The 118,160-nt window shown below is 35.1% G+C and overlaps 2 protein-coding genes across 9 annotated transcripts; one reads left to right on the plus strand and one right to left on the minus strand.

Moving 5' to 3' along the window:
• Positions 1-27,179: 27,179 nt before the first annotated feature.
• On the plus strand, positions 27,180-74,254 carry LOC123534002 (carboxypeptidase D-like). Of its 7 annotated transcripts, none has more exons than XM_045316017.2 (11): positions 27,207-27,296; positions 38,329-38,466; positions 39,487-39,705; positions 44,016-44,204; positions 47,951-48,048; positions 48,287-48,459; positions 54,392-54,579; positions 57,860-58,036; positions 60,354-60,506; positions 62,328-62,473; positions 67,419-74,254. In XM_045316017.2, exons 4-11 carry the CDS (start codon positions 44,030-44,032, stop codon positions 67,599-67,601), a joined length of 1,293 nt encoding a protein of 430 aa, XP_045171952.1. In that variant the 5' UTR covers positions 27,207-27,296; positions 38,329-38,466; positions 39,487-39,705; positions 44,016-44,029; the 3' UTR covers positions 67,602-74,254. The 7 variants fall into 7 exon arrangements, with proteins under 7 accessions (XP_045171955.1, XP_045171952.1, XP_045171958.1 ...); XM_045316018.2 differs by lacking the exon at positions 27,207-27,296 and adding an exon at positions 35,507-35,707; XM_045316019.2 differs by lacking the exon at positions 27,207-27,296 and adding an exon at positions 37,153-38,022.
• A 1,798-nt stretch (positions 74,255-76,052) lies between these two features.
• LOC123535355 (uncharacterized) lies at positions 76,053-103,592 on the minus strand. 2 transcript variants are annotated; one of them, XM_045317980.2, is made up of 4 exons: positions 103,398-103,592; positions 92,650-93,039; positions 91,759-92,039; positions 76,053-79,905 (listed from the first exon to the last, which is right to left on the minus strand). In XM_045317980.2, exons 2-4 carry the CDS (start codon positions 92,989-92,991, stop codon positions 78,681-78,683), a joined length of 1,848 nt encoding a protein of 615 aa, XP_045173915.1. In that variant the 5' UTR covers positions 92,992-93,039; positions 103,398-103,592; the 3' UTR covers positions 76,053-78,680. The 2 variants fall into 2 exon arrangements, with proteins under 2 accessions (XP_045173915.1, XP_045173914.1); XM_045317979.2 differs by having other exon boundaries at positions 92,650-93,042.
• Positions 103,593-118,160: the final 14,568 nt, after the last annotated feature.

Genomic DNA, 118,160 nt, shown 5'->3' on the forward strand with positions numbered 1-118,160 from the left:
TCTTTGACTTATGTCATTTGATAATGTAATTCGAAATTTAAAGGTATGAGTAATTTTATCAAAATACGTTTATACTGAAGACTGTTTGCGAAACTGTCATAAATAAGCTTGCTTTTGACAGTGGTTTAGGTTGGTTGGTTTTGAAATCAGTCGAAAACATCAAGTGTTCTGCCTCATGTTATTTCTTCATCGGTAAAATTGTTTTCTTAACTTAATCAGGCTTATTATATTCAAGCAGCAATGTCTCATATAACTTATAATTATGGAAGGCACCTAATTCTCTCTACTGTAGTATAACATAATGAACTGATATCTTTCAATGATATATAAGCAATATTGTACTATATATACAATATGTCATAACAAAACACTTGGATTAAAATTTGCATATATAAAAACGTACAGTTGTTTTCATATGGAATTTTTTGGCCGATTATAAAATGTTATCATATAACTTATTTATAGTGACAACAAAGGAAAATAAATCCTAAAAAGATCTATATAATACAAGTCCAGAAGAAACTCTTTACCAGGTAGAGATATGTCAAAATACACCTAAAAATTGGATGTACCACAGAAAAGTGATCTTGAGGTTTCCCTACGACCAGTAATAAAAAAAATTACAATATAATCTATTTATAGTAAAACAAATAGACGTAATTCTAAAAACAAGGGTGCCTCATGGTGGTGAACATTTGTGCCAAATTACATCAAAATCTCTCCATGCATGAAGAAGAAATGCTCCGGACAAAGTCATTCTTGAATTTGACCTTTCACCTCTAAGTATGGCCTTGACCTTAGACCTAGGGACCTGGTTCTTGCGCATGACCATCCGTCTCATGGTGGCGACCATTGTTGATAAGTTACATCAAAATCCCTGCATGCATTAAGAAGAAATACTCCAGACAAAGTCATTCTTGTATCTGACCTTTGGCCTCTAAGTGTGACCTTGACCTTAGATTTAGGGACCTGGTTCTTGCGTATAACACCCTGTCTCATAGTGGTGTCATTTGTAATATTAAAATCCCTTTAAGGATTGTTGAGTTAAAGACTGGACAGGAAAACGCCCTTTTGGCCTTTGACTTCCAAATGTGACCTTGACCTTGCTGCTAAGGCCCGGGTTTTGCGCATGACATGTTGTTTCGTCCAGGGGAATATTTGTGAAAACTGATATCTAAATGCATGACAAAGTCATAGACCGGACAGGGAAAAATCATATTAACCTTTGATCTCTAAGTGTGGCCTTGGCCTGTAAGGTAGGGCTCTGGATGTTGCGCACGACACCTCGTCTGATCAAGGGAACATTTATGCTAAGTAATATTGAATTCCCTTGATGAATGACAGAGTTTTTGACAGGACCGGACAGGAAAAATACCCTATTGGCGTTTGACCACCATTTGTGACCTTGACCTTTGAGCTAGGGATCTGGGTTTTGCGCATGACACGATGTCCCATCATGGGAACATTTGTGCCAAGTAGTATTAAAATCCCTTCATGGATGGTAGAGTTATGGACCGGACAGGAAGAAAGCCCTGTTGACATTTGACCTCCAAATGTGACATTGATCTTTAAGCCAGGGGTCCGGGATTTGCGCTTGACACGTTGCCTCATCATGGGGAACATTTGTGCCAAGTGATATTTCCTCCTAATCTTTCTTGTAATTTATTTAAGGATGTTGATACAAGCAGTTCCTCATTTTTATTAAACAAATAGTCATCGATTAAAAAAGTGGAATAAATACTATCAATACTAATTTACGAACAGGTAAATTATATTCAGCTTATTAAAAATTCATTAGTAACCGTTTATAGTTTGCAATGTAATTATAACCAAAGTAACATACTCGTAAACATATAACTCATCAGTAGCATTTCCCCCTTGTGATTCAAATTTATCGATGATCCCGGTATTGCCATATTTATAACTGCTAATTAGCACAAACGGTGCACGATCTACATTAAGTTATATGCGGCACATGAATCAGAATTGTATTAAGATAATATTTTTAAATATACAGATATTTCATCATATATAAAATACAAAATGTCCAATAAAGAACAATGATCTCACCGGTAGCCTAATGTTAACGTGTCAGCTTCGAGTGTTGTAGGTCATGGATTCGCTCCTGGACCGCGTCATACCAAAGACGTGAAAACATTGTACAAAAGTTTCGCATGGTTACCGGTTTCCTAAAAGCTACCAAAATTGTGCCCCTTCCCCTTTAACTTAGATTTTTTTCGTTATATATTTGCACGTAAGTAGGTTTATTAGACTTGACCATACTCAGTAAAATTAGCGGAACATGGTTGACAAATGGTGAAGTTATAAATGACTCGAATAGAAGTCAGGATCTAAAATGAAGAAAATATTCAAACGTTTAATAAAAGTAATAACCTACAAATATAACAAGGAACGCAATGTCACAGTTCGGGGTTTTGCATCCTTTTGTTAGAAAGACTGTAGAGAAATTCATGTATAGTAACTTTTGTAAATTACTATGATCCAAAATTATCTGCAGTCAAATACACTGCAAGTTGTCAAATGGACAACAAAAAATGATTGTAATTGGCAGATGTCTACATTTATTTAGTCAAATGGGCCGCATGGAGTCAAATGGGCTACTAAGTCTATGTTACTCAGATATTTTGTTCGTATTGGTGTAGTCGAGTAGACTATTCGGTGAAATCAGATGGACTACTTTGTATAGTAAGATGGACTTCTTTGTATGAACTATATGTAATAATATGGACTACTTTATTTATTCGATGGGCTATTTTTATTGTATGGTTAAACACAGAATGACTGTCATACAGTTGTAAAATTTTACAAGAAGACATTGTTGTAGATACAATATATCTCGTGGAAGTTGATCTTTACATGCTCTAGTATATCTATTTCATATGCTGCTACATCATTACAGACATGCCGTCCCGAGGAAGCTGCTAAAACCAAATGAGGACCAAACCAAATTGAGCAGGTTACAGAAGCTAACACATCCAATCTATCAGGAAAAGATTTGAACACAATTATAACAAATGTTGTTCCTGCTATCACACAAGGTGTGTTGCAGGTCTTAAAAGACTTGAAGGTACTACCGCATATGACAATACTCGGAACCACTTCGGTGAAGAACAGATACCTTTGCAATCCACACAAAGCCCTTCAACATCTGCTCCAATACCAATTTTGGTAGCTACGGGTATGAATAAAAATTCTGTCACATTTTTGTTTTGTTTTGGGTTTAACGCCGTTTTACAAATGTAGTGCAGTCATGTAACGGCGGGCAGTTAACCTTACCAGTGTTCCTGGATTCTGTACCAGTACAAACCTGTTCTCCGCAAGTAACTGCCAACTTCCCCACATGAATTATCAGAGGTGGAGGACGAATAATTTCAGACGCAATGTCTTTCATCAAATCGTCACGGAGAACATAGGCCCCGCCCGATGATCGAACTCGCGACCCAGCGATCCGTAAATCAATGCTCTCCCTACTGAGCTAAGCGGGCGGGCTTGTCACATTTTTGTGTCCCCTTGTCTTGGTATTGATGAATAAATCAAAGCTAAGTTTGTATCAGATCAATGTGTGGAGTTAGACTCCATATTAGATAAAGGTGATTGTCAATATCAGTCGAAAATGGCAGCGGAGAAACCTTGTTCAAAATAGTTTTTAAATCTTCGACCAGTATAAAAACGCTGGATCAATGGTCCAATGCATTTCATATTTTTACAAGTGTTTACACAGACAGACACCCAATATCTGCTCCTGCTTTAATGAAACATTGCGACACTGTTCATAAACTTGCAAAGCAATCGGGGGATTCCGCTTCCAATTTTTACGAAAGTTGCATTGGACACCTTCCAGAATAGGAGAAAGGCTACATTAAAAGAATTACAATCCCTTATAGGACTGCTCTCGTATGCTTGTTCTGTTTTTACCCCAGGTCGTACCTTCTTTCGCCGTTTAATAGATTTAACTCTGGGTTCATAGGAGACGGCTTAAAAAAGAAGCTAGGGCTGATTTGAAAGCATGGTCAATTTTTGTAGAACATATTAATGGTAAATCCCTGTTTTGTCTGATAGATGGGTAGGTTCAACTGCACTGTGTCTGTACACAGATTCGTCTTACATAGGCTTTGGGGGTTACTTAGGAAATAATTGGTTTGCCAATGAATTGCCAAAGACATGGCATAACTTACACATTTCTCTCAAAGAGCTGTTCCCAATTGTGTTAGTATTGGAGTTTTGTGCACCTAAAATGCAAAACAAATGTATCAACTTTTTTCTGACAATAGCAGTTGTAGGCTTGGTAAATAAACAAACATCTCGAGACCCAAATATTATGTGCCTGATCTGAAGATTAGTATTACAATGTTTGAAAGATAACATTTTGTTTAAAGCCACGCATCTTCCTGGTGTTACTAATGTATTGGCTGATAAACTCTCGACTACAGATAGACGATTTTCTGCAAATGTGCAACACTTTAGTAAGCTGTTAATAAATAAATGATACACTCACTTTCTTCGGATGGGGTTATTGCTAATAACTTAATAAATGAAATACATTTATTATGATTTTGCAATATATGACATAAAGGTTAGATCCCCATCTTTGATGATGCACATTAACTGTTAATAGTTGTCTTCTCTTGATAAAACTAATCACCTATCACATATTATGTATGATGCTGTAACAGAACCATTAATTGTTTACTGTGTTTTCAAATTCGTCATTTAGATATTAAATGATATATTTCAATCAAAGATATTGGTTTTTTTTATTTACTACACCATCAAACAGAGCTCAGACGTTGGTTATATAGAGCTAATGCTACGGAGCTTGTATAAAAATATATTTTGTATTCTATGATTGGAAGCCTAAAAAAATAATATTCATGCACAAGACTCAACAGGTGTTATTCCCATTTAGTAAATTTTAAAGCCCTGCTCCGCGGCTATTCAAATTCTATTGTATGCAACCAATGATTACAATAGGTAACAGTTAACGACCACGCGCCACACTTTAGCACGCACAACCACAGGTATTTTATATAGAATTTTATATAAAATAGACTCTATTTTGACAGGCGTCTGACACTGTTCATAGTCAGGATTTTCATGCTTTTTCAATGACAATTTAAGGTTAAAAGGTAGGACTGGAGCAGGTCTTTAAAGCCAAAATAAATCGTCATTACAGTCAACTGAAATATTTTGTGCCTGTGGAGAGGGGAAAATAATATGGATGCTAAGAAATAATATGAGACATAAGAGATAAGTTTTGTATGAGAAATGCAAATAAAAAGTTACATTTTTTTGCTAGGACAAGACTCGACAGGTGTTATTCCCATTTAGTGAACTCTAAAGCCCAAAATAATTTTTAATTCAATCAAAAAGTTACATAGTTTTGCTAGGAAGAAGGTCGGGGAGGCGGACGTTAGATGGATGTAAAATAAAACCAATGTAAACAGGCTGGTCACATTGCTTTTATTGCCCGATTTGGCTCAATTTTGTGAATAGAAGTGAGGAATTATGTCATGCTCCTATAGAATGACAAAAAATACTATTCATGAAAGTTCTAACTTTTTTACTTTTTGTGTCCTTCCAATATATCATAGGACAGTTTTTGAAAAAGAAAATGATCTTGAATAATGCGCAGGCTCGATCACAAATTTACCCTCTTTGCCAAATCAATTGTTGAAAATGGTTGAAACTTTCATGTCCCCCAAGTATGTTATTGGTGTCCCTAACGCATCCGTTTGTCCGTAAATAGAACTAGTGCATCTTGTGGTAACTTTAAAAGTACGAAATATGTTTCATGAAACTGGATGCATGGAGAGAGGGGAAATATTACGAGAATACTGTTATGGGGCATATATTGAAATTATTAACATATCAAACCGTCTTACAGTATATCATCAAAAACTGTAGATTACCATTGTCAGCCTTCATATATTGCATAAAATAAATCACTTCAAGGTAGATCTATCATTTTACATTGCATTATATACAGATAATGGAAGTAAAAATTTGAATACCGCTGGCTGCTGTTTACAGATTTAAAGTGGTGATATACTATGAACATTTGCACTCAATCCAGAGACTTAAACTGAGAACTTTTGACACTCCTCCGTATTTTAGCAGTGTCTTTATACTGCTAAAGAAAATCATGAAATATCTCGAACATGTAGAAGATAACATGAAATTTAAACAAAATTGAGAGTGAAGGTGATATCATTCCATGCGTTTTACGACCTGAACAAACTAAGTCACAAAAACACACAAAAATTTAATGTTTCTAACGGAAGCAGACAAACGGTTTAAGTTTGCTATATATATATATATTTTCGGTAACATTAACATTAGTGTTTTTGTACCCAGTAGATATGATATTTGACTGAATATTAATTGTCAAAAGTGTGAATCTGTTTCAAGTGCCTTCTAATTATGTAAAAAGAATGTCCATTAAAGCTACTGTGTATATGATTCATAATTATGTTTGTAAATGGATGAGGCTCTAATAAACAATAGATATATCAACAAGCAACTGAATGAAAGCATTTTATCATTAGGTCTTCGCACGCACTTAATATACGGTCAGATCCAATCACAGATATGATGCTATTAAATACAATCTCTACCATATACATCTGAATCTCATCCAATCTTAACAAGTTTTTCAATTAAGCCTAATTGGTGACTTAGCGGAAAGCATAATGTCTTCTACTGAAATTGGGATGAGATAAATACGTATTTGAAAAATGAACCCAGTATTATTAATGGTTTCGTAGAAAATGGATAAGACAATGATTTGACTCAGAAATGAAATCGTGACGACGCTAATAGAATATATATTGTCAATTAATTGGGACAATTAAGTGTTTCATCATCCAATTATTTATATTTGTTCCTGCAAGAAGGAAGCTACATACGTTGATACGAGTTTTATTGGTATAGATTTAACTCCTTTTGAATGAGACATGTAAACGCATCAGTCAGTATTGCCATAAATCCACAAATATCATTTAACTTTTTATCTAAAAGTTTTAAACTGGCCTTGTTTTCCTCACCAACACGACACAAGTCGTCTTCTAAAGCACCGTGATGAACAAATGCCATGTCGGAAACGAATTGTCTTTGCCTCAGGTTCTTGCAGAGGAGTCACGACCTGTGCATAAAAATTAGAAAATGATAATCAGTTATTAATGAAATATAGGTACTTTTAAACATAGACAACAGACATTTTCCATTTATAAACTGCATAATTAATCATAAGGATGAAAATGCGCTGCTTCCTCTTAACCGGAATACAGCTGTCTTTATACATCAGAACATACTAACCCACGAAATATCACACTATTCATGGAAACATTTTAATTGGAAAAAAAGGTTCAGGACCAATCTATCATTTCTACTTAACATGGATTTGTTTTTAATTAGTTCAATATAATGTGTTTTTGTGTGATAAGAAATGTCTGCGGTAAAAAGCTTATCAGGTGACAGACTTTGGGTTCTCTTTTAAATAGTCTGAGGTAGGAAATCATTTTTGCTTGATGGCGTCACAGTTTGTCTCAATGTTGAAAAATGACGGAACAGCTTTGAATTGCTAACTGCAATGTCAACGTATCTTATGTACCTTATAAATCTTTACTGTAAAATAGTCCCTACTCACACGACCTATCTGGCTTTTGTGCCTACTTCTATTGGTTCATAAGAGGTTATTTAACTGAGCATAGGAATCTAGTCTACATTGTAGAAGAAATATCTATCTACACGCATACACGTACGCACACTCGTACACTCGGACATGTACATGCGTGTACACAGGCTCGATACATGCTCGATATTCTACGTTTGTAAAAGTTGTAACGGCTGAGGATGAGCTTATTAGTTTGGATGTACGTAAGTATTGTTTTAAAACATAATACACAGTCGTTAGCTAGATCCGAACCAAATGTTTGTTATAAGCTTCTTTCAAGAAATGTCGAGAATTACGTGCAAAAGGTGATTGTTTTCTATACCAATATCACGTAACTCGATTTTTATCCAGAACCGCCCCTGCATATACATAGCTATACACGTTCTCAGCTCTCTTGAGCACGAAGTGCTCGTGGTGAGCTCTAAGGATCGCTGACTGTCCGTCCGTTTGTCGCGTAATTCACTTATTCTTTACAGAACATCTCTGAAAACGCAATCCTAATTTTAACCATTATTCACAGTAAAGTTCATTTTGTGGTTTCCTTTCAGATTCCATAAAACACTAGGCCATCCACTGATAACTTTTTATCAGAAACTTTCGGCCCGATTTAGAAACATTTCACAGAAATATTCTTTTTGCGACCATCAACCACTTTCCTTCAAAATATAAACTGACCTATGAGTATCATGTCTGTGAAATGCATCACATAAGACAAGCCGTTCTGGATGATTGGCTGCAATATAAAATTAAGTATACATTTAGAGTATAATAATTGCAATAACACATCAAAAATATTGAATAACACAAAGCTATAATCTTATACACTTGACTAGCACAACTAATTTTTAAAGGTCAATTTTAAAGATGCACATAAAGTTGTAGTTTTAGAAAACGGCTGAAAACAATTTATGATAATTTTGGTTATATACTATAAAATTATTAAATATCATACAAATATGAGACTATCTGCTATGGAACGACAATCACGTTATTTTGTTTTGGTTTTCTTGTCCGTTTCTTCCCTAGAAATGTTTTTCGTTAGTTTGCAAATTGTATACATTTGAATGTATTTTCCTGACTTTCCAAAATTTGCAAAACTGGTTAAAATCGTAAAATGTGTTAATTTGTACGATGTCATTGTTAGCTTTTGTCGAAATGATATCAACAGTTTATTATTTTATGCTAAATGCTAAATTTCTAGAAATAATTTAAATTATTTTTAAGATATTGACAAAATAACAAATGGCAGGCTAGCTGTTTTGTTCAGTATACAATCGATACGGTCTGAAACAGTGCCTCATCAATCTTAACAAACCGCTATTTTGCATGAATAATGGTCCGTTTTCTAATTAAGCCTAATTGGTGATGAATGTCTTCTGTTCCAGTGAACTAGATGTACTGTGATGAGAGTAAAACAAAATCTTAATATTTGTTTGATGACTGAAATCAGTATTAATACTAATAGACTGAACCTTTACGTCCCACAATTAGATTGTGATTGATTGCGAAGCAGTAAAACTATCGGAGCCAGTATTAGAAATTCTAATATGACCAGGCAATGCTTAAATCATCACAACGAAATTATGTTGACGTCACGTCGACGTGATACTTAGCGCCATGTATGCATCGAGAAATAGCGCTTTCAAATTTGATCTAATATTTTACTTAAGGAGGTAGGTTACCTTCATATTTGTATGTGCGCATGTCCAACCGGAAGCTAACGTGACGATTTACGACGACGTTTACGACAAACTAAATGTGTTTGTATATTCATTCTTCTGAAAACAAATCATGAACCTGTTTTCTATCTGATGCTTTATGGTTTAATAATTCAGAAATAATGAATAAATTGCCGCAGAAACGCTTCAAAACAATGTTGCCTTAAAATGACGTCACTGACGTCATGACGTTACGTGTCAGTTACCGCGCAAAATTAATAGTTTTTATCTTGAAAGTACGTAATTCTGTGCATTTTTTTTTATTTTAACTATTTTCAAATAACCATTATTTGCTGAAATATTTTTATGAGTCTTTTGCTCTGAATAAAAATCAATATTTTGCTTCTTTTTTGTAGTTATATTGAAATGTTATGCGGAACGTAAGAAAATGGATGATGGTAACCAATGTTATTTGGAATATAGTTGGGTGAAAGGTTACTTGTTACGGCCATTTTCAAATAAAAAATCTAGCAGTTTGATTTGTAATACCTATTTTTCAGGTTCCGTTGATAATTTGTTACTTATATACTAAAACTAAGATCTAAAATTGTTCAAATTTCGGTAGAAAAATGTGATTTCTTGAATTGAATTGATGTTACCATGGAAACGAAGCCCGTGACCTATGTATCTAAATGTAAAATTTAGAAGCGTTGACACTGGTCTATTTAAGAAACACAGCTTCGGCCTTTTATTTTCATTTCAACAATATCCATGAGAATAATAGCAGCATACTGAACGATTTTTCCATGAAAAATGCCAGACGAGGGGTACTGCTGTAAGTATTCTAAGCTGTGAAATTTGTTTTAATAAATGCAAATAACACGAAAATATAACTTACGTTAGAAATAATATGATTTATAGCTACATTAACTAGAAAGTTAATCTTATTCAATATTTTTTTATAAGAAACTACAACAAAAAGCAAGATATAAGCTATTTTAAACATCTCTGTTGCCATGGTTACTTTAAACTTTAAGAAAAATAGGGTACCATGTAAAGTGCTTGGCATTTTGCTAATAATATTACCCAAATATTCCATGATGGTCATTAAAAGAATGGCACTGAAGCCGTCGAAAACCCCTATTTTTATACATAGTTGTTTAAAAATGAGAGAAAATGCGTTACCATGGAAACACGAGCCCCGCGACATATACATTTTAAGCTTTTATTAGAAAGATAACGTGCATACTAGTAAAATTATCAATTATGCAGACTTCAACGGATATCAATGAAACTAAAATACACTGAAAAGTGTTAAATATCCGTATTTTCCTTCTTCTTTCAATATGAAATACCTTTGGAGGGTCATGTTCTTCAAACCTGGATAAAAATTGAACTTGAAGGGACAGAGACAAACGAAATTGAGATTGTAGCAGTTAAAACTTCATATTACACGAAATACAAAAATGTGCTGCGGTTCAACTAATTTGAATTTACCCTTGTAACAAGGTAACCTACCTCCTTAAAAACACGTTTAAAACGAAATGTCGAATAGCACAACTGTCTTGATTGATTTACACTTGGTAATTCACTGTGCAGAATAATTCGCCATCATTTGCGCTTTAACTGAACTATTTCGCAAGACGTATTACCATTTACGGTCCAGGCGTGTATAAACAAAAGAGCATGACGACCTACCATTTGGCGTCATACATCCGCGAAGAAAGAGTTCTATTACATTTGAACTAATTTTTAAGATAAAAGACATATTAGAATCGTAATAATTTATTGCAAATCCGTGTTTTAACACAATTTATACACTCTGGCGGTTATACTTACTACGAAATAATTACGCTCGACGTATAACCGCCCATAGTGTATAAATAGTGTTAAACACTGTTTTGCCATAAATAATTTCTTAAACACAATTGTTAACACATATGCTTTTAAACGACCTGATTAAAAAGTTATTTTATACGTTGCATTGTCTCTCCACCAATGATTTAATCTATTGTACAGCCATGCCCATCTCTCAGAAAGATTTTTTTTCACACACCTTTGTTACCCAAAAGTCTGCCCAACATATAATATACTCTGAAATAATCTGATGTTATTCACTAGTGTATGCTGAAAAAGTTTAATAAGGACGCTTTCACACAAACCAACCTTATTTTTAACAAGTCAGCTGTTAATCTTATATTATCACGCCATAAGTCGGTTTCTGAAAACCCCGACTGGTAACTATCAAATCGATTACAGTTCGAATGAAGAAGTTTCTTTTCCATTGATACTTGTAGTGGTCACGGCCCTTTCTTGGTAAATGGGCAAATATCCAACATAAAATATGTGTTTTAAAATAAGTATATTTCATAGCTCATGTTCGCTGACCCGAGTTTCACCGCTTGCTTGCGCAGTTTTGAAGAGTGTCACTCAAGGAAAACATCTGTAAAAGTTGTTTGAAATGGGGCTAGGTTTTTTTTTAACTATAAGATTTTTAAGCTTCCATTAAACAATTATAAATCGGGTTGTGCGTACGTGCATGTTTGTGTGTGTGCATACGTGCGCGTGCGGGTGCAGGGGATTGGGGACAGATACTAAGATACAGCACTAATAAAACATGTGAGCAGTATTGTAGATAAGTCAGTTAAAAGTCATGTTGTGCTCATTGTGAGCTTTTAGGATCGTTGAATGTCTGTCCTTCCGTCCGTTCGTTGTCTGCCTTCCAAAATTTGTTGAATAATCCTCTCGTAAACCACCAAGATAATTTCGACCAAACTTTAAAGGAATGTTCATTGGGTAAGTGTTTTACTGGTTGAAAAAGATCTTTTAATCGTATACCTGAATAAAACGGCTGATATTTCGCAAACAAACAGAATTCTTTCCTCGCACAAAGGGATTCGAAGCTGTACAAAGCTAGATCGAGAGCAAATGATTCTCATCTCAGGAAACAGTGTCCATAATCCAAATATTTTTTTTGCAAAGGCAAAGGCGTCCGACCAATCTATTAAGTGTTGTAGAAAATAGGCATGAGAGAAAACACAAATATTTGTTAAATGCCACTTTAAACTATTTCTGTAAAACCATATGGATAAACGTTTTACCTGCCTAAATGTAAATGGATGTTTTTGATTGGATGCATTTTTGTATCTTACTAAGTCATTTTCAGACGAGTATCTTCAATTTAATTAGTCGAATTGATATTGCCATGGTCAATTTTTTTAGCTTGTGTGGTTTTATAAGTATAAACATCCCAAGAAGAAATACGCGTCCAGAGATTTGAAAGTAACAATAAAGTCTCTCAACACGACCGCTCATATTCTATTTCGATAGGCGCTATCAACTAATAATGCCCAGACGTTCCCCTGAATTGCACAAAGCACCGTTAATTAAAATTGCAAAATGTAGATAAAACTATCTGCAATTTCAGACAGAGAAAATCTATGTATTTTGTAAAGAAATGTTACCCTTCAAGCTCACTAGTTGACATTTCACGCAAAAGTCTTTGATCATTAAGAACAACAATAAGATAAACAAATAAAATTTGCCTTTGATTTCTCCCTTGTATAATCAAAAACAAACTGGATATTAAAATTTCTATTAAAAAGTTTATCTCAGCTACAATACTATAAAAGACTGAGATAAAACCTTATAATTAAATTCGATTTCCAGTTAATATAAGCTTATAGAAGCTAATATCACGTTTTCTTTCTTCTTAAATGATACACCTTGCCATAGTAACAACTAATCAACATTCTTTGATTCTCGCAAACAGTAATGATTTCGTGAACTCACCATCTTAGTAAAGAATAATTTGCAGAAAACCAATCAATATATCCTTAGCATATGAAGTTGCAGGTCTGAATTTATAATATAATTACCCTTATGAAACTTAAGAAAATATGAACTTGAACGACTCCTTTTAGAACGCTAATAACAGCTATCTGTAAATCGTTTTAACGTTGAACAGGAAAGAGCTTAAATATGTACATATCTATCACAGAATGTGACATTATTTCATAATCTCAATATATTTTGTTAGTCTAAAGGTTATCTAGTCCTATGAAAATGCATTGTCAATGTCACAAAACAACTGATGCACGCAATGGTGAATATACCTTTGTACAAAATTGACTGTTTGAAAGATTTGTGCTAAATAGATTCCCGTTTGCTAACAAAGAAAAGTCTTTGAATTGCAAAACGTCAATATATTTGTGTTAAATCCAAAAATGGAAAATTTAAAATATCTTCATTTTTGTAAAAAATGTTCTAACTTGTTTGACCGCATTTGGTTTTTCCTTGTTAAAAACTACTTATGACATATGTAAATCTGTTTGTACCGCTTATGCTACCTTGAATACACTATCATTATCTTTGATTATACTGAAGCTTTCAGGCGATGTAGATTTAAAACCTTGACCAAATACTGCTAATCTATATTGATGATTCATTGTTTACTGTAAAGCCTATTTTTGTTTGTTTCTTTTGGGTTTAATGCCGTTTTTCAACAGTATTTCAACTATGTAAGGGCGAACAGTTAACCTAACCAGTGTTCCTAGATTTTGTACCAGTATAAACCTGTTCTCCGCAAGTAACTGCCAACTTCCCCACATGAATCAGAGATGGAGGAACAATGACTTCAGACACATTGTCTTTCACAAATCGTCGTGGAGAACATACGCCCCGCCCGGGGATCAAACTCACGACTCCTAGATCCGTAGATCTGCGCTCTCCCTACTGAACTAAGCGGGCGGGCTCTGTAAAGCCTGTTCTAGTGCTGAGAGATAATAGATGTAAATAAGTTATTATATTCCATGGTTTTCAGAAGGTTCAATCTCAAATACTGGGTGTTAACATTATTTTAATGTCGGGATTGTAATCGGTTTTGCCATAACCTTCTTTTTTTCTCGATGATACGTGAAAGTGCTGGAACCTTCCAGGATGTTTTAAATAGCAGCTGTTTAAGGATTGGTATAACCTAAATAAAATCTTTTAGACAACTTTTCCCAGCAAAGTATTACCAACTTGCATATTTAACATTTAGTTGGTTTACATTAACTTTGTGGATTTAAAAATAAATGATATACTTCTGATATACTAAATTCAGTTTGGATTCTGTTAATATTAGTTGGATTTAAATTTGACCAGGACAGGCTTTTGACTATACTTGAATATTAGAACTTGACTTTACAGTTAGTTAACATTTTCAAGATATTTATATCGTTACTTTTCAAAATAAACTTTATTATTGTTAATAGTTGCTGGTTTGCTTTTATGTTACCTTTTGTATTTTAAGTAACAAGCAATTGTTACCCTTAGACGTAATACAAAATGTAATTATACCTATCAGAAATAAACACGCGCCTTAGCAAAATTATGTCAAAATGACTTAAGGTGTACGGAAAAGATAATTTACAATTAATTCATGTGGTTTTATTGTTTACGCTGCATCAAAGAAGAATTCTTTTCGATTGTACATACATACGCATCATTATAGACAGACGTAAGAGATAAGCAACAGATACTGGCAATGCTTGGAAAAAAAGTATTTCTGATAAAGATAATTTGATAGGTGACGTATAGAAGATCTATTTAATGTAGAGAACCACAAGTTAAGGATACATTTACTGTATATATTATGTGTATTACTATATAAACAGAACCTACAAATCAGTCATCTACGCTTACAGGTCACCCATTTCATTTACCCTGGAATTTACTACACAAGTAATGAAATAAGCGACTTGTATGGAACATATCTTTATATCAAATCTCACTTTCATCAAATGGCTTCGTACATGTGTAAAGTCCGGAACTACAAACGTGATTTTAATAATTTCTCTGATAAATTGACCCTTTTCGCAAAAAAGGGTCTTGTACTATAAGAATGTAGTTTATAAACTACAGAAAATGCGATGTCGAACGACTTCCGTTACAGCTTAATCGATTTCGATCAAAACGTCTTCTAATAGGAAAAGTGTGCCGAGATAGTTATTAGATAAATATAGTACGTTTATGAATGAAAATACGGCGACCGAAATGAACTCAGTGTTTAGTACAGATGAATTACAAGGCTAAAAACATCAAAGGATTTCTTTCAGAAACAGCAAAGACCCAATAGGTATAGCCCTGTTTCAAGAACGAGTTTATTGATCCAACTATAGTATCATTTTGAAGATAAAAAGCGTTTCTTTCACTTTGAATAGCAAACATTCAAACGTAAGACTTGCCATCGGCAAAGTCTGGTAAAATGCAGGCTCCTCATATCACGACATGGTGCATGTAAAGAATCGGACCTCTGAAATTCCCCTCTTTTACTGACAATATATTTCGTTGGAAGTGGAATGCAATAGGTACAGCTTCATCCAATGAAATCCCATTGAACAATCCTAGTTAATCCATCGAGAACAAACGAAGGTATTGGGGCGAAGCTCGAGCACGGTTGCTGGGCCTGTATAAAATTTTACAGCTGTAAGATACCTGTATTTTTGTTCAAAATTACAGTCATGATTATCTCAGGAACGGACTTCTGTGAAAGGAATCATTTTAAGTAGAGTCGTTTGAATAACAGTACCACACTTTAGATGTCTGTTAAATAACAGTACCACACTTTAGATGTCTGTTAAAGCGGAGTTGATACTGACTCTTTACGAAGATATGGTCAATTATTAGGCATGAGTTGGCAGGACAACGACGTAAGTATTTTCTTTTCATTAGATGATTAGTGGTAATCTTAACAAATCCGGCGAAAAATCACTTGCTTTTCTCCTGTTGTTACGCAGAAGAACATGCTATTAAATGCTTTTAATATCAGAATATTCTAGCCTGGCCTGAATAACTAGCAATACATTACCCTTATTAGAAAATAAGTGGAAATAAGCATGATATTGTTTCTAACAGTTACCAAGAAAAAGCACCTTACCTCGACCGTTTCTAAGATATATGAAATGATTCTTAACTTATTGAACAACAATGTGGATCTCAGAAACAGCTTGGGTGCACAATCTCACAATCTTCACTAACAACCCTGGACGTTTACAATCCATAGGCTGGGCATTCTTTCTTACGTGTTTGAAGTGAAGCCCGAACACCGTGACTTTCACCACCATAGTAAGAACACAGTTCAGTTTTCTTATCAACTTTCTTGTTTGCGATCTAATTTGCATTCTTGTTACGGCGATAAGTGCTGGCTGCTTCACCGCACTGACTGTCAAGTAGTTTCGAAGCTGACCCTTTGCCAGCCTCCTTCGCTTAGATAAACTTAAAAACTTCCTCGAGCTTCATCTCTTTGTTATTGTCGCCTAATGCAGCTGCATTTCAGAATATACAGTCCACTAGTTAGCACATCCCGTAAGAAAGCATCAGTGTAGTTCACATCATTTGTGCAACCAGAGCACTTAATTGTGAATTTGCAGACACTAGCCTGTCCACGTATTCTAGCACCAAATGAACGGAAGTCTCATCACGATCCTGAGTCCTGTTGCTGAGGGTGACACGAACCACCATTGTGTTTTCTTCTCTCAAAGCAAGAGTCCGGATAGCTTTCAGTACATCATCTTCTGAACTGTCGACAATTGAACCATCAGCTGATCGGTTAAGATCACTACGTAATGGTATCATCATAACATTCAAGAAGTTGGATAAAAAGTTCTTTTCACGCATTTTTGCAGCGTCCTTGTAATCTTTCCATCGAGACAGAAAGTATTTCCATTCTTCATTCGTATCTGCAGTCGGCAGCGTTGGTCTTTTGACTTTTTCTACATTATTTGTCGTGATAGGCGGTGTGTTTTGCACCATTGCATACGAGGAGTGTTCGAAAAGTATTGTACGCTACTTCCACGAGGAATTTCACGTCGATGTTTATACACCTGATTACGCGATAACTGTGGCTTTTATTTACTTATATCGGAACAACCCATAACAATGAAATAGATGAATCAGGTGGGCACATTATATGATAAATAATAATATACCGCAAAGCAGATGTAAGTAGCGGCGTGGTCTAGTGGTTAACACGTATGATTTGTAAGCCTAAGGTGCTGGTTCGAATACAGGACGGGCTGCATTTTTATATTTTTTCCAGCATGTTTAACCCGGAGAAGGAATACAGATAAAACTTTTTGTATCATGATTTTCATGTGCACTTATACTGAATACTTACTGACATTTTTCAGAGGATCTAATATTAGAATAGATATTGAATCTATTAACATTGCAAAATGAATAAAGAAAACTCTTGCAAGGAAAATGAAACCAGACTTGCGAACGTTAAAAACAGTATGAAGGTTAATAAAATGTTATGTACATATCAGTAACATATTTATAACGATTCATACAAAGGGCTCGAACCTACACCATACAAACATAAAAATAATAGAGGTCCGACATCACGGCCTGTAAACACTGGCTCGTCCTCTTTAAGGAGATGAATTGAAAAAAGAGCCAATGATACTTCCGAGGAGGCGCTAATGACCGGAACTTTATGCAGAATGTAAACAAAGAAGAAGGGTGAGTAGATTGTTTCCTTTCTCAGATAAATGTAAGGCCCTATTTCAAAAAATAGCCAATGTAGTTCCACTCAGAAATGATTATACTTTTTATATATGCAGGCCATTTTGCAAGGTAAATGCATTCCTTGACGTGAGAACTTTTGAAAGTTGGAAAATGGGGCAAGTTCGAACCAACAGTGGAGATTTACCCATATATTTCGTCCCAATTTACACATATAAGAGTAAATATACATTGTACCAATTTTTCCCATAATGGTATGTTAAATCTGTATTATTTATGTGTTTTAACGGCGGGTTTTACCCCTCTATGCTCAATTTTGGCTAAGAGGAGGAGCCAAAGCCTTGGAGGAGGCGCAAAAGTCCAGAGTCGGAGCCACTGACCAGTTCATTTCCTAGGTGATGAACACTCGTATAAAGCGTTTTCGTTCTCGCAATGTAATATCTATTCCGTTTTAATGTTTATAATTTGATGCTTGAAATTGTATTATACTACCCAAATGCACATAATCTACCTAAAATAACAAGAGCTGTCCATAAGACAGCCCACTCGACTTTTCTCAGTACTTGACTCTGAATTAGAGCTTTGCCAGTAAAACTTTATAAAACTTAAAACTCTAAGTTAAAAAGGGGCATAACTCTGTCAAAATTCAATCAGAGTTATAGAGATTGTTTCTCCTGATGTAGACTTTGATAGTAAATAACTGTTTTAAGTTTCAAGTCAATAGCTTTGATAGTAACAGAGATATTTGACTTTATAAAAAAACAATTTCAAACGGCGACGCCGACTCCGACTGCGACGTGAACACAATATCGTTTTGACGATTTAAGCATTGCTGGTCATGTTAGAATGTACACTTTATTTATAAAACTCCCTCGATATTTTTGCTTAATTGTTTTTTTTTTATCTTTTCAATATATTTATGTCTTTTCTAATTCATTTAGAAACAATTTTTTAAAGAGTTATTTGAAAGCATAAATAAAATCGAGAAAGGCAGCGATACTATATAATGTAAATATAAGAAATGATTTTTTTTTTCGATATTCCGCAGAATAGGATCGGCAAATCAGTGAATCGCGCTAGCTGGAAATTAAGTATCAACATACATGTTTCCTTACAAACGTTATTTAAGTAAAATTAGAAAACTGTATTTATAATTCTGTAACTGTAAGCTCAGTAACGGTCAATACCCTTTCTTACTACGTAGCATTAATTAAAAACAAATCTGACATCAAATATTGCCTCAACAGATGGCAACTCCCAGTACTAAATAATAACTAATTAATATGACTTTGACTGCAGAACGACGATTGACAAACGGACAAGGATAAGACAAAAGCTATATGATACATGCGGTTCGACAGGGGAATAAATATATAACGTTTTCAGTTTCTTTGTTATCGTTAGAACATCTGGGAGAGGTATTTTGAGTGTTAGCATTTTCATATACGTATATGTAAGCGAATTAAGCAATTTACAAGTAAACAATTATATTCATTTAGCATTTGTAAGTACCAAGTGAAGCACATATTGCAATTGCATTTCAAGACTATCACAAAGTTAACACTAACTATTAAAAAATCCAAAATGCGTTGGACATGAAAACCGTTGTGCATTAGGAAATGTCCCTTTCACAGAAAATATCATAATTATACAACTTATAACGCCACGATAGCCCATCATTAGATAAGTGCAAAAGAAAAGAGAAGTGCAAATATCTCGTAATACATTCTAAGGAAATGAATAGGATGTTGTTAAAACATCATCCATCAGATGTTTGTCACAATCCAAGGAAATCATGATAAAGATCTGGTATGTGAGAATTGATGACACATTAAAAAAAACTAAATTTCAAAGTGCTTTGGCTCCCACTTCGGTTCTTAGCGCCTCCTCTGCGGCGTTGGCTCCTCCACATGGTGATAAATGCACGTGTACGGGATAAACACGCTAGTAAACCACGTAAGTCATGCAGTAGTAAGATATGCTTTTCAGCAAGGTTGATGCAGGGACTATAAAATCTTAAAATTGTGTAAATTAGGGTGAAATATATGGGAAAATGTCCACTTTTGGTTTGGACTTACTGTATTTTCATACTTTCAAAAGTTCTCACGTCAAGGAATGCATTTACCTTGCAAAATGGCCTGCATATATAAAAAGTATAATCATTTCTGAGTGGAACTACATTGGCTATTTTTTGAAATAGGGCCTTACTTTTATCGGAGAAAGGAAACAATCAACTCACCCTTCTTCTTTGTTTACATTCTGCATGAAGTTCCGGTCATTAGCGCCTCCTCGGAAGTATCATTGGCTATTTTTTCAACTCATCTCCTCAAAGAGGACGAGCCAGTGTTTACAGGCCGTGGACATACTATCCACTAGACTACAAATCTGTTTTGGAACAATGCATCGTATTTAGAGTAAAGAATACTACAATATACAACTTAACACCACTTATCGGATAATACACCTGCTTTACCTGTTTTTGGATTTTTTTCCAAGTACCGTTAAAATAAAATTATCGCGATCCATTAATACCTCTATTCAATATTTACACAATGGTTTATACTAGTATATGTATCCATTCCATAACCGTTTTACCGAGTTGTCGCTTTTTCAATTTGGACAGTCGTGAAAACGAATAACAAATACTAAAGAAATTCGGTCATGTATAAAAGTTCTCAGTAAACTCGGTTGTTCTTTGAAAGAGCTTTTTGCCGAAATAACCCGAGTTTATGGGTCTAGTGAGGTGTCTTATGAAACGGTTCGCAGGTGGAAAAAGAAATTTGATTGTGGTGTAGAGTCTGTTAAAAATGCCCCAAAATCAAGTGTGATAAAAATGTTTTTAAAAAATACAGAAATTCTTCAAAATGATGCTCGATATACTGTCCGCGATATTGCACGCAAATCTTGAAAGTTAAAAAGATTTCTGCTAGGTGGGTACCCCATTTTTTGACTGACGACCAAAAAAGGCTACGTGTTGAAACTGCCAAACGATTACTAAAAATGTTCCCAAAATACGACAAAAAAATTTTTGCAAATGTTGTTCCAGGTGATGAAACCTGGGTGCATTATTTTAATGGGAACAAAATATGGACCACCAAACATAGCCAAAGGCCAGTGATTGCAAAACGCATTTTGAGTGCACAGGAAGTTTTGTATGCCATATTCTTCTCCAGCGAACGTATAGCAGTACAGATTCCAGTAAAAAGGGGTAGAAGTGTGACTAGTAGTGTGACGTTATCTTGAAAAAGTTAAAGAAGTACTACAAGGAACATTGCCCAGGCACAGGTTTCAAACATGTTCGACTGTTGCATAACAATGCTCCTGCGCACACCTCTAGTACAGTAACACAGTTTTTGAAGTCGGAGAGAGTTAATGTGCTACCATATCCACCTTATTCCCCAGATCTGGCGCCATGCGACTTCTTTCTGTTTCCAGGACTGATAAACTTCCTTTCTATTCGTAGATTTCGATCGCGACCAGCTCTCGGTTTTGCTGTCCTGGGTAGTATACCAAAATCAGCCTACCGTGAGGATCCATAGACTAAAATATGCATTTCTCACTACGGGGAATATTTTGAGGGTATGAAATGACAACATGCACGTTAATTTCCAGCGGTTTCCAACGTTTCAGACCACAACAAACATTACCTTTCGAACACCTCGTAAGTTGTTAGCATTGCTGCAACAATCGGAGCTTCGAGATCACCCGTTTCAAATGAGAAATTTAACTTTCACCATTGTGTGGGTTTTATATTGTCCCTTCAATGCTGTTGAGGACCATCGTACTTCAGCTGGATATTCTCATCATAAATGAGTAGGAACACTAGGGGATACTGTTTTCAGACATCTTTATTAACATCTAAAATGATGGAGGTCTGAAAATAGCACTATTATTTTAAAAGAAAGATTAAATAAATACGTGTAGTGTTTATTATATAGTGTGTATTATATAATATCCTCTGTTAACCTTTTTTATATTTTCACAAGGTTAGGGATGCAACTATAACAAGAGCTGTCACAGGAGACAGCGCGCTCGACTATTTCGATGCTGGATAGTGAAACTGGGCACATCTGAGGAAACTAGAGCTGTCACTGGAGTGTTTAATGACTCCAATTGTGGATGAAGATATTGCACAATAGCCTGAGTGTATGTCAAAAATATCAACTTAAAGTAATAAGAAAGGTAAAGATAAAATGTATCAAAACACTATATAAGTATATCCTAAGCAAAAAGGGGAATAATTCATTAAATATTGGTGCCAGAGTTATGCACCTTGCGTCATATGGTGTGGGTGATGATGTTGAACAACTATTTTAAGTTTGAATCAAATCCATTCAGTAATAACAGAGACAGAGTGAAAGTGCATCAAAACTTTAACCTAAAATTCTAAGTAAAAAGGGGAAATAATTCATGACAAATTGGCCCTAGAGTTATGCACCTTGTGTCATATGATAAGGGTAATGATGCTGAACAATTGTTTAAGTTTGAATCAGATCCATTCAGTAATAACAGAGATAGTGTGAAAGTGCATAAAACTTTAACCTGAAATTCTAAGTAAAAAGAGGAATAATTCATGAAAAATTGTGCCAGAGTTATACATCTTGTGTCATATGATGTGGGTGATGATGCTGAACAACTATTTTAAGTTTGAATCAAATCCATTCAGTAATAACAGAGGTAGAGTGAAAGTGCACCAAAACTTTAACCTGAAATTCTAAGTAAAAAGGGGAAATAATTCATGAAAAAATGGTGCCAGAGTTATGCACCTTGTGTCATATGATGTGGATGATGATGTTGAACAACTATTTTAAGTTTGAATGAAATCCATTCAGTAATAACAGAGATAGAGTGAAAGTGCACCAAAACTTTAACCTGAAAATCTAGTGAAAAGAGTGGATAATTCATGAAATATTGGTGCCAGAGTTATGGCCATTATGTCAGATGATGCGGATGATCTATCTATCTTCCGTAACCGTCGAACCCCTTGCGGGGACGTAGATGTTTATGTACGTAGATGTGTAGATGATGATGAGGAATAAGTATTTCAAGTTTGAATCAAATCCATCAAGTAATTACAGAGATAAGTTGAAAAAAGAGAAAGTGTAAAAAAAAACCTTAACCAAGGTGGGGACGCGGAAAGACGCCGACGCCGACGCCGACGCCGGGTCGAGTAGGATAGCTCTCCTTATACAAGATACAAGATACAAGATACAAATTTTATTTAAAGTCGATGTTAATATACAGACAACATTAGCTATGTATAGCTATTGACCGACATAAATAACAACAGTATATTTAATTACATAGTAAAGATGTGCCTATTAAAAGAGTTACAACATTAGCAAATCATATAAATAGTACATGAGTTATACATACAAACTGGTTAAACCTGAAATACATCTGTTAATCTTGGCCTAGGCCTAAAAGCTAATTAAAAGCAAATAGACGGTAAAACACAGAACTGAAAAAGAACACTAATGCGTTTTTAGAAAATGGTTTAAGACATCTACCACATCAAATCAGATTTGTTATAGACTGATTAACAGCTGTATTTCAGAAGTCAATAAAAGAAACTTTCTATTTAAGAGCAGACAAAACATGCTACAGACTAAAAAATAAAGCAAAACACTGAGCAACTAAAACGTGCATAATTAAATACAAGCAATCAGCACATGAATAATACTGAGTAAACTAAACACAACATATTTGACAGAGGGCGGAAAAAGCAAGAGTGAACATAACAGAAATTATATTAGAGCAACAAGAACAAAGCAAACAGCACATGCATAATACTAAGCACACTAGAAAAAAAAACATATTGGTTGAAAGAGGGCGGGAAAAGCAGAACTGAAAAATAACAAAAATAATTTAATTAGAGTAACAAGAGCATCTACAATTCTGCCCGTCCCACGAGCTAATCAGACTCCGGGACTGATTTAGCCCCGTAACATCTCTGAAATGTTGGGGTAATGAGTTCCAGAGTTTGGGTTCCGCGGAACGGAAAGATTTGAGACCATATCTTGTGCTTCTTACCTGTGGGATTTCAGCAGTGTTGGTGTATCTAAAAGAATAAGAATTACTTTTATTTTAACTAAATCATGAAGATAAGATGGTGACTGCTTGTTTATTATCTTGAAAGTTTCTATAGCCATATATCTTAGCCGTCTAATTTTTAAAGTTGGGAGTTGGGATTTACTTAATAGCTCCTCATAATCTGAATGATAATCGTTGTAGATGAATCTTAAGGCCCTTTTCTGAATGTTTTCTATCTTTTTGGTATTTACTTTCCCACAGAAATGCCATGTTAAAGGAGAAAATTTGAAATTTGATAGAATAAAAGAATAATATAAATTTAGTTTTCCTAATTTACATAGATGCCTACCAATACGTTTTAAAACATTTAATTGTCTGGAAGCTTTCTTACAAATATTTGAAATATCAGTCTCAAAGTTTAACCTAAAATCAATAGTAACACCTAACAGAGTTACTTCATCATCACAGTTTATTTTATTTCCAGCCAAATCGAAAGTAATATTACATTTCTTAGTTTTAGGTCCTATAGCTACTGCCTGAAATTTGTCTGGATTGGCTTGCGTTTTATTATCTGAAAACCATTTTATCAAAGATGTGCTGTCACGCTCTAAGGTGGATTTAACTGTGTCTATGTCATGATTTGCAAAGGATAACGTATTATCATCAGCATAATTATAAGGTTGACTATCTTGAACAAAATGAAATATGTCGTTAAGGAAGATATTAAAAAGCACAGGACCTAATATTGAGCCTTGAGGAACCCCTTTATATATTTCTTGAAAATCACTTTTGACCTGACCTAATTTGATACACGTTTTCGTTCACTTAGATAACTAACAATCAAGTTCAAAGAATTATCAGATACACCATAGCTTTTTTAATTTAAGAATAAGTAAATCGTGTGGTAAACAGGCAAAAGCTTAGGAAATGTCCATTAAAACTGATGCTATATATTTATTATCATCAAGTGCATGTTTCCAGTCCTCAATTAGCCTGAGTAGGGTTGTCTGACAGCCATAACCTGATCTAAATGCTGAGAGATAAGTATTGAAATGTTGGTCAAAAAACTGGGATAACTGTGTATTTATTGCTCTTTCGAAGATTTTTGATATAGCAGGTAGAATACTGACTGGACGGTAATTTCCTTTGTCTAAAGTACTCTTTTTCTTATGTAAAGGTGTCACTTGTGCTATTTTTAAATTATTTGGGAAAATTGATGTTTCAAAGGACTTATTTACCATAGAGGTAATATGGCTTGAGACAGTTTCCTTTGTAAACGTTGCCCAAAACATTTCCTTTGATAATTTAAGCAACTTAGGGAGATACCATCAATGCCAGTGGCTTTTTTTATACTTAATTTATCTATTTGTTTATCTACAAAAGAAGGTTCAACTGAGTGGAAGCAAAATTCTGACTGAACATTATTATTTGATTTTATTGCTGTTATACTAGGGTGTTTTTCATCTACTGGTATTGTATCATTTCCCCACACAATGAAATATTTATTCATGGATTTTCTCCTGATGCTAGTTACCAAGTTTCTCTGTTTTTTAAAGTTTTCCTAGTTTTTCGATGTTTTGTGTTTATTATATTTATTTAATAACATCCTCTTTTTGTAAATTGCATTTTTTAACGTTTTGTTCATAAAAGGAGACGGTCTTTGTATTACTCTCTTCTTTTTTATGGGAGCATGTAAGTTTGCAGTTTTCATAAAAATATCACTGAACTCACTGTACATTTTATTTACATCCGCTTGAGAAGTATCTAATTTTAAAAGATTGGCTTTAAGATCAGAATTAAAATTTTCTTCGTTAAAATGCTTAAAACTTCTGTAGGAACAAAATACGTTTTTTTGACTTTTGGATCTCCTGTTTGAATTGTATACCAATAAAATTATGGCAGTCACTTAGTCCGCAGTCAAAGTTACAAAAATTACCTAAAAGAGTTTTACTGTTTGTCAATATAACATTAATGAGAGTAGGATTAGCTTTGTTTGAAAAACAAGTAGGTTCTGAGATGATGTTCACCAAGTCAAAAATGTCACAAGAGATTTTTAGAGTCTGACATAATTCATCTATTGACATGTTGTAGTTAAGATCACCTATAACCATTACATTATCATATTTACAAAAAGCTTTATCTAAGGTATTATCAAAATTTTCCTGAAAAACTGAATTTAACATAGATGGTGGTTTATATATACCAAAAATTAACCATTTAGTTTTATCAAAATTTACCTCTACACAGACAGATTCTATTTCCTTAAATTCTAAAGTATGTTTCTTTTCACCTCCAATATCTGATCTCAAGTATGCAATGAATCCACCTCCATTCACATTTCTGTCAGCCCTCCACATGTGGTACTTGTCAACTGAAAATTGAGAGTCAGGAAAAGAATCATCAATTTTTGTTTCGGATATAAAAAGAGGATCTACTAAATTTTCATGTAATATTTCTTGTACACTATAAAATTTATTTCTAAGACTATTAATATTCAGATAACCACATGTAAAACGTCTTGGAAATTGTTTTAATTCTCAAGTTTGTAAGCGGTTCATAGTTGTTGATATTTCCATCGGCGTCAGTGGAATTAAACGAATCATCTATGGAATAGAATGATTGTTCAAAAAAGCTATCGGTGAAATGAAATTTGCTGCACTGATTGCATAGCCAGGGGTTGTCACTGTTGCAAAGTTGTTTGTATTCAGTTGTTGTTTTATTAGCACATTTAATGTGCCACCAATAATAGCATGCTTCACAGAACACTCCTCTGTGGTTCTTGGCGACAGGTTTATAACATCCTCCACACGGATATCTCACAGGCCCTGGATTTGTTGATATGTCTCCAGAGAGCAGAATAATGTAAATTATTTCTAAACTTCGTATAGTTGAGCTAAAGATGACACACTAGAGGAAATTCTTCAAAACAACCATGTTTCTACATCAATGTGGCCTTCCAATAATGCAACATTATGCTGATAAATATTCAAGACTCCTGCATGTATATACCTAAATCAATATTCCACTGTCTATTGTGAATATTTTAATATAATTATAGTTAACTGTGCGTTTTGTGATATTCACCTTGGAAATAACACTGATTGATCCAACACTGGCCTTAAAAATTGCATTTAATTTATCTTTTGTAATTTATTTATGACTGCTTATTGCCTGGCAGTTCAGTGTGTTTAATTTTCTCTTTGCCTCTGCACAATTATTGAATTTTGTAACATGATTTGAATCTATTTTGTTACAATCCTACTTTTACACTACCGTAAACTACGGAGCAGGCGTTCCATAGTGCAACTGTTCAAGGGAGATAATCGTGGGATGTCAACAAACTGAAATTCATGGAATTTTCTTTCGTTTTTGAAGAAAGAAAAGTTCGTGACTTATACTATAAGGTAGTGCAACAGAGTGAACATTTCTTTGTTTGTTTGTAAAATGATTTAGTTACATTTTGTGTATATTTGAACTTAGACAATATATGTTCTTTTGTCATATATTTTCGCGAGGTGAAATGTTTACGTAGTATGAACATTTCCTTAATATTATAAGGAATAAGGTCAGTAATTCGGTAAAATGTGCTTTCATGTGTAACAGCTTGAAAATACTTCAGGCCTGACCGGTAATCGAACCCGGGACCTCTCACACCAAAGGCGGACACCACGTCGCTATAATAAGGAAATGTCTAGGGGTACGGATCCGTACCTCTAGACAAGCCTGTTAGGGGTTTTCTAGGGATACGGACCACCTTTTTCTAGAGATTTAGGGTTATTTATATCTTAAATTTTGTTGAAAATGAAATAACAACTAAGTCTTAACCAGTCTTCACTTAAAACTTGGATCTAATTGGTTTACAGATACCAGCGTTCATCAGATTGTTTACCTTCTCTTTCAAAACCTAAATAACCGAGGAACTCCAAATGAATACACTCCCTTAATTGAATTCTATTTGAAATTCAGCAAATAAATAAATAAATAAATAAATTAGGTATAATAATATGCACCAGTTTATTTTGTTATTTAACAATGTACATTGTTGTATAATGATAATCGGCACGGAACTGATTGTTTAATAATCAATTAAGCGACATTAAGTAAGAGAAACTGTTTGTGAAAACGTCCCATGTATCTCGTAACGGCTACCAAATGTGTGAAAAACATAACTACACTAAGGGCTAATTATCAGTTAAAATAGTTTTTTCCCCAACATACTTAAAATTATTTTGTTTAATCTTTAAATATCTTTTTTTTTCTGCCAGTTCGAAACTTCGTGATTTATTTGGTGTTCCTCGGTTATTTACGTTCCGAAAGAAAATGTAAAAAATCGGATGAATGTTGTTATCTGTAAACCATTTAGATCCAAGTTTAAGGTGAATTCTGATCAAATGATATTTGTTATTTCATTTTCTGCTAGAAATAGCTTTAAAACCAGTGAGAATTGTTCAATGAATGTCGATATCAAATATAAACTAGTTATTATCCCATTCAAATGGTTTATTAGACAAAAGACAATCACAAAGATCAGAGATCTATGCAGTTTCAGTTTCAATACATGTTGCGAATTTCTGCGATAATTGATTTCTAAATTTGTCTTATGTTACGATGATCCTCACGAGTGAAACATTCAGGAACACAGGTGCCAGACACATAACCGAATATTTTACTTTATAGACATATATATATATATATATATATATATATATATATATATATATATATATATATATATATATATATATATATATATATATATATATATATATATATATATATATATATATATATATATATATATATATATATAGGCCTATTAAGTAAAATATTCGGTTATGTGTCTGGCACCTGTGTTCAGGAATGATTTATTGCAAAATACTGCTGCATTTATTGAAAATGTGACTGCAAAGGTCTTGGTTTTGTGTTATTGTCTTACATCTTATAAACCATTTGGATGCGATTATGACTATTTTGCATTTGATAAATTTTGATTTTGTCATATTTTGCATTATTGTTATTGGTTTTATAGCTACTTTTAGCTATATATTTAACTAAAAGTAATTTGTGACTTTTTTGGGACCTGATAAAAGCTAGCTCTATAGCAAAGAAGTATTTATAAGTGCACCCTTATACACTACCCTACTACATACAACTCCTCCATTTTAGAATTCGTCCTCGAATTCCAGGAGTTTGAAACTTTGTGGGACGTTCCAAGGTGTCCATTCATATATACTTGTGAGTTATTTACGTTGGGCGCCAAATGTAACAGCCTGAAAATACTTCAGGCCTGACCGGGAATAGAACACGGGACCTCTCACACCTAAGGCGGACACTCTACCACGTCGCTATAAAAGCTAGCTCTATAGCAAGGAAGTATAAATGCAACCTTATACAGTATACCCTACTACACATGTATGGTAAAAAGAAGTCTTAAGTAAATAGATCCTATTTTTTATTTTTGTACAATTTCATGTAGAAATTTATGGTAGTGTAGTAAAATATCGGAGAGATGTAATAATTACATTGTAATTAATACATTGTACGTTAGTTCAAATAATAGGACGTTTCGGGACAGCGTGATAACTTTTGACTGTGGCTGTCTCTGTCACGTCCAGACTTATTCTGCATATTTCTGTTAGGAAATCCACAATGAAATCCATTGGGAACGTTTTCTGGTACATATTGTTTATGTTGTATTTTGTTTCTGCAATTTAGTGTCATCGGATTCGGCTGTATGCTGTTTATTGAAACAGGTGTCAGGGTAGATATCTCCTCGCACCTGTCGCATATGATCATATTTCCAAAGATTTAAGTCTCTTATTTAAAAATATGAATTAAATTCAACCCATTTAAAGTTTTTAAAGTGTAAGTGTGACTCTGTCCAGTGTATTATGACTTTTTTTGGATTTTTTAATGTCTTCGTTTTCCTAACAGTAAAATGCAGATATGGGTAAGGCTTAGAAGGATGACAACTAAAAAATATCAGATCATAAAATAAGTCATCCCGATAAGCCAAGTGAGTAAGGCTAATTGTACATGTACCAGAAAACGTTCCCAACGGATTTCACTGGGGATTTCCTAACAGAAATATGCAGAATAAGTTAAGACATGATGGGACATGGACAGTCAAAAGTTATCACACAGTCCCGAAACATCCTGTTATTTAGACTATGAAGAACTAAGGCATCAACATCTTATCAGTTTCTAGCCTGAGGCATCAACTGAACCTTCTATCAGTTTCTGGCCTGAGGCATCAACTGAACCTTCTATCAGTTTCTAGCCTGAGGCTGCAGGCATCAACTGAACCTTCTATCAGTTTCTAGCCTGAGGCATCAACTGAACCTTCTATCAGTTTCTAGCCTGAGGCATCAACTGAACTTTCTATCAGTTTCTAGCCTGAGGCTGCAGGCATCAACTGAACCTTCTATCAGTTTCTAGCCTGAGGCATCAACTGAACCTTCTATCAGTTTCTAGCCTGAGGCATCAACTGAACCTTCGATCAGTTTCTAGCCTGAGGCATCAACTGAACCTTCTATCAGTTTCTAGCCTGAGGCTGCAGGCATCAACTGAACCTTCTATCAGTTTCTAGCCTGAGGCATCAACTGAACCTTCTATCAGTTTCTAGCCTGAGGCATCAACTGAACCTTCTATCAGTTTCTAGCCTGAGGCTGCAGGCATCAACTGAGCCTTCTATCAGTTTCTAGCCTGAGGCTGCAGGCATCAACTGAACCTTCTATCAGTTTCTAGCCTGAGGCATCAACTGAACCTTCTATCAGTTTCTAGCCTGAGGCATCAACTGAACCTTCTATCAGTTTCTAGCCTGAGGCATCAACTGAACCTTCTATCAGTTTCTAGCCTGAGGCTGCAGGCATCAACTGAACCTTCTATCAGTTTCTAGCCTGAGGCATCAACTGAACCTTCTATCAGTTTCTAGCCTGAGGCATCAACTGAACCTTCTATCAGTTTCTAGCCTGAGGCATCAACTGAACCTTCTATCAGGTTCTAGCCTGAGGCTGCAGGCATCAACTGAACCTTCTATCAGTTTCTAGCCTGAGGCATCAACTGAACCTTCTATCAGTTTCTAGCCTGAGGCATCAACTGAACCTTCTATCAGTTTCTAGCCAGAGGCATCAACTGAACCTTCTATCAGGTTCTAGCCTGAGGCTGCAGGCATCAACTGAACCTTCTATCAGTTTCTAGCCTGAGGCATCAACTGAACCTTCTATCAGGTTCTAGCCTGAGGCTGCAGGCATCAACTGAACCTTCTATCAGTTTCTAGCCTGAGGCATCAGCTCAACCTTTATCAGTTTCTAGCCTGAGGCATCAACTGAACCTTCTATCAGTTTCTAGCCTGAGGCATCAGCTCAACCTTTATCAGTTTCTAGCCTCATCCAAATGCATGAGTCTTTCAAACATTCTTGTTGCCATTTTATGAAAATACCTCAGTCTCTACTGAGGATCAAATCCAGGACCTTGTGATCTGTAGGCAGACACTCTTATCACGTTGCTAAAGCATTAACCCAATAGCAAGGCTGTTGGAAGTGGTCTATATACCTACAACCACTACAGTAGCTAAACAATTTCAACTTCAGAGATGTTTATATGCTGTTCTTCTTCTTTTCATTTTATAGTGATGCCTAAGATAAGATTTTATAAGATAATCTTTATTTAGCGTTGGTTATAACAAACATGTCAGCATTAGCTAATACAAGCTATTTTCCGACATATTAACATAATTATCCTATAACAATACAAACAAACAAGCTAAAAGGATAAGAAAAGCACATGGTTAAAGCTAAGATGCATAAAATTAATGATAAAGTGTTAACATTAAAGCACATACAGGCTGGTTCAGTATAAGAAAAATATGAAAATAACAAACTGCAAAAACTCCTAAAAATTCAATATAAATATAAAATATAAGCAGATGATAAAAGTTGATGTAAAATTTACAAACATGCTAAGAAAGAGGGATAAAACCAGATTGCACTACTAATCATAATCAATGGTTAAAACAAAATAAAGTTAATGGGAAGTTAATCAAAAACACATGTGAGTGCTTTCTAATAGAGATACAGTTGTGACACCCTGTTATATCTAAGTAACTAAAAGTAAGGGATATGTCTGCATCAGCAGCAGCTATTCTGATGCAAGGATATACATGTATAATAAATGACAGAAAGATAAAGAGATAAAATAAAAGATATTTACCTAATGGCAAACAGCACAGTAATGTGAGAAATTTTGCAAAACCTAATATTAAAATAGCCTGTAATATGTACATGATTTGTTGTGCAACAGAAAAGATAGTAATTAATGTTAAAAATAAACTTTAAAGCAAAGCATGGTAGTTTTTTATGGAGCAGTCTATTCAGCCACTACTGACAAATGCTGAAACTGAGTCAGCACTGACTGCTTTCTGTGAGAGTATCCCACACAGAGAAGATGTATGGGTAAAAAAGGAGACCCACGTGGATGAGGAATCGGCACTCCAGATAATTTTTCAGACCAATGAGTATGTACTCATCATATTTCTTGCCAGTGAGTAAAATGATAAAATCTGAAAGGGACTAGGAGTAATTTTACTCCTGAAAGTTTTTGTTATTGAGAAAAAGCTAGAAGTCAGTTTTATAACGGATTTATTACCTGTAACACAAATACGTTGGTTTGCAGTTACATAGTGGACTGGACAGAAAATGAGACATATCTAATTCAATATACAGGGGATCTACAGAATGGAAAGCGATCCACGGATAGAGTTCTAAATCCAATCCGTGTAGATTTACACAGAAACAGACACTTGCTTTGGCTTTACACAAACTACTAAATCCAATACATTATTTGATATAACTTTATCAATGTTTTAGAGACCATTTTCTATTGGTTTGTTGTTATTTTTTTCTATTCTATGACAGTGACATTTTGTTGTTTTCTTCTCTCTGGAAATTGATAATAGTATTAACCAACACCACCTTAAAATACACTACCGTACCAAACCTATATATAAACGGAAATGCTAAATCAACAGTGGGAATATTTGAGAGGCTGTAAGCATGCTCGCACATTTGCTGTATTACATAAAACATACAGACGATTCAGTTTTACACCTGACTATACGAAGTCTGAAGAGCTATCCTACTCTACTTGGCGTTGTTGTCTTTCCGTGTCCCCACCTTGATTAAAGTTTTTGCACTTTCTCTCATTCCTCATCATCACCCACATCATATGGCACAAGGGTCATAACTCTGGCACCAATATTTCATGAATTAGCCCCCCCCCCTTTTTACTTAGAATTTCAGGTTAAAGCTTTGGTGCACTTTCATTTTATTCAGTTATTACTAAATGGATTTGATTCAAACTTAAAATAGTTGTTCCATATCATCACCCACAACATATGACACAAGGTTCATAACTCTGGCACCAATTTTTCATGAATTATGCACCCTTTTTAGATTTTACTTAGAATTTTATGTTAATTTTGATGCATTTTCACTATATCGCTTGTTATTTCGGAAGAGATTTGATTCAAACTTAAAATAATTGTTCATCGTCATTGCCTACATCATTTGACTGAAGAAACATAACTGTGACATTCTGTATTTCGTGAGTTATCCCCATTTTTATACGCCCATCTCTGGAAGAGCAGGGCGTATTTTGTAAACAACCGTGGCGGATGGCGTCCAAAAGCCTGTCTGCTCTCTAAGTCGAACAGTTTTCATCCGATCTTCACCAAACTTGCTGACAATGTTTGTGGGCATAATATCTCGGCCAAGAACAATAACCATCCAAATCGCCCAAGGCACTCTTGGATTATGGCCCTTGAATTACTTGAAAAACTGCCAATATAGCCTTGTCCCCTCTCTAAGTCCAACAGTTTTCATCAGGACTTCAATAAACTTGCTTACAATGTTTGTGGGCATAATATCTCAGCCAAGTTCGATAACTACCCAAATCGCTCCAGCACTCTTGGATTATGGCCCTTGAATTTACGTAACTGAATATTTAGATGGGCGTATTTTGTGGCAGCTCTGGCACTTTTGTTACTTAAAATTTCAGGTTACACAATGTAGTTTTTATGCACTTTCACTTTATCTCTGTTATTACCAAACAGATGTAAATGAGATGTGAAACCAAAATTTGTAGTCCTGTTTGGTGCCATATAACCTATACTGTGTTGGTGCGCCGTAAAACCCAAATAATAAATAATTACCAAACAGATTTGATTCAAACTTTAAAGAGTTGTACCACATCATCATCCACATCATATGACACAAAGACAATAACTCTTTCTCCATATTTTTTTAATTATCCCCCTTTTTTGCTTAAAATTTCAGGTTAACGTTTTGATGCACTTTCACTTTATCTCTGATATTACCAAATAGATTTGATTCAAACTTAAAATAGTTATACCACATCATCATTCATCACCCACATCATATAACACAGGTTTGATAATGCTGGCACCAATCGGTTCAGAGTTATGCCCTCGTTTTACTAATAGAATTTCCGGTTCAAGTTGCAATGCACTTTTGCTGTATCTCCAGTATTACCAAATAGATTTGATTAAATTTAAAACATAGTTGTTCCGAAAAAGCTGCATAATATGACACATGGTGTATTACTTTTGCAGATTCTGAAGTTTTCCATGAATTATGTTCCTTTTATACTGATTTAATGTTTTGAGACGTAAGCTATTGTCCAATATCTTCATCCACATTTGAGTCATTAAACAGTCCAGTGACAGCTCCAGCTTCCTCAGAAACTGATGTGCCCAGTTTCACTATCCAGAATCGCAATAGTCGAGCGCGCTGTCTCCTGTGACAGCTCTTGTTATTTAAACTGGTAAAAAGTCATTGCATGCATTTCTGTAATTTCATATACATTTTTGCTTTATAATATCTGATGTATTAAGGTGGTGATTTGCTAGCATAAATTCTCTGTTTACCTACATGCATGCCCTGTTTTGTGACCAGACTGGACTGGACCACGGGACCCACCCCAGACCAAGCCACATACCTTAGTCACCTACCTATGCAAAGATATTATTGGGAAAAAATACTTTGAATATAATTTTGAAAAATTTAAGCGGCCTATACATACCTCTGGATCTTAAACTGTACTTAGTCTTGATACTGTAGGGTTCTCATATCAGGTGGTCTCAGTAGCTCAATTGGTAGAGTGTTGGCACGGTAAGCCGAAGGTCCGAGTTTCGAGTCCCGGTTGAGGCTGCACATTTTTCCTGAGACTGTTACATTTGGAGGTTCTACTGAGATGTTCACCCTTGGAGCCCATGTGGGGTGAAGCAGTTTGGCTGGGGTGTGCATCTGAATTCGGTTAACAGTCTGCGACAGACAATAATTTGGCCAGGAGTGCCAATGTTTCTCGATAAGAGGGAAGATGTGTCGCCCGTTCTCATATCGGGTGGCCTCGGTAGCTCAATTGGTGGAGCATTGGCACAGCATAAACCGAAGGTTCGAGGTTCGAGTCCCTGTCGAGGCTGCACATTTTTCCTGAGACTGTTACAATACTATTATTATCAGTATGTTAGATGTAATTTACAAAAAATGTCTGCTTTCGCCTGTTGCAACATTTTTTTTTCAAAATACAGTTGAACACTTAAACTGCATGAGGCTCCTGGAATGAGACAAGCTAAATGCCTTTTAAACAGTGCAAAAATAGAAATTATGTACGCATTGATAAAACTGACTGGGGACCACACTTATTGCTCAAGTGAGCCCTGCTGCACACGAGAAACAGACAGCCATGCTTCAAGATTAATGCTATGCTCTGTGGAGTTTATTATTCTAAATTAAAGGTAATTGAAAACTCACCTGCACAAGCATTTTGGTGTAAGAACATCATAAAAACAGGTCATTTCAAGTTTAGTTTAAGGCAGTTGATAAAGTGTAGTTTATACTAGTTTAATGTAACCTTGAAGATATATAATTCTGATAAAAAAAGTTCCTCCTGAAGAGGCAACTGGTAATTTTTTTAATACTTAGTTTGGTGACCAGAATCAGATCTGCAGTATTAGGTTGGTGGTTTTGGAGCTCAACCTCGGACTCAACCAGTTGCAAAGTGGCTCTCAGTAAGGTCTAGGCACGGAGCTCAACCTTGGACTCAACCAGTTGCAAAGTGGCACTCAGTAAGGTCTAGGCACAGAGCTCAACCTTGGACTCAACCAGTTGCAAAGTGGCACTCAGTAAGGTCTAGGCACGGAGCTCAACCTTGGACTCAACCAGTTGCAAAGTGGCACTCAGTAAGGTCTAGGCACGGAGCTCAACCTTGGACTCAACCAGTTGCAAAGTGGCACTCAATAAGGTCTAGGCACGGAGCTCAGCCTTGGACTCAACCAGTTGCAAAGTGGCACTCAATAAGGTCTAGGCACAGAGCTCAGCCTTGGACTCAACCAGTTGCAAAGTGGCACTCAATAAGGTCTAGGCAGCGATAGGTATTGTGTAGAATTTATGGTGTAACATTCTATTGTTACCGTAAGTTTTTGACACCTGTAGGTATAGTGTAGAACTTACAGAGTAACATTCTATTGTTAGTTTTTGTATGTAAGTTGATACCTGTGTACCCACTAATGGGAAGGGATTGAAACTTCATGCACTTATTTGTCAGTTGTGATGTACTGTCATGCATTACAGTTTCCATAACTCTGTTTTGCATTTTTACAAAATTATGCTCCTTTTTGACATAATTATATTCATTTAATTAACAAGGTAATTCAAGTGACAAGACTGTTGAACAGTTGAGCATTACTGTACTCAGACAGCTCTTGTTATACAAGACATCAATGGAATCACATTTTTATCTCAATTTTGCAAATTAATGATACAATTTGATTTTTTGGTTAATTATTAAACTAAAATATGTTTAGTTTCTCATGGACTAATAAAACTTGACACTAAAATGCTATATTTAAGCAGTCAAAGTATTATACATTTAGCTAGCACTCATGTTTACAGAAGTATGATAAAAATTATTTAAACATCTCAAGGTGTCTAGCTTAAAAAGAAAGATGTTTGCCGACATATTCGAAATATTTTTTTTTCTTTGTAACAGACCCTTTTGATCTCTTCATTTATCATCCAGGGTCATACAATGCACTAGATTAAGGACATTTGTGGGAGTTGTAACTGCACTACTTTTTGTACAGTTGCTGATCTTTTACTTACTGATTCTCCTTTCATGTTAAATATGAAGTTGATTAATTGCGGACGGCATCTAACAATTCTAGTTAATTGTTTCAGCAGGTAAAGCATTTAAAGAAAGCCGGTTTATATGTAATGGAAAGGAGAATGCAATGAAAAATGGAGATATCAGTTTACTAGTAAGAAGATGGGAAAATAAGAAAAGGGCGGTATTTGGTTGTTACTGTTTACTTTTTTTAAGATGTTACTTTTTGTTAGATGCATGTTATAGTTACACTTTAATTTGATGTTATATATTTATGAAAATCGTATTTCTAGAAATGGGTTAATTTCTGTAAAAATCAGTCCAAGTCTGAGTAATGTCACTAAATAACTCCATGATACCCTTGATTTTAATGTTTTCATTGTGTTGTGTGTGATGTAAGCCACTTATACAGTAAAAAAGAAAAGAGGTGGCTGTAATAAAAAAAAGGTATGATAAAAGTGTGCAATTTTTGTTACATTTTTAGTATATTACATGAAAATTTTTTCGGAAATAAAAAATAACATTTCATGTAAATTGGAATTTATAAGGTTATTTCTGTCAGTTATGTAATATCATGTATACAGAAGTAACTATTTAAGCATTTGTCAGTAAATTTACTTTGTCATGAAATTTAGTTCATACTTTAGTAACTTTACTCTCCTATTTGAATACCAATGTCTAAGTGGTCATTCACTTATGCTGTCTGTATTTCAAAAACAAACATGGTGGCATTACCTAATGATCGTTGAAATTCACAGACTAAATATTGAAGTAAACATGTGTAAAATTTTGAAAAAAAAATGTCTGTAGAAACAAATAATTGGAAATGTCCTTGAGTGCATTCCACCCAGTTAAAGAGATCATTGTTTGTCATTACCAGGAAAAAGGGCTGCACAGGGATTGGTGCTTCACACACAGCATTCTCAAGAACATAGGGGTCCTTTTGCGGTGAGACCAATCATTTGTAATTGAACTTGTCTCTCCAACCTGTCAGAAAACTGCTAGTAATACCCAAAGCCTGAAAGGGAAAGTTAAGCACTGTTAGTTTTAGACATATCCCAAAAAATAATTTTGTGAAAAAGAAAATGGATGACCAGGCTACCTACTTAACAGTAGTCTATGACAGCAAACAGAAGAGATGATAGGATTGGCCTTGAGTTACAGTATGTTAGGGGGATTATCATGCCTGCATCATTCTACTGATCATGCTTCAAATCTAGGATTGTTAGAACTTGATTTTGTTTATTTATACAGCCTGTTGAAAAAGTTTTCTACTACTGATAAACCATATCAGCCAGGGGAATATTCGATCCTGACCTGATACACCATCCCTTACATTGCTGCAAGAAATTAGTGTGTTGTTATTCACAGAAATATGTGGGATATTGATGGGTATTTATTATCTATTATTAGTTTTATTCATTGATAGTTGATGTATGAGCACTTACAGTGTCTTTTGATATTTCAGTTTGATTATAATGTTTTGGCATCTAGTTTAAGGCTGATGTCTCGTTAAATATTTGCTTGGAATGAACATGAATTGAAATTTTGTTTGTATGTGGAAAGTACTATTTAGATTTTTTCCCAGATTGTGATTGTGCAGGAAGATCATGTGTTATTATTTTGCTTGGAATTATTAAATGTACAGGGTTCTTACAGTAAAACTATCGAAAGTTGTATCTAAATTTAATACCCATAATATATATATCAACAAGCTGACTTGCTCAAGTGAGGAACATTGTACCAGATAATGTTTGTGGCATAAGGTGTGTAGCAATGTTTATATGCAGTTAACAGCTTGGATTTGGCTTGTAGCTGTTTTATGACACATCATTTCACAATGGCCCTTTACCCATATTGTTGCACTTGCACTATATGGCCATTGTTGCACTAGATGTGCTATTTAGCCATTGTTGCACTAGATGTGCTATTTAGCCATTGTTGCACTAGATGTGCTATTTAGCCATTGTTGCACTGGATGTGCTATTTGGCTATTGTTGCACTAGACCATTGTTGCACTAGATGTGCCATTATGGTCAGAATGCCACTGCAGCTTAATAATTTGTGTTAGAGGGAAAGTTTAGTAACTCGTGATTTATGGAATATTAATGAATTTCAGCACCTCCATAAATTTACTTGTGCCGGATGTGTCTAAAGAAACAGTTTATACTGTTAACCCTTATCATGCAGGACACGATTGATTCTACCTTTGCGACCAGTGCAGACCATGATCAGCCTGCACATCTGTGCAGTACATTCAGTCAGTATCTTTCCTTGCACCCCATTTTAACAGTTAATGGTACCGTCAAAATTGCAAGACGACAAGTTCATTATAGAAATTTAGCAGGGTAAGGGTTTTAAAAAAAACCATAAAAGTCTTTGGCTTACCTGATTTAATTTTTCTGTTTTCAGAAAGCCACAGTATGAGGCTCAGTGATATATGTAGGCAAACAGAAGTACAGCAGGTGGTGATTGATCATCAGTTTGTGATGGTGACAGTGTATTCTTAGACTTCAGTCTTTATAATGATTACATTGTCATTTATAACTGAGATGTTGGATACCTGATATTATTGGGAAAATTCTGGTGACTGAATTTATTAAAGCTTAGAAGTCAGGAGATTTCGAGAAGGTAACTACATTTCTTAGTTTTAAGGTTGAAAATTTTGTAAAGCTGTTTGTTATAAAGCCTGTTTAAACTTATTATACTGGGGGCCTCCAAGGGTAAGGTCCCGGACTTGATTTACTGCCCATCACATATGTTCAAAATTGTGCTTGAGGCATAGAGTTCTTCCTGTGAGGTAGCCATTCAGCTGGCTTCCAGAAAGTCGTGGCTCAACCCAGTTGCCTGTCTGTGATGAAGTAATGCCTAAAGGGGCACCTAGAATGTTTATCCATTGTTTAAAAGCTGGAAAAATTGCCATAATTGACTTAAACATGTTAAATTGTGTTGATATGATGTTAAACCAAACAAAAACAAACAAAAGAGACAAATTTGATTATCCTGGTTTTAGATTCTGTATATTGTTATGAATTGTGCCACAGTGATACAAAAATTGTCTCAAGATTTGTAGTACGCACACATGTAACATAAAGGCAGTGTGAGATGAAAATACAAGTCAGTGAGTGAACACTTCATGTAATAATTATTTAGCCAGAATTTTCAAAGTTGAAAACCTGTTTACTGGCTTGACTGTATTGCATGGTGTGGTTTTCATAGTTATTCAGTATTCTCAGACCTTGCATCAGTTTCAGGTAAAAAGTACTGGTAAATGTTTCTTATTTTTGATGATATTTGAATTCCAGTGGTATTCCTTTGAACATTCATGTAAATTTCTTAGCTACAGGAACTTAAAATGACAAATATTCATGCATATTTTTTTTTCATTAACATAATATTATTTTATGCAGTCAGTGAAAATATCTGAGTTATTATATGAGCCGTGCCATGGGAAAACCAACATAGTGGCTTTGCGACCAGCATGGATCCAGACCATCCTGCGCATCCGCGCAGTCTGATCAGGATCCATGCTGTTCGCTTTCAAAGTCTATTGCAATTAGAGAAACTGTAAGCGACCAGCTTGGATCCTGACCAGACTGCGCGGATATGCAGGCTGGTCTGGGTCCATGCTGGTCGCAAAGCCATTATGTTGGTTTTCTCATGGCGGGGCTCATATAATAAACTTGTGATGAATTAATACATAAACTGTAGTTTGTACCCTGCTAAATTTCTAAAATGGACTGGTCCATCATTCAATTTGGGCAGTACCATTTATTATTCAAAGGGGTGTTCAACACTGAAAATTTACCAACTTAATAGCAAAACAGTGGAGACCAAGATCAGCCTGCACAGAGGTACAGGCTGTTCTTGGTCCGCGCTGGTTGCAAAGGCAGAATCACCTACCATCAGGCTATTTAAAGGTTAAAGATACTAACCAAAGTTTGAATAAAATCTTAATGAGAAATAGTATATCCCAAACAGTGGTTTCTCCTTGCATAAAATCATTGTTTGGAGTTCCTATATGAAGGAATTTAATTTTATAATGAGAATGCTGCCCAATTGATACAATAATACAGATCTGAAAAACAAATGATGATTTTATTCATGAGAAAATCACTGTTTGAGATATGTTAATTTGATTCTATCATGATTGTAAGATTTATTAGGGACATCCTTGACCACGTCTGCCAAGTATATGCCTGTTTTTATGTGCTTTTCAAGCATGCTGCTTTGGCATCTGACACTATGACATGATAATTGTGACATTATAGTTATTTTATTGCTTATAACATAAAGTCAGTCTTTTTTGTATGAAAGGAAAATAAATTGGGTTGTGTTAGAATAAATGTTTTTAATGTTTATCTAAAAACATATGATAAAAGCAAGTTTGAAATTATAAAAACAAGTTTAAAATTATAAAACATTAGTTTAAAAATTACAACGTTTCCTAGTTTGTAAACATCACAGTTCAGGCTATTAAGTTAATAGTAACATACCCAAATATATTACCGTGACATTACATACCTGGGTCTTATCTCTTTTATAGGCTTGAATGAAAACACAGACACTTGAGGTTCGGACCTCCACACACCCCATTCTCTTACGCCCCTGGTTAAGTTTAGCCAATATATTTTAGCATTTTACCATGTATTGAGCATAGGTGACGATCATAAAAAGCATTTTGTAACATTTCAGCGTGTTTTTAAAAAATGCATTTTTACCATCAATGCTCTCAATACTAGAAGATATGCAACTTCTCACGAACAATGGGAACACTTGCTTGCGCTGGACCCTCGCTTTGTGTAGTGCATGTCATAAACCGGGAACCAAAATTGTTACTCTTATGGCTATGTTAAACCAGATCATCACTTCTTTATGTAAACAAACCTCGTGTAACACGTGGTGAAGCGATAATCCGGTTATAATGCAGTCGAAGCAGTATCAATTTTCACCCCCTGGTACCGGCGCCCCCAAGTACAGGTGGCACTCACACATACAGCGCTTGATAAGCAATTTTGGAGGAGCGGTGGTGTAAGTATTTCTTATTGTATCTCCGGTAATTCAAAACTTTTTGTAAAATGATAGATATCTGAGCCCTGGTGAATAATTGATGACTATGTTCCGTGAGTGTCACAACATTTCATCTTGAAATAAACAAAATACGGCGAGTTAAACGTGACTCAAAAATGTCAAATGTCAAATGTTTAACTGGCTATTGTTTCTCTAGTGTTCGTGAGTGTCTGTGAATGAAAACAGAGATGTGGCTTTCATTATGAACTAATATAAATAATCTATATAAATTAATTTTACACCAAAACTAAAGGATAATATGTGAAATTAATTTATCTTTCTTGCTGTTAAGGCATCGCCTACAGTGGCGGCCATTTGACTCAAAATTTTACATGCAAATTTTCATAAAAAAAAAAGATGACTAAGTGGTAACAATAAAGTCAATAAATTTGTCATAATTATGTTTTAAATATCTATGTGAACATATGCAAGTAAAAGGATGTGCATTTCACTACCTGTATTATGCCTTAAAATTTGATATTTTTCTATGACAGAATTTTGCAATTTTACGTGCAGTCAAACTCAATATATATTCAAAACATTCCAAAGATAATTACAGCCAATTGTAAAGCAGACCGTGAAGAATAAAGTCTTCAGAAATTATTTTGAAATTTTACCTGATTACTGAATTATACACAAAAATCCCAACACCATCAATTTATCCAATTTGTGTTATCTGTTCACACATAATTTACATGTATATAAACAGCTGATATTATAGGATTATGTATAGGTTTACCTGGCTACCTGTGGTCAGTAATGCATGTACAAACAACATTTTAAATTGAATTTACATGGGGTTGACTTTTTGTGTCTAATGCAGTAACCAGGAACAATTTCGGCAAAAATCCATTTATAAGAGTTTGCAGTATACATATTGTACTACGAAATTAACTAAATTTTGTCTTTGTAATATTTTTTATATTGGAGTTTGACTGCACATAAAATTTCAATATTTTGGGGTAAACTTTCGGTCTGAACGAGACTCAAACATTTTACAAGCAGCATATGTACTATAAATCATCATATGCTTCTTATGTTGATGATAATTTGACCAGCTGTTTAGGCTTTTGTGCAATTTTCAAGAGAAAAATACTCGGCCTGAAAATATGAACTGATACTGAGTTGTGACTGTGGCGATGCCTTAAGGTAGTTCTGCACGTTTGGATCGACATTATTTCTACAATGTATAATTTGATTAAACTCAGATTTTTGAAAACTTCAGAATATACTTAGAAAATTCAGCAAATAAAAAAGATCGGGTCGTGTGCTTGATTTTTTGCTTGACTGATACGAAAAATTTGGAGCTTGCGCAATATTTCAAAATGGGAGTCTGTGGGAAAATCATAAATTTCATAACATGTTCGCGAATACACATTTTTCAACAATGTAGATTTTGATGAAACTTCTCACAGTAGTAAATAAACTCAAAGTCCATAATTTGGTGAACTCGATTGTATAAGTTTGTGTGCTTATTTTTGAGATATTTTACCATGATTAAAGTGAACTTGACATTTCACGCTAATTTTAAGACAATATTTTGAATTTTTTAACATTTCATATGTTTAAATATCATATTTTGACTTTAGAAATATAGCAACAGTGCCATTGTAATAGATTTACTCACAGGTTTTGATTAATTCATAAAATGATTTTCATTTCTGTACGCCTAATCCAAGCTTATTCTACGTTTTCTGTTATGAAAACAGAGACACGTTATCACGAAGCAGCATTTTCATAACTTTTGTGCCCTTCTATTGCAGTTCATACATTTAATGAATATCATAATTTTCAATAGAATGAATGGGGAGAATGTAAATATTATATGTTGAATGACCCTTGTATAATTAATGTATCTTTTTTACTGACAGTTTCAGATTTTACAATGATCCGGCTGGTTGTATTGTGTATCGGTCTATGTACAGTGGGTGGGGTAACAGAATACTTGCCTCTGAAACATGTACATCATGACAATGCTGCCATGGAACAATTTCTGAAATCGGTGAACTCAACATTCCCGGACCTAACATACCTGTACAGTATAGGAAAGTCTGTTAACAGTAAGATTTGCAAAAATATTCTAGACACAGAATTCTATTTAAGTTTTCAAAATTAATTTTAATTGAAGCAAGTGCCTTGAAACTTAAATTAAGTGAGCTTGTTATTAGCTTAATGTCATTTTTATACACCTGTTTTGAAAAAACAGATATATTACAATGTGATGGCATGTGTGTCCTTCCGTTTGTCCATCTGTCTGTCTGTCGTATTCATGTCTGAAGCATGACTCAATAACCTTTCAAGGCATTCTCTTTAAACTTGGCATATTGGTACATGGCAGTGGGAATATGCAGAGCACAAGAACCAGGTTGGTTGGTCAAAGGTCAAGGTGGCAAATGGAGCTCAAATGTCAATTTGCCCATCATATTTTGTGCCCAGAGCATAACTTAATCATTCAAAGTATTGACATCAATATTATCACTTATGTAGGTGGCAATGAGATGATGTGCAGAATGCATGAAGAAGCAGTAATCAGTTTTCAGAGCTTCTCGGCCTAGAGTTGCCTACCCAACTTTCAAAACCTCACACAAAAGTCTGTAACCACACACCTGAAATAAAGATATTGCAACATTAACATGACTGTATGTCTATCGTTACAAACCATCCGCAATACATTTCTAATATCTAGTTTTCTGTTTACAATACCTGAATTTTGTGCTCTCCTGGTCGCGGAAACTGATGACGAAAAAAGCTAAATTTGCCAATTTTCAAATCGCTGCTGAAAATTCCCTGCAAATAATAGCCCTAACTGCTACATGGTTTAATACTCCGGTAACACTGTAAAATCTGAAAATAAGCTCAAATATATGTGCCATCCATACCGTTTTTAGCTCACCTGAGCAATGCTCAGGTGAGTTTTTCTGATCGCTCGATGTCCGGCGCCCGTTGTCCGTCGTCTGTCGTCCGTCGTCTGTCAACATTTAGCTTGTGTATGCGATAGAGGCTGTATTTTTCAATTAATCTTCATGAATATTGGTCAGAATGATAACCTTGATGAAATCTAGGCCGAGTTCAAAAATGGGTCATCTCGGGTCAAAACTAGGTCACTAGGTCAAATCAAAGAAAAACCTTGTGTATGCGATAGAGGCTGTATTTTTCAATTAATTTTCATGAATATTGGTCAGAATGATAACCTTGATAAAATCTAGGCCGAGTTCGAAAATGGGTCATCTCGGGTCAAAAACTAGGTCACTAGGTCAAATCAAAGAAAAACCTTGTGTATGCGATAGAGGCTGTATTTTTCAATTATTCTTCATGAATATTGGTCAGAATGATAACCTTGATTAAATCTAGGCTGAGTTCGAAAATGGGTCATCTCGGGTTAAAAACTAGGTCACTAGGTCAAATCAAAGAAAAACCTTGTGTATGCAATAGAGGCTGTATTTTTCAATTGATCTTCATGAATATTGGTCAGAATGATTGCCTTGATGAAATCTAGGCCAAGTTCGAAAATGGGTCATCTCGGATCAAAAACTAGGTCACTAGGTCAAATCAGAGAAAAACCTTGTGTATGCGATAGAGGCGGTATTTTTCAATTGATCTTCATGAATTTTGGTCAGAATGATAACTTTGATGAAATCTAGGCTGAGTTCGAAAATGGGTCATCTCGGGTCAAAAACTAGGTCACTAGGTCAAATTAAGGAAAAACCTTGTGTATGCGATAGAGGCTGTATTTTTCAATTGATCTTCATGAATATTGGTCAGAATGATTGCCTTGATGAAATCTAGGCCGAGTTCGAAAATAGGTCATCTCTGGTCAAAAACTAGGTCACTAGGTCAAATCAGAGAAAAACGTTGTGTATGTGATAGAGGCGGTATTTTTCTATTGATCTTCATGAATTTTGGTCAGAATGATTACCTTGATGAAATCTAGGCTGAATTCGAAAATGGGTCATCTGGGGTCAAAAACTAGGTCACTAGGTCAAATTAAGGAAAAACCTTGTGTATGCGATAGAGGCTGTATTTTTCAACTGATCTTCATAATTTAGCCAGAATAATTACCTTGATAAAATCTAGGCGGAGTTCGAAAATGGGTCATCTGGGGTCAGAAACTAGGTCACTAGGTCAAATCGAAGAAAAACATTGTGTATGCAATAGAGGATGTAGTTTTCAATTGATCTTCATGAAATTTGGTCAGAGTGATTGCCTTGATGAAATCTAGGTCGAGTTTGAATATGGGTTATCTGAGGTCAAAAACTAGGTCACTAGGTCAAATTAAAGAAAAATCTTGTGTATGCGATAGAGACTGTTTTTTTCAAATGATTTTTATGAAATTTGGTCAGGAATATTGCCTTAATGAAATCTAGGTCGAATCTGAATATGGGTCATCTGAGGTCAAAAACAAGGTCACTTGGTCAAATCAAAGACAAAAGTTGTGTATGTGATAGAGGCTGTATTTTTCAATTGATCTTCATGAATTTTGGTCAGAATGATTGCCTTGATAAAATCTAGGTCGAGTTTGAACATGGGTCATCTAGGGTCAAAAACTAGGCCATATCTAAGAAAATGCTTGTTTTATCGCAAGAGACCAATTTTTTGGTCCAATCTTAATGAAAATTGGTCAGAATATTTGTTTCCATGAAATCACTAGGTCAAACATGTTTTACACTGTTATGGTGTGTTTCTTAGGTGAACGACCTAGGGCCATCTTGGCCCTCTTGTTTCACTATTCAAGTTTTCCTGAGGCCCCTGCTAAAATGACAACTCCACTTTAAGCTAGCTCAGCGGAGGCATGTATTCACATCTGCAAGACTTAGTCATTACGTCATAATTTCAAGATCAAGGCTACTCAACTAATTTTCTTTAAATAAGTGAAACTCAATTCTAGCCACTGAAACTTCAATTCTAGCAATTATTATTATTTTAAAGAATGCACTTCAATCCATAAATTGCCTCTTATTTGTAAATTGGACTCTGGCTTATTCGACACTAACAACTGAAAACTGTTTACTGCCTCCTGAATCTGATCTGTAGGTCAAAAGTCAAGGTCACAGCATTATAAAATCTGTCTAATTTTGTGTGCAGAACATAACTTGATAACCATTCAAGACACTTAACTTCAAATTTGACAGGATATAGGTAGTTTGCGATGAGATGATGTACACAGTTTATGAATGAAATGTCAAAGGATAAGGTCACAAATTTAGTTCAGATTTGTCCTTTGTATTTATGTTCCTAGCACAATTTCAAAACTATTCAAGATACTGGCTTAAAGCTTGTAATATAATTATGTGGATGGTGATGAGGTGATTTCATTGTTTTGTGCCTTAGTATTCCATTACCCCGCTTCCACCCACTGCCACATTACATACCCCTCCCTTCCCTCTGCCCCACACAAACACCCAAGACAAATTTTTTCTTTAAGTTTTACTTCCTCCTCTGATCTAGTTTGTTGGGTGTATATTGCGTTTAACATAGTGATGGAGCTGTCCACTTAGTGCTCTGCATATTGGTGGACTTGGCTGCTTTGTGCTTTACATGTTCATAGAGCTGACTATTTTATACATTTACATATTGGTAGAGATGACGACATTGTGCTCTAGCTATTGACAGAGCTGACCACTTCAGGCTCCACATATTTGTTAAGGTGACCATGCAGGCAATCAAGACTACTGAGTCTCATGTAATGTTTTATTTGCATATTTGTAATCTAGTCTTTAGTATTCTAGTTAAGATAGGGAATATTACAACATATATATTTTTTTTGGTAAAAGTTGGTTATTTGATTTATGTGAAGAAAATTTTTCAGGCCAAGAACTTTGGGTGATTGCACTAGGGAAAAATATAAGCAGCTATGTTGAATTACGTCCAAGTGTGAAATATATTGGAAATATGCATGGCAATGAGGTTTGTACAAAATAAGATTTTGCTTTTTCTTCCAACACCCCTGTTTTTCCATATTTTAGTTCTTTCTAGAAACATTTGGTTACTAGCCTTAACCATAAAATTTCCTGCCCATGAAATTAAATGATTCCACAGTAAAACATTTATAAAGTATGATACTCATCTGTCACTGTATGACCACAAATTGTGTTTACCAACAAAAACAGAAACAATATGAATTATTTTCTCTGTGATTATAAAGGTTGTGAGTAGAGAAGTTCTTCTTCACCTGATAGAACTGTTCATCAAAGGATATGATACAAATTCTACCATAAGAAACTTTCTCGATTCAACAGTTGTGCATATTATGCCAAGTATGAACCCTGATGGATACGATATATCAACCGAGGGTGATTGTACAGGATATATTGGAAGGTATACAATGTACATGCTTTTTATTGAGTAGTAATTATCTCCCCTTCTAAAACTTGTGTGTTTGTTTCATGGTTCGCACAGGCCATGAAAAGTCCTTGAATTTGATGCCTACTCCTTGAAAACTACTTGAATTTTGTAACTGTCAGAAACTACTTGAAAACTACTTGAATTTAGGAAAAAACTTACAAAAGATGGCAAATAGTTCTTAAATTCGTCGGGTGCGAAGTGAAAACGGACAAACATTATAAACGGACCAAAATAAACTAAAAAAACGACAAAAAAAAACCAACCGTTACCGCCATTAGGGCCTGCCACGGAGTTGGCGATAGTACAGTACGGTACTGTACTTTACGGGTTTTATGCTCTTTCAAGTAATTTTTACACTGTGTAATTTATCCGCGATGAGTTGAAGGAAGAAAAACACGAGTTTTAAAAAGTACAATTATGTCTTTTCGCAAAAGTGGCTTACTGATGACAATTATAAACATTGGGAAATTCAAAGGCCAAAAACAAAAATGCCTTTGTGTTTTTTGTGACAAGATAATCGACATCGCTGCTATGGGAGAAAATGCATTAAAATCACAATTTCCAAAAAGCGAAAAACATAAAAACAGCTCTGCCATGAGAAGTTCGACTGAAAAAATTGATGCTTTTTTCGCTCCTAAGCATGTAAGAGAGTCAACACAGGATATAAATAATAACGACTTGACAATACCGCGCCCGCGCCCGCCCCCACCTACTGTGAAAACTGTGCCAAAATCACTGAACACTTACTTGACAAAAGATATATGCCCTTTTCCTGTATCTTCGTGCCCCCTACGTATTACCCCATTTAAATCCCAAAATTAGGCAAAATACATTCAAAAATGTATATATGATATTGAAGATAAACCTTTCATCTTGATCATGCAAACTTTTTTGTTTGGATATCCTAAACAGTCATTGTGAAATATTAAGATGTTTCCACCATGTGTGCAACCTAAGTCATGGCTGCCATTTTCCTATATCATCGTGCCACTTGTGTTATTTGGGTCGCTTATGTCATTCAAGCATGGAAATTTTCCCCTTCGATGAAATTAGGTTAGGAGAATTGGCAATGACCTTGGAATGAAACTGTCATAAGTTTTGGAAATGATAATTTGGATATTTTAAAAATAATTGCATTGTACTTGGTTTCTTTGTAAGCAGCTACACATTTTTAATGATAGATATTTAATTAATGTGGATTAAAGGCAAACTACATGTTTTTTATGCATTTTGCCTTCTTTGTTTACGAAATACCATGTGTTTATTATGTTAACACAATTTAGTGACGTCAGAGCTTTTGCAAGAACTAGGAGCGCGTGTAAATGACAGAGGCACGAAGATATAGGAAGGCACGAAGATACAGGAATTGGGGATAACATTGGATTTAAATTGGTTATTTCATGTCTCAGCAACAGTGACATTGCGCCCATTTTAGTCCTTGAAAATGGAGGAAAACTACTTGAAAACTCCTTGAAAACTACTTGAATTTTTTTGGGGAAGGTCTTTATGAACCATGTGTTTGTTTGTTTTGGGTTTGATGCCATTCTTCAACAGTATTTCAGTTATGTAACATTGGGCAGTTAACCTAAGAAGTGTTCCTAGATTCTGTACCAGTACAAACCTGTTCTACGAGTAACTGCCAACTTCCCCACTTGAAAAACTTGATGGTAACACCTTGAAATATATATTTGATGGTTTGATCATGATAATTATATATTGAACCGTACAAGTACTGAATACTTTGATACTCATTATACCCCACCAAACATGTTCTGGGGTTGGGCTATATAGGGGTCAGTTTTGTCGCATCGCGAAATCAATTATCTCAGTTATTACTAAATGGATTTGATTCAAACTTAAAATAGGTGTTCCACCTTATCACCCGCATCATGTGACACAAGGTGCATAACTCTGACACCAATTTTTCATGAATTATGTACCCTTTTACTTAGAATTTAAGGTTAATTTTGATGTATTTTCACTAAATCTCAGTTATAACTAAATGGATTTGATTCAAACTTAAAATAGATGTTCCACCTTATCACCCACATCATGTGACACAAGATGCATAACTCTGACACCAATTTTTCATGAATTATGCGCCCTTTTACTTTAATTTAAGATTAATTTTGATGCATTTTCACTATACACTGGGACCCCGTTATAACGCTGTCATTGGGGTCCAAGGTTTGAGACCCGCGGATTTAGCGGGGTTAAATTTATAATGCGGGTTGAATGTATCAGCGGTAAATGCAATACCCCACCCAACGGTAATGTATTTTGGACCCTGTTTTATGTTAATAAGAAATAAGAATCGTATAACCGGGACGTTTATTTACCTTAAATGCTACTGAAAAATACATTAAAAGAATTATAATGCTGTGTCATCTTCTCATTTTGTCGTGATTCTAAAAGAAAGTTAGAATTGTTTATCCCGGAAGTAAACATGTATAACGCTGTGTGAGGAGTGCGCGGTCATGAGAATTACATACGCAATGCAATTGCACTTGGGGTTTATGTAACTAAAAGAGAAAAAACCGCGGACAGTCTTAAAAAATTTAATTTTGAATACATGAAGAAAATCGATAAATAAGATAGAAAATTGTTAAATTGCAGTTGTTAATATACGATATTAAAAAGGGGGAACATTCTCAATATGGCTTTCAGTGCATCGAATCTTCGCAAATTCCGATGAACTTAGAATGATGATTATGAAAAACGGCTGCATTTTATTACAAAACTGGGCCTGTTGTTCAATTTTTTATTCACTCAAGTGTTCATGTCATCCGCTAATTGGTGCAAACTAAAACGGTTTGATAGTTGACTGACCGATGTTATACACTTGTTAATGCAAACAATCTAATTTTGACACGGTACCGATTGCCTAATTGTCACATGTCTTCATGTATTCAAACTTTAACAAAGGCGATACGCAAACAAGTAAGCCAGCAAACAGTGATTTTTGACACAGTTGTCATGGCAAAGGTGTTAAAGTACAATGTACAGGTACATGTAGTTTTAATGCTGGTTATGATCAAATTAAATAACATCTGCGGACTCGGAATTTTCTGGGGTAAAAAATTTTTTTTTTTTTTTTTTTTACCCAGGAAAATTCCGGAGCCAAGAACCTACCGCGTTATAACGAATACCGCGGTATATCGAGTAGCGTTATAACGGGTTTCGAGTGTATATCAGTCTGATTGGCTTAGAGCCAAAGGGAAGTAACGTTTTTTTAACTTTTGTGCTGAGTTACTCCCCTTAAATTTCAAGAATTAGTCTATTTTTAGAAATTCTATTTTTAGATTTTCAATATTTTAGGTAATTTTTTACTTTTTAGCTCACCTGAGCCAAAGATTCATGGTGAGCTTTTGTGACCGCTCAATGTTCGTCGTCCGTCATCCTTCGTCCGTCCGTCAACATTTTCTAAAAAGACCTTCTTCTTGAAAACCACTGGACAGAATTACATCCTAACTTCACAGGAATGATCCTTGGGTGGTCCCCTTTCAAAATTATTCAAAGAATATAATTCCATGCAGAACTCTGGTTGCCATGGCAACCAAAAGGAAAAACTTTAAAAATCTTCTTGTCCAAAACCACAAGGTGTAGAGCCTTGATATTTGGCATGTGACATCACCTAATGGTCCTCTATGAAGCTTGTTCAAATTATGCCCCTGGGATGAAAAGAGGCCCCGCCCCGGGGGTCCCAAGTTTTACATAGACTTATATGGGAAAAAAGTTTAAAAATCTTCTTGACTAAAACCACAAGACCTAGGCCTTTGATATTTGGTATGTAGCATTGCCTTGAGGTCCTCTACCAACATTGTTCAAATTATAACCCTGGGGTGAAAAGAGGCCCTGCCCTGGGGGTCCAAAATTTAACATAGACATATAGGGAAAAAATCTTGTCTGAAAGTTCAAGGCCTAGGCCTTTGATATTTGGTATGTAGCATTGCCTAGTAGATGTCTAGCAAGATTATTCAAAGTATTCCCTTGGGGTGAAAAGAGGCCCTGCCCTGGGGGTCACTTGTTACATGAGTTATATAGGAATAAATACTTAAAAAATATCAGATCATATTTTCTAGACTGTTTAATTATAATAACCTGATGACCCCACCTGACTGTGACCTTGACCTTCTGACCTACTTTCTTGTTTTTTAAGATACAGCCTTGAAATTTGGATGACATGTACAGTTTTGCACACCGATCTTAAAACTGACTTTCAGCGACCATGAATATGACCTACTGACCTACTTTCTAATATTTTAGCATTAATTTGCCATTTTAAACATGTGGCTCATATTACTCAGGTGAGCGATTCAGGATCATCATGACCATCTTGTTTATTATTAGTCCTATGTAAAAAGTAAATACATTTTTCTGTGGTAACGTGTCGGTTAGACACCTTTTAGCTCACCTGTCACGACCGCTTGATGTCCGTCGTCAGTTGTGCGTCGTCCGTCAACAATTTCTAAAAAAATCTTCTTGAAAACCACTTGGCAGAATTACACCGAACTTCACAGGAATGATCCTTGGGTGGCCCACTTTCAGAATTGTTCAAAGAATTGAATTCCATGCAGAACTCTGGTTGCCGTGGCAACCGAAAGGAAAAAACTTAAAAAGTCTTCTTGTCCAAAACCACAGGGCCTAGGGCTTTGATATCTGGTGTGTAGCATCATCTAGTGGTCCTCTACCAAAATTGTTCAAATTATCCCCCTAGGGTCAAATATGGCCCCGCCCTGGGGGTCACATGGTTTATATAGACTTATATAGGGAAAACTTCATCAGTTTGACATTTGAAACATGTAGCTCATATTACTCAGGTGAGCTATCCAGGGTCATCATGACCCTCTTGTTTGTATTTACTTTTAGTGTATCTCTAAAATTAGAGATTTTTATATTTACCTCATCCCTCATCCTGGGCACATATATTAGTATTACTTATATGTGCCGCGGAAGCCCAGGATGAAGTACTCCAAAGACGAGTAAATGTTTTTTTTAAGTATTAAGTTTTTCTTATGGTTTTATATTATTCTTAGTATTTTTAAAATTTCTTATGGTTGTCATTGTGACAAGACCGTATTTTGGGGGTATAAGTCACTCTTGTGAAAGTTCTAGTTGTGTACTTACAGTTTAACCAGTCTAAACATCCAATGAGCTACCAGAGATTTTCAAATTTTGATTCACTTACTGATTTATTATGCCAGGTTACATGGAACCTTAAGTAAATGAATCCATTAAATAGATCATTTATTTGGCATATATAGCAGTTGCTAGTCACTAGTCTTAAATAAGTAATAGATAACTTATTAATCTTCTAATCTCTTGACTTATTGCTTTCACTTACTGTAAAACTTAATTTTATTACAAAGTCAATAAATGATCTCTTAACTAATAATTTGACAAAACTGCTAACCTTCCCATCAGTATATTGGCATTGACTTGTTTTTTCCCTCTGCTGTACTGCGAAAAGATGAATAAGTTTTAACTATATTCTGTAAGACTTATATACACTTAGATCTACTGTATAAGTGAGTAAAATAATTTTCAACTTTGTCGTAACAACTATGATATATTTAAGACTTAAAAAATGCAAATTAATATGAGCCGCGCCATGGGAAAACCAACATAGTGGCTTTGCGACCAGCATGGATCCAGACCAGCCTGCGCATCCACGCAGTCTGGTCAGGATCCATGCTGTTCGCTTTCAAAGACTATTATTATTAGAGAAACCATTAGCGAACAGCATGGATCCTGACCAGACTGCGCGGATGCGCAGGCTGGTCTGGATCCATGCTGGTCGCAAAGCCACTATGTTGGTTTTCTAATTGGCTCATATGTTTTACCATAGCCTAGCAGCACAGTTAACATATCCTGGTATTAATGTATTACATTATATTCTTTATAGATACAATCAATTTGGAATTGACCTGAATCGAAACTTTCCTGACCTTTGGCATGATGCCCACCAGAAGCCTATTGCCATGGAAACTCAGGCTGTCATAGACTGGTTGCCTCAGTACAATTTTGTTTTGTCAGCCAATCTTCATGGTGGAGCAATGGTGGCAAATTACCCATTTGACAAGTATTTAGATCGTAAGTTCAGAATTGTAATTTTTTTTATGTTTTGAGTTATCTTGCTGCATTTAAGCATATAGGGGGCTTTGTGGCCAAGTGATGAAGATTGCTGTCTTTGAAATACTTGCTCCATAGTGCTGTGGGTTTGAACCTTGCCTGGGTTGTATTTAGTATTGAGAGGGTCTTTGTGACTATAAGTGGTAACGGTTACAGACTTTGAATTTCTTGCTCTTCACAGCTATGGATTTAAACCTAGCTTGGGATGTTTACCACCTCAGTAGCCTAGTGGTAGAGCACCCATTTCTAGTGCTGAGGTTGGAATGTTTACCACCTCAGTAGCCTAGTGGTAGAGCATCCATTTCTAGTGCTGAGGTTGGAATGTTTACCACCTCAGTAGCCTAGTGGTAGAGCATCCATTTCTAGTGCTGAGGTTGGAATGTTTACCACCTCAGTAGCCTAGTGGTAGAGCACCCATTTCTAGTGCAGAGGTTGGAATGTTTACCACCTTAGTAGCCTAGTGGTAGAGCACCCATTTCTAGTGCGGAGAGGTCGGAATGTTTACCACCTCAGTAGCCTAGTGGTAGGGCATCCATTTTGAGTGCAGAGGTTGGGATGTTTACCACCTTAGTAGCCTAGTGGTAGAGCATCCATTTCGAGTGTGGAGGTCGGAATGTTTACCACCTCAGTAACCTAGTGGTAGAGCACCCATTTCTAGTGCTGAGGTCAGAATGTTTACCACCTCAGTAACCTAGTGGTAGAACACCCATTTCTAGTGCTGAGGTTGGAATGTTTACCACCTCAGTAGCCTAGTGGTAGAGCACCCATTTCGAGTGCAGAGGTCGGCATGTTTACCACCGTAGAAGCTAGTGGTCGAGCACCCATTTCTAGTGCTGAGGTTGGAATGTTTACCACCTCAGTAACCTAGTGGTAGAGCACCCATTTCTAGTGCTGAGGTTGGAATGTTTACCACCTCAGTAACCTAGTGGTAGAGCACCCATTTCTAGCGCTGAGGTTGGAATGTTTACCACCTCAGTAACCTAGTGGTAGAGCACCCATTTCGAGTGCAGAGGTCGGCATGTTTACCACCTCAGTAGCCTAGTGGTAGAGCACCCATTTCTAGTGCTGAGGTTGGAACGTTTACCACCTCAGTAACCTAGTGGTAGAGCACCCATTTCTAGTGCTGAGGTTGGAATGTTTACCACCTCAATAGCCTAGTGGTAGAGCACCCATTTCGAGTGCAGAGGTCGGCATGTTTACCACCGTAGTAGCTAGTGGTAGAGCACCCATTTCTAGTGCTGAGGTTGGAATGTTTACCACCTCAGTCGCCTAGTGGTAGGGCATCCATTTCGAGTGTGGAGGTCGGAATGTTTACCACCACAGTAGCCTAGTGGTAGAGCATCCATTTCGAGTGCAGAGGTCGGGATGTTTACCACCTCAGTAGTCATTGGTAGAGCATCCATTTCGAGTGTGGAGGTCGGAATGTTTACCACCACAGTAGCCTAGTGGTAGATCATCCATTTCGAGTGCGGAGGTCAGGATGTTAACCACCTCAGTAGCCTAATGGTAGAGCATCCGTTTTGAGTGTGGAGGTTGGAATGTTTACCACCACAGTAGCCTAGTGGTAGAGCACCCATTACTAGTGCTGAGGTTGGAATGTTTACCACCTCAATAGCCTAGTGGTAGAGCATCCATTTCGAGGGCGGAAGTCGGGATGTTTACCACCTCAGTAGCCTGGTGGAAGAGCATCCATTTCGAGTGCGGAGGTTGGAATGTTTACCACCTCAGTAGCTTAGTGGTTGAACACCTATTTCTAGTGCTGAGGTTGGAATGTTTACCACCTCAGTAGCCTAGTGGTAGAGCTCCCATTTCGAGTGTGGAGGTGGGCATGTTTACCACCTCAGTAGCTAGTGGTAGAGCATTCATTTCGAGTGTGGAGGCCGGGATGTTTACCACCTCAGTTACCTAGTGGTAGAGCATCCATTTCGAGTGCAGAGGTTGGAATGTTTACCGCCTCAGTAGCCTATTGGTAGAGCACCCATTTCGAGTGCGGAGGTCGGGATGTTTACCGCCTCAGTAGCCTAGTGGTAGAACATCCATTTCGAGTGCGGAGGTCGGGATGTTTACCACCTCAGTAGCCTAGTGGTAGAGCACCCATTTCGAGTGCGTAGGTCGGGATGTTTACCACCTCAGTGGCCTAGTGGTAGAGCATCCCTTTCGAGTGTGGAGGTCGGAATGTTTACCACCTCAGTAGCCTAGTGGTAGAGCATCCATTTCGAGTGCGGAGGTCGGAATGTTTACCACCTCAGTAGCCTAGTGGTAGAGCACCCATTTCGAGTGCTGAAGTTTGAATGTTTACCACCTCAGTAGCCTAGTGTTAGAGCACCCATTTCGAGTGCGGAGGTCGGGATGTTTACCACCTCAGTAGCCTAGTGGTCGAGCATCCATTTCGAGTGGGGAGGTCGGGATGTTTACCACCTCAGTAGCCTAGTGGTAGAGCATCCATTTCGAGTGTGGAGGTCGGGATGTTCACCACCTCAGTAGCCTAGTGGTAGAGCATCTATTTCGAGTGTTGAGGTTGGGATGTTTACCACCTCAGTAGCTAGTGGTAGAGCACCCTTGAGTGCGGAGGTTGGGATGTTTACCACCTCAGTAGCTTGGCCGTAGAGCACCCATTTCAAGTGCGGAGGTTGGAATGTTTACCACCTCAGTTGCCTAGTGGAAGATAATCCATTTGGAGTGCGGAGGACAGGATGTATATAATCTCAGTAGCCTAGTGGTAGGGCATCCATTTCGAGTGCAGAGGTCGGGATGTTTACCACCTCAGTAGCCTAGTGGTAGAGCATCCATTTCGAGTGCGGAGGTCGGGATGTTTACCACCACAGTAGCCTAATGGTAGAGCATCCATTTCAAGTGCGGAGGTTGGGATGTTTTCCACTACAATAGCTAGTGGTAGAGCATCCATTCCGAGTGCGGAGGTCATGGGCTTGCTGCCTTTCCACATGATACCAAAGATACAAAAATTGGTACTAGTAGCTTACTCACTTGGTGCTCAGCATTAAAAGAATAATTCTAGCACTGGACATATAGGTGTCAATATTAATGTGACCGTAACCAGTGAGGCAGCACTATAAAGTTGGGCAGTATGGTCACTGCTACTCTTAAACACAGTTTTCTAAATGACGGAATAATTGTTGAAAAAGATGCTTAACCCAAACACACATGCTTAAGATGTAGACATTTTACACCTACTTCTAACTTATTGTTTAATATAAGTAGCTGAAACTTGTTTGTATTACAGCAAACAGACGTGCAGGCACAGGTCCCTCAAAATGTCCAGATGATGACACATTTAAATTTTTGGCCTTGACTTACTCAAAGTCACATGTTACCATGGCGTTAAACCAAGGAACAGAATGTATAGAGGACTACTTTCCAGATGGTATAACAAATGGAGCTGCTTGGTATTCTGTATCAGGTATGTAATGCATTTAATTATATGCTACCATAGATACACATTTATAATGTGCAGTTTTATAATAACAAGTCTAGGGGACTTCTTATACACGGGTTTAACCCTTATTATGCTGGACACGACTGATTGTGCCTTTGAGACCAGTTTAGATCATGATCAGCCTGCACATCCATGCAGGTTGTTTAGGCTGTTGTATCCAGATGTTGAAAAGTTACCTGACATTTATTGTGACTTCCTAATACTGGTAGAAAGAAACCTATTATTGGTGAGAAACTATTGTACAGGTATAAATACAATGAGTGAATGTTATTAGCTCACCTGAGCACAAAGTGCTCAAAGGTGAGCTTTTGTGATCGCCTGGTGTTCGTTGTCAGTCGTCCGTCTGTCCGTCGTCCATCCGTCGTCAACAACTTGGCTGTAAACACTCTAGAGGTCACAGTTTTGGCCTAATCTTAATGAAACTTGGTCAGAATGTTACCCTCAATAAAATCTTGGACGAGTTCGATATTGGGTCATCTGGGGTCAAAAACTAGGTCACCAGGTCAAATAAAAGGAAAAGCTTGTTAACACTCTAGAGGTCACAATTTTTGCCCAATGTAAATGAAACTTGGTCAGAATGTTAATCTCAATAAAATCTTAGATGAGTTTGATATTGGGTCATCTGGGGTCAAAAACTAGGTCACCAGGTCAAATCAAAGGAAAAGCTTGTTAACACTCTAGAGGTCAAAATTTTGGCCCAATCTTAAGGAAACTTGGTCAGAATGTTATTCTCAATAAAATTTTGGACAAGTTTGATATTGGGTCATCTGGGGTCAAAAACTAGGTCACCAGGTCAAATCAAAGGAAAAGCTTGTTAATGTGCTAGAGGTCACAATTTTGGCTCAATCTTATTGAAACTTGGTCAGAATGTTACCCTCAATAAAATCTTGGATGAGTTTGATATTGGGTCATCTGGGGTTAAAAACTAGGTCACCAGGTCAAATCAAAGGAAAAGCTTGTTAACATTGTATAGGTCACATTTATAACTGTATCATCATGAAACTTGGTCAGAATGTTAATCTTGATGATCTCGAGGTCCATTTTAATTCTGTGTCATGTAGGGTCAAAAACTAAGTCACTAGGTCAAATCAAAGGAAAAGCTAGTTAACATTCTAGAGGCCACATTTATGACCATATCTTAATGAAACTTGGTCAGAATGTTAATCTTGATGATCCATAGGTCAGGTTCGAATCTGGGTCAGGTGGGTTCAAAAACTAGGTCACCAGGTTAAGTCAAAGGAAAATCTTGTTAACACTCTAGAGGTCACAATTTTGGCCCAATCTTAATGAAACTTGGTCAGAATGTTACCCTCAATAAAATCTTGGACAAGATTGATATTGGGTCATCTGGGGTCTAAAACTAGGTCACTAGGTCAAATCAGTGGAAAAGCTTGTTAACACTGTAGTGGCCACATTTATGACCATATCTTAATAAAACTTGGTCAGAATGTTAATCTTGATGATCCATAGGTCAGATTCGAATCTGGGTCAGGTGGGGTCAAAAACTAGGTCACCAGGTTAAATCAAAGGAAAATCTTGTTAACACTCTAGAGGTCACAATTTGGCCTAATCTTAATGAAACTTGGTCAGAATGTTACCCTCAATAAAATCTTGGATGAGATTGATATTGGGTCATCTGGGGTCAAAAACTAGGTCACTAGGTCAAATCAAAGGGAAAGCTTGTTAACACTGTAGTGGCCACATTTATGATCATATCTTAATGAAACTTGGTCAGAATGTTAATCTTGATGATCTATAGGTCAAGTTTAAATCTGGGTCAGGTGGGTTTAAAAACTAGGTCGCTAGGTCAATCAAAGGAAAAGCTTGTTAACACTTTAGAGGCCACATTTATGACTGTATCTTCATGAAACTTAATCAGAATGTTAATCTTGATGATCTTTAGGTCAAGTATGAATCTGGGTCATGTGGGGGCAAAAACTAGGTCACCGGGTCAAATCAGCGGAAAAGCTAGTTTACACTTTAGAGGCTACAATTATGACCATATCTTAATGAAACTTGGTTAGAATGTTGATCTTGATGATCTTTAGGTCAATAGGTCAGGTGAGCGATACAGGGCCTTCATGGCCCTCTTGTTTTTGTGTGTTTAGATTGGTAAAAACCATACTGAGATTTCTTGCAAATCATCCAAGAATCACAAGCATGATTCAGGGATTTACCAAAAGTGCCAGGGTGGTTTCTGTTCATCTAAACGGTAAAGAAATAACACTCAATCCTTAAGTAAACTAACTCCATGTATGATATAAATATTGTATTTTTGCAGGTGGGATGCAGGACTACAACTATGTGAAACATGGTATATTTGAACTGACTCTGGAAATCTCCTGTTGTAAGTTCCCAAATACATCAGAACTGGAGTACTTCTGGATAGATAATAGAGATGCTCTCGTTAATTTACTGATGGAGGTACACAGAGGTAAGAAGGCAGATGGAATGTGTCTCATGGCAGATTTGAAATAGCTATTCTAAGACTTCTGTTTCTGTCATTATGCCCCATAAAATGGGGGTGGGGGCATATAGTGTTGCCCCTGTCCGCGTGTGTATTTGTTTGTGTGTGTGTTTGTTTGTGTGTTCGAGAAAGGGTGGTGTTCGTGTCCGGGCCATAACTTTGACATGCATGGTCCGATTTCAGAATTTGACACAAATGATCAGCATGGATAGACAATGTGTCATGCGCAAAACCATTTCACTAGCTCAAAGGTCAAAGTCACAGTCCTTGGTCGAACCTAGCCAATTTTCACCACATTTATACTGATAATGTGGTCTTCGTGTCTGGTCCATAACTTTTACATGCATGGTCCGATTTCAGAATAATTTGACACAAATGATAAGCATGGATAGACAATGTGTCGTACGCAAATATCTTTTGACAGATCAAAGGTCACGGTCACAGGCACAGAGATTATTACCATAATTATCCTCTAGGGAATAAATAAGCCTAATTTGATAAAACTTTGAACCAGTATTGGTGGAAAGGAAACATGGCTAGTTTTTCAATTTTGGCATCTGGTACTAGCTGGAGTTAACAAAGTTGGAATTGTGAAATGAAAAATCAAAAAATATTTTTATTGAGGTCACACAATGCTTGTTAATGTCAAAACATATCAATTCTCTTTCTCTGTAGTGATGACACATTTTTTTACAGCATTTGCAGAATTCCTAGGCATCAGACACCAACATATCATGCGGGACTCTGCAGATGCTATAACAGAAAGTTATTTAAAAAAAGATCAACAATTTAGGGAAAAGTGACCACACACTCTGGTGGCTATGTTTTTGATTCAGTCAGAATAATTTGAAAAGTCTTGATATAGGATCACACGAAATATGATTGAATGTCAGTGTTATTTGGTCATTTCCTTTCAAACTATTTAGTATGATGTGTTATAAGGTCTTAATATGCTTACCATACTTAGCCATGGAATGGTAAGGTATGTTAACACTGTGTAAAAACCTTATGTGAAATTGTTCAATGCCTGATTTTAAAGTAGTTCTACACAAATGGTCCTTGTGTGACTCCCTATCAAAATTTGTTCATATTTTTCCGATTCATTAAATTAAAATCATGGGCGCCAGAAAGTGGAAACTAAAAACATTTTCTTGATTGAAACTGCTGGTCAGATTTTAAAATAGTTTCACACAAATGGTCCTTGCGTGACCCTCTTATCAAGTTTGTACATATTATACCGATTGAATAAAAAACATTGCAGTCAGAGGGCTTGGTCACTTTTAATATATGTATATTGTGGAAACTTAAAAAATCTGCTTGTATGAAACTGCTGGCTGGATTTTCAAATAATTTCACACAAAATGGTCTTTTTGAGACCTTTTACCAAGATTATTCAAATAATTTTGTCATAAAACATGGTTGTCAGAGGGAGTTGTCACTTTTTCACTATTTGTATATATTAGAAACGTTAAAAATGTTCTTGCCAGAAACAGTAAGCCCAGTTTTGAAATAATTTTACACAAATGTTTCTAAATTGACCTGTTACAAAGATTGTACAAATTATCTGTTTCGTCAAAAAGAACAAAAAAAAAAAAAAACACTGGCTATTGAGGTGTGTGGTAACTTTTCCTTGTATATTATATGTGTAATGGAAAAATCTTCTTGTTTGATATTGTCATATCACATCATTCCCCTTACTTAACTTTAGGTAGTGTTAACATTTATTTTTTTTTTGAAAAAGAGAAAGACCCATCTAGTTTCAGTGTACATTTATTTAATGTTTTTCAGGGGTAAAAGGGATTGTGTATGATGAAAATAACAACCCAGTAGAAGGTGCTGAACTTATAATTAAAGGGAGAGAAGCTGTACCCTTCATGTCGAGGATTCATGGAGAATATTATCGTATTCTCATGCCTGGTTCATACACACTAATGGTAAATATTGTACATTTTAAAGCAACACTAACAACACTTTTGAATTTAAGGATAACATGGTGTAATAGCCATATTTCATATCTTGTAACTGGATGGTAATATTTAAACGAAATTTGGTCACTTTAAAGACTTTCAAAATTAAAAATGTTTCACCGAGAGATTTTTCAAATTTTGTCATTTTTTGGGGAGATAATCGGTATTGAAGTTAACATTGATGCCTATGGGAAATATATAATTTCTTTGATTATGAGAATCTGAACTTGGATTTCGAGAAACTTTTGCGGTAGAAAGCTGCATTATATGATTCTGATACAAATATCAAAAAGAAATCTAAAATTCCCCGTAGGAGAAAGGGAGAAAATCATTTTTTCTAGTTTTCAGGGGAGATAATTCATGAAAACCCAAAATTATCAGGGGAGGTAATGTACAGAAAATTTTTGATAACATCTGTCACTATATATCTTGTCAATTATGCACCTTTTTTCTATCGTTTGACATTTTTAAAGCTTACATTATCAAGTTGTATGTATGCTTTGGTGAAATTGTGGCCTATTACACCATGATATCCTTAAAAGTAGAATAGTATATATTTCAAATGCTTTAAATAACAGTATTTTTATGCTCCCTAAAGGGGAAGCATATAGTAGAGGCTTAGTATGTCTGTCCATTCTGCATTTCTTGTTCAACAACAGTATACTATAGTTCAATTCTTATCCGGAGTATTTCTCAGCAACCACTGGTTTGAGTTTAGTGAAACTTAATAGAATGCTTCACTCTTAAGCAAGGATGCGCATGTTATCTGTTCTGGTTGGTTGAATTTTCACCCAGTTATTGCCCATTGATTATTCAACAATAGTATATATTAAGAAAGCATATTTTCTTCATTATCTGTTGGAATGAGTTTTCAGTAGATTCCACATTTATTCTCTTAATATGCAAATTTTGGGGAGCATCAATTGGTTTTATCAATATTTCTTGATTTGTCAGTTGATAATGAGCAGCCTGAAAAAAATGTTTGCAGATGGTAAAAACGTTTATTACATAGAAATAGATCCCTATTAAAAATATATGTGTTATGGTCTTTGGTAAATTGTACATTTTCCCCTTTGTTATGTTTATCTGTTATTTCAGTAAAACTCCATAATTCTTTATTTTCATTTGATAGATATTAGGGCATTTTAACAATAGAAATAAAAAGGCAGCGTTTGGAGCTTCGGAACAACAAAGATAGACAAAATGGAAGCAATAATAATATTACTTATTTCCATTTCTGATGAGTTGCTTCTAAATATAGAAAAGTGTCTGGTTTATAAAAGTGTATATTAACTTCAAAGTAAACAATATTCACAACGGAAGAAAAGTACTTTAAAGACCCACCACAACCTAGTGGCCTACTTTCTTCTCTCACATGAATTTATAATAATGGTAAAATACAGCTATTCTACAAGACTGCAAGTGGACAATTTAGGCTCTCCCTGAATTAATGTACGTTCACAACTTCATCTGCAGAAGGATTCAGTCAATTATTTTCAGTAAAGTTTTAAAGGCACTGACCTCCAAATTTGGCTGAAAAATAATCTTTCTTTCAAATTGAAGTTTGGTCATATTATAAACATTAGAATATGAAGTTTTGTTTCTAAAATATTTTAAAAATCCCAAATCAAGAAAAAAAGATGACCATGTCGAACCCTGGACTGCCGCAGCAATAAAGACATTTTCCCGTCGTAACAATAGCGCTATAATTGAAGTAGTGAATAATAACTTCAAAATATAGATATTTATAATCAAGAAAGTTTACCTGGAGTAAAAGCATGACAAAAGCTTTTCGATTTTCATCGTTAAATGTACTAAGAAACAACAAATTCTCATGTTATTCCATAACATAAAGTTTGTCAGTAATTAAGTTTTAAAGCCTTCTTAAGAAATAGAGCATTTATTTCAAGATAACTAAAAAAATATTTTTATACGCCCGAAGGGACGTATTATGTTATTCCCCCGGTGTCCGTCTGTCTCTCTGGGCAACTGAAAAGAAAGAGAGGGCCATCTAACGGTAAAGAGAACAAAAGAGAATAATAACTTCAATCCGTTAACAATAGATTAAAGGGCCGGGGCCCCCTATTCAAACAAAAGAAAACAACAAAAGAAACGGCCCTCTCTTTCATTTTGGCCGTCCGTCCATTAGCAATTTCGTGTCCGCTCTGTAACACTTGAACCCTTGAAGGATATCAAAGAAACTTGACACAAATGTTCACCACACCAAGACGACATGCAGAGCGCTTGTTTTGGATGTCTCGCTTCAAGGTCAAGGTCACACTTAGGGGGCAAAGGTCATATCAGTGTGTTTCGTGTCCGCTCTGTAAGTCCTGAACTGTGTGAAGGATTTCAAAGAAACTTTACACAAATGTTCACCACACTGAGACAAAATGCAGAGCACATGTTTCGAATGACTCGCTTCAAGGTCAAGGTCACACTTAGGGGTCAAAAGTCATATATGTCTTTGTTTTATGTATATTGCTCTGCATTGCAGTACTCTTGTTTTTAGCTCACCTGAGCACAAAGTGCTCAAAGGTGAACTTTAGTGGTCCCCCTGTGTCCGTCATCATCTGTCCGTCGTCAACAATTTGACTGTTAACAATTTTAGCCCAATCTTAATGAAACTTGGTCAGAATTTTACCCTCAATAAAATCTTGGACGAGTTCGATATTGGGTCATCTGGGGTCAAAAACAAGGTCACCAGGTCAAATCAAAGGAAAAGCTTGTTAACACTCTAGAGGTCACAATTTTGGCCCAATCTTGATGAAACTTGGTCAGAATGTTACCCTTAATAAAATCTTGAACGAGTTTGATATTGGGTCATCTGGGTCAAAAACTAGGTCACCAGGTCAAATCAAAGGAAAAGCTTGCTAACACTCCAGAGGTTACATTTTTATCCCAATCTTAATGAAACTTGGTCAGAATGTTACCCTTGATGAAATCTTGGACGCGTTCGATATTGGGTCATCTGGGGTCAAAAACTAGGTCCCCGGGTCAAATCAAAGGAAAAGCTTGTTAACACTGTAGAGGCTGCATTTATGACTGTATCTTCATGAAACTTGGTCAGAATGCTAATATTGATGATCGTAAGTTCCAGTTTGAATCTGGGTCATGTAGGATCAAAAACTAGGTCACCGGGTCAAATCAAAGGAAAAGCTAGTTTACACTGTAGAGGCCACATTTATGACCATATCTTAATGAAACTTGGTCAAAATGTTAATGTTGATGATCTGTAGGTCAAGTTCAAATCTGGGTTAGGTGGGGTCAAAAACAAGGTCACCAGGTCAAATCAAAGGGAAAGCTTGTTAACACTCTAGAGGCCATATTTATGACTGTATCTTCATGAAACTTAGTCAGAATGTTAAACTTGATGATCTTTAGGTCAGGTTCGAATCTGGGTCATGTCGGGTGAAAAACTAGGTCACGGAGTCAAATCAAAGGAATAGCTAGTTAACACTTTAGAGGCCACATTTATGACCATATCATAATGAAACTTGGTCAGAATGTGAATCTTGATGATCTTTAGGTCAATGGGTCAGGTGAGCGATACAGGGCCTTCATGGCCCGCTTGTTATTTGACAGATCCCTTTTTTGTTCACTTACAATAATTTTTTTTGAATTACTTCCCTTTTATGTTACTATAAATAGCTTATTTTGAAACTTTTTTATTATTGGACGTAGGGAAAAACCGATACCACTTTTCTGTGGTACAACATGGATGGTACCTCCAATTTTTAGGTGTATTTTGACATACCTGTACCTGGTAAGGATATTTTTTGTGAACTTTTTTTTTTGGAATTTCTTCCCTTTGTTGTTCCTTTCCTGTGGACTTAGAAGTTTTTTTGGAATTTCTTCCCTTTGTTGTTCCTGTCCTTTGAGCTTCAACAGTCAAGTTCTTTAAATTTTGCATCCATCCTCTGATGAAACCCTTAGGGCCTATATTGCCCCGCTAGGCGGCGCTCTTGTTTTTTGTTGTCGAACGATCTGGAAGCCAGTCACTTTAAATTTATACTTACACTTGAACAGTTTCTCCTGTTTGGGCAACCAGGTTAGAAAAATCAAACTTAAAACCTAAATGAATCCTAACATGTATGAAGAGCTCAGTGTATTTAAAGAAGAAAAGGTTTTCAGTCTTGAACAAATCCATTGCATGATCAAAATAAGTTTGACTATCTTTGAAAGACTTATATTAAATACAAAAACCTGCAGAATATGTGTGACAGTTTAAGTAAAAAAGTGTATTTTTTATAAATAAATGGCCCCAAACCCTGCCTGATATACTTTTAACATTTTCAAAACTCTTTCAGGTGTACTTAAAGACAGCAAAATACATTTTTCATAACAAACAAATTTTGAAGCATGACACACTAAAGTCTTCCTTGCTTAAATACTGGTAATATTCATCCTCAATTGCTACAGGGATAGAGGACCTACAGAGTTTCTAGATGTACATGTGTCATGTTCCCGTGATTGGCTGGCACAAAGTCATACTAGGAAGCTGTACACAAATGTTCCTGAAATTCTGAAGTAAATTTTACTTTTGACAGCTTAAAATATATAGGATAATTATTACATGAGTATCTTTTCATATTTAATTTATTAAACAAGTTGAATAAAATAATAAAATGCGAGGCTCTGCCGAGCATTTTATCAATTCGATTCAAAGAGTATAATAAATTCAATGTGGACAGTCACAAATGTAATATTCGTTTTATCACATCTTAGCCTTTCCTCTCCAAACATCAAAAATTCTACTTTCTTTTACTGTATAACAAGTCAATTTGACCAACGTCTCCTATACTATAAATGACGTTGATGTCAAAGCTTTATTACACTAGCATATTATAATTTTTATTTAATGACTTGATTACACTCCGCGACGTCAAACGTGTGATAAAATTATATATTTCAGGTAAAATACAAAGATTACATCGCAGTCAGCAAGACGTTTACAGTAAGGGAAGGAGAAGTTACTCACCTTGATGTTGTTCTAGGAAAGAGGGAGATAAGTGGTGCTAGCAGTATAGTTGCAATGGGTTACTTCCCTTGGACTATACCATTGATATTTAGTGTGATAACAGCGTTATGGTCTTGATGTATACCTAGTCATTACATATCAAGTCATTTTTTGTCATATGATTTTCTATTGACTGTTCATATTTCTTCAGGTGTATTAATGATGATTCATTCTTTCTAAAAGAATTTCTTGATTAAATGTTGTATTATCTGATTGAGAAATGACTGGTATAAATTCATGTCATAAAAAAGAGAAATGAAGAAATTATTGCATTGTATTTGGTATGGATAAGTCTAAATAACTACTGTAAATCACTTACAATATGAGAGTAAATGACAGACTCTGATTCTTCAGTTATCCAGCCAAGACCTGAATTCACACTGATAAAAAATCACAAAAATTGAATGATTTTTTTTTTAAAAATGCACTTTCCACAGTTCATTTATAACAGATACTTTTAACCAGTTTAATAATTATGCAAAAGAAATTTATTTTAACATTTAAAAATTAGCCTGTTGTTTTAGTCTACCATGTTAACATTTTTATCAGAGATTTTAGGAAAGTTAAAGTTTCTGCATTGATTGGTCTGATATACAATATTCGTTAAACAAACTTTTATACTACTAGTATTCAAATATAATTTTAAATTCTGTGTATTTTTGGCATCATGTTGAACAAAGGTTCACAGTGAGCTTTGGAATAGATGGCTAGTCTGGCTTTGATCGTTTGAGCAATTTTAATGTTACCACCTAAGAGGTAACAATTTTGGCCCAGTCTGAATGAAACTTAGTTAGAAAGTTTTCCTCAATAAAATTTTGGAAAGTGGAGAATGAAGATTCTGGGTTATCTAGGGACAAAAAGCAGGTCACTAGGTCAAATTATAGGGAACTCTTTTTAAACACTTTAGAAGCCAAATTTTCTACCTGATGTAGATCATTTCTAGCTGAGTTTTATGAAATCTTTGTTTATATGAAATGTGTGGCAGTCTCTGGTGGTTCACCTCAATTTGAACACTGGGACACTAGGCCAAATCTCGGTAAAACCATGAACATCATTATTTTTTACTGAATCTTGATAAAATTTCTCTAGTCTGTGTACACAGGTGATTGAATTATATTGACCCTTGTGTTTATTGTATATATTTTCATAGTGACTATCAGTGGTGAATTAGCAGGTTCTTATCTTTGTGTGAAACAGAGCTGTTTATGAAAGTTGTGAAAAGTTTATTATTTCAGTCATATACCAGGGTGCTATGTTGTTCATAGCATGACAGTTCAGTGCATTACCAGTGTGGATACTAAATATGTTTTAACAGCAACATTGTCTAATTTTCAAGAAGGGAATATTGTTTTACTGTAGCTATAATGAAGAGTCTATGAACATGTATTTAGTTTGCAGATACATTTTCATTTCAGTGCCAGTTTATTGATAATGTAAGATTTGAGTGCCATTTTACAGACATTGTACGAGTGTAGTACATTTGAGTGCAGTGTACAGATATTGTCATATTTGAGTGCCAGTGTACACATATTGTTTGTACACATATTGTAACATTTGAGTGCCAGTGTACACATATTGTTTGTACACATATTGTAACATTTGAGTGCCAGTGTACACATACTGTTTGTACACATATTGTAACATTTGAGTGCCAGTGTACACATATTGTTTATACACATATTGTAACATTTGAGTGCTAGTGTATATTGTTATACACATATTGTAACATTTGAGTGCCAATGTACACATATTGTTTTTACACATATTGTAACATTTGAGTGCCAGTCTACACATTGTTTGTACACATATTGTAACATTTGAATGCCAATGTACACATATTGTTTATACACATATTGTAACATTTGAGTGCCAGTGTACACATATTGTTTATACACATATTGTAACATTTGAGTGCCAGTGTACACATATTGTAACTTTTGAGTGCCAGTTTACACATTTTGTAACATTTGAGTGCCAGTTTACACATTTTGTTACATTTGAGTGCCATTGTACTGATATTGTAATATTTTGATGCCAGAGTATTGATATTGCACAAATCTTTTGCAGTGTAACATTTTCTATATATAGCATGATATTGTACAGTAAAATTTGGTTACTTCAAACTCAGATATAAAAAAAACAACTTGGATATAAGGAACAAAGTTTTATTTCTGAATTTTAGCTTGCTTTGCTTCAAATAAAATCTATGGATACAGAGAACTCCATAAAAGTGAAAACTCAGTTCTAAAGATCTTGTTATTGGATATGAAGGCAGTAATTCATGTAGAAAAGTAACTGGTTTTAAGGAACACCACATGCAGAAATAAATCCTGGTGGTTAGGAATTTACAAGACTTCTTGCTTTCAACAAGTTCAGTAAATGTTCTGGGAATTCCTGATAGCAGGACAACACAGTTTTCATATGCCTTGGCTTTTTCTTTAAAGTCCTGGATATTCCTGGCTTTTCCAGTCTACCTTTATTTAAGTCCTGACTTTTTCTGACTGTGTCCTGACTTATAAAGTTGACCAGGATATCCCAGGATTTCCTGACCAAGGGGATTTATCTCAGCATGGGGGTACTCTTGGATTTGCTGTTTTAATCATTTAAATGGTGTGACTTCTTTCACAATTAGATCAAAATAAATGAAATTTAACATGCATGTAAGAAAAATAAGAATGAAACATTTTATTTCATAAATTTATTTTGACTACAAAGTGTGTATCAAATACCAGAACATAGTTATAGTGACACTTCTTTTTAGCTCATCTGATTTTTTGAAAAAAAATGATGAGTTATTGTCATCACTTGAGCGGTTGTCGGCGTCGGCGTCGGCGTCGGCGTTGCCTGGTTAAGTTTTATGTTTAGGTCAGCTTTTCTCCTAAACTATCAAAGCTATTGCTTTGAAACTTGGAATACTTGTTCACCATCATAAGCTGACCCTGTATAGCAAGAAACATAACTCCATCTTGCTTTTTGCAAGATTTATGGCCCCTTTTGTACTTAGAAAATATCAGATTTCTTGGTTAAGTTTTATGTTTAGGTCAACTTTTCTCCTAAACTATCAAAGCTATTGCTTTGAAACTTGGAATACTTGTTCACCATCATAAGCAGACCCTGTACATCAAGAAACATAACTCCATCTTGCTTTTTGCAAGATTTATTGCCCTTTTGGACTTAGAAAATCAGTTTTCTTGGTTAAGTTTTATGTTTAGGTCAGCTTTTATCCTAAACTATCAATGCTATTGCTTTAAAACTTGCAACACTTGTTCACCATCATAAGTTGACCCTGTATAGCAAGAAACATAACTCCGTCCTGCTTTTTGCAAGATTTATGGCCCCTTTTGGACTTAGAAAATATCAGATTTCTCGGTTAAGTTTTATGTTTAAGTCAACTTTTTCTCTTAAACTATCAAAGCTATTGCTTTGAAACTTGCAACACTTGTTCACCATCATAAGCTGACCCTGTACAGCAAGAAACATAACTCCATCCTGCTTTTTGCAATAATTATTGCCCCTTTTGGACTTAGAAAATCATTTTCTTGGTTGAGTATTATGTTTAAGTCAACTTTTCTCATAAACTATCAAAGCTATTGCTTTAAAACTTGCAACAGTTTTTCACCATCATAAGTGGACACTGTACATCAAGAAACATAACTCTATCCTGCTTTTTGCAAGAATGATGGCCCTTTTTAGACTTAGAAAATCATGGGTAGGACAATATTTCTATTACACAAAAAAAATCAGATGAGCGTCAGCACCCGCAAGGCGGTGCTCTTGTTTATACCCCCCTTGAACACCCGTGGTTGGCGGGCGGCGTCCAAAGCATGTCTGCTCTCTAAATCGACAGTTTTCATCGGATCTTCGCCAAAATTGCTTACAATGTTTGTGGGCATAATATCTCGGCCAAGTTCGATAACCAGCCGAATCGCCCCAGGCACTCTTGGATTATGGCCCTTGAATTACTCGAAAAATAGCGAATTTCGCCCTGTCGCTCTCTCGAAGAGTTTTCTTCGGATCTTCACCGAACTTGCTTACAATGTTTGTAGGCATAATATCTCGGCCAAGTGTGATAACCAGCAAAATTGCCTCAGGTACTCCTGGATTGTGGCCCTAGAATTACTCGAAAAACAGCGAATTTAGCCTTGTCCGCTCTCTAAGTCAAACAGTTTTCATCCGATCTTCGCCAAACTTTATGACAATGTTTGTGGGCATAATATCTTGGCCAAGTTTGATAACCAGCCAAATCACCCCAGGCACTCTTGGATTATGGCTCTTGAATTGAAAAACAGCGAATTTAGCCTTGTTCGCTCTCTAAGTTGAACAGTTTTCATCCGATTTACACCAAACTTTGAAAAATTGTTGAAAAAGACGTTAAACCTGAACACACACACACCAAACTTGATGAAAATGTTTTTTGCATAATATCAGCCAAGTTCAATAAATAACCAAATTGTCCCAGACATTCTTGGATTACAGCCCTTGTTTTCATCCGATCTTCACCAAACTTGCTGACAATGTTTGTGGGCATAATATCTGGACCAAGTTCGATAACCAGCCAAATCGCCTCAGGCACTCTTAGATTATGCCTCTTGAATTAGGCCAACTTTGATGACGAGCTTATTTTGTGAAAGTCTAGCACTCTTGTTCTTCTTATGGCCAATAATGTAATTCCTAAAACAATGACATGTCATGTCAGAACGTCTACTGTTGTAATTAACAAGAATGTTTGAAAAAGAATTTTCTTTGAGTGAAGGAGCATACAAGTGAATATCATACAAATTATATGAGTAGTAAAACAGAAATATTCAATTTAAAACATCTGATATAATGAAATGGGAAACAACCATTTATACTTACCAAAGATGAACTAAATTAGTATGCAACTTTAAATGTGTCAACCAGAGTTATAACATACTGTTGGCTATATGAATACCAAAAAAAAAACAGTTTTAAGGAACTCATTTTCATTGTCCTGCTAAGTTCACTATATCCAAGTTTTACTGTATGTACAGTATATGAGCCGTGCCATGAGAAAATTAACATAGTGGGTATGCGACCAGCATGGATCCAGACCAGCCTGCGCATCCGCGCAGTCTGGTCAGGCTCCATGCTGTTCGCTTTTAAAGCCTATTGGAATTGGAGAAACTGTTAGCGAACAGCATGGATCCTGACCAGACTGCGCGGACGCGCAGGCTGGTCTGGATCCATGCTGGTCGCATACCCACTATGTTGGTTTTCCCATGGCGCGGCTCATATGTATTATTGAAAGATTTCAGGCCATTAGATTATGCTGCATACTCACACAGAAGATATATTACTGTCATGTTTTATAACCAGTAATTTCTAGAATATTAATTCTGAAATTAAGGCCTTTGAATTATTTAACATTTAAAGAATATCAGTGTGAGCCAGATTACTACAGTATATTTTCACAGAAGGAAGTGGCTATTCTTACGGTCCCATAGGAATAGCCTCGCAGTCAATTCTTACGGGAGAGCCGTAAGAATAGTCAAAAGCCCGCATGTGTCTATTCCTACCGTTCTCCCTACGAAATATGAAAAGTGTGCAGGTGGTTATTCCTAGGTTATTATAACATATGGCAGTTTTTTGTTACAGATCGACTGAATTCATTCGAGTGATATAATTTCACCCAACCTCTTTACTTTTCTGCTAAGGAAATCCAGAGAAGACAAAAAAAGGGAAGTGATTTCCCCTAGTATAACGCATTTTATTACATTTTATTACTTCCATTTGTTACATAAACAAATAATTTTAATACAACGAATTTATCGTAAGTGTAAAATATACTTATTTAACTGAAATTTGTCTTCTAAATAAATCAGAAAACGATCGTTGGTTGTACAGATTTAGATGTAAATACATACGATATTAATATTGAAATACTAAAAAATACTGACCAAGTGTTTTCAGCTAAACCAGTTTGAGAATCATTGATCTATGTTTCGTGTATATACATGCAAATTTTTCATAATAATACAAATCTCTTACCACTCTAAACATGTTTATTGCCCTTTAATTGATTTAATGTGATTACATGTCATTTCTGAAATCGGTTGAAAATATATCAGTTGAGTGACTTCAGTACAATGTATTGTAATACAAAACTGCCATAGGAATAACCATCTGCGGGTTTTTCACTACCTGCAAGCTATTCCTACGGGTCCGTAAGAATAGCCACTTTCTTCACAGAAAGTGTATATGTATAAAGACTAGCCATGTTTAATATCCATCCTGATCAGATTAGTATCTTAGTGGGCCTCTTTGGCTGAGTGGATAAGGTTGCTTACTTCAGGTCAGTTTCCTTTTGGGTTCGAAAGTTGCTTGAAGTGTAGAATCCTCCATCCAGCTGGCTTATGTAGGGTTGGTAGTTCTACATATGAACCCAACAATGCATGATATAATAACGGCAGGGACACTTGGGGTCGACCTACAAATGTTTCAGTGTTATATTTAACCCAACAAAAAATCAAATGCAGTATATTGATATTATAGCATTCAGATGTCAGTATGGTGATATTGTAACAATTTAGTGCCTCGTGTACTGATATTTTAATATTTTAGTGCCACCTTGCTTGTATTTTCACACATTGTGGAGTCAGTACACTGATATTTTTATGTTCAGTTTGTAATTTTATAGCAGACATTTCTGTAACCTTAATTATGTTTATAATGAACTTTGTAGAAAAAATAAAATTGATCAAGCTTCAAGACTTATTTTACTGTTTTGCTACTTTTGCCATATTTCAGTGAAATTCCCTACTTGCCATTTTCATATGTATGTAAGCCATTGGAACATTTGCATTTTGTAAGGGACAACACAATTCAAGGTAATATCAATCTTCAGCAGAAAAAATGAAATTAAATATATTGTTTCAGATATGTGATCTAATTCAGGCAAAAACAGTTGTTCAGCACCAGTATCAATATCAATCTTTTTAGGACATTTTTGTAAGCAAAAGGTACTGTATTTTACATGCATTTTTCCATCAAATCAGTCTTTTTTTTTACTCGCTTAATCTACATGTAGTGTAAAGTTCAAGGTCACAGTGACTTTGAGCTGAAAATTGGTTCCCCATCAATTGTTGGAGAACTATTTGGTCTACAGTTGTCAAACTTTGTATGATGACTGTCTTTTTTCCTTTTCTCAGTAGATGACTCTTATATTTTAGGGGTTCTGTATGTGTAAGGTGAAGGTCACATTGACCTTGAGACTCCGTAGCTAGGGAACACTCTGGTATTCAATTGCCAAACTTCTTAGGATGATTTCCTTTGGTCAATAGATGAGCCGTTTTGTTTTGGGGTCAGTAGGCAAAGCTCAAGGTTATAGATACCTTGATACTGAAAATGGTTTCAGCTTAATAACTGAAGATTATTATGGGACTACTGGGTAGTCATTAGCTGATCCCTAATGTGTTTTGGATCAGTAGGTCAAAAGTCAGAAGCAACAAGGATACTGAGAATGAAAACGGTTTCCGCATAATATCCAAAGAACAGTTTGGTGTACAGTTGTCCAACTTTATAGGATGAATACGTGTGGTCAGTATATGACCTCTGTAGCTTTTAGGGTCATCTCGTCTAAATGTATGCGCGTGGAGTTATTTTTATTTTTGCTAAAGGGGAGTCAATTTTTAGCACTTTCGAACGATTTAAAAATACCTGGGCTTTAGCACGACAGGACAAGGATGCCACTGGGGGCATCAAGAGTTTATTGAACGCAGCTCCTAGTTCTTATTACTAAAAAACCTGCATGTTTCTTTGGCAACTAGATCTACCTATTTTGACTTAAATCAATATCAGTATTTTAATATCCTTTGCACTAAATGTAGATCTATATTCCTTAACACATGTTTTCTGCCAAAATTGTGAAGCATACTAGACTATTATTAAATTGTTTTGACAATGCAATCCTGATGCCTATCCTTGCAACATATTTCTTCATTTCCTAAGCATTTTGAAATATTCGGAATGTCAAAAGCTTAGCAGTAATGTAAAACATTGTCATCCGTGACAGCTTTCATGTAGCAGATGTGACTCCTAGGTTCTCTTGACCTATTGTGCCCATAATATAGTTCCTTAGATAATGCACTAAGTAATGTTTGCCATTTACTTTACCCTACCCTTGTAACCTAGCTCCCAATTTAGGCAAGTGTGTCTATAGTATATTTATCTGTCATGTTGGTTATGATGTTTGTTACCAGACTTGATTTGTGAGTGTTCTATGTTTGTCATGGTGAAATGAAAATACAGTAAAAGTTTAGTGCTGTTTCTTTTTGTTGGAGCGAAAATACCACACATTGTCGAAATTAGGTTGTAAATTTCCAGCATGAGTTCCTACTGACGACCTTCATAATTATAGAACCTGCCAGGGATTCAGTGAGAAACTTGAAACTTGAATGGTATTCTTTAAAAGTATTTATGTTGATAGAAAGTGGGGGGGGGGGGGGGGGGGGGGGGGCAATAAACCAAAGAGTAGCACTTGCATTTTAGCAAAACTGGACAGAAACCTTTTTAAGCGGTCTAAAACTGGTTGTGCTGGGATATGATGTATCAAATGGTGTGACATAGTTCGATATGGGAGATCATCAGACATAGATCAAATATATGAATACGACGTGAAGAATACTGCACATAGAACTGTTTATAAGAGACAGAATTTTCTTTTTAAACATAATCTGCTTAAATAAGTGAAAAATCATCTTTCTTAGACATATATGCATGTGGTTCTGGGACGATCTGTATGAAAAGAATTGGAACCACTGCCTTACACTTGCAGGATCGTAAGAGACGACTAATAGGGTCTTAACACTTGGTTTTGCTGTAACTCTGTGATTCCAGCAGGTATGCAAATTTTGATTACATACCTCATGTTTTTATTTCGATGTAAATTTTATGAGATGTGAAACCAAAATTTGTAGTCCTGTTTGGCGCCATATAACCTATACTGTGTTGGTGCGCCGTAAAACCCAAATAAATAAATAAATAAAAAAAAACAGAATTAAATCACTAGCTTTAAAGTCAGAACACGTCACATTCTAAACAGACCTTATGCAATGTTACGAACTTATGTACATTATCCTGTCACTTGCAGTATTTTCGACCCGATATCAGGGTACCGTATATCTTTTTTGATATACCGTCTGTTGACACGTGACCTTATGATCGATATTGTTGTCATAAGAAATTTTGCATTGAAACCATCACCATTGTGTTGGAAATGTCCGAACTAAGAAAATGAGTGGTCAAATAATGAGTTTTTATTCAAAAACGAAGAAGTTATTGAGATTTTTATTTGTAACTACATTACTGTGTCGGTGATTACGTCATTACGAACCTGATAACGTCCGGGGCCGAGCCAGATAAACTTTCTCCATCTTAGGCACTAACCTATTATTCTATTTATCTTGTCATTACTTCATTTTCCGATATTTGGCAATTTATTTTACAAAAATAAGTGTGCGACAACCGTTTTAATGACGTCATATTTGGAATGACGTCACTTATATAATGACGTAATCACCGACATTTTAGAAGTAGGCTACAGTTATGATAGCTGATTGAAAATTATGTTGTGACAGCTATTTTTGCCAAAATTTGACGAGTTATCACACGTTACTGAAATTGCCATAAACCTTTAGAAATTGTTGGTATAAACTAAAACCTTGTATTTAGGTTGTTTGTACATTTCAAATGAAACTGGCACAATCTTAGAGAAAAGTTTTTCTTATAGGCATACAGGCACTTAATAAGAAAATGGTCAAAAATCGTAGTCGCATAGTGACGGATTCACATAGTCCTCATGTTTTGCTCTTTCTTATTTTATTTGCAATATTTGCTGAAATCAAATGATAGATCTATGCTTGACATGTAGGTAGCATTTTCATAATAAAATAATAACAATGCAGAATGTGTCATGTTGACTTAGATCACCCACTACCACTATAGGGATCTCATTGTTTAGCTAATTTTGCAGTTTGTGCTGACTGAAAATATTTTTTCTGCATCAAGCATGACCCCTGCTTTCTTTTTTCATTTTATTCAGTATTGACAATATTCTGCAAGAAAATATAAGTTACAGACATTTAAAATAGGTCCTGACGTGCACTGCAGTCATATTTAACATAAATTGTTAAATCCAACAACAAACTAAATCTGTTACCACTTTCAGTAGAGTAAATACGGCAATAAGACAGTGACCCGGTCAATCCATTATGATTCGATGTGTGAATTTGTTGCGCATAATTAGAATGGGGTTTGTTTTCACATATTAACCGTGCATTTGAAGATAACGATAATATTTGGTTGTTTACATTTAAATTTGCTGATATATGTCTATCTGGTCGACTGAATGTACATATGTTATGTTCTTCAAGAATGCAGGAAACAAAGGAATCAATCAATCATCCTTGTGTTTAGTATTATGTAATCTATGGAACGCGTTCAGTCAGAGAGTCGCCTCAATTGAGAAAGAATAGTTTAACGTCAGAGGTTATTTCTAAGGTCACGGAGTTTAATTGGCCAGCTTGTAATTACAACAGCTTTCGATATCAGTAGCTCAGTCACGTGTCACTTACCGAATTAAGATATTCCTTCTTAAGAGAAGGAACAATAACACACCAAGTAGCTGTTCGTCTTTATACTATATAAAATTGACATATTGACATATTTCCAATGGCTGCAGCACACATCAGGACCAAATTAGAATGTCTGTAACTTACATTTTCTTGAAGAATATTATCAGTGCTGAATAAAAAATCAAAAGAAAAGCGGGGGTTATGTTTGATGCAAGAGAAATATTTTCAGTCAAACATACACATTCCAGATTAGCTGAAACTGAGAAAATATAAGGAAAGTAGCTCTACAGAGCAAAAAAAAAAAAGGTAGAAAAAGGCTGAGGACTGTTTGAATCTACCATATTTTTCGTGCCATATCCTATTTAATGAAAAAGAAAATTAAATTTCTATACGGATTTAGTCTAGAAGATATTCGTGTTTTATAATATTTTCTGTATTTTACATATCCCAATTGACCAAATACATGTTTTAACTATGGAAATGATTTCATTGGAAAGGTGATAAACATATTTTCACTTAACATATTGTGAAAAATATCATAATTCATCTTTCGCTCTATAGTGGCTCAGTATTCGCAATTTTTCCATTTCGTCTTATTCTGCCTTCCGACCCAACACCATTTATAGCTTTCATTGTGGTTAGCACATTCATGCCAAGGTTGACAGCAATATTCCCAATTCCTGTTAAAGTCTGTGTAACACCAATGGATTTTGGCGCCATGTAACCCACATTCATGGCCAGGGATGCATTTTCTGCCTTTAACAGATATCATCGAACTTCTCTCTGAACAATACGCCCAGTCTTTGGCGTCATTTGTGTTGCACCATGCATAATCTGTATTTTGCTCGAACCCGCATTTTTTGTGGCAACAATAGTCCCAGTTATTACTCCAGTCGATGTAGCACCATTTGTAGTTCTGACCATTATAGTCGCAGGAATTATCTTGCCTGCACCTGGACCCAGTTGCAGTGAGAGTCCTTTCAGTGGATGAAACAACAACATACTTGTCAATATAGTTGATCATTCCTGTAGTATCAAGTGTTGAGTTCCTTTCTGTAACGTTTTCTGTACCGTTACCTTTAGGACTATTAGCTGGTTTTCGTGTCAGCGTATTTTCAAGCACACTTCCACTTGTAGAATTCACAGACACTAAACGATCGGCTATATCTGATCGGCTGGCTGCAACTTTTGAATGGTCTGCGGTAAGAATAGGCGTCATGCCTGTGCTGGCAAACAAATCTCGCGTTTTTTGAATGTCAACGCGTTTCAAAAATAGTCCTAAAACAGCATCAGCAACATTCCAGAATTTCAAAGATATCGGTACATTTCCGTTTAAGAGGTTTATTGCAGAATTAAGTACATCAGTTTGAGACGATGGAACTGCCCATTGTCTAGTCCTACTCATGCTCTCAAGGTCCTTTGCTATTTGACGTTCAACAGGAACAGCCAACTTTGCTCTTGCCTTCTTTGAGTTCTCTGACAGAGATAAGCAGTCGTCAACAAAAATTTTAAAAGTGTCATTTCCAAGAATTAGAGCAAGTCGTACTTCTAAATCTACAACATTGTACGGAATGACGTATGATTCTGGTACATTTTCACCGTAATAACTAAAGGAAAAACCTTTATCCTTATCTTCTGGTTTTACAGCATCTGATGAGTCACAACAACCAGCTGTCCACATTATACTGGGAACAGTAACTCTGTCATAGTCTCTGTGCCGATCGCCTTCCGTGTCATCTATTAAGGACGGTATCCTTTCAGAACCAGGTAAAGCACCAGTTACAAAGTACCTGCAGAGTACAAGAAACGTTCAATTTCATACTGGTTTGGAGAAGCCAAACATAAATAAAGAAACTACAATTTAAAATATGATTTAAGAAGCATCTGAACTAAAGCAACGAAAACATTTCTATTCAACTTTAAATGTAAAGATTGAACTTCTGTTTCGGAATGGCACAAGCTTATCTTTACACAGAAAACTGGTACCTTCCTCTCAAGACTGGATACTGCACCTTTCAATATATAAATACATGATTTGAATGAAAAGAGACGCATTTTCATGGCAGAATTAGTTATAATTCACATGAAACAGGGAATCGTAAGACGAACATCATAGTGCCGGGAGTTTCAGCTAAATCAAACAACAGTGTATTTGCACAAAGAATGAGCTTGATTTGTTTCGGCATGGGCTAAACCGTTTAATATAGTCTGTAGTACCGGCTAATGGTTTTGGCATCTTATTTTACCTTATATTTGCTTTAATTAAAATTGCTATCTTGATAAATGACTACCTTAAAAATACAACCACCACCTTTAACATTTAAGGTCAAATACTTCTAGTAAATGCTAATAAATCATGTTTCGACAAAATCAATCTCTCATAACACTTTTAAAAACACGAAAGTTTCAACCATGACATACCTTTAAATGTATTCAAGGATTTACAGAACTTAAAGAATATGCTATATATAAACTTGATTGAACTTTATATCCTGTATGAAATTTTGTAATCATTTTTTCACATCTTTCATTTTGTCATTAATTCTTTGCAATGGAATCTATCTTATAATGCGACTGGGGGAATCCTTCATAATGTCCTCGGGTTGTGGTGATGAGTGGTACACGTCCGTTTGAACGTTCGGACATGGCGACTTTATGTTAACATTCTATTTGGAGTATTTGAATATCAATTTTCTGCGAGCTAGTTTATTCATTTCATTATAATACAGCTTAATGTTTTGTGATTCATGGATGCTAGATACAATGGCTGCCAACCTACACGCAAATTAACAAATCTATGGTGTGTCTGCAGGATAAAAAGGTAACAGAACCAGCCTGATGTTAGCAGTAGAGCAGCAACAGCAGTTTTACTGCTGTTACTGTTATAACACAATAGCAGCAATCGCTGTTACTGTTAGACAGTTATAGCAGTAAGAGCAGTAGCCGGAGATTTTAAGAGAAACGTAATGAAATCTGCTTTTGCAATTGATCTCTTATGTGCCGACGATAATCCTTCAAATCTGTTTGAAATAGTATTATATTACTCCAGAAAACTATTTGGCACATTTTCCTTCAACTTCTGTTGTTTAATTGTGATCTTGTAACTTTACAGCAGTTTAAGCTCTCGTTGTGTCATGCATTTCCGCAACTTGCTATTGTTCACCATAGTTTATGGGACGCATCCTCTAAATCAATATTTCCTAGCCACTAGTATTAAATCCATGTTGGTTTTTATTCTTCCAGAAATTGTTGCTTTCCTTATATTTTTATGATTCTAATCTGGCCTCGAATCGATGTTGACGTTCTTATTTTTCGGAGCAGCTGCTAAGCAACCGTTCAAAGGCAGGCTACTCAAATCTCGTACTTTGTTCTAGATTTTTAACATGTTCACCCTAGAAAACTCCGGGAAACGCTTTTGTGGAGTGATTTGTACATGACTGCTTTCCTTTATGTATATTTCATTATACACTTTTGAGCCTTGCACTTCGCAGTGCACACTTACAAAAATGGGCTCGAATTGTTGTTAATGCTGTCATTAACAGCTTTTAGGAGGCCTTCAGGATGCACAGAACCAAGCTAATATATCGCTAGTAAATATATGTCCAAACATAATAGATATTTATTCAAAAGAAGGCGTCATATCGAAACTCGAACATGTTTTGGTATTTAGATATTGCTGTATTCTGCACCGGAACGATTGACTCGAACAAAATCTTAGTTTTGTGTTTTGCACCAAAAACGATGGACTGGTCAAAACGCGTGCTTAGACTAAATGAGATGCAGTCTAAGATCAGTTTTAGCAATTCGTATGTATTATGTGCCGATAAAGAACGGTCTTATCTGTTTAAAATCGTAATTTTTGTCGATCGTCATATAATAAGAAAATTGGATCAAAGACTTGATACTGTTGATACACACACTGTTTAGGGGCGTTCTATATTTCTTCGAACCACATCAATAGTTTGTTAGGATAATTGTTCAATATATAGAACATATTGCTCTACCGCCGGATTTTCATAATGGTCTCGGCATACTTCAAAACCTGGTCACTTTATGAAATATGAAAACAATTCTAGTGCTCATTTACTGCTATATTCTGCATTCATAAGAAAGTAAGGGGACTTTAAATCATGTTCTACTATTTAATAAAACGCATTTTTATACTTGGCATATCCTTATCTAAAGAAGCATAATATCTCAATATGTTCTAGGTATTTGGTTAAGTAGAAATGTTTTATTAAATAGCTACATATGATTTTGATATCATTGAAATGCTCTAAAGTACTGACAATGCCGTTTTGCAGAAAACTAGATTGCTGTGAACCTGTTTTCACCTAAATATACTATTCTTAAATATTTCAATATTTTTCAAGAATAAAAAGCCTTGAGACTTATTTTGGTTCATAGCTTTACATACTTTTCACATATGAGAGCTTGCTGAAGCTAATTACACTTCGCGATATAAATTGGCTAATGGACATTTGCGGATTAAATCGAAGTGGACTGTGGACACTTAGGACGATTGATATTTCAAGGGGACCATCTGAAAATAGCTATTATTATATTATGCATCTGAGATAAAATGGTCAAGTTGAGCTATTGTGCTCATTCAGTGTCCGTCATCCGTTGTCATCGTCTGACGTAAACACTTTCGCCTTGAACACCCCTGATATTTCAGTTATGGCCCAATCTTATTGCGATTTGTCTTAAAGGTGATTAATCAGAGTTTGGTTAAATAATAGATTTGGTTTTATTTTCTTTTTGACGAGTTTCCAGTTTGAGCAAAAAATAAAAATATCAGTCGCTAAGTAGTGATGTTCAAACAAAACATACTTTAGTTATTATAAAGTCAATTTTGATGACATTTTTAAAGTTTTTCACCTACAAAATATAAATACTTGTTTGTTTGTTTTGTTGGGTTTAACGTTGCACCGACACATTTATAGGTCATTGTTATAATTGTTTGAAGTCAAGTCAAAGTCAAGTCAAGTGAAAAACCTTTTATTTCACTCATTTCATGAATACATGAATAAATGAGGTGAGATTTTTTAACAATATACTGGAGGCTCATAAGAAAATAATAGTACAACTCAACTCTAACAAAATATGATGAGTTTTCACAATAACGGCTTTCATATCTATATGTCATTTGTCAGTATTACAATATAATAAATAAATATATAAATAAATAAATGATGCCCCCATTCGGGCACCGGAGAGTCATAAAATGTACCGAGATGAAAATACAAAATATCATTTATCTTAGCTGTGACAATATAATTTTAACAAATTTGCACTATTTTAAAAACTCTTTTTTTATTTCCAGTATTTATAAGTTGTTCCAATTTAAATACATTCGGATTTCTGAAGAAATATGGTTTAATAAATTTTTTTCGTTCATTTGGAAACAGGTTACACTCGAAAAGATAATGAAACTCGTCTCCTAACTTATTTTCACAGTTGTTGCATGTTCTTTGGTTTAATGATAATCTTGTCCAATTTCCTGTTTCTACAGGTAACCTATGGTTTCTCGTGCGAAATTTTATGACAGAATGCAATAGAGACTTTGGGGTATTGGACAGATATTTTTCTTGACCAAATGAAGTTTTGAATAATCTACAGAATGTGCTATCGCTAGAATTTTCAACTAACGAGTACCATGCGTTTATAAATAAATTCTTTAGTTTGTATTTAACTGCCATTTTAAGCCATTTGCTATTTGTGAATGTTTGTTGATGCCATATATTATTAAAACCGCACTTAATTAAAACAGATTGAACAGCATACAGCCACGGACATTTTTTCTTAAAAGATTCATGGTTATAATTTCTGCTAATAGCGTACATATTTTCATAGATAATGGAGGAGAGTTTGGTTGGAAAATTATCATTTTCATTGTTGACAATTCTTGACCAGAAAGATATAATTGTTTCTTCTATATCGATATTTATAGGCATGCAACCTGTCTCGCCATATACCAAGTAACCCGGTGTTGACCTTTAAGTTTAAGAACGTACTTTAGAAATTTCAATTGTACTCGTTCGATTACTTCATTATTTCCTGTTCCCCAAATTTCAGCTCCATATAATAATAATAAAATAATAACTTTACCGTATTGAGTGATAGTGATAAACTGGTACATCTCGTTAACAATTATCCTCGTAAAGTTGCAAAATTTATTGTTAAAAGCTACTTAAGGAGGAGAAAAGCAATATATAACACCAGATAAATTAAAACCAAATAATATGAATAGAAAATTTACTTATTTTTCAGTTTATTTATTTATATGTATTTCTGTATATTTGCATTTACTTTCAAGATACGGTGATAAGTGCTTTTTATTACTATGTTGTAGTAGGGGTGATATTTAAATTATTGATTATCTTTCTTTAAAGTTTCAGAAAAATGCTCATTTCATGTGACATTACGCATGTTCTTTGTATTACATTGATTGGTGACTTATAGGCCCATTGGGCCGGGTGTGTTTAACTGTTAAATATTGTATGTTATTATGTTTATATGCTCACACAGGTCACGTTAATAAACAAATTTCTTATCTTATCTTATCTTATAATAAAATAGGCTTGATTGTTTTATTAAATAAGCCAAATTGAAGATCTACTGGGAGATCAAGGCGATGTGAATTTCTAATCAAACTGTACATAGCTCGTGTTGCTTGAGATGCAATATGAGATTTACACGTATTAAAAGAGCCATTTCTGCTAAACAAAATACCTAGATATTTATATTCATTTACTATTTCCATACGTTCATTTTAAAAAAGAAAATTACAGTTGGGTTGACGTCCTCTAGAGAAAATTATTATTTTAGACTTTGAAGTATTTACTGTCAGTTTCCACTGGTCACAATATTGGGCATAAAGGTCTAAAGCTTTCTGCAGGCCTGTTTCTGATTCTGATAATATAACAGTGTCATCAGCATAGAGTAATATAAAAATCTTTAAAACGTCATGAAGTGCACCGTTTTGATAGCTTGGAATAGTAACACCGCTTTCAAAGTTATTTTGAAGAAAGAAATCGTTGAGATCATTTAGATATAATGAAAACAAAAGAGGTGACAGGTTCTCTCCTTGTCGAACGCCGACATTGCATGTAAAAAATTGCGAACATTCAGAATTTGCTCTAACGCACGATTTTATGTTTTGGTACATATTTTGGATTAATTTCAAACATTTACCGTTAATATTAAGATTCAAAAGTTTTGCCAAAGTCCGTTTCGCCATAAAGTATCAAACGCTTGTTTAAGATCAATAAAGGCACAGAACAATTTTCCCCTGTAAGTACTTTGGTACTGAATTAAATGATGGAGTATTAACATGTTATCAGATGTTGAAATGTTTTCCTAAATCCTGCTTGGCAGTTGTGAAAACAATTATTTTCTTCTATATATTTAGTCAATCTGTTATTAATTACACACGTAAACAATTGCCCAAGCAGCTAAGAAGTGTAATAGGTCGGTAATTTTCTGGCTTTAAAATATCACTTTTGTTTTTGTAAATGGGATTTATAACACCAACAGTCCACGATTCTGGAATAACTCCACTATTAAAAACAAGATTAAAAAGATTCAAATATATACCTTTCATGATGTGATATGTAGACTTAATATGTTCGTTTACAATTTTATCCACTCCACTCGCTTTATTTTTTTTAATGATTTTATTGCAAAATCTATTTCATTTTCTGTAATTTGGAATATTTATGTTGTTATTCAATTGTTCATTTGGTACAATATCATTAATGCCTTCCTCGATATTACGGGAAAAATTTATATTTTTGAAATAATTATACAATCTGAAATATTTGCTTCGGGTTTACTATTTTGATTTTTCTCATTTATAACTTTCCAATATTTCCTAGGATCACAGTTTTTAAGTTTGCGTCATTTCTCATATCTCTTTTATGGGATTTGTCACGATAAAATTTCATAGTTTTCTTATATTTCTTACTTTGTATTTTGAGATTACTTCTATTATTTTCAGTTTTCCTTAATTTATATAAATACTTAGCCCTATGGAAGTCCCTTCTAGACTTTTTACATTGTAACCCAAACCAGTCAGACGTTTTATTGCCATTTTTGTTACTATGTGAATTATGATAACCAAAAGACTCCTGCGAACATTTTAAAAACAGTTCAGATATTGATGTTACAACATCACCCGCTGTTTCTTGGTTAAATGAATTATGTTGTTCTAGCTCCTGTAATTTATTTCGATTTTTTTGCACTTCAAGTCTATCAATGTTTTGAACGAAATTATTCAATTTTGCATTAAAAAATAGATTTCGAGACATAATTTTGAATTGATTTAACCTTGAATATTGGTGTTACAAACCTACTTTTAAATATCTTGAGGCAGAATATAGCAGAAACTTATGACCAAATTACGTTAAAATGTCTCAATTAGGAATCTTTGGACGTAAATCGCCAGCATATTGAAATTCCGTCGGCAATATAAAATGAACAATTTATTGAACCAAACATCTAAGCAATCGTCAACGTAGTTTGAACTCTGCTGGACAGTTTTGAATCCCAGCAGTAACAAGGATTCTAGCCCATTTTCGGACACTTTGACCTAAAGTGACAAAATCTTGGCTCGAAAACATCGTTTATTTATTTTTACTATTTGTTTAGAATAGAGTAGATGTAAGCACAAAAGCATTCTCTTTTTGCGTTATGAGGCTTTCTTTGGACATATGCAGTCCTGAAAATCCGCCGTAAGTGTAAGTACCAATTTTTGGACATACAGCAATATATCCATATGGATCAATGCATCCCAAAAAACTCCTGAACGCTGTGAATTACAACAGTAACAAAGATTGGAGCCAAAATGCGAAATCATTTCGAACATATTTCACTGTATGTACATATTGCGTAAATTGCTAAAACATAGTGTACCTTATAGATTCGAATGATGACCTAAGGTTACCGAATCTTGACTCGAGTTCATCGTTTCGGTGCAGCAGTATCTAAACAACATGTTCCAGTTTCGTAATTAGGCCTTTTTGGACGTATGCCGTCAGCATCCAGAAAATCTGTCGGCAATTGTATATACAATTTTGGGCAAACATACCAGCAATATATCAACATGGTTCAATGCATCTAGAAGCCCTCTTGTACACTGAATTAAAGCAGTATCAAGAATTCCAGCCCATTTTTGGACATCTGAAAATTACCATTTTAAATAGATTTGACCGTTCTTCGTCGGCTAATAATGCATAAAATGCTAAAACTGTTTCTATAAAATATATTTTTTGTCACGGGTCTGTCACGGGTTTTGCTGTTTGTATTGTTTTAGCTTAAACTTAAACTCATGGGCAATTTATATCACGACATATGCCAGTTCTAATGATGCCATTACGTGACGACGTCAAATTTAATGGCAATAACGTCACGTGATTGTCTTAGTAACGTCGTCAGCCAAAATGGATGGAAAATAGATGTCCTTATCTACGGAACAAATTCTCCATTTAATATGGTCCGAACAGCCGATATCGGCGCTACCGTTCAGGCCAAAAGGTGGGGAAACATGGATTTTCAAAGGAGAAGGCTTAAAAAAACAGGATTGGAGAGCCGATGGACATCGTTGGGTGAACCAAGGAACTGTGGGCAATACTGAACTTAGAATATCCCGTGATGCCTTATATAACCTTCATGCGCTGGCCAGAGATACAAGTAATCAATTCATTCAGGTAATAAATACTTACCCAAATTTAGATGTTATCTGTGGACACAAGTTAATGTTTGAAGAACTTGAAAGGGAACTATATCTCGACAATGAAAATCAGTGTCTCAGCTATGACACAACATTTCAGCTCGGAGACTTTTACGTAGCTACGTTGATATTTAGACATATTCTTTTTAAAGAAATGCCTTGCATGCCAGCCCTCTTTATGCTGCACGACCGTAAGTTTCAAAAACATCACGAATTATTGTTCGCCTTTTTCAAAGAAAATGTACGACTTCCCAAAACACTTTTTGCTTGTGTGACTGACGGTGAACAAGGCATTATGAATGCTATGTCGTGCGTTCCGACTCTAGTCGATGTGAGGTGCTGGAACCATATTTTGAATGATATCGGAAGGTGGCTGACGGAGCAAGGGTTCTCGAATGCGGAAGTAAATGCTTACAAAGACCATATTCGTTTCATATTTGGGAGAGATTCAAGAGAGGAAAGTATGGCGGCATTTATGGAATTGAATAAAGCCTGGGACGCGCATTTCCAAGAATATTTTGAAGAAAGAATTTTACCTCAGTTGGGAAAAGTTTCAAAATGGGCTATAGAAAAAATTACAAGGTATGACCCATACAGTGGCTTAAGAAGGATACCCCACCAAAGAAGTCTGACAAAATTTTGTTAAAATTCATGGACTGTGCTTTTCAGGAAAACGGTAATGACTGTGATTTGTTATTGTTAATAAAAATGTCAATAATTACGATTTTGTGGTCAATGTTTAACCAAATATAAAGAAGCCAATCATCGGAAGCATACGAAACGTTCCGGAAATTACCGAGTCATGTCCGTCCATTGTTATACGGGGCGTTCCGTAGTTTGCCGAATACAATCCTATTTCTAAAAATAGATAGCGTCACGGTGTTTAGTCCATCACGGAAAATTCAATGTGTCACGGATATTAGGTGTTTGTCACGTATTTATGTCGTCACGGGCATCAAGGAATTCAAAATTGTCACGGGTTTTAGGTGTTCCCTTCTATAGTATTGATCACGCAGTCCCCGGCAAAGACGAGCAAGGTAAGCAAACCTTGGCTTGAGTCCAACGTTTTAGTGCATAATACATAAGTAACCGAGCACGCAAACACGTTAAATTTTTGTTATGAGGTCTAATTTGGAGGTGCGCGTCCGGCTTCCTAAAACTCCATTGGCAATGTAATATATATTATTTTTAGACATACATACCAGCAATATATTGACATGGTTCAATGAATGTTCAAGCCCTCAGGAATGTTATTAAGCAGAAATAAAGATCTGAGCATGTTTCGTGTCACATGAAAAATTACCAAAATTACATTTTTCCTCGCCACAGAGTGCTTTACGTTCTTAAAAAGATTCCATGATATATATCATACAGTCCTCGACGATGGCTTCAGTGGACCAAATGTTCGCTCGAATTCATCGTTATGATGCAGAATACAGTAGTAACTGCACCCAAACCTGTTTAAATTGCACAATGAGGCCCTCTTTGAACGTATGCCGCCGACATCCTGAAACTCCGACGGCAATGTAACATCTACATTTTGAGCAACAATACCAGAAATACATCGACGTGGTTCAGTTCATTCTCAAACCCTCCTTACATAGAGAATATCAGCACTAACGCGCTACTAAATACTATTTAAACAGGTTTACAAGTTTATCTTATTTTCATCAAGAAGGTCTAAGACCCATATGGCATAAACAACAATATAGACAAATATGGCGACAAATGTTCAAATGATATTTTCATAAAACAAATATATATCTAATGTCCACATAATTTCTTTAACACCTCATACATTTATTTTCCAAATTTACAACACAAAAAGTTATATCCTTTGTAATGTTATTAGCTCGTCTGAATTTTGAAAACTCAGGTATTGCCGTCACTTGATCGTCGGCGTCGGCCTTGGTTAAAATTTTTGTTTAGGTTCACCTTTTTTCAAACACTGTATGAGCTACAGCTTTGAAACTTTGCACACTTGTTTGCCATTATAAGGGAAATATGTAGGCAAAGAACCATAACTCTGATATGCATTTTATCAGAATTATGGCTCTTTTTGTAATTAGAAAATTTGAGTTTCTTGGTTAAAATATTTCTTTAGGTCCACCTTTTCTCAATAACTATAAGAGCTACAATTTTGCAACTTTGCACAAGTGTTTATCGTCATAAGGAGACTACGTAGACCAAGACCCATAACTTCAATATGCATTTTATCAGAATTGTGGCCCTTTTTGTACTTAGAAAATTTGAGTTTATTTGTTTTTTTTTTGTTTTTTTTTTTTGTTTAGGTCACCTTGTCTTAAAAACTATAAAAGAAACAGCTTTGAAACTTTGCACACTTGTTTATCATCATTAGAGATACGAAAACGCTACAAACATGCTTGAATATATTTTGTACTACAAAAAGCACACATCTCTATACTCTATACCCATTGTTTTCAAATTTCATCAGCACAACAGACCGTAAAAGTGTCGAGATGTGTAGGTGTTAAACATTTCAATGTGATTCTTTTTGTTTTGTTGTACAAAATATATTCAAGCATATGTTTGTGCGTTTTCATATCTCGTCAGTGTATTGTCAAGCACTTGCAGACGAGCGAAGGCCCCCGTAGGCGGTGCTCTTGTATTTTAGACGCTATAGAAGTAAGCCCTATTTTATGTACTGATCTTGAACCGAAAATTCGAAATAGCAAGATCCGATCTATAGAGCTTTAAAGGAAAATTGTATTATGTACAAATCGACTGCAATCGTATTAAAGTCTACACACTGTTACTTTTTGTCCGAAAACGAAATAACAAAATGCGATACGTGGATTTAGAAATGTCATCCCACTTTAGATAATAAAGAAAAAAAAGAGCATAATGCTTTACATAAAAATTCGGTTTGCATAATATGCAATTACTGTTAGTGTAACTGTATTAATTTAAATTATAAATTGAAATGTAAGTCTATCCATTTAGCATGTAAAAGAAGTTCATACACGCAAAAGTACATATTTCTTAACACCTTTCATCAAACAACTTAATGTACAAAACATACCTTAAAATTGATTTCGCTAAAGAATTCATTTGTCCTAACAGTAAAAGCGTTTTCAAAGCGCATGCTTAATTTTCATGACACTTTTATTTTCTGTATTCATTAAATCAAAGAATTTATTCATATACGGCCGCCTGTAATAATATGGTATGTATTATTTACTTAATTCATTATAGAATACATTCTAAAACAAAGTGAAACTCTTCTTCTAACTTGGTACATACGTTACATTTTGAGGCGTACTAACAGGTCTGGTCCATCGACCAGTTTCAATAAAAAGTCTATGTGATGATAAACGTAAGCGTGACAAGTGCACACGAAGTGCCATCCAGATAGCATATGGAAGGCTGATGGTTCTAACCAGGTGCCTGCTCGTGATAAATAATGCACGGAGGGACACCTTGGGTCTTCCGCCACAATCAAGCTGGAAAGTCACCATATCACCTAAGCTTGTGTCGGTGCGACGTTAAACCATGAAGAAAGCAAAACAAACCATAAACATCTTTATCAGTATTAAAACAGAATTGAAACGTTTTTCGTGGGCACATAAGACATTTTAAAATTGCAAAAAAAAAAAAGAAAAAAGATTTTATAATGTATCTCGTAAAGTCTGAGACTACTTTTGTAACTGCTATAACTTTCCAGCAATAATAGCAGTAATAGCGCTTTTAATACTGCTGTTACTGCTATAACTTCTCAAAAGCAATACTGCTGTTACTCTATAACTTCCAGCAGTATTACCGCTCTACTGCTAACTTCACACCGGTGATAAGAGATCTGTTTAATTTCTGAAATAACTTGTAAAACAGAATAAAATGTAGGGATAAATAAAGGATTTACTGTTATTTGCATCGCTGCAAATTTACATACCTTTTAGCGCCTTCGAAACTGCATAATTCTTGCATAACATTTTTTGATATTTCCTCCATGTCCTTCCACATCTGTTGATTAAAGCAAGGGTCCTGAGGAACAGCGTTTGTAAGTGTGAATGTGGCAGTGCGACTGTCATCACACTGATAAAAATTTGGATTCAGGTGGCCTCTATCAAAGTTGGTATTTGGATAATCTTTGTTTATCGCTTGCACTCTCTTGTGTGTGTCTTCAAAGGTACCCTCGGTATTCATTTCCGCTGGAAAATTTGCTCCAGAGAGCTGGAAATTTGTCAAAAATATCACGTACTGTGGTTGTTTGTTTTGCATGTATTACTTACAAATAAAATATAAGTAGAAAAATATTTTGCAGTGACATTCCGGTACTGACCAGAGGCGAAAATCCAACATTCTTTTCAACGGCATTCAAATTAAATATTTAGAAAACCTTTCCCATCTATATTCATTAGGTAAAAAGTACTTCCCCATTTAGAATTCATTTTTAGAAAACCTTTACCAGTTAAATTTTATATTTATAAAACCTCTACCATTTAAACTTAATAGAAAAAAATACTTTCCATTTGAAATATAATATAAAAATATTTCCAATTGAATTTAATAATTAAACATCTCCCAATTTAATTTTTTTTTAATCCTTCTCATTTGAATTAAATATTTAGAAATAATCTAATGTATTTCACCGAAATAGTTTAATACTGTTAACTTTCCTTTGAATCCTTTCGTTCAAATATTCAAAGCAGATATTGCAGTACTCAAAGAAAGTAAGAATGCATTTTGAACTTTGCTTTATTTGCCTACATTGGTTTAGACGGACCAATGTTTATTAAGTTGTCTGTTGGCTGATTCTGACAGTATATACAAAATGTGTTACCTGTGGTTCGATATACCACCGACTTCTTCTGTTTGGTTGAGCTTGGCTGCAAGTAAAATGTTCCAGTGTATATGCCGAGTAGAATGGCATTCTCAACTCAGAACTGTATAACGTGGCAAAATGATAGTTGGTCATATGTCGTTGGCATATTGCGTTAATTGTGCGGCCCCAAATGCCTCGCGGTGGAACACCTTTGTAGAAAAATAATCTGCACGAGCTAAAGGTAATGTCAACAACTGTACTGTTAGTAAAACTCACAAAAACAAGTAAAATAAATCCTAAATGAAGGCACAAGCCACTGTTTTTATAAATTACACGTATTCTTTGTGTTGTATTTTCCATATTTCTAACACATATCCCGAGCAAAATGTACACCTTTCAGGAACAGTTCTGCTGAAATATAATTTGAAGTTCATATTAGTGTTGTTATATTTTCTAGTCATTTGGGATCATGGAGTCCATTCAACATACACTCAACAAAATTCCTAATCGGTCAGTTTTTATTGTATTACTATTTTGTTAATAATGCAAGTATTTATACGAAATTTCACATACCGACATTTAAATAGGTACTGCTGCTAATTATTGATTTATTTTTTGACCGAATCACCACCAGATTAACCGCTTTAGGCGTTTTGGCCAATAAAGCATATTTTGCACGTGCATGGCATGTGCACCAATATGCACGTGTTAATGAACACTTTTGGCATTACTGACGAAAGTCCTACTAGAAAAACACATATCATCGTTAAATTGACACTAGAGCAACGCGCCCGGGCTGTCGGAATTATACAACAAAATTCAAAATCGGTCATTTCAATGAATTGTACTTTGGTTGAATTTCGAAAAAAGAGCGCGGATGGTAGATAACCAACGATGAAAGTTCTTGTTAACGGAAATAAGGTTACAAATGGAAATAACCATCAAAGTAACAGTTACAAACAAATAACATCAAAATTCTATTGAAATTGTAAAAACAATAACACACGTGCCGTAAATGTGTCCCAGATAGCAACATTCCGACAGCTCGATTCCATTGCTCTTGTGTCAATTTCACCATAATATGTGTTTTTTTCTAGTTGGACTTTCGTCAGTAATGCCAAAATGGTAAACGAACATGTGCATATTGGTGCACATGCACTGCACGTGCAAAATATCCAATATTAGGCAAAATGCCTAGTGCGGTTTCTTTGGCCAAGAGTCACCAAAAATAAATTAATAATTAGCTGCAGTACCTATTCAGATGTCGGCATGTGAAATTTCGTGTAAATACCTGCATTATTGACAAAATAGTAATACAAATATAAACTGACCGATTAGGAATTTTGTTGAGTGTATATGTAATAGAGTTCCGCTTAAGTCGGTGCTACGGGGCGTGAGAGGTGTTGCACATTTTATTACCTCTCATCAACAGACTCAATCAAACCGAGTCTGCTATTATTCTTCTCGGTTGCATTCTCTGCTTCCAAAAGATCCTTTTACAAATTTTATTAAACGAGTTGTGCAATATACATGGAAACATTACATAAGTTACAAAGTCCAAATAGGATTATGGAACCTACATTGAACAAAACAGATAACCAGTATTTTTGTTGTTTTGCCAATATCTTTAAAAATATTGAAATAACTTTTTTTTTGTAATAAACATACATATCTAAAATATCTTGTTGATAACATGCCAACATTTCAACAATTTCAAATAATGCCATTAAATATATTTACGCATTTTATGACTTCAATTCATTTTTGAAAGTCACAAAAATAAACAAAACTGTCTGGAATTTATAAAATTAGCGGAAGAAAATGACAATAAAATCAAAATAATACATTTTTACCGTTCTACCGATAAAGTCTCTTTAATATCTGCAAAATATTATAAAAAAGACAATAATCTTCACCTTGACATCCTTATAAATGGTATTCACTTATTTTCTAAAACAACCCTAGAGCCAGGTATTCCCATCTACACGTACAGCCAGTGATCGAATCTTTTTTTTGCATACCATATTCAAGAAATAATAGTAAAAATTAAACGAACGACTTTCTTTTTAGAACTGTATCCTGATAGCAGCGTATTTAAACAAATCGCGGAAAATCAACGTCCGTAAACAGGAAAGACGTCATGACGTCTCCAAGGTCTTGTTTCATAACTTGCAGCGTAACGTTGTGTATTTTTTTAAAAAAAAAATAACTTTTTTAATCGAGAAATACACTATAAGGAACAAAGAGGACCTATCAAGGTTTTTGATTTTATTCCGAGTTAAGAAATAAAATACAAATTTCTACATAGATATGTATATATTTTATGTTTTTCGGTGGTTTATCGAAATATAACGGTGAATTATATCCTGATAAACTCACTGGCCACTCAGTGAAAATTATCAAATCTGATACCCGGATTAACGTCAACAAGTTTATCGAGCGTACTGAAAGCCGGAAACAATATGACGATGACATCGTTAAAATGACGTCATCTTTGCGATGCTTCCTGATAAAATTTCCCGCAGATTTCGACATTTTATTGAAATAAACACAACAAAAGTAGAGTTTTAGACATAAAATAAACAGAAAAAACTTCGTAATACGTCATTTACAGTACGTGAGTCATCTAATGCCCCGGGATGTAAGATGGAGTTTTCCAGAGCCGGTGAAATCACCAGAAATCCCCGTCTGGTATGCAAGAAAGTTCTGTACGTTTAATAAACGAGAAGTAATGGCGTAATGTTATTAACCAAAAAAAACGTAGGGTAAAGTCCGCATTCGGCGTATGGAAACAAATATAATTTTATGAATTAAGGAGATAGAATACCTTGGTACCAGGGTAAATTCAAATAAGTGGAACCGTAGAAAGGTATTGTATATTATAAGAAGAAGGAAAATACGGATATTCAACACTTTTTAATGTATTTCAGTTTCATTGTTATCCGTAGAAGTATGCGTAGTTGATAATTTTACTAGTATAGCTTTCTAATATAAGATTAAAATGTATATGTCGCGGGGCTCGTGTTTCCATGGTAACGCATTTCCTCTCATTTGTAAACAAGTATAAATAATGACGAGTTTTTCGACAGCTTCAGTACCAGTCTGTTATTGACCAACATGAAATATCAGGGTATTATAACTAGTAGAATACCAACCACATTCCATGGTATCCTATTTATCTTAACATTTAATGTAACCATGGCAACAGAGATGTTTTGAATATCTAAAATCTTGCTCTTTTTATCGTAATTTCTTCGAAGCATATTAAATAAGATAATCTTTTTCGTTTAATGTAGCTTCAAAACATTTTATTTCTAAAGTAAGTAATATAGGAATTTATGTTCTCTTGAGAAATAAATCTATGTTATTTTTCAGTAGGTACGCAAAAGCTATAATTTCTGCTTCTGTTACTCTAATCCAGTCCATATAATATAACGTCCTCGATTAATCGATTTCACATACGAGCAGTTCACGGGTTTGGTCATTTTGATCAATTTTATATTTCAAACCGGTTCATTCCTTCACAAATAATTAACCAGCAAGTCGACGAAGTGTATAAAAATACCCACCCTCCTCACCCTAACATTTTCTTGAAAAACATTCTGCTGCCGTGTTATATATTTTTCAGCGCCAGTACACCAGGTCATGCCACATACTGCCACGCCGGTATACAGTGCCTTTTATGGATAAAGACAATTATTCCTTCCAAGAAGTCAAAAATTCGCCACCAAGTATATGAAGGCTTCAATATAGATTGTTTTAGATATTGCTCATGCATATGAAAGTGTTTCATCTACGAAATTTAGCGGTTTTTTTCAGTTTATATAAGTATTTATCTGAATATTTAATTTGTCTACATGTTACGACCTGTATCATGTCCAATTTTCATTTAATACCAGAAAAACGAATGTTATAGATAAGGAAGTCGGTGGAGACACCTTTCTGTTTGCAGCATTTGGATATCACTACTCCCCCCCCCTCTCCAAATTAAAATAAATAACTAAAAGATGAGGGTAAAAAAGATATATAAATAGGAGTTAGGGGTTAGGCAGCCGGCTCGCAGTTTCCCGACTTCCCTTTGAAATAGTCCTGTTAACAAAATGAAATAGATTCAGCGAATATCTTAAGGCTGTGTAACAAAAGAAACTGTTTGTTTTTATTCAGTAAAGAAACTATTTTATTTTGCAGAATATGATAATTATGTTGTATCATGTAAACACGCGGGCAACAGCGGTCTTGTTTATTTTGCTGCAAAATATCATCTTCTTAAGAACAAAAAATATCATTTTACAGACTTAAGTTTTAATTGTTAGTCGTGACTTTTGTTCCCATCGTGGCTGATATATTGCTGCATAAACATGGCAAAACTATGGTATCAATTTGACAGTTTTATTCTAATTATATATTCTCTTGCACTTGCACTGGATTCATATTTTTGTTTCCTTTAAATCCATTATCATGATGTTGAGAATTCGTTGAGCATCTTAACCTCGTATTTCGGCAGCTGGATTTGCTAGCACAATTTGCAATTTTGCATTCTCCTTCCATTGTCTAGTACATGTGTGCTTATCATAAATTTAGAGCTTCAGCATCATAGCGTTGCCTATTTTGTTTCTATGCAATTTGGCTAGAAATCTATCATTTCATGCTTCATTTCATGATACTTCTATCTCATACAATATGCCATGATATTTCATTAATTTTCTGTAATGATATTATAATAATAAAAGTCACGGCCTTATCCCATTCAATCAGCATTTGTTATTTATTGTCAATAGTCAGAAGCGGCAGGTTGCTCTTACTGATATATGGTTAAAATCTAGGTCAGTTCTCGTCATGGTTTAAACAACATGTCTCTCAGAGTGCGGGCGAGTCTGTCACTTCTCAGTATATTCATGCCCTACTGATAAAATAAGTTCGTGTTATTTGCATTTATTTAAATAAATGTCAAAGCTTTAAGTACTTACAGCAGTACCCCACGTCTGACATTTTTATGAAAAAGTCATTGTGCTTGCAATTATTTTTCTCATGGATAGTGTTGAAATACAGATAAAAAGCTGAAACTGTGTTCCTTAGATAGACCACGGGATTCGTTTCCATGGTTACATTAATTTAATGCAAGAAATCACCATTTTGTACCTAAATTTTAACAATTTTAGAGCATAGTTTTAGCGTATAGATACCAAACTATCAATAGAAACGGAAAAATAGGTATGCTCAATTTTCATTTAAAAATGGCCGTTATAAGTAACCTTATGTGACCGGACCGAATTTTGGACGGAATTTAGTCCGACCCGACGTATCTCGGACATTAGAAATTCGGATGGTGTTCATCGTTTATCGTTCGAACTGTTTTGTGTAGTGGACGTTTCTGATTGTTGATGTTGATCTTTCCGCGGGTTTTCATTGGTGAGTAGGAATTTGTCTCACTTTTAGAGGGAAGTCTGAAGTGAACAGATGTTCAGTTCTTTTTCTGTACTTTTAACAGTTTTTTTTATCTAAGGTCTGCAATATTGGTATGTATTCACTTATTTCTTGGTTTCGTTGTATTCTTTCGTTGTAATAAGAGAACCATGTGTAATTCATTTCTTTCGGAAATTATGCTAGAACGATATTTTTCAATGTATTCAGTTTTCACGTACATGATAGAATTGAAATGGCGGCATTGAGGTTTTATTAACGACTTGGTGAATATGTTGGAATTAACATTTCACATTTCTATATCTTCTTCACTCTTAATTTACAGACCTACTTACAGTCGCTTTCACAGTCAGAGTCAGTATCAGTGTGTGAGACAGCCAGTACCTCATATTGGTAAGTTCAATGTCATCAAATATAATAATTGATTGATTACATGTTTATCTTGTTTTAAGATGAATTCAGCTATTGTACTGTATAGTACGGATGCAGGTTTTAGTGTTAAAGACCACTAGACACTTTCTAAGCCATATGATACGTCTAAGTTAGTCGCGATTGTATTAACTGTATGTTAAGCTGTCCGAATAGGTATATAATCTCATATGATTGTTAATATTGTATCTTTTCAGATTGTCGATTTGATCGAATTGTTCAGTCTGGTGTATTTTGCTACTTTTATGTACAGTATAGAAGATATAATACAAGATGTCGAGTAACCCATGACCGGCTTGGTTGATTCTTTACCTCCAGTAGTTTTCTATAGTTGGGCTAAAAACACCAAGTTAACACTTACACCCAGCTATATTCCAAATAACAAGAGTTACCATCAGCCATTTTCTTACATTCCGCGTAACATTTCAATATAAATACATAAAAGCCACAAAATATTGATTATTATTCAGAGCGAAAGGCTCATAAAATATTTCTTCAAATAATGGTTGTTTAAAAATAGTTCAAATAAAACAATTGCTCAATACTACGTACTTCCAAGGTAAAAGCTATTAATTTTGCGAGGTGAATGACATGTAACGTCATGACACCGATGACGTCATTTTAAGGCAACAATGTTTTGTAGGTTTCTGCGGTAATTTATTCATTATTTAGGCATTTTTTAAGAAATAATTTATAGCAAAAGAGTGTTTTAACACTATTTATACTCGATGGGCGGTTATACGTCGGGCGTAATAATTTCACGATTGCGCAGCCCGAGTGAAATTATTTGTACAACGTATTACCGCCCAAGTGTGTAAATAGTGTTAAAACACGCTTTTGCTATGAATAATTTCAATTCTAATATACCCTTAAGTTAAAACAGTAGATAAAATATAGTAGCGCTCTTTCTTTGTCGCATCAAAACCTTTGACGTCACCGCACGTTAACGTGAAGTCATTCTAGCGTAAGTGTGTTTTAACAGAGACAGGCATATTAGAATAAACCATATAGCATCATATCAGAGCATACATCTATTAACGACAGCGAGAAGTTTCATCTACAATTAAGAAAAATTCTACTCCAAAACATATTATAAAAACTGTGATTTTTCCACAGACTCCCATTGCTATGTCAATTGTTTTGCATTGCTGTATAGATCTATTTTGATATTTTGGATTTAGTGTTGTTGTAATATCAACTGTTCTTTTTGTCCTTTCCCAAATTAAAGGCACCGACTTTCAGATTTTGACTAAATTTGGTTATATTATGAGCATTAGAATATAAGTTTTTGTCTCTTCTCTTAAAAATGCCAATCAAGAAAAAAGATGTTCGAGGCGGGAATCGAACCCAGGTCGTCACTTTCCCAAAGTCGTAACGAATACACGACGCAGTAATATGTAATTAACCACTGTTAAGTATAGATATTTATTACTAAGGCTTTTTTACCTCGAGTAAAGTTTACAGTGTAAAAATTAGTAAAAACAACTAATTCTCCATATTTTATAGTCTTTCAGTAAGTTTTACCATCAAATAAGATTTCACATTCGTACTTTATCTGCATATGTTACACGACCATGTTGCTAACGCATCTTTGTATTTGTGTAAATATTTCTTAATTGAGAAGAATTCATATAAGTTTTTATAAACTTGTTTTCTAATCCATTCATGTACAAAATTCATGTTTATTGTTATTTGTGTAGTTTTTTTAAATAAATACTGTTTAAACTAATGAAGTTTCAAAACTTTCAATAATTTCCTGATACCTAAATATTTCCCCTTTTTTTGTTTTCTAACGATATGGAGGCAAGTGCCTTTAACGTTTAGTTTAGATTTTTCAGAAACTAGAAAATAACTACCGACACACCACCCTCACCACTGTCTTGTATTGAGCATCAGTCATCAGGATTTCAAGTGTATGTTTTCTTTGGTTGTTAAAGTTACAAGACAAGGGCGAGTGGTATCTTCCAAGTGTTGCGTCTTGCACTGGACTACAAACAGTACAACATCTGATAACTCTGAAACTTCATTCATCTTTTGGAAAGGGTCTATCAACTATAACCTTGCTAATCACTTACCTATCAATATGCTTTAAAGTAATACACATTTCAAGAAGTAAGTAATTATTGCCTGTGACATGAGTCAGGGATCGCTTTAACGGCACGAAACTGTTTCTTAAATATATATTGCACCTTTTCCAAAAATATAATACCTACAAGAACATCTCCTGTACAAGAACATCAGACAATTTTACCAGAATTTTGATTAAGGAGGTAGGTTATCTTAAGTTTTGTATGTGCGCATGCCCAACCAGAAGCTAACGTTGGGATTTACGATAACGTTTACGACAAATTAAATGTGTTTGTATATACATTCTTCTGAAACAAATAATCATAAGCTTTTGTCTGATCTGCTACTTAACTGTAAATAATTCTGAAATAATGAATTAATTACCTCAGAAACGCTACAAAACATTGTTGCGCTAGAATGACGTCATCGATGTCATGTCGATATGTGTCAGTTACCGCGCAAATCTATAGCTTTTATCTTGAAAGTACGCAATTCTGGGCATTTTACATTATATGAGCTATTCTTAAAAGAGTCATTTTTGCTGAAATATTTTTATGAGTCATTTGCTTTGATTGCGGCTTTTATGTAGATCTGCATATATTCTTGCATAAAAACTACTTTTTTCACTGGATCCGCCCATGTATTAACGGGAGAAAAATCGTGTGCAAACAAGGCAATTCACGTGCTGTTAATACCCGATTTTTATTTTTGAAATGCTTTCCCAGGGACACATATAATTCTGCACATATTGACATCTGGTATCTGCGTCTTTTTTCTTTCATATAAAACCTCTTCTTGAAGCATTAAAAATGTAATCTAAACCATAGAATGTTTTACTGTATCAGTAACTAACGCCAAATGCGCTGTCCCTAACATTGTTCGTACTCGTTTCTTCCCTTGTTTACTCCCCTTTTGAACTCTGCGTCAATTCAGATTTTGTAGACAACCGTGAAGGTTAAAGAATCGCGTATTTACCTGTGCGATTCTTTGTTTTTAGGTATCATATTTATGATTTTGGTAAGTATCAGTCAGTATGCTTTTATCTAATTTCTCAAAGAATTTATATAAACAGCTTGGAAACTTGACACTACAGTCGTACTCATCCGTACTCCAACTGCGTGTCCGTACTCAATATAACTCGAATGTAAAGTTATTATTCTTGAAATTGTGATCGAGTCCACCAAATTGTGAAATGATATGAACAATTATTCGTAATTTCATGTTTGTAATAATGAGAGGTCAAAAAAATCGCTTAAAAACCTTCAGGATGTGCTTTTGATAGTGTTGTTTATTTCCGGGCCCTGGATACGGATATTTAAAACATGTTTACCGTTTCCAAGAACAATTGGAATGGTAAATAAAAATGTACCGGAATCGTCAAGTCATCACATATGAAAACAATAGATAAATCGTCGTGAAATATATTTTTATGCAAGAATAGCGACAATACACGTTTGTTTTGTGTATTAACGTCTGCAGAAGCCCTTGGGATATGTTTGTGACCTCAACCTTCGGTCTCGGTCACAAACAATCCCGCGGGCTTCTGCAGACGTTAATACTCGAAAAAACGTGTATTATCCCTACATTGAAATGTCATGCGGAATATAAGAAAATGGTTGACGGTTACTGATGTTATTTGGAATATTGCTTTAGTGCAAGGTTACTTATTCCGGTCATTTTCGGATAAAAGTTTGGCAGGTTGATTTGTTATGCCTATTTTTCCGTTTCCATTGATAATTTGGTTCTTCTATACTAAAAATGTGCTCTAAAATATTTCATATTTCAATAAACAATATTGATATCTTGAACTAAATTGATTTTTCAATGGAAACAAACCCCGCGGCCTATATATCTAAACATAAAATTTAACGGCGTTGACACTGGTCTATGAAAGGGACACAGTTTCAGCTTTGAATCTGTATTTCAACACCATCCATGAGAATAATAATTGCAAACACAATGACTTTTGCATAAAACAGTGAGTTGCGGAGAACTGCTGCAAGTATATTAAGCTCTTTGATACATGCAAATGAAACAAAAATATTACTTACTTTGAAAATAAAATGTCTTGAATCTATATTAAAAGAGAATGATAAATTTATCCTATATTTTTCTAAGAAATTACGATCAAAAGCAAGGCGTAACATATCTTAAACATCTCTGTTGCCTTGGTTACCTTAAAAGTTAAGATAAATAGAATACAATGTAAAGTGCTAGCTATCCTGCTAATAAAATTCCCGTTATATTCCATTCTAGTCATAAAGAGAATGGACACTGAAGCCGTCGAGAGAGCGGTTATCATACATAACTGTTTAAAAATGAGAGAAAATGCGTTACCATGGAAACACGAGCCCCGCAACATTTACATTTTAAGGTTGTATTAGTAAGCCAACGCGCATTTTAATAAAATTATAAATTACATAGACTTACTACGGATAACAGTCAAAAACGAAATACACTAAAAAGTGATAAATAACCGCCTTTTTCTTCTTCTTTCAATACGATATCACGTTGAAGGGTCGGGATAAAAACTGTATTTGAAGCGTAAATGATAAAAATATTGAGATTGTAGCACCTGAAACGTTAAATTACAAGAAGACGGTTCAATTAATTTGAATTTACCGTCGTGACAAGGTATACTACCTCCTTAAGGGACGCATGATGCACACGCACATACACACGCACGCTAACATATGCATGCACACACACTATTAAATTATTATCAATTATTTGAAGAATTTGAAGAATTGATAACAATTTGAAGAACAAGGCAAATGGCATTAATTGTGTTACTCTAAGAAACAAAGATTTCACTCCGAATTCGCTGTTTATGAATATTACATGCTAACCTTATTACTCCAGAAAGATATCAAATAACTGTCTGCTATTCCCAGGCTGCACCCCGCATATACTATGACACTTTACTAGTCCTGAATATATAGAACACACTTTTCCCCCCGAAATAACCAAAGCTAAACATGACAAAAATGTTAAATTTAAGTCATGCCTTTATTAAAACCTACAATTATTTCACAGCTTATATAGGCAACAGTTGTGTATTTGCTTACGAAATTTATAATGTCTATCAATCTTAAGAGAGGAGGTCGATCCATTGTTTTTATCATAAATGACAGATAGTACTTCCTTAAGAGAAAAAACAAAGATAACTTATTATGCGGCGACTTGATAGTTTATTTTGCTTAACCTATGAAAATGAATGTAGGGATTACGCATGTTTTCTATTGTTATAACATCTTCAGAATCCCGAGGGATTTGTTTGTGCCCGAGCCCGGTAGATGTTATAACAAAAACATGCGCTAACGCTATTCTAGCAGAAAACTCGTAAAATGAATGAAATTACTTGAACGACGTATTACCGTGCGAGTGTATAAATAGTGTTAAAACACGGTTTTGCTATAAATTATTTCGATTCTAATATGGCCTCAATCTAAAACAGTAGATAAAATATAGTAGCGCTCTTTTTTTGGTCGCAACAAAAACATTGACCTCACCGCACGTTAACGTGACGTCATTCTAGCGTAAGAGTGTTTTAACAGAGAAAAGTATATTAGAATTGTTAATAAACTCCTAATAAGCATAACATTTCATACTTTCGAATGTATGCTCTAGTCCCACTGACAAAGCTATGCACAGTATTATTTCAATATAATGAAGTAGAAATTTTGATCAATAGTTTTTAAATTGAGAGGTAATTCATTCCAGAGTTTAGGTCCAACAGTACCAAAACGTTAGTCGCTGAACGTTTTGCGCTTGTTGAAAGGAACAACGAAACACCCAGTAACGGAATTTGAAGAACGCAAGTTCCTTTTCTGTGTTTGTTTTATGAGAAGTTCTGAAAGATATTCCGGAGAATTTCCGACTGAACAATTACTAGTATACATGTAGGTGAGCATTTTGAATGTGATTCTGGCTTTGATGGGTAGCCAGTGAAGATCATAGAGCGCTTGCTTGGAACTGTCATGTTTTCTTCGATTTAGGACAAGTTTTGCACATGTTCTGAATTCGTTGCATTTTGTTTACCTCGCTTTGAGCAATACCATACAGAATGGCATTGCAATAATCTAAATGGGATATCACCAATGATAGCACAAGAGTTTCGGCAACCTCTTTGGTAAGATATTTCCGGATACATTTTATTCTGAAGTAGTTGAGCATTGCTGTTCTTACACTTTCGTTTTACCTGCTCTTTTAGATTCAAGTTTTCATCCATGTATGCACATAGATATCGAATAAATCTCACTGATTTCACTTCATCACCTACAATGCATAGTTTGTCAGTTGCACACTTAGGGAGCTGTTGCCTACTACCAAACATGATGAACTCGGTTTTGGTAGTGTTCATTTTGAGCTTATTTTCATTCATCCAGTTGTTGATTGTTATAGCACATTGTTCAAGTTCTTGTATTGCCTGGGATTCGACTGTTGGAGACGATGGTTTATCCGGAAAGCCGTAAATCGATGGCGGAATAACATCAAACGGTGTCCCCGCATATGTCAAATAGAGCCACGGTCCTAAGCAACTCCCTTGTGGAACGCTACAATGTAATTGGCGTGGAAAGGACATGGCTGAATTGTCACTTACACGGCAATTTCTGGGGCGCAGATAGGAATCAACCCAGCTCAGTGCTGTTCCACAAACGCCATACTGCTTGTTCAACACATCAACGAGAATGTCATGGTCTACAGTATCAAAAGCGGCACTGAGATCGATGGCAATTAGCGCCGTAACTTCTTTCTTCTCCATAGCATCAAGTAAATCATTTACTAGACGTAACAATGCTGATTCGAAAGAATGGTTTTTGCTGTAAGCAGACTGGTTTTTGGGTAGAAGATTGTGTTTGTTTACATGATCGTTGAGCCTGAACAGAGCTGCTTTTTCAATTAGTTTTGACAAAAACGAGAGCTTACTAACAGGCCTGTAGGTAGCAAATTCAAGTTTGAGTCCCACTTTCTTTAACAAAGGTCTTACAATTGCCTGTTTCCATTTTGGAAAAATGCCGTCACGCAACGACAAATTTACAAATTTGGTAACAACAGGCAATAGTTCATTTAAGTACGATTTAGCACTTTTGTTGGTAGAATATCAAGTTCACATATTTCGTCTGTAGTTGGTTTATAAGTTTTCTAACTTCTTCCTCACTCAAATCTTTAAGACTGTCAAAACAAGGAATATCTTTTTCGCATGGTTAAAAATTATCGAAATGTTTCAACGATTCTCGAATTTTTTCGATTTTGTTCATTTGTCTTGAGCAGTCAATCAGCTTCGAATTTTGTTTTTTATTCTTATTTCTACTTACATTAAAAAGCCATGTACCTCAAGCAGTCAAAATGTGTCCCTACCTTGACTGGCTGATTAATACAGGTTTGATTGTAAATTTAGCTATTCTATTATACCAACAAGTAAATGAATTAAGAATGAATAAAAAAGAGAAAGCATATTAATTTAAGTTAACACGTGTTTTGAGATATTGCAATACTTGACGAATTTCAAGGATTAAATACAGTTGCGCGTATAGATGTCACAGAACATTTCATATACACATAACAGCTGATTTTATATCAAATATCGATAGAAAAGGATTTCTGTAACAATGGTTACTCATATTTTGTTTGTACAAGTTGTCTTGATTATTTTTAGCAAATGCTACTAGTACAATAGTCTCTGTCACCATTTACAGAAGTGTCTATTAATAGAATAAAGTAATTTAACGCTACTGGTATAAAAGAACATATCCATGGTTACACGACGAATGGTTGGATGACGAGTAAAGTACCAGTGTAACTGAGGGCGAATAGGTGCGAGCTGGCTTAGGTGCGAAAAAAAGAAGAAGAATTACTCCCCTTTGCGACGTATATAAAACGTGTTTGTAACAAGAAATATCTTTAAAAATGATGGTCGGCGAATTGTAATAAGGAAAGAAGTTTATGAATTTTTCATCTAACATTCATCTTTCATCTAACATTTTTCAAATTGCAAAACTAAACACCGCACTTTAACAATTTAAATGGTTCTCTTTTAATTTTTCGCAAAGGTTTCGTAGGGTTGCAATTTTGTTTCGTTTATCCTTAGACGAATAATTACAGCAAAGGGGTCAAATGTCCCAGCTAAACAAAGTTGGCTTCGGGCCTAATAAAGATGCTACAAATCAAGTTTGATTAGAATACATAAGAAAAAAATCAATTAAAGGATTTTTTTATTTATTTCTAAAATAGGCCAACTGATCCCGCTTTAACAAATGCATATTTGCTATTCATGAATCTTTGGACAATGACATCACACCTATAAAAAAGTGAAGGTCAAGCAAAACATACAATTGTAATTATTTCAATATTTCTGTTTCATAAGCAAAGTTTGACCGTAGTCATATCACATAGATAAACTGTATGCAGCGTACCTTCCTTTCAGTGTAATGAGATTCAGTCATTATATAGCATATATATAATAAAACAGATTTCAACTGAGTTCATAATTTGCATACCATACTATAGAAAAATGTTCATATATAATAAATCAGTTAAATAACTTATAATAAATATATCAAAGCAAACAAGTACTCGTTTTAATATGCAATCTGAATAAGTCACAAAGCAAGAAACCTTTTCATATACAGACGACAATTGTAACAAGGAAAATCTTTTTAAAAGCACTTCTCTACATAAAAGACTCTTATCACACCCTTATTCATGTGATAAGCAACCCGTATTCAGCTCTTTCTTTAATTTGATATATGTTGGTATTTGAACAGGTTTTTATCATATTTATTAAACTTACTTATCATTTTGAGATATATCAATATTCTTGCTAAATATACTGAGCCAAAATTAGCTTTAAAACTGTGAACAGCGTCGTTTAGGATAAACGCTTTGTCTACATTTCACTCAGCGTAGCACAATCAACAGAGTGAAAGAAATTGACACTCTCGTCCAATCAGGCAGAGTGTTGCATAAATCTTCCATTTCGATAAATTATCTATAATGCGTTATCAAGTAGTTTGATTTGCAAACTGAAGTCACGTGGCATAGGTAACGAAAACGAATTTAGACGGCGTCGCCGAAAAACGAGGGAAAACTAAATTGCGAAAAAGGTTCCGAGTTGCGTGTTGTGGCCTAAAAGAGGTACAATATCATCTACTCTTCTCATAAGTAACAGTCCTCTGCTTCGTGCTGCGTATTTTAGTTAAAGCAAGTACCTGCATTTTGTCATTTCGGATAAAATTGAAAGCATCCTTGATGTCATTTATATACACACTGAATGTATGTCATATCCATATATCAACATGACTGCAATAATGCCATCGTAGAAGTTACTGTACTTAAGGTTGTTTGTGTATTTAATTGATAGGATTGAATATTTTTGTATAATTTCAGTTCGACGTAGATTACTGTATTGTCAGTCAGTAATAAATTTGACAGAAAATTTTCAGTAGCACGAGTTCTGAGTCTGATCTTTTCTCATCCATCAATTTTACACAATCGTTACAACCAGTTTGATGTCGATAAATACGTCAGTTTTTGTACTCTTTTATTAATGGTTGTAACTGCTGAACATGAGCTTACCTCAGAACCCTTCTCTCTTAATGCCAGTTTGTTAAGTTCAGTCCGTTGTTTTCCTCGTTTAAGGCAGTCTGGTACCATAAGCCGCTTTTCATGAAACTACACTCCGTGTATCAATGAAGGTTCCATGTACACCGTCACATGAACTATTCTGCGGATATCTCTAAATTGTAGTTCTAAACTTTTAACATGTTCAAATGCTGAGTTCTGCTAATATTTTTATATGTTCAAATGTCGAGTTCTGCTCAATTCGTCGCTAAAGGGCTTGGAGGGTAGCTTGAATTTCCACTTCCGTCCATGAACAGGCTCAATCAAAACGAGCCTGCATTAGTTTCATTTTTGCCGTGTTGAGCGACCTGTAGAGTATCCACTTTTAGTTTTATCATTACGCAGTCGGTAAACATTATTTTGAAGGGAAATAAAACATTTAGTCATCAAAACCCCACAAGCATCTCTGGTACAGCCGATTTTGAAAAAAAAAACATATTTTTTATCAGCTCAACGATAAAGGGTTTGAATACAGATTAATAAATTATTGGAAATAAATTACTTTTGTTTACATATTCGAAGAAATTTTTATAATATAATTGATTAATTAGATACCTCAGTCTTTGTAACAGCGCACAAATACGAAATCGTTTTTTTTTGTGTGTTTTTTCAATAAGAAATAGCCTTTATGTCTAGAAACGAATATTTTCATTGTAGCTCAGTTTAGTACACGGTTCTTTTCATATCTCTGTTGCAATTGGAGAAGTTTCAGAACCAGAAGTCTGAAATTTTAGATTCAGCATTTATACAAAATTCTATTGACAAAAAACTAATGTCGCTTTCAGACGATATAGATTAAAACTGGAACAGAAATTAACTAAATCGCGAAAAACAAAACAACGTTAAAACTGTTCAGGTGTCTAATAAACAAATATTTTTAAGCATTTGTTTAGCCTGAAATTTATACATGTCATAAGCATGAACTTTAATTTAATCTCTTGTTTCTCATATCTTCCTTTACGTGGGTTTATACTAAAAAAGTAAACATTTCCTATACGGGGAACATTTAGTATGACAAGTACTAGTCATTTGGTCTGTCCGTCCTTCATGCCTTTGATGAATGATCTCATCTGTAGTTTTGCCTTGCGAGGAATCCATCCGGCTTTCGGAAGGTAGGGCGATAGATGGTTCCACCCATGTATTCGCCCAACGTATATAAACACTATTCGCACATATCTAGTAAATGATTAAATATTGTTTCTTTCAATAACACAGGAAAAATGTGACGTTTTCACATTTAATTATATTAATTACAACTACATATAAAAGCTCTCGTTTGCTTGATAATGTGTTTGTAATTAAGTGTGCTAAAATAGGATAGAAACTAATTGTTTTTAAATGTTCTCATTTTTAAACAACACCAATTTTGTCTTTAGTCCGACACCTAAACCTCGAATCAAGCGGAAATAATATATTGTAAAGTTATATGAACTAGACCATTAGTAAATGCCAATTTATAACCTAGATGGCTGCCATCGGTCTAAATATGACAAATAATTAACGTCAAATTGCCTCAGCAGGCAGCTTCTTGTGAACACGGAGAACAATTAAGGTGTTTGCCATACTTTTATAAAATAACATCTTATAGTTATCTGTGAAGAATATTACGGGTTTTTTATACCGCAGGTAAAGTTTTTTTTTAATTCATAAATCGTTTAAATGTTCTACAGTTGCTCAACAAATATTTGTTTGTTTAAATTGCATTCTAACAAAGAAACTATGATTTCCCCTTCACAAGGAAAATTCTTCCTTTATTGCTAGAATTCCATGCAAATTTGGTCCTGTTAAGCAAGTAAACAAAATAATAGCAGACTCGGTTTGATTGGGTCTGTTCATGAGAGGTAATGGAAAGTGCAACACCCCTCATGCCCCCTAGCAACGGCTTAAGCGGAAATTTATTACACATCCATTGAATGGACTCCATGGTCCCAAAGGACCAGAAAATATAACAACACTGAATCCAAATACGAAGAGACCTTTTACAGCCGCCACACGGTACTTAAAGATTGCTGTTGTGATAGTTAATAAAATATGTAAAAAGATCCTTTGGAAGCATAGAATGCAACCAAGCAAAATAATAGCAAACTCGGTTTAATTGAGTCTGTATATGAGAAGTAATGGAAAGTGTAATACTCCTCATGCTTATGCGGAACTCTATTACATTTCTATTGAATGGACTCCATGATTCCAAAGGACCAGAAAATATAACAACACTGAATCCAAGTACGGACCGACTTTTTACAGCCGCCACACGGTACTTAAAGATTGCTTTTGTGATAGTTAATAAAAAAAAGCTTTATATATTTGAATATTTCATTAACAGAATATTTCCGAAGCCGTTGTTTTCATTACCTTCCTGTATGGCTTTGACTATATGATTTCAGTACAAGATTGAAATCAGTGCTTTTCTAACAATGTAATCATGCATGTCCCCTGTTTGGACAACTGTTTATTCTGTTAACATAAAATTAAAAGCATTTTGGAACTTTAAATGATTGAGAAATTAATTTCTTAGTTTTTCTTTTACAACTTTTGATCAATTAATGGATTTCTACTTTTTGCCCGACCCTCATATAGTCGTACTACAGGCTGGAATGTCTCAATACTTTTGTAAGACTGATGTTTAACAATACAATAATTTTCTCTCTTTCTTTTTACATTGAGGGAAAGAGTAATTTTATTACATTTATTGGTATATAAACTATAAAATAACAAAACAGATATATACTCAATCACGTTATTTAAAGCAGTATAATTTTTATGACGTCATTTTTTTATAAAAACTTATTCTCATTTTTTCCTATATGAAACATTGTCGTTACTCATAATTAAGTTATTAAGTATGACTAATCGGATAAAAAGCCATCAGAAACATATTAGTATAAATTGATGGAAATGTAGTCAGTGCAAAGACATACACATCAAAAGACGGTGAAAGACTTGTTTTAAAACCAGGCCAGGCGTAAAAGTTTCCTCTGGGTTCATATATGGAGTCGTTGGTTTTTGTTAGTAGGCCATACATTTTATTAACCAGTTATCAAAACAACAGTCTGAAATTGGAAAAAGTGAAGGATGTTTCAGAAATAAAATGATAAATTCTTCAAGCATGGAAAGATTCACGAATTCGCCCAGATTTCACCAATCGCGGTCAAAACGTATTGTATTGTATTTGTTTTTGTATTTGTATTTGTATTTGTATTTGTATTGTATTGTATTGTATTGTATTGTATTGTATTGTATTTGCATTTGTATTGCATTTGTGTTGTATTGTATTGTATTGTATTGTATTGTATTGTATTGTATTGTATTGTTCTGTATTGTTCTGTATTGTATTGTATTGTATTGTACTGTATTGCCTTGCGTTGCGTTGCGATGTGTTGCGTTGTGTTGTATTGATAAATATAAACATGCTTTTAGTTAAATGAAACATTATTACCAAGTAGATAATTAGCAATGTGCTTTGCGTTTACGTTCAAAATGATCAACAATGAAATAAATAATTAACAGTTGACTACTTCTGCTTACTGTCTGGAATAAATTAATTAGAAAACGGTTTAAAAAGAACAATAAAGTACTAAAATGTATTTTATAGCATATTTATGTTAATTAGTATAAGGTATATTTCATTAAGGATAACGTGCCAGTTGGGTAAGTCGATGAAGCAGTTTTGTGTGTTATATAACGCCAGTGAACCGTAAATGACACATTATCCGAAATGTGTACTTACTAACAGATAATCTTTTGAACTTTTTAGCCGTGCAATCTGCTTATATGACACATAATTCTAAATGTATACTTGCTTTCACCAGGCGGAAATAACTCTTGTTTACAGTGTCCTGTGACTTTGGAACATGGTGGGGGTAAGAGTGAGGATAGGTGCACCATAAACCGCTTTAAGCTCCCCAGTGGTGGTTTTGCCACTGACCCTTCCAAGGCAGTGTCCAGCCCCTTTATTTGTTCGTTTTGTCCTAGTGTGTTACCTTTGTGTGAGAGTGTGTGTTAATCGTGTGCGCGTCCGAGTGCTGGATTAACATTTGGGGAAGCTGTGTTTTTGGAACGTGGCTTTCCCTTTAGGATATTTATCCTTTTTTTTTAGAAATTCATCTGGTGGGGGTAACATTTATTTACACTGTCGAGGTAAGTGTGAAGTTAGGTGCAACATAAACCGATTTAAGCTCCCCAGCTGACCGTTCCAAGGCGGTGTCCCACTATGTTCATTGTTCTTGTGTGCGCGTCCGCGTACTGGGTTAACACCTGGGCAGGCTGCCTTTTTTTTGGACCGTGGCTTTCCCTGATATATCTATCCTTGTATATTTTTACTTTTTTTTAAGAGCAGACCACTTTCAGAAATATAGCCGTGCAATCTGCTCAAACGACACATTATTTTAAATGTGTACTTACTGACAGACCACTTTCAGAACTATAGCCGTGCAATCTGCTCAAACGACACATTCTTTTAAATGTGAACCTACTGACAGACCACTTTCAGAACTATAGCCGTGCAATCTGCTCAAACGACACATTCTTTTAAATGTGTACTTACTGTCAGATCACTTTCAGAACTATAGCCGTGCAATATGCTCAAACGACACATTATTTTAAATGTGTACTTACTGACAGACCACTCCCAGAACTATAGCCGTGCAATCTGCTCAAACGACACATTATATGAAATGTGTACTCACTGACAGACCACTTTCAGAACTATAGCCGTGCAATCTGCTCAAACGACACATTATTTTAAATGTGTACTCACTGACAGACCACTTTCAGAACTATTGCCGTGCAATCTGCTCAAATGACACTTTATTTTAAATGTGTACTTACTGGCAGACCACTTTCAGAACTATAGCCGTGCAATCTGCTCAACGACACATTATTTTTAAATGTTTACTTATTAACAGATCACTTTCAGAACTATAGCCGTGCAATCTGCTCAAAACATATATTATTCTAAATGTGTACATACTGTCAGATCAGTTTCAGAACTATAGCCGTGCAATCTGCTCCAATGTCACATTATTCTAAATGTGTACTTACTGTCAGATCACTTTCAGAACTATAGCCGTGCAATCTGCTCAAACGACACATTATTCTAAATGTATACTTACTGTCAGATCACTTTCAGAACTATAGCCGTGCAATCTGCTCCAATGTCACATTATTCTAAATGTGTACTTACTGTCAGATCACTTTCAGAACTATTACTATGCGATCTGGTCAAACGAAACAATATTTTAAATGTGTACTTACTGAGGACCACTTTCAGAACTATAGCCGTGCAATCTGCTCAAACCACACATACAACAGCACAGACACTCATGTACTCAACTACGATCAACTGAATAACATAGAAAAACGAACAAGCAACACATAAGAAAACAGTAGGGCACCGTTATAGACGGTGAAAAGTCGCGCAATCAGCTCAAACGACACATTATTCTAAATGTATACTTACTGACAGATCACTTTCAGAACTATAGTCGTGCAATCTGCTCCAACGACACATTATTTTAAATGTGTACTTATTAACAGATCACTTTCAGAACTGTAGCTGTGCAATCTGCTGAAATGACATATTATTCTAAATATATACTTACTGACAGATCACTTTCAGAACTATAGCCGTGCAATCTGCTCAAACGACACATTATTCTAAATGTGTACTCACTGACAGATCACTTTCAGAACTATAGCCGTGCAATCTGCTCAAACGACACATTATTCTAAATGTGTACTCACTGACAGATCACTTTCAGAACTATAGTCATACAATCTGCTAAAACGACACATTATTCTAAATGTGTAATTACTGTCAGATCACTTTCAGAACTGTAGCCGTCCAATCTGCTCAAACGAAACATTATTCTAAATATGTACTTACTGTCAGATCACTTTCAGAATTATAGCCGTGAAAGTTGCTCAGACGACACATTATTCCAAATGTGTAATTATTGTCAGATCACTTTCAGAATTATAGCCGTGCAATCTGCACAGACGAAAAATTATTTTAAATGTGCACTTACTTACAGATCACTTTCATATCTATAGCCGTGCAATCTGCTCAAACCATACATTATTCTAAATGTGTACCTATTAACAGATCACTTTCAAAAATATAGCCGTGCAATCTGCTTCAATGTCACATTATTCTAAATATGTAATTCCTGTCAGATTACTTTCAGAATTATAGCCGTGCAATCTGCTTAAATGAATCATTATTTTAAATGTGTACTTATTAACAGATCACTTTCAGAACTATTGCCGTGCAATCTGCTCAAACGACACATTATTCTAAATGTGTACTTACTAACAGATCACTTTCAGAACTATAGCCGTGCAATCTGCTCAAACGACACATTATTCTAAATGTGTACTTACTAACAGATCACTTTCAGATATAGCCGTGCAATCTGTTCAAACGACCCATTATTCTAAATGTGTACTTACTGTGAGAACACTTTCAGAACTATAGCCGTGCAATCTGCTCAAACGACACATTTTTCTAAATGCGTTATTATTGTAAATGTGTACGTATTACCAAATCACTTTCAGAACTATTGCCGTGCAATCAGCTCAAACAAGACATTATTCTAAATATATACTTACTGTCAGATCACTTTCAGAACTATAGCCGTGCAGTCTGCTCAAACGACACTATATTCTAAATGTGTACTTACTTTCAGATCACTTTCAGAACTCTAGCCGTGCAATCTGCTCAAACGACACATTATTCTAAATGTGTAATTACTGACAGATCACTTTCAGAACTATAGCCGTGCAATCTGCTCAAACGACACATTATTCTAAATGTATACTTACTGACAGATCACTTTCAGAACTATAGCCGTGCAATCTGCTCAAACGACACATTATTCTAAATGTGTACTTACTGACAGATCACTTTCAGAACTATAGCCGTGCAATCTGCTCCAATGACATAGTATTCTAAATGTGTACTTATTAACCGATCACTTTCAGAACTCTAGCCGTGCAATCTGCTCAAACGACACATTATTCTAAATGTGTACTTACTGACAGTTCACTTTCAGAACTATAGCCGTGCAATCTGCTCAAACGACACATTATTCTAAATGTGTAATTACTGACACATCACTTTCAGAACTATAGCCGTGCAATCTGCTCAAACGACACATTATTCTAAATGTATACTTACTGACAGATCACTTTCAGAACTATAGCCGTGCAATCTGCTCAAATGACACATTATTCTAAATGTGTACTTACTGAAATTTTCAGAACTTAGCCGTGCAATCTGCTCCAAATGACACATTATTCTAAATGTGTACTTACTGTACGATCACTTTCAGAACTATAGCGTGCAATCTGCTCAAACGACACATTATTCTAAATGTGTACTTACTGACAATCACTTTCAGAACTTAGCCGTGCAATCTGCTCAATACACACTTATTCTAAATGTGTAATTACTGATAGATCACTTTCAGAACTATAGCCGTGCAATCTGCTCCAATGACACATTATTCTAAATGTGTACTTATTAACAGATCACTTTCAGAACTATAGCCGTGCAATCTGCTCCAATGACACATTATTCTAAATGTGTACTTACTGACAGTTCACTTTCAGAACTCTAGCCGTGCAATCTGCTCAAACGACACATTATTCTAAATGTGTAATTACTGATAGATCACTTTCAGAACTATAGCGTGCAATCTACTCAAACGACACATTATTCTAAATGTATACTTACTGACAATCACTTCAGAACTAATCCGTGCAATCTGCTCAATGACACATTATTCTAAATGTTACTTACTGACAATCACTTTCAGAACTATAGCCGTGCAATCTGCCAAATGACACATTATTCTAAATGTACTTATGACGATCACTTTTAGAACTATAGCCGTGCAATCTGCTGAAACGACACATTATTCTAAATGTATACTTACTGACAGATCACTTTCAGAACTATAGCCGTGCAATCTGCTCCAATGACACATTATTCTAAATGTGTACTTATTAATAGATTATTTTCAGAACTATAGCCTGCAATCTGCTCCAATGACACATTATTCTAAATGTGTACTTATTAACAGATCACTTTTAGAACTATAGCCGTGCAATCTTCTCCAATGACATAGTATTCTAAATGTGTACTTATTAACCGATCACTTTCAGAACTTTAGCCGTGCAATCTGCTCAAATGACACATTATTCTAAATGTATACTTACTGACGATCACTTTCAGAACTTACCGTGCAATCTGCTCAATGACACATTATTCTAATGTTATCTTACTGACAGATCACTTTCAGAACTATAGCCTGCAATCTGCTCAAATGACACATTATTCTAAATGTATACTTATGACAGATCACTTCAGAACTTAGCCGTGCAATCTGCTCAATGACACATTATTCTAAATGTATACTATTTGCTGCAATCTGCCAAAACACATTATTCAAATGTATACTTACTGACAGATCACTTTCAGAACTCTAGCCGTGCAATCTGCTCCAATGACACATTATTCTAAATGTGTACTTATTAACAGATCACTTTCAGAACTGTAGCCTTGCAGTCTGCTTCAATGACACATTATTCTAAATGTATACTTATTAACAGATCGCTTTCAGAACTGTAGCCATGCAATCTGCTCCAATGACACATCATTCTAAATGTGTACTTATTAACAGATCGCTTTCAGAACTATAGCCTTGCAATCTGCTTCAGTGACACATTATTCTAAATGTATACTTACTGACAGATCACTTCTAGAACTGTAGCCGTGCAATCTGCTTCAATGACACATTATTCTAAATGTTACTTTTACAATCATTTAAGAACTGTGCCTTCAATCTGCTAGTGAACATTATTCAAATGTATACTTACTGACATGATCACTTCTAGAACTGTAGCCGTGCAATCTGCTTCAATGACACATTATTCTAAATGTATACTTGTTATCAGATCAGTTTCAGAACTATAGCCGTGCAAACATACAATATTATTAAGATAGTTATGGAATTATATGATTTCATTGTATAATATTATGTTAATTTTACATGAAAATAAATGTGTTTTTTTTTTCATCTGCGAACACAAAAATTTAGATTTTCCTCTTGATAATGTTGCCTTTGGTGTTAACTAAGTAAATGATATTGAGTTTAAACAGTTGTGCGAAAAATGTATCTTTGTCAGAAACAATGTTGAATTTACAATGCTAACAAACCAAAATTGTCAAATTATTCTAATCATGAGAAGAGAGCCTCAAAAGTTATTAATGTGAATTTTACAGGTTTCAACTATAAACAGTGGCCATAGCGTTGAAATTTTTAATTGCAAAAATAAGGTTTATTAATTGCACTTTTTACGCAAATTGTTTTTTTCTTTTCCTTATAATCTTGGCTAATGACTAACAGAAATGCTGGCTCAAATTACAATTTTTATCTTCCATCGTCTTTGTTCATGGCAGAATCTAACAGAATAATCGTAGAGTAGATGATATTTCGTTTACTTTGATAAAAAACAGAGAAGGTTGAGAAAACGAAGTACACGAATTTGCGATATTAAGAGATCATATTTTACGTTCATTTGAAGCGCAGTTAGTAATATTACCACACATAATTTTGACATATCTCTACGATACTAGAATCGACGCAATCCTACTACATTATTATAACTACAGAACAACCCTCAGTTTGCGCCAAGAAATTGACAATTCATTTAACTGTATTATACTTGGCGGTCTGGGCTAAAAAAACAAACACAAACTATATTGCAGCACTGCAATTCTATATATTGTTGTCAATGTAATTTGTGTAGAATACCAGTACTAACAAAATGACAGACAAATGGGTTAACGTGGTTTTTAGGAGCTTCAATGCAGAGAATTAATTACAAGCTAGAACAAAGTTTCCTTGAAAATGCAACTAAAACGCTCGTATGTTGAAATACAAGACAATTCCCCTAGTTTCACTTGAAAAGGAATATTACATTGT

This window comes from Mercenaria mercenaria, chromosome 12 (genome assembly GCF_021730395.1).
Source record: "Mercenaria mercenaria strain notata chromosome 12, MADL_Memer_1, whole genome shotgun sequence".
Classification (NCBI taxonomy): Eukaryota; Metazoa; Mollusca; class Bivalvia; order Venerida; family Veneridae; genus Mercenaria; species Mercenaria mercenaria.

Excerpts from the sequence above, each read along its gene's own strand:
- LOC123535355 (XM_045317980.2), bottom strand. The coding sequence starts at position 92,991 with ATGGAAAATACAACACAAAGAATACGTGTAATTTATAAAAACAGTGGC. Across the intron at positions 92,040-92,649 it reads GGTGGTATATCGAACCACAG|CTCTCTGGAGCAAATTTTCC; the intron begins GTAACACATTTT and ends ACAAATTTCCAG. Across the intron at positions 79,906-91,758 it reads AGTTTCGAAGGCGCTAAAAG|GTACTTTGTAACTGGTGCTT; the intron begins GTATGTAAATTT and ends TGTACTCTGCAG.
- LOC123534002 (XM_045316020.2), top strand. The coding sequence starts at position 44,030 with ATGATCCGGCTGGTTGTATTGTGTATCGGTCTATGTACAGTGGGTGGG. Across the intron at positions 58,037-60,353 it reads TGCTTGGTATTCTGTATCAG|GTGGGATGCAGGACTACAAC; the intron begins GTATGTAATGCA and ends GTATTTTTGCAG. Across the intron at positions 60,507-62,327 it reads ACTGATGGAGGTACACAGAG|GGGTAAAAGGGATTGTGTAT; the intron begins GTAAGAAGGCAG and ends AATGTTTTTCAG.